Source organism: Gnatocerus cornutus, chromosome 7, assembly GCF_029298725.1.
Source record: "Gnatocerus cornutus isolate USDA-ARS CGAHR chromosome 7, icGnaCorn1.1, whole genome shotgun sequence".
Taxonomy (NCBI): Eukaryota; Metazoa; Arthropoda; class Insecta; order Coleoptera; family Tenebrionidae; genus Gnatocerus; species Gnatocerus cornutus.
The window spans coordinates 14,662,169-14,797,791 of NC_142239.1; the positions used below are offsets into that span (position 1 = coordinate 14,662,169).

General features: G+C 35.4%; 25 protein-coding genes across 28 annotated transcripts; 11 read left to right on the forward strand and 14 right to left on the reverse strand.

The window, feature by feature from the left end:
• Positions 1-11,700: 11,700 nt before the first annotated feature.
• Positions 11,701-19,629, forward strand: LOC148171407 (sodium-dependent nutrient amino acid transporter 1-like). The gene is made up of 9 exons (XM_088041099.1): positions 11,701-12,143; positions 12,191-12,696; positions 12,740-12,843; positions 12,887-13,076; positions 13,123-13,299; positions 17,320-17,419; positions 17,467-17,643; positions 17,694-17,794; positions 19,413-19,629. Exons 1-9 carry the CDS (start codon positions 11,864-11,866, stop codon positions 19,563-19,565), a joined length of 1,788 nt encoding a protein of 595 aa, XP_087897225.1. The 5' UTR covers positions 11,701-11,863; the 3' UTR covers positions 19,566-19,629.
• A 214-nt stretch (positions 19,630-19,843) lies between these two features.
• Positions 19,844-24,840, forward strand: LOC148171408 (sodium-dependent nutrient amino acid transporter 1-like). The gene is made up of 12 exons (XM_088040706.1): positions 19,844-19,998; positions 20,103-20,183; positions 22,425-22,692; positions 22,738-22,969; positions 23,019-23,289; positions 23,341-23,444; positions 23,492-23,681; positions 23,729-23,905; positions 23,959-24,058; positions 24,103-24,279; positions 24,326-24,420; positions 24,472-24,840. The coding sequence occupies exons 1-12, from the start codon at positions 19,984-19,986 to the stop codon at positions 24,628-24,630; spliced, it is 1,869 nt and encodes a 622-aa protein (XP_087896832.1). The 5' UTR covers positions 19,844-19,983; the 3' UTR covers positions 24,631-24,840.
• A 2,327-nt stretch (positions 24,841-27,167) lies between these two features.
• dx (deltex E3 ubiquitin ligase) lies at positions 27,168-30,438 on the reverse strand. The gene is made up of 7 exons (XM_088041150.1): positions 30,199-30,438; positions 29,008-29,255; positions 28,805-28,956; positions 28,583-28,757; positions 28,326-28,526; positions 27,695-28,277; positions 27,168-27,649 (listed from the first exon to the last, which is right to left on the reverse strand). Exons 2-7 carry the CDS (start codon positions 29,204-29,206, stop codon positions 27,322-27,324), a joined length of 1,638 nt encoding a protein of 545 aa, XP_087897276.1. The 5' UTR covers positions 29,207-29,255; positions 30,199-30,438; the 3' UTR covers positions 27,168-27,321.
• Positions 30,439-30,567: 129 nt separating this feature from the next.
• Positions 30,568-33,197, forward strand: LOC148171410 (mitochondrial intermediate peptidase). The gene is made up of 4 exons (XM_088041151.1): positions 30,568-30,743; positions 30,798-31,050; positions 31,100-31,629; positions 31,688-33,197. Exons 2-4 carry the CDS (start codon positions 30,913-30,915, stop codon positions 33,135-33,137), a joined length of 2,118 nt encoding a protein of 705 aa, XP_087897277.1. The 5' UTR covers positions 30,568-30,743; positions 30,798-30,912; the 3' UTR covers positions 33,138-33,197.
• A 4,410-nt stretch (positions 33,198-37,607) lies between these two features.
• On the forward strand, positions 37,608-42,471 carry LOC148171411 (uncharacterized). The gene is made up of 2 exons (XM_088041614.1): positions 37,608-37,693; positions 41,814-42,471. The coding sequence occupies exon 2, from the start codon at positions 41,814-41,816 to the stop codon at positions 42,375-42,377; it is 564 nt and encodes a 187-aa protein (XP_087897740.1). The 5' UTR covers positions 37,608-37,693; the 3' UTR covers positions 42,378-42,471.
• A 2,791-nt stretch (positions 42,472-45,262) lies between these two features.
• On the reverse strand, positions 45,263-46,856 carry LOC148171412 (odorant receptor 83a-like). Its single transcript, XM_088042314.1, has 7 exons — positions 46,719-46,856; positions 46,356-46,597; positions 46,038-46,307; positions 45,794-45,992; positions 45,627-45,725; positions 45,392-45,547; positions 45,263-45,340 (listed from the first exon to the last, which is right to left on the reverse strand). Exons 1-7 carry the CDS (start codon positions 46,854-46,856, stop codon positions 45,263-45,265), a joined length of 1,182 nt encoding a protein of 393 aa, XP_087898440.1.
• Positions 46,857-49,429: 2,573 nt separating this feature from the next.
• LOC148171413 (putative odorant receptor 85e) lies at positions 49,430-51,006 on the reverse strand. Its single transcript, XM_088042315.1, has 7 exons — positions 50,787-51,006; positions 50,507-50,741; positions 50,187-50,456; positions 49,921-50,140; positions 49,783-49,869; positions 49,585-49,740; positions 49,430-49,533 (listed from the first exon to the last, which is right to left on the reverse strand). The coding sequence occupies exons 1-7, from the start codon at positions 51,004-51,006 to the stop codon at positions 49,471-49,473; spliced, it is 1,251 nt and encodes a 416-aa protein (XP_087898441.1). The 3' UTR covers positions 49,430-49,470.
• Positions 51,007-53,222: 2,216 nt separating this feature from the next.
• Positions 53,223-54,230, reverse strand: LOC148171414 (odorant receptor 22c-like). The gene is made up of 5 exons (XM_088041794.1): positions 53,956-54,230; positions 53,685-53,904; positions 53,539-53,637; positions 53,334-53,489; positions 53,223-53,285 (listed from the first exon to the last, which is right to left on the reverse strand). Exons 1-5 carry the CDS (start codon positions 54,087-54,089, stop codon positions 53,223-53,225), a joined length of 672 nt encoding a protein of 223 aa, XP_087897920.1. The 5' UTR covers positions 54,090-54,230.
• LOC148171415 (uncharacterized) lies at positions 54,230-54,785 on the reverse strand. The gene is made up of 2 exons (XM_088041795.1): positions 54,555-54,785; positions 54,230-54,502 (listed from the first exon to the last, which is right to left on the reverse strand). Exons 1-2 carry the CDS (start codon positions 54,772-54,774, stop codon positions 54,258-54,260), a joined length of 465 nt encoding a protein of 154 aa, XP_087897921.1. The 5' UTR covers positions 54,775-54,785; the 3' UTR covers positions 54,230-54,257.
• Positions 54,786-55,645: 860 nt separating this feature from the next.
• On the reverse strand, positions 55,646-56,858 carry LOC148171416 (odorant receptor 83a-like). The gene is made up of 5 exons (XM_088042316.1): positions 56,638-56,858; positions 56,325-56,594; positions 56,054-56,273; positions 55,906-56,004; positions 55,646-55,861 (listed from the first exon to the last, which is right to left on the reverse strand). The coding sequence occupies exons 1-5, from the start codon at positions 56,850-56,852 to the stop codon at positions 55,646-55,648; spliced, it is 1,020 nt and encodes a 339-aa protein (XP_087898442.1). The 5' UTR covers positions 56,853-56,858.
• A 2,134-nt stretch (positions 56,859-58,992) lies between these two features.
• On the reverse strand, positions 58,993-60,754 carry Hs3st-B (Heparan sulfate 3-O sulfotransferase-B). The gene is made up of 4 exons (XM_088042496.1): positions 60,574-60,754; positions 60,198-60,362; positions 59,978-60,149; positions 58,993-59,931 (listed from the first exon to the last, which is right to left on the reverse strand). The coding sequence occupies exons 2-4, from the start codon at positions 60,318-60,320 to the stop codon at positions 59,186-59,188; spliced, it is 1,041 nt and encodes a 346-aa protein (XP_087898622.1). The 5' UTR covers positions 60,321-60,362; positions 60,574-60,754; the 3' UTR covers positions 58,993-59,185.
• Positions 60,755-60,768: 14 nt separating this feature from the next.
• On the forward strand, positions 60,769-62,302 carry Tsen54 (tRNA splicing endonuclease subunit 54). Its single transcript, XM_088042497.1, has 5 exons — positions 60,769-61,168; positions 61,216-61,374; positions 61,461-61,605; positions 61,651-62,003; positions 62,057-62,302. Exons 1-5 carry the CDS (start codon positions 61,152-61,154, stop codon positions 62,172-62,174), a joined length of 792 nt encoding a protein of 263 aa, XP_087898623.1. The 5' UTR covers positions 60,769-61,151; the 3' UTR covers positions 62,175-62,302.
• On the reverse strand, positions 62,212-65,819 carry LOC148171419 (uncharacterized). Its single transcript, XM_088042493.1, has 2 exons — positions 65,727-65,819; positions 62,212-65,669 (listed from the first exon to the last, which is right to left on the reverse strand). Exon 2 carries the CDS (start codon positions 65,663-65,665, stop codon positions 62,261-62,263), a length of 3,405 nt encoding a protein of 1,134 aa, XP_087898619.1. The 5' UTR covers positions 65,666-65,669; positions 65,727-65,819; the 3' UTR covers positions 62,212-62,260.
• A 47-nt stretch (positions 65,820-65,866) lies between these two features.
• Positions 65,867-68,691, forward strand: IntS9 (integrator complex subunit 9). Its single transcript, XM_088042494.1, has 7 exons — positions 65,867-66,257; positions 66,304-66,495; positions 66,543-66,947; positions 66,997-67,557; positions 67,603-67,705; positions 67,755-68,302; positions 68,347-68,691. Exons 1-7 carry the CDS (start codon positions 66,249-66,251, stop codon positions 68,464-68,466), a joined length of 1,938 nt encoding a protein of 645 aa, XP_087898620.1. The 5' UTR covers positions 65,867-66,248; the 3' UTR covers positions 68,467-68,691.
• Positions 68,692-68,863: 172 nt separating this feature from the next.
• LOC148171421 (uncharacterized) lies at positions 68,864-70,842 on the reverse strand. The gene is made up of 5 exons (XM_088042498.1): positions 70,612-70,842; positions 70,379-70,558; positions 70,156-70,330; positions 69,873-70,059; positions 68,864-69,816 (listed from the first exon to the last, which is right to left on the reverse strand). The coding sequence occupies exons 2-5, from the start codon at positions 70,452-70,454 to the stop codon at positions 69,490-69,492; spliced, it is 765 nt and encodes a 254-aa protein (XP_087898624.1). The 5' UTR covers positions 70,455-70,558; positions 70,612-70,842; the 3' UTR covers positions 68,864-69,489.
• Positions 70,843-72,417: 1,575 nt separating this feature from the next.
• LOC148171422 (uncharacterized) lies at positions 72,418-76,008 on the reverse strand. The gene is made up of 2 exons (XM_088041326.1): positions 75,916-76,008; positions 72,418-75,870 (listed from the first exon to the last, which is right to left on the reverse strand). Exon 2 carries the CDS (start codon positions 75,820-75,822, stop codon positions 72,451-72,453), a length of 3,372 nt encoding a protein of 1,123 aa, XP_087897452.1. The 5' UTR covers positions 75,823-75,870; positions 75,916-76,008; the 3' UTR covers positions 72,418-72,450.
• A 160-nt stretch (positions 76,009-76,168) lies between these two features.
• On the forward strand, positions 76,169-77,405 carry RfC38 (replication factor C subunit RfC38). Its single transcript, XM_088041328.1, has one exon. It carries the CDS (start codon positions 76,281-76,283, stop codon positions 77,343-77,345), a length of 1,065 nt encoding a protein of 354 aa, XP_087897454.1. The 5' UTR covers positions 76,169-76,280; the 3' UTR covers positions 77,346-77,405.
• A 51-nt stretch (positions 77,406-77,456) lies between these two features.
• On the reverse strand, positions 77,457-80,811 carry Etl1 (SWI/SNF-related, matrix-associated actin-dependent regulator of chromatin, subfamily a, containing DEAD/H box 1). 3 transcript variants are annotated; one of them, XM_088041792.1, is made up of 12 exons: positions 80,582-80,811; positions 80,305-80,513; positions 80,061-80,259; positions 79,576-80,014; positions 79,328-79,521; positions 79,142-79,280; positions 78,957-79,092; positions 78,770-78,907; positions 78,518-78,724; positions 78,239-78,466; positions 77,694-78,192; positions 77,457-77,648 (listed from the first exon to the last, which is right to left on the reverse strand). In XM_088041792.1, exons 1-12 carry the CDS (start codon positions 80,682-80,684, stop codon positions 77,539-77,541), a joined length of 2,601 nt encoding a protein of 866 aa, XP_087897918.1. In that variant the 5' UTR covers positions 80,685-80,811; the 3' UTR covers positions 77,457-77,538. The 3 variants fall into 3 exon arrangements, with proteins under 3 accessions (XP_087897918.1, XP_087897917.1, XP_087897916.1); XM_088041791.1 differs by having other exon boundaries at positions 78,512-78,724; XM_088041790.1 differs by having other exon boundaries at positions 78,239-78,724.
• A 375-nt stretch (positions 80,812-81,186) lies between these two features.
• Tektin-A (Tektin A) lies at positions 81,187-83,041 on the reverse strand. Its single transcript, XM_088041058.1, has 4 exons — positions 82,588-83,041; positions 81,799-82,543; positions 81,602-81,756; positions 81,187-81,554 (listed from the first exon to the last, which is right to left on the reverse strand). The coding sequence occupies exons 1-4, from the start codon at positions 82,962-82,964 to the stop codon at positions 81,341-81,343; spliced, it is 1,491 nt and encodes a 496-aa protein (XP_087897184.1). The 5' UTR covers positions 82,965-83,041; the 3' UTR covers positions 81,187-81,340.
• A 4-nt stretch (positions 83,042-83,045) lies between these two features.
• On the reverse strand, positions 83,046-85,453 carry LOC148171426 (U3 small nucleolar RNA-associated protein 14 homolog A). Its single transcript, XM_088041061.1, has 2 exons — positions 84,497-85,453; positions 83,046-84,446 (listed from the first exon to the last, which is right to left on the reverse strand). The coding sequence occupies exons 1-2, from the start codon at positions 85,373-85,375 to the stop codon at positions 83,079-83,081; spliced, it is 2,247 nt and encodes a 748-aa protein (XP_087897187.1). The 5' UTR covers positions 85,376-85,453; the 3' UTR covers positions 83,046-83,078.
• LOC148171427 (uncharacterized) lies at positions 85,443-87,119 on the forward strand. Its single transcript, XM_088041060.1, has 3 exons — positions 85,443-86,087; positions 86,180-86,472; positions 86,520-87,119. Exons 1-3 carry the CDS (start codon positions 85,619-85,621, stop codon positions 87,051-87,053), a joined length of 1,296 nt encoding a protein of 431 aa, XP_087897186.1. The 5' UTR covers positions 85,443-85,618; the 3' UTR covers positions 87,054-87,119.
• Positions 87,120-87,488: 369 nt separating this feature from the next.
• LOC148171428 (uncharacterized) lies at positions 87,489-89,064 on the forward strand. 2 transcript variants are annotated; one of them, XM_088041145.1, is made up of 4 exons: positions 87,489-88,035; positions 88,140-88,432; positions 88,486-88,673; positions 88,727-88,818. In XM_088041145.1, the coding sequence occupies exons 1-4, from the start codon at positions 87,597-87,599 to the stop codon at positions 88,728-88,730; spliced, it is 924 nt and encodes a 307-aa protein (XP_087897271.1). In that variant the 5' UTR covers positions 87,489-87,596; the 3' UTR covers positions 88,731-88,818. The 2 variants fall into 2 exon arrangements, with proteins under 2 accessions (XP_087897271.1, XP_087897270.1); XM_088041144.1 differs by having other exon boundaries at positions 88,486-89,064.
• Positions 89,065-89,320: 256 nt separating this feature from the next.
• On the forward strand, positions 89,321-90,862 carry LOC148171429 (uncharacterized). The gene is made up of 3 exons (XM_088041179.1): positions 89,321-89,918; positions 89,970-90,265; positions 90,314-90,862. The coding sequence occupies exons 1-3, from the start codon at positions 89,321-89,323 to the stop codon at positions 90,815-90,817; spliced, it is 1,398 nt and encodes a 465-aa protein (XP_087897305.1). The 3' UTR covers positions 90,818-90,862.
• Positions 90,863-91,147: 285 nt separating this feature from the next.
• On the forward strand, positions 91,148-92,649 carry LOC148171430 (uncharacterized). Its single transcript, XM_088041963.1, has 3 exons — positions 91,148-91,716; positions 91,776-92,071; positions 92,119-92,649. The coding sequence occupies exons 1-3, from the start codon at positions 91,260-91,262 to the stop codon at positions 92,641-92,643; spliced, it is 1,278 nt and encodes a 425-aa protein (XP_087898089.1). The 5' UTR covers positions 91,148-91,259; the 3' UTR covers positions 92,644-92,649.
• Positions 92,633-93,844, reverse strand: LOC148171431 (mitochondrial import inner membrane translocase subunit TIM50-C-like). Its single transcript, XM_088041964.1, has one exon. It carries the CDS (start codon positions 93,830-93,832, stop codon positions 92,675-92,677), a length of 1,158 nt encoding a protein of 385 aa, XP_087898090.1. The 5' UTR covers positions 93,833-93,844; the 3' UTR covers positions 92,633-92,674.
• Between the last annotated feature and the right edge of the window lie 41,779 nt (positions 93,845-135,623).

Genomic DNA, 135,623 nt, shown 5'->3' on the forward strand with positions numbered 1-135,623 from the left:
AAAGAGACTATTCGTAGACTATGTTATGAGTCGACCATTGGAAATGCATAATTCAGTGCGAAGTGTTCAATTCTGAATGTGTAAACTCATGAATATTCCTCCTGAAATGTACATTATAGGAACTCTGTCTGCTTCTGCAAGAACTTGTTACAGTGTTTTACTCGCCGATTTTTCGTGTATTTCAACTACAAGGAGTTCAAGAGGATCAGTGCGCCACATCACTCCTTCTGAAGGCCGTCGCGACGCGTCGGGTTGTCACAAAGACTCCTTGATTAGTCGTTCGGTGCTGTTCTTTTATTGCAGTTAAACAATGAAATAGTTGAAAATTTGAAAAGCAATCAAGGTAGACTGTATTCATTTACCACACGTTCCGCGGTGGTGAATTTCAGCTTTGATTGATATAAATTCCAGTAGAATTAAATTTGTAATTCCGGTAAAGTGGACAAGTTATTACCATACCTAATTTCTTTCTAGAGGAATTTGATTAATAGTTTTGACAAGATGTTGGCGTCGCGGCGGTGAAAATTTAATGATTTTTTTATGGTAGTTCAGGTTTAATGGGGGAGAAAATCTTTAATTTTTTTTACTCGTGACAGGGCTGAAATTTGAAACTTCCAAGGGTTGAGGTGTTCTCTCTTTTTTCGTTTCTTTGTATGCAATTTAGATGGTTTAGTAAAATCGCGTTACTGGATTAAAATATCTTCTGGGATAAAAATGCTCCCGCCGCCACCGATGCCGCCTTCATTAAATATACCTAACTTTTTTATTAAGTTACATGTTCCTAATTATCATATTTTTAATCTGTTGGTACTTAGTTTTTAAAGCATATACCATACGGTAGATTCTGAATGAAAAGAGGAAGGTACAAGAATTATGCAAAAAACGCAAAATGCTGTGCAAGAAATAATTAATGCAGCGATGTTTATTAGTTCGTAAAACAGCAGTGCAGTGGTTTGAAATTTAATTTATTTTCCGATCGATGAAGAGTTTCATATTGCATACATTCGGTGCAAATACGAGTTCTGTTTTTTGTCATGTGCAATCTAAACGAATGAAAGGTTTGAATGTTCTAAAATTAAGAGCATTGCAAAAATTCAACAGACTGCGGAGCACAAATTTTTAAAAGAAACAAGAAAATTAAAATACTCAGAAAATCATTAAACGACGCAATGTGAGACGAAGTAGAAAGAATAGTTGAAAAAATTCGACAGTTTGTACTTTGAACCGGAGAATAAAATGCATATTTTTAGACATATTCTAGCGCTAGTACTTGGTCTTCTAGACGGATATTTTTATCAAATCGATAAGTACATTTCAAGCTTTAGATTGATAAAAATTTTAAAATAGGTCCTGGAAAAAAATATTTTATAAAAATTATCAAATTTTCGAGTGATCATCTTGAAGCCACTAATTTTAATATTGAATATTAATCTTTTATGGTATCTTTGGTTGTGTTAGGATTACAGCGATAGAATTTGGGGAACTTGCCGTTTGTAACGCATTTATTAATTGTACTAAATTAAAAAATTCCGGCGCAACAAATTTAGATTTTAGAAATTTTTATTTTTAGGTCGAACCCAAATGTTTCAAGATTCTATAAGAAATGTGTATTTTTGGTTGTGTTGGCACTACTGCGATAAAATTTGGTGAGATTGCAGCTTTTAACTCATTTACTAAGTGTGCCAAATTTCAAAATTCTAGAGTAACAGACTCAGACTTTAGAAATTTTTAATTTTAAAAGGAACCTAAAAGTTTCAAGATTCTATAAAAAAAAATTATCTTTGGTTGTGTTGGTATTATTGCGATGAAATTTAGGGAGATTGCCGCTTTTAACTCATTTACTAAGTGTACTAAATTTCAAAATTTTAGAGCAACAGACTCAGTTTTTAGAAATTTTTATTTTTAGGGCAAACCCAAAAGTTTCAAAATGCCATTAAAAAATTGTATCTTTGGTTGTATTGGCATAACTGCAATTAAATTTGGGGAGATTGAGGATCTTAAACATTTTATTAGGTGTACCAAATTTCAAAATTCTAGAGCAACAGACTCAGATTTTAGAAATTTTTAGTTTTAGGGCGAACCCAAAAGTTTTAAGATTCTCGCATTAAAATCGATGAAAATCTACAAAATGTAAGCTGAAAATATAAAAAATAAAGTTTTTAAAAAAGTGAAGTAGAGTGGAGTCATTCTACACTATTTTCCATCAAACCGAGAAAGTAAGAAAGTGGAAAATCTGCCCTCTGCAAAACTAGCAAAAGAACTGCTTAATAGCTGTCAGCATTATTATTTATTACAGTAGTCACGGACGAGTGTAAATTTAAGCAAAACAAGAACGTAGATTTTCTAAGATCCTCGAACCAAAACAAACAAATTCGTGTTTTCATTCAAACTTGAACTAATAAAAATAAGTCTGTTTAGCGAAAGTGTGATAAATCTTCACATTATTGAGGACTTCTGGGAGATTTCAACTCCCGAAACTTTTCCATAGTGTCGACATTCCCCGAGTGTTAATAATGAAATAATGTTCCGTGTGCAACATTGCACAAACATATTTGCTCGCAGTTCCATTAAATTAAATCCGACATGAATAGAACCGTCTCATAATACAGAATCATCAGTCTTTTCAAAGCAAAAATTGATCTACCTTTGCGGGTATTATAACCTCACGCGATCCAGAACAAACTATACAATTGTGTTGTATTCATTCCAGTTATCGGGAAAGCAAGTTTTCCCGGCACAATCATATTTTCGTGCAGTTTGCTTGCAATGACACCCATTCGGTTTTTTCTCTCGTAATTTAGTGGAAAAAATGGACGTGATGACCATCCATTTACACAGAACACTACATGAAAACAGTACTTGTTACATGTGAACGGTTGTTTAAAAATCCATTAAGCGAAATGTTCGGTATCAATCTCTGTCACTTTTATGATTTATCGGAGAGTTGTTTTTAATCATGTCTATTGATGGGGTGAATTTTAAAGGAATGTAGTGGCTGCGGGCTATAAATATCTGCGCTACTAAAGTTAAATTTATTAACTGGTCGATAATCAATTCGTGTCGTAACCTTTTGTCTATTTTTAAATTTTTCTTTTATTCACGATGACAACTATTTTGCCTGTGCAAGTTTCCGAAAGATTATTGATTGTGTCAAATTCGTTACTTTTACGACCTCGCATTAAAATCCAGCGGTGTTGGGAGCCCAACATTATTTATTTTGAGGATTATGGATAGAGGGAACTCTCACAGCTGGAAAAACATAAATTGCTCCAATTTAAGCTTATTTGTTTATGTGTACAGGGTCTTTCAATATATGCTTTTTAAATTCAATGCTCGATTAGCTCGTGCTTCCTAATTTAGAGAAAAACCGCAAATTCACTAGTCAACAATTCATTTTTAATGTAAAATGGGACCTGATTACAAATTTCAAGTCTGTTTTTCTCGATCAGGTCCGGATTCGAAGATATTTTTGAAAACTATTATTTTAGGTTTTTCTGTGCAATAATTAATTTTCTTCAGTGTTTCTTAGCGCTATGTTGATAAAATTTTATTTAGAAAAATGTTTGTTTTCGCGGGGTTGCTAATCTTAACTTATTTATTAATTGTTCAGAAATGTTGAGCAACAAAGTAAAATTTTAGAAATTTTTGCTCTTATTAGAATAAACCCAAAAATTTCAAAATTCTATAAAAAAATAATTTTTTGTTCTCTAATTAGTGCTACAGCGATAAAATTTGGAGGGGTTGCTACTCTTAATTCATTTATTAACTGTACTAGATTTCAAAATTTTGGAGTAACAAACACAGATTTAAAAACATTTTAAGTTTAGGACAAGACAAACCCAAAAGTTTTAAAATTTTGTAAGACAAGATTGTATTTTTTTTAGTGCTACAGCGATGAAATTTGGGGAGGTTGTTAATCTAAACTTATTTATTAACTGTACCAACTTTCAAAATTCTGGAGCAACAGACTTAGATTTTAGAAATTATTATTTTTAGGACGAAAATAAAAGTTTTTAAATTTTATTAAAAAAAATGTATTTTTGTTTTCTTTAGTGCTACAGCGATAAAATTTCGCGAGGTTGCTAATCTTAACTTATTTCTTAACTGTATTAAGTTTTAAAAATGTGGAGCAACAAACTCAGATTTTAGAAATTTTTGCTCTTTTGAACAAACAAAAATTTCAAATTTCTATAAAAAAATATTTTTGTTTTTTTTTGTGCTACACCGATAACATTTGTAGGGATTGCTACTCTTAATTCATTTATTAACTGTACTAAATTTCAAAATTTTGGAGTAACAAACTCAGATTTTTGAAATTTTTAAGTTTAGGACAAACCCAAAAATTTCAAAATTTTGTAAAAAAAAATTTTTTTAGTGCTATCCCTTAAAATTTAAAGAGGATGCTAGACTTAACTTATTTATTAACTGTATCAACTTTAAAAATTCTAGAGCAACAAACTCAGATTTTTGATATTTTTATTTTTAGAACAAATGTTTTGAAATCTTATGAAAAAAATTGTATTTTTGTTTTATTTAGTGCTACAGCTATGAAATTTGGAGAGGTTACTAGTCTTAGCTCATTTATTAACTGTAGCGAGTTTCAAAAATCTGGAGAAACAACTCAGATTTTAGAAATTTTCATTTTTAGAACGAACCCAAAAGTTTTAAAAATTTAATAAAAAAATGTATTTTTGTTATCTTTAGTGCTACAGCGATGAAATTTAGGGAGGTTGCTAGTCTTACCTCATTTATTAATTGCACCAAATTTCACGATTTTTGAACAACAGACTCAGATTTTAGAAATTTTTATTTATAGAAAAAAATCCGTTTTGCTTCACCAGGTCCGGATTCAGGTGGCAGTTCTTTAGAAATGATTTTCCACTCCTCCAGAACAAATTTTGTCTAAATTAGTGTGACACGCACCTTGCAGTACATGCTGTAATTATTGTAGGCGAGGAATTCAATTTATGGTCTCAATGGATAGTCATCAATGCACAAATTAGATTACACTTCTGGAACCAATGAAGGATGAATTAGGCGACTCCTTCAATGTTGCATTGTTGCTTCAAAGCACGTAGAAATTTTAGTTAGTTTGCATACGGGAGAATTTTAGTTGTAAGCCGATTGTATTACAAGAAACTCATTTTACAAATATTTTACTAAAAAACAAGCAAATAAGATTAGAAAGAATGATAAATGTAGCAAATCTGTTAAGACGATTATTTTGACGTCTTAGTAAGGATTGTTAAACATAATAAAAAGAGATTTTTTGCGCAACTATAGTATGCACCTGAAATAGAACCTCAATTCTTCTTTCACGTGAACCACATAGATCAATATCTCAACTCAAACGGTTTTTCAAAAATAGGTTTGCTCCGCGACACACCCTGTCTAAATATTTAATATGAATTTTTGCTCCAGTTTTATTAAACAACACGCGGGACAAATGAACATAAAACATCCACAATATTTGTATGAAATATTAAGCAAAACAAACACGTTTTCACATTTGAGATGATCGTGCCTTTATGGAAATATCGCATTATTGCAAAATATGTTTGGTCACATGGTAAACTCCACAGTTTCCAGTTGCAACAATATTTACCTTGTTGATAATGTATTTACCTAAAAATTCAGTTGGTTCGCAAAAATTGAAACGCTCAAATGCTAAAAGAAGAATTAGTGTTTCGTACTTCGTTAAAGACTCGGAATTTCGGAGCTGATTATGTCAAACAAAACTTTTATGCCAAGAGTGTCTAAACGACAAGCACTTAAAATGAAAGAGCTGGAAGTTTACGGTGTGAATAAAATAAAACAACTTAATTAGGCAAATTAATGCAATAAAAGGAAGGCGCTTGGCACCCGATGATCATTTTCTCAAATAATGTAACCTGTGTTAGAAAAACTAAACAAATATCGCAGTCTAAAGAAATACAAAGTTACGCTTCCAAACCCGTTTTTTGCTTGTCGTGTTATTTCTACATTTACTGAAACTGAAAAAATGACTATTAAAATTGTAAAGCAACGCGCTTGAAATAAATTTTACATGAAGCTCAAAGCAGGAGAGCCCTAGAAAACGTCATGTTGCTACTATCTAAATACCACAGATTTAGAATATGTTAAATTTATAATTTTCACAAGAAATATTTTCGCCTTGTAAAGGGAAGCACAAAGTGAAACGTGGAAGCGGATCAGCGGATATAACTCATGAAATAAATGTTGCATGAAACATAAAACGCCCCAAAAAATACTATTGCCAGAAACTTCGGGAAGCGCTTTTACTATAACATTTAAAGAATCCGTCAACACACATCATACTAATGATATTATGTCTAACGACGCAATCTGTCATCATTATCGTGTCTTGTAACAGAAAAAGACGACGGAAAGTTGCATGTAGGCTGAGTTTCAGCCTGGAAAATATCATATGACATTGCAGTGAGACACGGAAAAAAGATATTAGGAGACAATGGAAATAAACTGAGGAGAGCGTAACAATGGTCGTTTGGAAAACACGATTAGGAGCATTATTTAGCAAATGGGAGAAACGTGAAGTGAAATTTGCGTGTTTAAATTAGGTAATAATTCTTGCTAATTTTAGATCTGAGAGTATCAAAAATCTTGAAAATCTGTGAAATTCTCAAATTTAAAGATTTCGTTTTTTTAGATGGAAAATTTGTAGAATCGAAAGGATCTGAAGTATGTTAAGGACGTAATTTAAAGAACCTCATTTAACCAAAGTGCTTCAAAAGTCTATAAAAAAAATTGTATTTTTGATTTACTTAGTGCTACAGCGATGAAATTTGAGGAGGTTGCTACTCATTACTTACCTACAAACAGTACCAAATTTCAAAATTCTTAAACAACAGACTCAGATTTTAGAAATTTTAATTTTTAGAACGAATTCAAAAGTTTCAAAATCTTTTAAAAAAAATATATTTTTGGTTTCTGTAGCGTTTCAGCGATGAGATTTGGGAAAGTCGCTCCTCTTAGCACATTTATTAACTGTACCAAATTTCAAAATTTTGGAGCAACAGAATCAGATTTTAGAAATTTTTATTTTTAGGACGAACCTAAAAATTTTAAAAGTCTATAAAAAATGGTATTTTTGGATTTTCTAGCGCTACAACGATGAAAATCGGGGAAGTTGCTACTCTTAACTCAACTATTAGTTATATCAAATTTAAAAATTTTTGAGCAACAGAAACAGATTTTGGAAATTTTTAAATTTAGGACGAACCAAAAGTTTCAATATTTTATAAAAAAATTGTATTTTTGGTTTTCTTAGTGCTATACTATTGAAATTTGGGAGAATTATTCCTTTAAACTCATTTATTAAGCGTATTAAATTTTAAAATTTTCGAGCGACAGAATCAGATTTTGAAAATTTTTATTTTTAGGACAAACCCAAATGTTTTAAAATTCAATAAAAAAATTTATTTTTGATATTCGTGGTGCTATAGCGATGAAATTGTAGGAAGTTGCTACTCTTAACTCAGTTATTAACTGTACAAAATTTCAATATTCTGGTGCAACGGATTTAGATTTTAGAAATTTTTATTTTTAACCAAAAAATTTAAAATTTAATAAAAAAAATTGTATTTTTGGTTTACTTAGTGCTACAGCGATGAAATTTTGGGAGGTTGATACTTGTAACTAATTTATTAACTGTGTCAAATTTCAGAGTTCTGTTAGAACAGACTTAAATTTTAGAAACTTTTATTTTTATGGCAACCCCAAAAGTTTCCAAATGCTATAAAAAAAATCTATTTTTGTTTTTTTTTGCACTGCAGCAATTAAATTTAGAGAAGTTGCTTTTCTTAACTCAATTATTAACTGTGCCAAATTTTAAAATTGTGGAGCAACAGATTCAGATTTTAAAAATTTTAATTTTTAAGACAAATCCAAAAGTTTCAAAATGCTATAAAAAATTGTATCTTTGGTTGTGTCGGCATTACTGGGATAAAATTTGAAAAGATTCTCGCTCTTAACTCATTTCTTAACTGTATTTCAAAATTTCAAAATGTTTGAGCAACACACTCAGATTTTAGAAATTTTTATTTTTAGGACAAACCCAAAAATTTCAAAATTCTATAGAAAAAAGTCTATTTTTGGTTTTCTTAGCGCTACAGCGATACAATTTGGGGAGGTTGCTACTCTTAACACATTTATTAATTGTATGGAATTTGAAAATTCTGAAGCAACAGACTCAGATTCAAGAAAGGATGAAAGAATTTAAAGGGGTAATTTGAATAAATTTGTCTAATTACCTATGTTCCGACTCTTTCCAGAATTCAAAAAATTTGTTGAAACTGATAGATTTTCACAATTATAGTTAAAAAAGTAAAGAATTTAAAGGCTTTGAAGGATTACGAGTAGGATCACCACAATCCGAAAATCCCATTTTCATAAAAAAATCTTCGAATTTTGAGCTGCGGTGAAGCAAATCGGACGTCGGATACAAAATTAGACAGATTTTCTTCTTCGTTTTCGTTTGATTTAACTTCGACCGAAGACAACCGGCGATAAAACCGTAATGAAAACGCAAACATTGTGAACACAATGTCACCGTCAGACAATTACTCTGCACGAGGTTTACCATTCTGTCGCCCTGTACCTGACAAGCGTCTCGTACATACAATAAACTCAGACATCAAAAAAATCAGAACAAAACGGAATAAACTAGACTAGAAGTGAAGCGCGCAAGAATGCCGGTATTGATAAACAGTTGTCCAAACATGAAATTGTACAATTAAATTCAGGAGGCCAAATTGGTCGAATTTTTATTTCAAACCTGTCGAATTTCAATGAATTTATTTCATGTCAGCGGATTGCTTCGTTTTATCTCTGGAGAGTCGAATTCAATTAATTTGATAATGTCACAAACTGCACAATTTCGTGATTAATTTCACTGTCCAGTTTTATCCGAAGCACTAAAAATTAAGCCGTGCGAAACCCTTAGCGAAGGGGATGAAACTACCAGTTGCGCCTCGGTCTACACAGAGAAAATGTCCTTCGTCGCTAACGCTAAACGAGGGGTCGATGAGGATTTTTAGATTGTAAATTGGACACTACTTTATCTTTATTAGATAAGGGAGAAAATTGAACTTTCCCGAAAGAGCATACTGAAATTTTAATTACCGTCCGAAGTTTATGTGAGAGGGACTAAATCCCCAAAAAAAACTCCCAATTTCCATTTCAACTCTTATTTAAATTAAAACATGAAACTTACATGTTTGAAAAACTAAAAAACTTAGTTTTTTTCGTGGACCTTAGAGTGTCATAAGTTCTCTCCGCAAGAAGTGTACAAGAACATGCGTAAGTTCCACGAAGCCAATAGCACGGACCCCGGAATCACTGAAGCACCGGAGAGCACTGGCCTACTCAGTGTTGGTCCGGGCGTTGTACTCGCGCATGATCTACCTACTTCCTCCCGGAGCAACCGGAGTCACCTCTCAACATCCACCAGGAGACTATATGAGTGCATTCTCGTGTAATTGCGCAGCTGGGTTGGTCACTGGGCATTTTCCTTCCGGATTTAACTACGGGCTTCCGGGCTAACAAACTGACTTAGAGTTGACCGAGGGTCCAGCAGATTGTGGAAAGCAAACAGAGGAAAGTTTTGAACGCCTTTGATAAATGAAGACATTTTTCGGGGTCCTGAATGTAAATATTGATATGGAGAAAGCTGAGGGATAATCATTACGGAGATGATGAAAAATTTAGTCGTGATAAGAGTGGTTTGTTCAAGTTTTATGAAAAGGGAAAACCTCATTTATGGCGATATTAATAAGACGGTTTTATGGGTTCTATAAACGCCTAGAATTATCTCTGGAAATTGCACGATATAAGGCGGAGATTAGTATTCTGTACTCGAGTGTTTTTACAGAGGAAAATTATACGATTTTAACTAGAACTTAGAGAGCCATCCCGGCGTTCTATCCAAAAAGAAAATTCTGATTTCCACCAGGTACAGGAGTCTTAGACTTTTCTTTCTGTTTTTATCAGACAATATTAGATTAGTCGTTGGAATTTATGGACGTACTTATCTCCTATAAGTTCAGTTTGCCTATTTTAACCGGAAATTCCAAATAAACTCATAAATCTTCCCTAAAGTCGTCCGATAGTAGATATCAAGTGCCTTTCTTCACTGTTTTTTTTAATATTTATATACTTGCATAACCGAACACGACCGAGCGCTACTAAAAACCAGAAGATTTAAAACACAAGAAACTAAACAATAAACTAAAATAAATATTGTAACTACATCACGAATCGTTGTCTCCGAGTTGCCTCCACCTTATCCAAACATTACAAGCCTCTCCTCATTCCATTATTTACCTTTCGTGCTAGGTCAATTTGTCTGACTCCCAGTCAGTTCTGTTTAATGACTTTATTAAAATCACTATCTCTTGTGTCCCACAATTTTAGGAAAATCGTTCGGTTTTCATTAAATTTGACTCGGGATGGTTTCGTGGTCGAAATTTCCGGTCTCTAACTGGAAGTTTTCATTAGATATACATCCCTCGATGGCTCAAACACCAGTTGAACTTGTGTAGGTGTAACATCCAATTTTAGAGAGTGTGGTCAGTACAACAAGTGCTTGCTTGTAGATGAGATACTACCATGTGCAAACAAAATTAGATTAGACGCTTTGTTGAAACGTTTTTTCGTTTGAAAGGGAGTTTAAGTTTTCAGTATTTATTCTGGTACTTCGGGGTTAACTTTAGTTTCTTTCAGTTTTGCGCAACAACTTTCAAAATCATCAAACTACAGCATTTAAAAGAATTCAGTTTTGTACCATTTTTCAAGATAGACTTCAGATTCAAGTCATTCCAGTAGTGTTTCTTTCCTAAAAAAAGTTTAACATTCAATCTATTACAGTACGAGTCCGGTAAAGTGGCATTATGTGGATTCAACGAGTCCGTTAAAGTAGATTTTAAAGTACCTACTAGTAACACCTATTTTTAATATAAATTGAATTGAGCGTTGGTATGGGGCAGGTAAAAATGATTGGCCAAGCTTGTGTAGAAGCGACAACAAAGTCCGTAGTTTGAAGGGCTTATCAGAGATTCTCTAGATTCTTTATCAAGCGAAGAGCCCTGTTGAAAAAGCATCTCCGACTTCAATTGTAACAAAACCAACAAATAAATCTATGAAACTAAATAAACTAGAATGCGTCAGAGGAGGAAATTTTACACGTAATTCATCTAAATGCTTTTATATCATTTTTTATCTGAAAATAAATAAAACAGGTACGAGAAAATAGGTCATTTGTTTTTAAAAAAAGTGTTATTATTGACACGGATAGTTGACTAGGAGGTAAAAAGTCATTTCGGTTTTCGTACTACAAGCTTAATTTTTATGAGTCCCTGGGAATTATGCTTAAATGTAATTTTATTACCTCTTTTTGTCAATTTTTTGTACACATATAATATACCTTTATGATGGGATATAAAGTGTGGCTTCAAGTTTGCTCGTGGATAAAACCTACAGTTGGTAGTGATTTTCCTTGCAGTTTGAAGCACTCACGTAAGTTCCCCAAAGGAAAAAAAACAAATAAGTTTTTCTTCAAATTGGAAACATTTCTCAATAAAACTATTATAGTACCAATCAGTCGGTACCATCCCGATTTGATACATTTATTTCATTTATAACATATTGTTAGAAATTATCTTTATTGAGCCATCAACAACACGTTCCATGCACCTTCAAAATCTAAATGTTTCTAAAAACACAATCTTTCATATTTGCAAACGCGGCTCCCTTGAAGTAGTCAAACAATTACCATCAAATATTTGTGTTTGTACAATTCAGCCACCGCGTTCTCTCTAATTTAGTTTCCAAGTTTCGAACTTTAGCCATGGCTGAAGAAAATCAAGAAGAAGTAGACAAAAACCGAAGCAAATGGGGCAACAGCATCGAATTTCTCATGTCTTGCATTGCGATGAACGTGGGTTTGGGTAACATTTGGAGATTTCCGTTCGTCGCCTATGAAAACGGTGGAGGTGCTTTTTTGATTCCTTACATCTCAGTTTTATTGTTATTGGGACGCCCTATGTACTATCTTGAAATGTGTTTGGGGCAATTCAGCAGTCGAGGAAATGTGAAGATGTTCGAGTCGATGGCACAAATCCTCAAAGGTACGTTTAAAGTCTTGAAATCGAAAATTTTGGACTTGTTGCTCCAGGTGTTGGATTTGGGCAACTCATCGGAACTTTTTCGGTCGCCACTTACTATTGTTCATTAATGGCTCTAACTCTCTACTATTTGATTCATTCGTTCACGTACGACCTTCCATGGTCGCAATGTAACCCAAAATGGGAAGACAATCCATGGATGGCCAACATCACCTGTATACCATCAAACAGTCCCAGTTCTGCCCATGGCAATAATACCGTCAGCTCATCTGAAGCTTGGTTCCGAATTGAAGTTTTGAGAGAAAAAACGAGTATCGATGATGGCATTGGTGTTCCAAATTGGGAGCTAACTCTTTGTTTACTTTGTGCGTGGACTATCACTTTCTGTATTTGTGCTAAAGGTGTACAGAGCTCCGGAAAAGCCTCGTATTTCTTGGCTATTTTTCCGTACGTAATTTTGTTTGCTTTGTTGATACGTGCTGCGACTTTAGACGGAGCTGGACAGGGAATCTTGTACTTCGTGAAACCGGATTGGGATAAACTGCTCAGTGCTAAGGTAAAATCGTTTTATAACACCGAAAAATTACACGAAGTTGTAGGTATGGTACGCTGCAGTAACACAATGTTTTTTCTCTCTGAATATTGGTTTTGGTTCTGTTACTATGTACGCCTCGTACAACGCCTTCAGCCACAATGTCTACAGGTAATTCCGACTACTTTGAAACAGTCTTAACATTTTCCCTCAGAGACGCCATGGTGGTGACCACTTTGGACACCTTTACCTCGTTTCTTGCAGGTTTGATAATATTTGGAATTTTGGGAAACTTGGCGTTCAAAATGGACCGCGAAGTACCAGAAGTCATCAAGTCTGGTGGTACCGGTTTAGCTTTCATCTCATATCCTGAAGCAATAGCAAGATTTGAGGCGGTGCCTTGGGTTAGTTCAAATCTCCCCCATTCAGTGATTCACATCTCAATTTTAGCTCTTCGCAATTTTGTTCTTCTTCATGTTGTTCATTCTGGGAGTTGGAAGTCTGATTGCTCTGAAAGGTTGTGCTTTCACTGTGATATTAGACGCGTTCCCGCATCTCAAGACTTGGCACGTGTCTTTTTGTACTGCCGTGGTTGGGTTTTTGGTTGGATTAGTTTACATTACGCCGGTAAGTTTGTAGTAAAAGAGACAGAAAAGAATGTTTAATGGAAATTGACTTCCTATTTCCAATAAAGTAAATTACGGATTACGCTTGAACATTGGAGTATTGGATTTTTCTCTCAAAGCGTCAATTAGTTTGGTATGATTAAATATTTAAAACTGCTTTGTAACTTGAAGTTTTAAAATGTCGGATCAAAGAACGTATGGCGGGTTTTATTTGCACAGTTCTAAAAAGCGCGCATTAAAATTTCGAGGAAATTGGTGTAAACACGGTTTACTACTTATTGCAGGAATTTTTAATTATTAAAGGTTTAAAATTCAAGGAATTTTATAACTTGCTGCAGTTTGTGTTAAAAATTTAACACTTAAAATTATACGTAAATAAATTATCTGTTAAAAAACAACATCATAATTATTAGTATTTAGGCGAATAATAAAAAAAGATATTATTATTTATCATATTTTGTATATTGAAATTGTATAGAAATATTTATTTAAAAAGTCTAAATACATTACTAAAATGTGTCCACAGAACAACAAAATTTAGATGCTAAAAACTTGGATTTTACGATTCAACATTTTACCACGTAAAATCGTTGCAATGTGAGATTTGTAAGCAGTTTTTTGGTAAATAAACCATTTAAAACTAAATTTAAATTGTTGATCTACCAAATCTGAAAATTCTATAGAATCACTTGCAATTTTCGAATCTTCTAATTCATGACGCTGCCAATCATAACAATTTTCATTTTTAAGGAGGAAAAAGCATCTTAAATAACGAAACAACTCGTGGAAATAATACGTTGGCATATAAACTTTGTTGTTTTTCTTTCAAATGCCCATGAGTGGCCAATATAATCTGACTTTTTTACCGCACTGTTGCAGTTTTTCCGCACTGACAGTCCAAAAATTGCCATGTATGTAACGGAAAGGTGAGCTATAAAATTCAAGAGGTTACAAATAAAATTTAAAACATCAGAAATGTTGAAAAATCGGCTTTAATGTGAAATGATCAATATGAAGAAATCAACAGAGTTTGAAGAGTTTAAATATAAAATTTGTCTAAATTTGAAATATCCAGAAAATTCGACGAACGCAACTAAAGTTTAAAACATTCTAAAATTTAGAGGTGAATATCTATGTATTAAAATAATCTAAAAAAAATTCAAAGTGTCTAAAATTTCTAAACTACTTTTATAATAGTTACTATTTCATAAATTTTCTTTCATATTTTCCGCTCTGTAAATCAATTATTGCAAGATTGAACAACACTTACTCGTATAATTACGATGACTGTTTGGCCATTAAACTTTCCATTGAATTGCGAAAATTTTATCTGAACAAGGTATAATCCATATTATTACAATTACAGCTTCTCGAGTAAAGATTTATGGTTATTTGTCTTATGAGACAATAAATGTTTGTTTTTCCTCTAAATTAATTGAATTATAAACATGTTATCTGACGGAATAAAATATTTCCATTTTTGGACAAATCGAACAAATGAAATTTATTTTTCTATTAAGTGTACTACATATTATGAGCATTTATTATTTAAACTAAAACTAAAAAATTCAAGATTTAAAAATTTGTAGTATAAATAAGATATCTTATACAGGGTGATTTTTTTAAAACGGCAGGCGTTGTAGAATTTTTATTTATGAACCGATTTCAAAAATTTAAAAAGCAAATTAAATGGTTTTTAATTTACTATAAACTGATGATTTTAAAAAATTTCTAAATGTCTTAGTATCTTTTGGGCGATACTCAACTTTCTTATTTTAAATTGGAACCCATATTTTTTTTCATAATTTAGAAGATATTAATTTTCTTGATTCAGAAATGTGCAATATGTTCTACTTCTACCAAAAATATTTTTAAAAAAATTATCAAAATTGAAAAAAAGCAATAAAAGTTAATAAAATCTATTGCATGGTGTCAAATAAAAGAATGCCGTTATTGTAATGTCAAAAAGCAGCAAATAACAGAAAGGATTGGCATTTTTTTGAAATTATTAATAACAAAAGACAATAATAATTACAAATCAGAAAAAACAACTACCGAATTTAATTAAAATACTGTTGAAACGTCATCTCGTTTTTTTCATTGCACAATTGACACCATGCACCTAGATTTTATTAACTTTCATTGCCTAAATTTTTTCATTTTTGATTTTTTTTTAAATATTTTTTGTAAAAGTAGAACATATTACACATTTCTGAATCAAGAAAATTAATATCTTCTAAATTATGAAAAAAAAAATATGGGTGTCAATTTAAAATAAGAAAGTTGAGTATCGCCCAAAAGATACTAAGACATTTAGAAAAATTTTTAAATCACCAGTTTATAGTAAATTAAAAACCATTTAATTAGTTTTTTAAATTTTTGAAATCGGTTCATAAATAAAAATTCTACAACGCCTGTCGTTTTAAAAAAATCACCTTGTATGTATTTTAAAGTTATCAAGTCTTCGATAATTTATTCTTAATTAATTTCTAAAATCTGAATCAACGGATTCTTTTTTCTCTTCAGAATAATTCGATAGTCTAACAAAAATTTAAGAAATATTAAGAATAATATTATAAAAAAAACCAAAAAATTTAGAGACCAAAAAATGTAACAGAATCAAAATCTCAATACAGCTAAAAGAGTTACCTGCGACTAAAAAAACTCAAATCAAAAAATCGAACATTCATTAAAACTGAAAGATGGCAAACACTAACGAGTTTCAAAAATCAAAGTATTTAACGAAATTAAAGCATAAAACAAAAATTAATTTAAATTTTTTATGAGATTTCGTGAATTTTGTTACATATTTTCCACTCTATGAATCATTGCAATTACAGGCTTGGACAACACTCTTATTGTTGATACAATTATTATTATGACTCCCATTTTATTATATTACAGTTAGGTAGTATAGTATGAAACTGTCCTTAATAAATTGTTAAAATTTTATCTAAACATTTAAGGTACCAATTAAACTAAAACCTCACAAAAAAAGATTTATGGTTACTTGTCTTACAAGACAATAAAATTTTCTACTCATTTAAAATTATTGGATGGGATTATCGAACGGATGTCGAATCAAAATTAAGCTAACTTTCATTAATTTATTTTTTACAAAATTAATAAATAGAGACATTAAATATTACCACAAGAAAGTCGAATTTTCTTTACATAATTCAATTTTGTTTTAATACAGAGAGACACATAAAAATTTCCTAGAATAATTTATAAATCCCTTTGTAAATAAATGAGGTACCATAAACCGAACTTCAATCAACTATTTAAAGCAAAGCCATAAAAAGTAAAAAATCGACACTTCTAGATCGCATTTACGGGAAATGATTTAAAGCATAAAATCAAAAAACTCTGTCCTTGCACATTCGGTAGCTAGTGATAAGTTATCGGCAAAGGCGATTTTTAACTGATAGTGTTAGACACCCGAGGGAATAAAATTTCAATCGACCACAACGAACGACAAACTTTTTTATTGTCTTACGACAGAAAACAAAGAACTCTTCCAGAAGTTCAATGCGAAGTGAAAAAAATCTACACAAACATGTCCTGAGTTCGGTTGCGAGAAAAAATAGAATAAGAAATTAATTTATTTATTAAAAAAATGATCGTGACGCTGCAGGTTTTCTATTTGATAAAGTAATCTCGGATAGTTTATTATTACATCAGAAATTTCGACGTATCGTCGGCTTAGATCTTAAAGTTGCTAAGTCCATTTTGAATTTTTTTCAACCAAGGTCGAGAAATCTTAATTTTTTACATATTTGTCGTCAAAATCTAGGATTTGAAAGTTTGGGGAATAAAAATAAAATGTTTCTTAATTCTAAAATAATAACACATAAAGGTATCCAACAGTGTACCATTCTGTTATCCTTTTTAAAAAATTGAAAACGCATTTTGTTCAAAAATAGACTTAGCAACTTAACAACTTAAGTCGACGATATTTGGGTATCATGATTGCAATCTTAATAAACTGTTTTTTAAATTCAATTAAAATTACTTTTAGGGAGGGCAATACATCTTCACCATGGTAGACTTCTTCGGCGGCACTTTCATTTTCTTCGTCCTTACAATCATCGAAGTCCTCGCAGTGATGTGGTGGTACGGTAAGTATTTCCCTTTTTTTTTCCCTTGCTCTGAATCCCCGAAACAGGTTTAAAAAACCTTTGCCTTGACATTGAATTCATGACAAAGAGAAAACCCGGCCCATATTGGAGAATCTGTTGGTCTGTTCTCATTCCCATCGTCCTCATCACAGTTTTTTTCTACTTCGTCATCACTTTAGAAGAACTTACATATGAAGGAAACAGCTATCCATCTCACGTGATTGGTAATAATAATTCAATTTTAAAAAAGCTTGGAAAAAACTTTTGATTTTAGTGTGGGGGTGGGTTCTATTCGGAATTGGTGTCCTTCAACCTCTAATCTGGTGGAGCATCGAAATTATTAAAAATTTCCAGAAAGAAGACTCTTTATCAAAGGTTTGTTCGTTTAAGTTTAAGTGGATTTATCCAGTTACACACGTTTTGGAATATTTGAATTTGTATAAAGGATCGCGCCAGACAATATCGTGTGTTAAGCTAGGTGTAAATATGTCAGAGGCAACTTGCTCGAAATTTATGCACCTTCCTCAAGAGACAATCAAAGATGCACTAAGTTTGCACGTACTGCATTATTGAATGTGGTAAATGATGCTGACAACAACTTAGAAAATTTAATTGAACGTCAATAGCACTACTGTAATTTACCTTGACTGTGGTTGGTAATTCCCGTTATTATACAATTGAGGATGCGACGAATTATAATCACTAATAAAAACTTAAAAAGATTTCCGTCATGTTTTGCTCATTTTTATTGAATTTAGCGGCTGTATTTGCTAAAAGTGAGCTAAAAGTGTCTGAACTTTCTAAAGAGGAGAAATTTTGATCTTTTCAGATCGTCCAAATAAAGATTCTTTAAATCCTTCTATTTTTTAGATTTTTAAATTCACTTCGTATATAAATTTAGCTTATTCTGCTTATTTAGACATCTTTCAGTTTTAATGAACTCTTTAAATTTCTTTCTCTTTGTCAGTTCCTCAGATTTATCAGCTTTTTTGGGTTTTCCAGCTTCTAATTTCCAAAATTCTAACTACTTAAATGTTTTCTGACTGTAATTGTCATATTGTCAGTATTTTTGGATTTTTGGCATAGCCACTAAATTTATTTCTTAACGTAAAATTATCTAGCTAAAGTTCAGAACTCCGGTATTTAAAACTTCGGTATTTCGGTATTCCGGTAATTAAAAAAGTCTTTTTTTTTTAGAAATTGCTGTTTATTTTGAAACAAATTAATGTGGCAACAGTAAGACAATCCGGATATCAATACCACAAATATTTTTAGTCGGTTTTGTGGTTTTTGCAACGCCTCATTAACCATTCTAAAATATCCATAAAACTGTTGCCAGGTTGCAATAAATAAGCGACATTACAATTGCATACATTACATGTAAACCACACTAAATTATTATCAATAAAAAACGGAAACTATTAAAGCAAACAAATAACAGGTAATTTACACCTCTAATTAATTTTTCCAGGAAAACTACCTCCCAAAACTAGTTTTTACAAGTTCAAATACTCTTAGATTTTTACCTTGATTTTTTCAGCAAACATTCCAGTTAACTGTTCAGTGTCTTTCTCTTATTTGAACAATTACAATTAGAAATTTTTGACTTTCACGCCATTGCATCAACAGATTTGCTTCGTTTATGTAATAAAAGCACGAAGAAGGTCGTCAAATCGCAGATCTAAAACCGAACCGGTTCATAATCCGTTGTTGCAAACCTCTCACATGATCAACTTCATTTAGGACGGCCGAAATAAATTTCATTTTGTTACTATCGAGTAAATCTCAAGGCGGATTCTTGTATTAATGTCACAGTTTCAAGGTGACTTTACCGGTAATTACGATTACAATGTTGACACGATCCTGAATCCCAAAGAATTTCATTCAGAACGGCGTAGCGTAAAAGATTTATGGTCGAAAAGTACAAAATCATCACGAGATTAGTCGGGCCAGACGAAATCACTCTGTTTCTAAGCCTTTCCTAATCTTTCAGGCGATTCTGAGCACTCTCAAGCACGATGACTGGGGACCGAAAGAAGAAAGCACCAACGCCGAATGGGTCGAGTTCAAATCCAGTCGAAAGGAAAAATTCACCAACCAAAGAAACTGGTTCAAGAAAAAATTGTGTTTATTAATAGGAAAATAGATACTTATTGCGAAATTTGACTTTCATTCTCTTTTAGCGTGACAGTTTTTTCTTATCACGTGTCTATTCTCACTTAAAACGGAAAGAAAAGGTTCGTTTTTAGGTGAATTTCACAGTCCGGAAATATTATAATAATGAACCTTGAGGTGTAAGAAACAGTTCAAGGTGTTAACAAAAGATACCGTTTATCGCCTATTCACATAATTAAGTTGTGGGAGGAGAAAATAGGTGTTATAAACCCGAAATAAAGTAATCTTTATTTACTAGTGTCGTGTAATTGTCGTGAACGTAAATGACGAAGCAAAGTTTATTGAGGAATTGGAAATACTCCCCACTTTCGCTAATTCTTAATAATTTTACCATAGTGCAAATTTACCGCAGTTATTATTGATGCGTGTCAGATAAAACATCCTCCAGCATGAGTGACGACAAGGTAAGATCCAACTCAAAGATTCTCTCCCTTGACCAATCGATTCGATTCGAAATCGAAACTATTTTCATAAATTATCCGCGCTAACTTTTACTCGCTTTTTACAGGAGAAAGGTCTAGATAATCCAGCTTTTGAACTAGGACTTGACAGCTTTACAAAAACAAACGGACAAGTTCCAGACGAACCCGTGAGTACTAGAAACCTCATTTTATTAAATAAATATAAAATAACGCAGTAATTTTATGGTGGGATTATTTTAACAAGGGTTAATATATTGTTAACGCGACGATAAGATTAGTCTGTCTCGGTTATAAAATATACGCGTTTGTTCAAAAATGCGTAAATGAAAAAAATGCTGTTTCACAACGGAAAGGATCTAAAATCGATTAATACAAATACTAACGGAGACGGTGGATTAAAGTATTGGTAAAAATAAATCGCCCAAGATTTCGTGAAGAGGATTAAAAATAATTGTTTCAGCGACATGCTTCTTTACGTAAAACCGAAAATTATAAAAAAGTTTTTTGAATTACACTAGTAGACAATATTTGTAATAGAGCAGTAGAAAGTCTTTACAAAGTAGAATTGCTTCTTGATTCTGAATCCGTTTTGTTCCATCCGATCAGGACTTGGATATATTTGTAAAATAAGTTCATTTGAGTACACCGAGTTTACTTTTGTTTTTTTCAGTTTTGCGTAACAACAATTCCTAAAACTGTATAATACATCGTTTAAAAAAGAATTAAATTAACTTCCTAACAAACTAAAAAAGTCGCGGAAAGAGTTAGTTTTTGCCAAGATGTTTAAGAAAAACTGATATAAATTTTGAAAACCAGACTGCTTTAATTTTTTTTATATTTAGGGTATGGAATTCCTAAATTGGTCCTTTGATTTTTTAATGTAATACGTCATAATAAAGGGTGAGATCTCTGCTTTCTAACGCGGTATTAAAAACATTATTATTTCTTCTCATTTAGAAGTTACACAACAAAGAATATATAGTGGTTATTAAAAAAAAATAAGTTTTTTAACTTTTGAAAATTTTGTGAAAATGTGCCTACAAAATTGTAGTTTTTCGATAAATCTCGCGTTTCTAAATATTGCACTGGTCAGAATGGAAGATCGTAAATCAAAATTACTGTTAAAAAGTGAATATGCATCTCAAAATCCGGACCTGATGGGCAAAACAAAATCAGAAGACTATTCCATTTCTCCAGTACATTTTTTTTCAAAATTTGTTGATTGATGTTATTAAACGTGTTTACATATTTAAACAATTTAATTTTTATACAGCCTTCAACTTTATACAGATTATACCTAAGTCTCATTAAAAATTAAATTCACAACAATATGAGCGTAAAATTTCCACTTATTTGTCACATCTTGTTATTCATCTAACTTTCAGACCGTAACTAGACAATGTGTTTATCAACACTACTAACTTATAATTTAAAAGTATTATCTAATTTTCGTCCTGTTTCTATGTATCGCAGCCTTGATATAATCCACCGTGAAAATTTCATCAACAAAGTGAAAACTGAGATTGCTCATATAAAATTAGACCTTAGACCAAAAAAACTTATGACAAGATTTATTGTCGCTATAAAAGAACTAGTTAATCGAAAGAATGCAAGTAATAATTTACAGCATTGTCTTATACCTGCAATTCAATTAAAGTAAGCACGTGCTCCCATTTGATATCTCATTGTCTTGTAAAAACATTTCATGATGAAACCGCCCACGAGTTAATTCGTTTGGAAATTTGTTATTTAAAACAAAATAACCTCAAACCACATAACATTTTAAAACAAATTATTAATTCAATTGTTTGAATTTTCTGTATATTTTATTTCTATTTCGTGTAGAATTAAAATTGATTTGGTCTTTACAAACTTTAATAGCGCGGAGGTTTTCCACGAAATGATTATTTCGTATTTCTGTCACAAACAACGTTATCTAAACAACAAAAAGTAAATTTATTTCTAGTCGTAAACAGATTTTTCTACTTATCCCACCAAAAACACAGCAAACTGTACTTGGGACGCACTTATCACGTTGGAACCACTGATTTTAAAATGTGCAAAATTTGTTTTTTTTTTAGTTTTATGATTAAAATTTAAAAGAGCGAGATTCTAAAAAAAGAATTTTAATGGTAAAAAAATTAAAATGGTATAATAAAATTATAGCAACAATCATACGGAAATACGAACTAACCAAACAAAATTTACTGCCGTGTTTAGAACAATTAAAACCGCCACACTAAAACATCATTGTAACTACATTTCTTGATAAATATAATTGATGGTACAGATAAAAACGTCATAAAATAATTCCCATTTTGTTCCATTATTCTACAAATTCGAGCTAATCACACTTAACGACCCCATTAAGACCCATTAAAAATTTCCTTTATTTCTCATGAAAACAGAGCAATGCACCACCCGAGAAACAAAGAGCGCAATGGGGCAACAGCATCGAATTCCTCATGTCTTGTATCGCGATGTCCGTCGGTCTAGGCAACATCTGGAGGTTTCCTTTCACAGCGTACGAAAATGGTGGAGGAGCTTTTCTTATTCCTTACATCATCATTTTAACAGTTATCGGACGACCATTGTACTACTTAGAAATGGCGTTGGGACAGTTTTCTAATCGAGGAAATGTGAAATTTTACAAGTCGCTTTCGCCGTACCTTAAAGGTTGGTTTCTTCCTCCAAGTTGAGTATATTAAATTTTTCTTATAGGGGTGGGATATGGGCAAGTTGTGGGCTCTATTTGTGTGGCGACGTATTACTGTTCACTGATGGCAATAACTTTATTTTATTTCGTAAATTCCTTCACTTCTGACTTGCCCTGGGGCCAATGCATGGACGAGTGGCAAAAAGACTTAACACCTTTAGGTTTAGAATGCGTCGACGCCTCAGCCAAACAAAACGCTACAAACAACACTGTCAGTTCCTCCGAATTGTTCTTCACGTAAGTCGCAACTGTTATTTAACTCCCCTTTCTTATTTATTCCTTACAGCAAAGAGGTTTTGAAAGAGATCACTGATATTAGCGGCGGAATTGGTAATCCAGAATGGAGACTAACTCTAGGGCTTCTAGTGTCTTGGATTGTCACGTTTTTCGTTTCGGTCAAAGGAGTACAGAGCTCGGGCAAAGCGTCGTACTTCTTGGCCATTTTCCCTTACGTCATCATGTTTGCTCTCTTAATCCGAGCCGCCACTTTGGAAGGAGCGGCTGAAGGCATGTACTACTTCATCAAAACCGACTGGAATAAACTCGCAGACGCTGATGTAAGACTAAGAACTCCCCTCAAGAAAAACAGTTTTTAGTAACAATTCCAGGTATGGTACGCTGCGGTAACTCAATGTTTCTTCTCCTTGAATGTGGGATTCGGCTCTATTATCATGTTTTCTTCGTACAACGACTTCGAGCACAATATCAATAGGTTCGTTAAAGAAATCTTCGCACTGAGATGAAATTTTGTGTCCACAGAGATGCTCTCATCGTTACGACTTTGGATACTTTCACTTCGCTTCTAGCAGGAGTGACAATCTTCGGAATTCTCGGAAACTTAGCGCATAATCTTGGAGTCACCCCAGACCAAGTGATCAAAGGTGGAGGCGCTGGACTCGCTTTCATGTCGTATCCAGACGCTATCGCCAAAATGGACGCCGTGCCATGGGTGCTTATCACTGATACCTAAGAGAATTGGCTAATTCGCAATTTTAGCTTCTCGCCATTCTGTTCTTCTTCATGCTCTTCGTGCTTGGTATCGGTAGTCTTGTGGCGCTCCACGGTACCGCTAACACGGTCTTCCAAGACATTTTCCCTAAACTGAAGAAGTGGCAAGTTTCCGGGATTACAGCCTCTGCTATGTTTTTAATAGGCCTCATGTATGTCACTCCGGTGAGTCAGAAGTCAATCTCAATCTTTGTTTCCTGTTTGACCGGAAGTTGTAGGGTGGTCAATTCATGTTAACTCTGGTGGATTACTTTGGTGGTACCTTCATTATCTACGTCTTCGTGTTATTCGAAGCGAGCGGAGTTGCATGGGTTTACGGTAAGTCGTCTTAAGACAAACACAAATTCTAGGGAGATTTCCAGGTCTTGAAAACTTCTGCTTAGACATGGAGTTTATGTTGAAGAGGAAAGTCAGCGCCTACTGGCGCATCACCTGGGGGATTATAACACCTCTTTTCCTTATAGTAATCTTCATTTATTTCGTTGTGAAATTTGAAAGGCTGACGTACGGTGGACATGAATACCCAGATGGAATTATGGGTGCGTAACATGGAGACCTTGCAGATTCTATTTCTTCTTTTTGTAGCTTTCGGTTGGGTAATTCTAGGCGTGGCTGTTGGCCAATTTGTAATTTGGATAGTAATAGATTTGTACAAACATCGCCACTTGGGATTTTCCGGGGTAATCTTTACTTGTGTTAATTAACGAGGTTTAAATGTGGCTGCTTTTTAGATGTTGGGAAAAACTTTCGGACATGATGATTGGGGTCCGGCAGGTCAAGCTCGGTACGAAGCTTGGAAAAAATTCAAAGAAGACGCTTTACAAGAAAGGAGAAATAAACAAAGAGGATTCGTACAACGATATCTCGACATTTTATTAAATCGGAACTAAATTCGGATATACGTATCGGGTACAAATTCCTGTAATTATGACAGAGCATAGATATAAATTCAGATGAGTTGATGTCTGTGATATATTGTTTTTAAGTTTTTATTTGGCTTGGCTACATAATTTACCGACTAGTCATAAAATGTAATACCTTCTTTTATACTGTTATTATCTGATAAGGATTAAATCTAATAAAACAGAATAAAAGTCTAAACTTTGCTATGAAATAATAGTTCAACTACATCTAATCAATAAATCAAATTATTAAAACGTCGCCTAAATGCATTCTAATGAAGAATGAAAGTAAATCAATCATAGTTTTTGATGGGCATTCCCCAATGTTCACGTTATTGAAGAATGTCCACTGGCGAGGAAAATACCAGAACGACAAAAAATATAATTGCTTTTACATAACAAATACGGTGTTACATAACGCGTCAGAAACGGAATGCGCCTAATTTATTACTTAAAAGTAAGTCTTTTCCACTTATATTGAAGGCTAAATTTTTGACAAATTATACGGTTTAAATAAGTGTATTAAATGCTAATTTAGGATTTATGAAAATTACAGTGCATATAATATAATTAATTCCTAATTAATTTCCCACAAGATTAAATATGAAACTATTTGCAGGTATGTGTAATTGCAGATGGAATTACTATTTACGTCAACTTATATTGCGAGGTATCAAAGTATTACGCCATGTTTTCACTATAAAATAATTACGAGATTTGTGATGACGTCTTTGATCATATTTAAAATTTCCCCGAGTAAAACTTTCAGAAAAAACTGGCTCAAACTAATTCAAAAGAAGATTGACCGAAATTATGTTTCATTACTATAATTACAATTACTTACTTATGGTAACTAATCAATTCTATGTCTGCGTAGTTTGTTTGCCCGATCTCTAATTAATCAAAAAGAAAAAAGATTTTCTGTCTGAGAAGAGTTCGTTTAGTTTAGACTCCGCTTAGTTGGAACACGTCCGGAAAAAGTATTACGTCCCAATAATCCAGAGATTAAAAAAAATCAAAGAAAAATATGCACTTTTTCTAATTCATATTTTGACTATTTATTAATTTCAAATATGTGCATTAAAAAGTAGAATATTCTTAAATAAAACAATAATATGTAATTTCTATATAGGTAAAAAAACCAAAATGTCCATTTATTATGCAACAAAATTTTTAAGTAATTTTTTTTTGGAAATAAGAATCAAGAGTACTTTATATTTTTTACTAATTGAGAATTAACAAAATTAGTACAAACCACAAGGGCGTCTAAAAGACTTTTCTCATTCCCTTCATGCAGAGACGCAACACCGATTAGATTTATCTCGATGCGTTAAAAATGCTTAAATCTGAGTCTATTTCTTAGTGGGGAGTTGTAAATTTTGTTGTTTATATTTTTCTCTCGAAAAGTGCGGTTTATATTTTTTTCTCGGAATATTCTGTCTCAATTATTCGATGTTTTGTCCAATGGAGAGAAGTTTTACTGATATTTGATTCACTTTTTTATAAAATGCCCCAATAAAACGTTTGTCCCAATTTATCTGGCGGCGGAGTCGACTGTATGTATAAGAAAATTTAGAATGTATCACAATCAGTTGGTTTATCAAAAATTTTGATCAATTGAACAACACTTTTTCTGCCACAATATAAATAATATACAGTGTGAACTCGAATAAAATATAAAGCGGAGGAGATAAAGTTCACAGTGAATAAAGTAGTGGCCAAATTTTGCGGTCCAAAACCTTCGAAAAAAACTGTTTAAATCTTTGTGCAGAAATCTCAAAGCGGCTAATGAATGTGTGGGAAAGGTCAATATTTCAATGCCAATGTCAATAAAAATCGCCGAAAAGTTGGGAATAAAAACGCTAATACACAAAAAATAAGTAGTCAAAAATGTTTTTATCGGAATTCCAGTCAGTTTAACAATAATTGTGGTGAAGTAATGTGGGTTTTACACCACCGAATTGTTCAAATTTGTATTTTTTTTCCAGTGGTTTCTTCAAGTGTTGTGGTGAACTTGTAGTTAAATGTGTGTTCTTCAAGTGTAAAAGTGAATTTTTGTGTAGTGATACTTTGAACGATCAAATGGAGAGTAACAGTTATCATTTTCTGTGATTTTTTTATCCGATAGTTTTGCCTCATTTCTATTTTTTACAGATTCTACAGTACTAGCTCTTTTGATGATCGGACATATTGTAAACATATTAGAAAAAATTGTTTGGATTCTTTGGAGTTACGTTTCGTATTCATTATAATGCTTAAATTCATCTTATTTTTTTACTTGGTTTTTATAGGCTCAAGATGTTTGGGTTACTGAACAAAAAATGTTAATAATGCGTGCGGGCTACGAATAGCACAGAACAATAATTCCTGGACGAGACGGCAGAATTATTTAGAAGTTATGTAAATTCTCAAAGCAAAAAAAAGTAGTTCGAATTTCTTTATGTCCATCAGTATGAATGATTATTGTAAAAGTGATTTAGTAGCGATAAAGAAAAACTCACGTATTTCTTAATCTGTATTTATTAAATTTATTTATTTCTTTATAAAATATATCTTTCAATTTAGAATACATCGTATAAAATACTGTACACTCTTCTAAAAATTAAAGTCCTCTGTCAAAAATTGCATATTAAGCGTATACTAACAGTACTTTTTCTCTTATTGCTATCAGTTCCTTAATCATCTACCGTCTTCTTCCACCACTCCCAGCGCCTCCAATTCCCTCAAAACTCGCGTCAGATACCCAGCATCAGGATAACTGTGCGCACTATTGCTCGGCCCTATCTCAGTTTTATGTGGAATATTCCATGCAACAACATCCTCGCAGCCAGTAGTGTTCGACCTACTTATCGTAAATATCAATTTTCTATGCCAAGCAATATTCAATAATCGCAGAATCTTTCGGCCTTTCGAACTATCAGGTAAATACGCCACTCGGGGGAATCCCACGGCGTAGTACTCCTTTCCTGGATTAGGATGATCCGGGCCTTGGATTCCCGATTGGATGCTAAAACCAAAATTGTATTAACTTCCCAATTCTAAATCGACTTACTTGTAGACAATTTGGATCGTTCGGTAGTTTTGCTGTCCAGGTAGACTCTTATCGATAATACCCCACTCCATGATCCCCGGAGGCTGATTTCCATGTTTTTCCCCGTAGACGCAACCGCAAATTGCGCAGTCTATATGTAAATGAGCCCCATTTTCTTGTTGTTCTGTTAAGGAGTAGTTCAGACAGTCTAAATGTAAGGCGTGGTTGCAAGGTAAGGCCACCACAACCAACGTGGGCCTTAGAGGTTGCCTGCAAGTCGGACATGGTTGTCTCGGAGCCCATTCACAAGGCTGCGAAATGCGCACAAATTTCGAGATTATTGCACTTGCAGGATCCACTCCAACTATCGAAAGCAAATCGTGGTCGACATTATCATCCTCACTACTTGTACTACAATGAAGCAGATCTGTCGTCGAGACAGTATTCTGACTTTCCCGACTCTCTTGACTTAAGTAAGTGGAAACGGTGTCTAAGCTAGGCCGGCGCCCCGACTTTGTACTGCTGCTATCGGCGTCCAGAAGCGACTCCTTATGAGCGCGGTTTTCCGAGTTTGAAGTAAAGTTACTACTACTAGATTTGTTACCTGCGGAAATACAAATGGTACCAACTGAAATTTTACCTGAAGACTTACTGAAGATATTGAGATTGTTGAGTATTGCTCTGGCTAGGTTGGTAGTACTGGAATCGTTTCCGTTCTTTGGTTTGTTGTGGGATCTCTTTTTATTGGCACGTTTGTTTTCGACGACGTTGAGAGCGGCACTGCTGCCTATGGTCTTCCCATGGGGCTGTGGCGGCGGAATTTTGGCACTTTTGGTTTGTTCCGAGCGGCGCCCTGCGCAAAATAAATTAGTTTCAAGTTACATGTCGCCGGAGAAAAACTCAGTTCACCTGTAACAGACGTCAGTTCTTCGAGTTTAACTTTCACAAGCGGATAAGGCGCTTGTTTGACCCTCCTAACACTCCGAACGTGGCCATTGGTGAGCCACCTCTGCGTTAAATTACTAAAATTAATCAAATACGGAAATCCCAGATGAGTTTTGCTCATATCGATGTTCTGGTCCCCCTGTAAATCTCGCATTATTTTCGAACTTCGAGAAGAATGATACCCACATTAGCCCACGCTTCCTCAATAAGACACTGAATATCCATATCAAACGGATGCCAATCCGTGCCGTTTTCCGGATCGACGCACTCCCATTTGGCGCCTTTTCCAGCTGGAGACGACGGCGGGTAACATTTCCGACGGACTCGCACGATTTGCTCTTAAATTGGTTTTGTTAGATTAAAATTTCAGCGGTTTCGGGATCGAATACCTGTTTCTTCTTGTACTTGAGTCAGAGTTCGTAAATTTACATAAAAGTTGAATAAGTTGGGATCAGCGTCGGAGAGGAGGACTCGAGTTAGTTGCTTCGCGTTCGCTCTTTCTAGGTGTTGAGTAACAGCAGGAGTGTACGGTTTCCAGTAGCCGCTTCGGATTTCATATTCCCATACGACTACAGCGTGTCCGGACATTCTAGGAGAGTTACAAGGTAGGGCCCCGCATTATCAGTGAAGTATGCAGCTACAACAACATAGGCCATATATTATGAAACTAAATCCTAATTAGAAGAACTTTGGGGACGGCGTAATCGGGGCTGAAAGTTTGCCGGCATAAATTACACGGAGTGACTTTAAAGAACTATTCTTTGGTGTTACATTTACTGTTGTAAATTATAAAATTCTGTACACGCCGCTCGTTTAGCGATCCTGAAAATTTTATAAACCCATTAAATTTAATGCTCTTTTAAATGAATTTCGTAATCCTTCATTTATAATTCATGATCCGAAAATACACCGTTTGGGATAATTACTGATTTTTATGCGTTCCGGACAGAGTTAAATTTTTTTCTTAATTTTACGCCATGTAATTATGGCTTCCCTGTCATTATCATATCAAAATCTGTCATGAACGCAGTGGCGTACCGCCACACAACGCGAACAGTTGTAATAAATTCATTTTACAAGGAATTGAGCTGCTGAAATTAGATCCGTTAATTTAGTGAAGATTCTCATATGTTTTTCTCCCATTTTGTTGATTAAATACTTTACAATTCGATAATAAAAAATGTTGGAAATTGAACGAAACGCCAATGGTGAGTCAGATTTACAAACAAAAAAAGATTCCGTTGTTTGGATGTAGGCAACCAACAATACAACCGCGTAAATCGGCAGCTTTTAAACACAACTATGTAATTATTTGAAATTAACACGTGATGGTCGTTTTATCCCTAAACTCTTGAATTACCGATTAAAATCCTTAAATTTCTCGTCTGGTTATGAAACAAACGACAAATTTTTTGAGTAATTATTAATATTATCAAGCAGACGCAACAAGTTTTTGTACGAAATTAGAAACAAACAATAAAAACAGACTATTTGAGCGTTTTTACATATAGAAATGCTCACTTAACGCATCAATAGACCTAGATTAGGCTCACCGACAGTCAATAAACTTTTAAACTTACCTATCAATTAACATAGTGACCCTAACTTCAACTGTTTTTATCCACAGCACACTATAACTGCAGAGAAACATAACAAACTATTAAATAATCAGTCGGATGTTATTAATAACCCACTTCACATTCATAATAATAGTTTAATGAGTTCAATTATGTTTTGTAAACAAAAAAATCTGTACTCTATGACAAGTTGTTAACAAACCACAACCACCTCCATTTCTTACGTCACCAATGACAAGAATGACAGGATTTGAGGTTTTAGGCACACAGTAGATTTCGTCTATTAAGTTTCAACTTAATAAAATTCCGCATAACTGTAATTATAAACAGAATGAAAAAATCTGACCTCTCGTTAATAAAACAAGTGCATTTAGTCTACTACTACTACAATTTATAGTCGGTATTTTTATGCAACTAAACGACGATTTGACCAGTTTCCGGAATATCACAACACTACCTGTCAAATATTTTAACCTACAATTTCAAGATTTTTTTGTTCAATTCTTTTGTCAGAGGAGTTAAACGAGTGTAATTTGTATTATCGTGCTGTTAGTCGTGTGGTTTTTAATACTACTTTCATGTTTTGATTTGTTTACTTTTAGGTTAGGATTGCACGTCCACCTGAAAGTCCTTATCATGGGGTTTTGTTCATCCATAAATTATTGTGTTTACAACCATTAAATCAGTCAAAGTAATTTATTGCAATACTCTACAACCATGTTCACCCGATGTCTGTCAAGAAAAGTCCTCAATTTCTCTAAAATTTCTAGTTTGAGTGTCAGTCGTTGGTCTGCTTTGGAGAAGATTTTCAACGCCAAGCCAGGTTTGAATTTAGAGACAGTCACAAAGAATGTGGTAAGTTCTCCGGTTTGCCAGACTTTCATTACATAATTCACTTTGACAGGGATTGTTTGGGGTGCCCCATCTCACCACCACTGAAGGCTTTTACTATGTCACAGATAAATGCGTACAGAAGACAGACAGTCTCATTCAAGAAGCATTGTCTCCATCCAGAAAACGGAAAATGGTTGAAATTTTTGATGAACTCTCTGATTCTCTCTGCCAAGTAGCTGATTTAGCGGAATTCATAAGATTCGCACATCCTTCCACTGATTACAGTTCAGCCGCAGAGCACACGTCATTAGCAATAAGTAAATTAGTCGAAAAATTAAACACAAACGTTGAAATGTACGAAGCTCTCAAAAACGCAGTTCATGAGAAAGACATCATGTCAACGTCCCCCGTGGATGATCTCGTAGGAAAATTATTTTTATTTGATTTTGAGCAATGTGGCATTCATTTATGCGAAGAGAAGCGGAATTTGGTCGTCGAGCTTAACAATCAGATTTTGTGTGCAGGGCAGCAGTTTCTTAATGGGATTTCCACGCCGAAGATTATCAGACAAAGCGCTCTGCCAGACAGCGTGAAGGATGTGTAAGTTTAAGTTACGAAATTGCACACATAATTTCACGTCATGAGTTCTTTTTTTCAGGTTTTCTGCGGACGGAGACAAGGTGGTCATCTCGGGGTTGTACGCGGAGTCTTCGAACCCTCTTGTCCGCGAAATGGCGTACAAAATCTTCTTATACCCCGATAAGAATCAAGAGTACCTCCTTAATCAACTTCTTAGCTGTCGTGACCAACTGGCCAAAGCCTGCGGTTTTGAGAGTTACAGCGAGCGTGCTCTTCGTGGGAGCATTCTGAGCACACCTCCTCGGGTGATGGAGCTTTTGGAAACTGTCTCCGACAACATAAGGTCGAAAGCTCTCTCCGATTTCACCGACATGGCGAATATTAAGAGGCACGAAAACACTAGTAGTGGTCCTCTAGCGGTCTGGGATGTTCCTTATTTTACTCAGAAAGCAAAACGAGACAGATTTCAGGTGTCCAATAAGGAGTACTCTCCGTATTTTTCACTAGGAGCGTGCATGGAAGGTCTTAACTTGATTTTCACAGCTCTGTATGGAATTTCTTTAGTCAACGCGGATATTGCCTCTGGTGAAACGTGGTCAAAAGATGTGTACAAACTCGGTGTGGTCCACGAGACTGAAGGCCTCCTGGGGTACATTTACTGTGATCTCTACGAACGTAACTTTAAGCCGAATCAAGATTCTCATTTCACAATCCGTGGAGGTAAAGTTCTCCAAGATGGTACCTACCAGTTACCCATCGTTGTACTCATGTTAAATTTTTCTTTACCACGATGGTCAACACCTACGCTGCTTTCACCGAGCATGGTCGACAATCTCTTCCACGAAATGGGTCATGCCATGCATTCTATGTTGGCGCGGACTCAATATCAACACGTTTCTGGAACTAGATGTAGTACCGATTTCGCAGAAGTACCATCGATTTTAATGGAATACTTCGCTTCTGATCCTCGCGTCATCAAGCTTTTTGCCAAACACTTCCAGACCCAGGAAGCCATTCCTGAGAAAATGCTCCACAAACTTTGCGCTTCCAAGAATTTGTATACGGCTAGTGAAACCCAGCTTCAGATTTTCTACGCGGCTTTAGACCAGATTTACCATGGGCGGCATCCTCTGAAAGGTTCCACCACGGATATCTTGGAAGGAGCTCAGAATAAGTTCTACGGCTTGCCGTACGTGCCTAAAACGACCTGGCAGTTACGATTTAGTCATTTGGTGGGATATGGGGCGAAGTACTACTCGTACTTGGTTTCTAGAGCTTTGGCGTATTTGATTTGGGAGACGTATTTTAAGAAAGATCCGCTCAGTAGAGTTCAAGGTGATAAATATAGGAAGGAATGTTTGGCCCATGGTGGAGGCAAAAACCCCTCTGATTTAATTGGGGATTATTTGAACGTTTCACCCGATCCGAAGTGGTTGGCTAAAGCTCTAAGTAATGAGATTGAGAGCAGTCAGCGGCAGGTGGAGGAAATGACAAAGACTTCTGTGTTTTTTAGTACAAATAAAAAGTGAAAATATTTTAATATTAAGTTATGATGACTGAATGGTTGTAATTAATAATTACATTTTAAAGACTGTGTTTTCATTTCTCCTAGTAAATCCCGAAAATTTCACTTCCTTAACCCGAAAACTATTTAATTTAGAGGACTAGTGGGAAATCTTCATAATCTGTAATAAAAATTTTTAAAATTTCTTCTTGGGAAGTTACAATTATACAGGGTCCGGCAACACTTGTGTCCACCCCCAAAATCGTCTTTAATTTTAAAGATAAAATTTTGAAAATTTGCATACGCTCATAGTTGACAAAGCTCTAGAAGCTGACGTAAAAATTTGTTTTTTTATCACGGTTTGGTTGGCGTCGCGACGCCTAAGAAGTATAATTTTTAGCGATTTTTGAGTTTTTGCGGAAATATACGCGAATTCAATTTTATTTCAACATAACTGTGGTACAAATATCTGAGTTTTTATTTTAAATCTAATGCAAATTGTGTTTAAAATTTGCGAAAAAAACGTTGCTTTATCAAGTTAGTTTTCAAAATTATGACAGTGCAACGGCAATCTACGTTTACACCAAAATTTCACAAGTCACTTCACTCACTTTTATAAGGTTTATTTTGATTACCACGGGCATGTTGCACTTTATGGACACCAGAAATCGTTAATTAACATCGACAAAGTGACAATTTCACCAAGTAAGACTTTTGTTACAATCTAAAGCGAGCCAAAGAATAGATGTCATTTGTGACACAAGATGTTGACAGATGGGTGTAAACGTAGTTCCCAATTTTGACATAATAAAATTGGAAACTAACTTGATAAAACAGCATTTTTTCCTCAAATTTTGAAGACAATTTGCATTGAATCGAAAATAATAACTCAGATATTTTTAACATATTTATATTGAAAAAAAATTAAATTAGGGGTTGATATCACAAACCCTCACAATTACCTAACAATTACATTTTTAAGGCGTCGCGACGCCAAAACTATCAGTGATAAAAAAACAAATTTTTACGTCAGCTTCTAGAGCTTTGTCAACAGTGAGCGTATGCAAATTTTCAAAATTTTATCTTTAAAATTAAAGACGATTTTGGGGGTGGACACAAGTGTTGCCGGACCCTGTACAGTAGGGCCTCGTTAATCCGGAGAGGCAAAAACAAGACCCTTTCCGGATAATAGTATGCCATATTTGACGGTACTAAAACACATGTTTAACTTTAGTTTCTTTAATCAATTTTTAAATGAAAGCATAAAGACAAAAATGTACATGTTCATGTAGAAAAACAGTAAGTTAAATTACATAAAACATTAGACTTTACATAAACAAAAGACTGACTGACGCATTGGCTCATGGCAGCCCGCACCTACACCCGCCCCCGCCCGTCCCCCCGCAAAGCTCATTGCCCGGCCGGATTACAGCGATCACCGAACTAGCAGGAGTCCGGATTACCGAGGCTCTACTGTAGTTACAATTACAAGTATGTAATACCGAGATGAGAACTAGTAGGATTGAAACTACTAAATCCCGAAAGTTTCGTTTCTTTAACCCGAAAATTGTCTAATTTACAGGACTAAACAGAAAGTGTTGTGGGAAAACTGCCACTATTCTACTAATTCTACAATAAAACATTTCAAATTTTCTCCCTCTGAATATACAATTTTACAATTTGGTGGGAGTAATATCGAGATCAAAATTAGTAAATCTTGAAAATTTCGTTTGTTCAACTTGAAAACTTTACAAGACTAAATAAAAAGTTGAGTGAACAAATGCTCCTTTATGCATAACCACGGAATAAGATTTTTTTTAATTTTCTGTCTGTGCAGTTACAATTTTATAATTTGGCATGTCTAATATAGAGATCGAAACTAATAAATCCTAAAAAAATCATTTCTTTCACTCAAAAACTGTTCAATTCATAGAACTAAAAACGAAAGTGTTGTGGAAAAACTGCCACTTTTTGCCTAATTTTGTTATAAAAATTTTCAAATTTTTCCCTGTGAAGTTACAAATTTACAAATCTAATATCGAGATTAAAACTAGTTAATCCAGAAAATTTCGTTCCTTTAACTCGAAAACTGTTCAATTTACAGTACTAAAAATATAAAGTTTGATGGAAAAAATGCTGGATCTCCATAATTCGGGACTGAATTTTTTTAAATTTTGTGCCTGTACAGTTACAATTTTGTAATTTGGTGTGTCTAATATAAAGATCCAAATAAGTAAATCCTGAAAATTTCATCCCCTTAACCCTAATTTACAGGACTAAACAGAAAGTTTTGTGGAAATCTGCGACTTTCATTCTGATTCTGTAATTAAAAAAATCAAAAATATTCCCTGAGAAGTTACAATTTTACAATTTGGTGGATCTAATTCTGAGATTAAAACTAGTAAATCCTGAAAAATTTGTTCCTTTATCTCAAAAATTGCCCAATTTATAGAACTAAATATAAAGTTTGGTGAAAAAAACGCTCCTTTCTCCCTAAGCCCGGAAAGCATTTTTTAATTTTGTGCCTGTGCAGTTATAGTTTTGTAATTTTATGTGTCTAATATAAAGATTGAAACTACCAAATTCTGAAAATTTCGTCTCTTTAACCCTAAAACTATCTAATAATTTATAGGACTAAACAGAAAGTATTGTGGAAAAACTGCCACTTTATCCCTAATTCTGTAATAAAAATTTTCAAATTTTCTCTCTGGTACTGGTAAGTTACAATTTTACAACTTAGCAGTGGATCTAATCCTGAGATAAAAACTAGTAAATCCTGAAAATTTCGCCTCTGTAACTCAAAAAATGTTTAATACAAAGTTTTATTGAAAGAACTGCCACTTATTCCCTCTTCCTGGATTTTTTTTTCCTTAATCCTGAAACAAAATTATCGCAATTTTTGAGGGTTTGTTGTTGGGAACTAGGCCAGTTAACGTCATCCAGTCCAATCTCGTTATACAAAATTTCGATTTTAGCCTGACCATTTCTCTTGTTCAAAAGTTTTTGTGCCACTTCGAACGCGACTACGTTTCGATGGTTAAAAAATGCAAAATATGGGTGTTGTACTATATACAATAGCTACTTAACCAGTTTTAAATTTGGCTATGATGATTTTTTTGCGAAAGCGCCAAAGAGAATGAAACACTCTCACGCTCACACACCCAAAATTGCCCAAATTAAGATGATAGAAACCATCTAAAACTTCAATTTTTAACACATCTCGTCGTCAAGAATCAAATTTATATCCTTTTACAAGAAAATTATGTGTGTCAAACAGAACTACAAGACATCATAATTGAGCAGCCGGTTCTCGAAACGTAAACTATGCGAAGTGTAGTTTTCAAGAAAGGAGGTTTTATCGTCGCTAATTTTTAATTCTGACGTGAAGTATGGTTTTACAATAATTCTTTCTTTGTATTTAATTAGATGATGAAATTCTTGACCGAGAATGTTTTTATTGTGGGAAAAATAAACGATATTTGTTAAAATTCTTAAGATTGTTATAAAGGGAAAAAATGCATCGTTACGTGTTACAGTTAATCAAAGAGTAAAGAGGAACGTGAAGGTTTAACATGTTTAGAGCCAAATAAGGAAACAACGAAAGGCCTAAAGCAAATAACTTGGTATTATAAAATACAAAACAATTATAATGATTGGATTAGTATCGATTAAGGCCGATGCAGTTTCAATGTCGATGAAAAAAATCTGAATTAAAACGCATCTAGAGTAGTATAACAGTGTGGCGTCTGTTTGTATGTTACAATGAGTAAAAACGTGTAATTTTAACACTTGAGTAACATTAAATTATTACTTACATCCTCTGTAGTTACTTAGAAAAACGCTTTTAATAATCGTAGAACGCACCGTTGGACAGGACGGATAAATATTATGCGTTTTAAATTACCCATTATTTATGGAAATAATAAATTACGATCTCCATTTGCAGCGAAATGCAACCATTACGAAAATTACAGTTTTCTGACGCTCGCTGATTATCGCTCGTGCAGTGATTCCGATGAAATCAAACAACACCGACCTAATTCAAAAATATTAAAATCAACCATCTACTTTAAAATGCATGATGCACAAATAATGTATCCGATCCATCAAAATCCGCTAAAATATTCCATTTCATACCCTAATAAACCCAACGCGCCAAAGTCAACATTTTCCCTCCGAAACCAATAATTTCACGTAGTTTTGATGCCAATCTGACTTGTAAATAACTTCCACATTTAAATATTTAACTGACTGAAACTTCTGTAACGCACGATAAATAAGGCAAATCACGAGCCGTAAAATTAAATAAGATGATCATTTTCAATATCGGACGTGCCTTCATTTTTTAACCAACTAACGAAATGTATTTCCTGTTTCCAACGATAAAAATTCCCCCGCCACGTATTTGTTTTAAAGAAGCACATATTTACTTCTTTGAGAGCGCTAAATTCGCGATTTAGTCCACTTCTTGCACCCATCAAGTTGCGGTGGTAGAACGGTGCTCTTCATTTTCGTTCGTTGTCTTCAAGGTCGGGCAAGGCCGAACGCGCAAGAATTCACTCCGGAGCTAACGAAAAAAAGGTAAGAATTTCAATTTATCAGCGCAATTATTATTATATTTATAGTCATTGGAGGATGATGCGGACGTTGTAAATTAGTTACATTTTTTATTTTACCACTTATCGCGACTATTAAAAGCGGTTTTAATGGTCTGAAAGCTTATCTTAATTTAAGTGGTTCTTTGTTTTCTAAGAATTTTTTTATATTAATAATTTTGGAATACAATAATGGGAATAATGGGCTCTTAAAAAGAAAAAAAAAGTTGTTTTGCTCTATTACCTTTCGGGTGAAACTGCGGCTTTATTATCGATAATAATTGTAATATCGTATTGTCGTCTTTTCCATGTTTGTAACTTTCACATTTTTTTACTTTCTTAAGCTAAGTGAAACTCGGAAAACCTTAGAAGGACGCTACAATAAATAACAAAACCCACAATCAATAAATATCCCCAAGAGATAAATTCAAACGCTCCACTATTTTTATTTCCGCTTCTCTGACTTCTGGAACACCTGTTCCTCCGTGAAATTAGCTAAATTTCAGTCATTTTTAATTCAGATATCCATTTCTGATTTATACTGACAGATTTAAAGTTCCGGACGATCTTGTTTCATTCATAATTCATGCTTGACTTTGGCAACGAAATTTCGCGTGTGAAAAACACAAAAGTAGGTGAAGAGGAATAAAGTGGAATGACTTAAGTTATCTAAAAATAGCGGTGGTAAATTCTGGGTTAAAGATGTGGTTTACCCAAGTTCATGAGACAATATGTGGTCAGTGGTTTAATAAAGTGTCATTGTTGTTTGTTTCGGTTTTTATCGATAATATTACCGTATCTAAATGCAGCGAAGAGCTCAAAATGTTCAATGGTTGAATTCTGTAAGTTTTCAGAATCTAAAATTCGAATATTTTTTTATGAAAAAAATGAGAATTTGACGTAAATTTTGTACCTGTTCACTTACAGTTTTGTAATTTGGTGTGTCCAATACAGAGATCCAAACTAATAAATCCTGAAAATTTCGTTTCTTTAATCCAAAAACTGTCTAATTTACAACAAATTTTTTGAGAAAACTACCACTTTCTCCCTGCTTCTAAAATAAAAAAATTCAATTTTTTTTCCTGTGAAGTTACAGTTTTGCAATTTAGTGTATCTAATCTCGAGATCAAAACTAGTAAATCCTGTAAATGTCGTCTCTTTAGCTTGAAGATTGTCCAATTTACAGGACTAAATGAAAGGTTTGATGAAAAAAATGCTCCTTTCAACATAATCCCAGAATATTATTTTTTTAATTTTTATCCTGTCCAATTTTGTAATTTGGTGTGTCTAATGTAGAGACTATAACTAGTAAATCCTAAAATTTTCGTATTTTTATCCCAAATATTATTTAATTTACAGGACTAAACATCACTTTCTCTCTCATTCTGGAATACTTTTAGATCCAGGAGAAGCTCAAATTGTTTTATGGTTGAATTCTGCAAATTTTCATAATGTAAAATTTCAAGATTTTTAGTTGATTTCTAAATTGGGTAAAAACGAGAAATTGGCGCTAATTTTAGACTTTTTTTTAACAAGTGTAATAATTGCCCATTTCAATGCCTGCACATTGAACCATTTATTGGAACTAATATTCTTAACACGCTTATTAATGTTGCAGAAAAACAAACTCGTTTTATGAAATGTAAATCATTTTTATCCATTATTCAAGCTGTCAAGATTCAGATCTACCTTACAATTAATTAGTGTTATCAATTTATCTTAATTAATAAATTTTAGTGGATTTTACAATTCTTCATTTTGTTTTCAAATTGTTCGGAATGTGGGCGTGATTTATTTTAGTGAACAATTTTTTATAAAATTATGACACAATACCTAAAAATACAAAGCGATTGCAATCTTCACTTTTCCGAAACGTTTAATTTTTAGATTTTATGGTACATCTTCAGTAATTAATTAAATTAGAAGTGAGTGCTTGCTAATTCTTGCAAAAATGTCGTACCTCCAGTTCAAAGACCAAAATATTTTTTTGTCAAGCGCATATATTTTTTGTATTGTCTTACCTCCACGTTTTTTTAGGATTACTTTTAATTTAATTCGAGTTTTGATGTTTGTAAATCCTTCCTCAAAATATTTTTGATCTTCAGAATATTCGAATCCTTTAAATTTACGTTTTTTAGTCTCCAAATATTCGTTTTTGGTTCCCTAATTTCTTTAGACTGACAGAATTATCCAGATTTTCTAGATCCTTTTTTGACTTCTCAAATTTTGAGATCTTTAGTATTCTTAGATATTTTAATGTTCTGTAAATTCTTTAAATTCCTTTTGGATATCTATCTCGTATATTTTTGGATTTCGTAAATTCTCTGAATTTTAAATTCACATTATGAAATCTCTGGATTGGTAAATTTTTAGATTTCCTAATTTTTCTAGATCTTGCTTATTCTTTTAATCAAGGATTATATTATCTCCTCTTTTATTCTTTTTATTTTTTTGATCCTAAAGATTTTAGATTTTTTTATTGTATTTTAAAAATAGTCTAGATTTGTTAGGATCCTGCAGCATTCTCTAGGAGTCTTTAAGATTCTTTAGGACTGCTTTTAGGATTCTTTTCTAGGACTTTTTAACATTCTTGTGAATGGAGGACTCCATAATGCAATAAACGATTTTCTGGGATTCTTTAAGTCTTCCTGGATTCCTTAAAATTTTTGGGATTTTTGTAACCGTCCAGAAAAATTAAAATTCCTCGCAATGCCAATGTTATTTATAAAATTCTAAGATTACCCACAATTCTGTTTAAGATTCCCAAAAAGAAATTACTGAAGCAACATAATTTTTTAACAATCGAATTTTCTTCGCCGATACAAAACTGTCCACTTTGTAGCTCCAGTCAAGCCCCTCCGCTTCGACATTTGACTCACAAATGACCAATCGAATCAGTTTCAACTTAACTTCTAATTACGAAATTACAGAAAATTGCTGCACCACTTATTAACGCATTGATTGCTGCAAGAAAATGTAAGACACTGAAAAACTGTTTTAATTACTGGTTTCAGTAGCAACGTCCGACTAGTTCCTGTTCATCACCTTTCGTTTGTAAATACTGAGCATATTTGTTGCGTAATTAGTGTAAATTAAATACTCTTAAGTGTACTGTGAGTCAAAAGCTCGAAAACTCAGTGGTTGAATTATTCCAATGCTTGTACACGTACAGTTATAACAGTAGTGTAGATTAAAAAATCAGTTGTGTAATAAATGGGATCAGCTCGTGTGATTTAATGGAAAAATGGTGAGTTTGATTGCAATAAAATATTCACACTTTAATTTATTGTTCCGTGAGCAAATATTGGATGGGTTCAAGTGGACAACAACCTTGTCAAAATTATTCAGATGGACTTTCCATGTAGAGTTTGCATTGAATATTAAAATAAGTGTTCTCTCATACGTGGGACCCATAAAACCATAAAGTTAAGGACCAGCGAGGCAAACAATTCGTGACTAAAAAGCTAGATCCAATTTTTTTTGATTGCAGAAAATCTAGAAAAACGCCTATTAATAAAAGTGCCAGTTTATTAGACATTAATTTATTTCTCATGGCAACAAATTAGATCTTAACATACCTTCATAAAGGTAATTACTGCCACATGCTGTTAATCTTCGCGAAAGAAACCGAGTTTCCCAGAAAAAATCGTTTTTTGGGTTACACTGTACTACTTTCTTAATATCCGCCACAACTGGAATGTCATATTTACAGTCCCACAGGTAATTGTAGCGTAAATACCTCGATCTTAATGGCAGAAAAAGAAAAATCGTTCAAAACTCGGCTAATTGTCGAGAACAATTAAATAGTATCGCACCGGTTTTTTGGGTTCACGTGAGCGTCTGGCCGGCGTGCATTACCATTTGGTTTGAACGGTACTTCAAAATTCGCACGAGAAAATATTCCTAATTGCGGTTATGACTTCGAATTTGTTGCAATTTCTACAAACAGACTGAAGCGAATTACGCGTTTTCCTGCCACGATTTATAGGGAGTTGTTCCAGTTTGTACGCTCGTGCTATTCTTCATCAAGATAGCCCATAATTAATTGGCATAATGCGAAATTACAATAAATTATGGAAATGTGGATAAGCTAGTTCTTGTTTCAGATGTATCTGCTTGGAATTTTTACACTCTCCATCGTCACGTTATCAGCGGCGATGACTCTTCGGGACGCTAAAAATCTCCCTTATTTCGACTATTTGTCTCCGGAGGAATACGACTATGAAGTGGCGGTGCAGATGGAGGATAATGACATCAGTAGGGCTCTCCCGAAGAGAAAACCGTTGAATCCGTACGATTCGCCGATTTATTACATTCGGTTGCCTCCTCAGCCGTACATGTTTGTGCCGGGGTTGGGGTATATTTCGCAGCCGCCGCCCCCGCCGCCACCAGTATCACCTTTTGTTTCCGTCCCGTTGAATTTTGTCGCGAATGGTAAGCCGTCGAATGTGTATCAATGGGCTTCAGGGGTTGAAGGCTTTGGAAACCCCAAACCCCAAAGACCGGTGAAGAAGCCAGCGAGTAAGCCTCCAAAACCCCAGAAACCAGAGTCGTCAGTTCATAATTTGGACGGACAGTACGTCTTCAATGGGAAACCAGATAACGTGTTTGTGTTGAGAGACTCTTATAACGCGTTATATGGGGATGCTCTACAAAATTTCTACCCTTGAAGTGGAAATATTTCTACTTATTATATTTATTGTTATTATTTATTTAACTAGAAATTTATACGAGTGTGACATTTAAATATACCCGTTAAACAAATGTGCATTTTTAGGTCAGCGTGTCTAAAATTTAGCCTCCGAAAAACCCGCAAAATTCCACCTGCCTCGTTAGCATCGATAACATCACACTTTTCCTAGTTATCCTCAAGTAATACGGTGTTTATGCCTCGTTAATTCTGTTCCGCTGGGATTTACAAATTATTTAAATAAATTCGCACCTCCACTGTTAATTACTACAATAACAAGTACCCAAGCAAAAACGAATTTGAGCGATTTTTGGACTGACCTCAATGACCTGACCCACTACCTCGGTACGTTTATAATTTTTTTATTGTTCTAACAGATGTTTTCCACGGTATGTATGTCTTGTACATTACTTTACCACGAAATTAAATTATCTTCGTATCACCGAAACACTTTAATCGGTGCACAACATGCAATCATGGTAATTAAAAATTTCCGCTCGCTTAAATCATAAATTATTATACGTACATGAAAACAATGACATTTTTACCCAGGCTTAACATCAATGGGTGTAATTAAGAATGAAATTTTAGGTGGTGGATGAGAAGGAAGAATTTTAAGTTCTGATCTGAAAATGTTTCTCGGAGTGGTATTAATTAATATAATTAATTTATCAAAGGAATTAATTCAGAGTGATAACGTCGGATCCACCGTTATGAAGATAAAAAGCGCTTAAAAAATTCCGCTACTCTGTAATCTGGTCCAAATCTTTACAATAGCTGAACAAAAGTTAGTTTTATATTTTTCTGAAAAAAATTCTGTTGATTAAGAGAAATTTGTTCCACTCTGGTACTTGAAGAATACTTTTGTAAGATGCCGAAAGATATAGGTAAATAGAGAGATTCTAAAAAAGTTTCACAAAATTTTCAGCGTGTTTATTACAAATAAAAAGGGGATTACAATCAAGTTTTGACTTAAATTTCGCTCTTCAGTGCTTTAAATTTATTAATTTCTTATACAAAAATCGCAAGAAAATTTAGAGACGAATTTAGAGGAAATCCAAGAAAATTCAGAGAATACGCAAAACCTAGGAAATTTTATTAACACCGGGATTTTGCTCATAATATCGCACCAATATAATTCCTAACAGACTTGTAAAAATGTCTAGAATTTATTTATTTAATCCAATCAAAAAATGAGAAATTTATTTAAATTTTATATATTACACAAAAAAGCATTCTGGACAAAATTGTTTACCGGAAATTTATAAAGCATTACCTTCTCAAAGGCAATTTTAGAGTGGCTTCACTTGTAATCACTCAATAGATAAAAGAAAATAAAACCAGGATATTATGTGAAACCTCAGGAAAAAAAAACTAAAATACCTAAATGTGGAAAATGCCAAGAAAATGTGAAGCTTTATTATCTCGAATGGTATAAATATAGTATTCATTTCACATTTTTAAGAATCGCAAAAAATTATACAATTTAAAGTTTTTTTTATCTAATTTTTTGATCAAATGATAGGTGTACTTTACTTACTCATATTTCCAAGAATAAAAGTTTGTTATTGCAATGCCAGATTTATTGTATTTTGTTGGACATCCATCGATTTATTAATGAGACAAAAATACACAGACAAAAGATGCCATAACTAGTCCATAATGTGCAATAGTGAGTTCTAATGTTGCATAGCCACTTATACCATTATTATTTTTGTTGTTGCTATTATCGTCATCTCCTTTGCTTTCGCCGTTGCAATAGTCTCCTTCGCACATTTGGCATTTTAGCATTTCGAATTTATCGCTTTGATATAATAATTCATAACTTCTTCCTAACTCTGCACAGTCTTTGTTGTCCTGCGAGCATCCCTTGTAAATTCTTCTCTCTGTTCCTATATTGTCGCCTGAAAATTTCAAGGGTGTAAGTAACATGTTTTTGCAGTTTCATAAAAGAAGAGCATAACATTGGACAGATAACTTTTAAGTTTTCAACGGCAGGGCAATATTGTGTTCAAAAAATTGATGCTGTTCATAGCTGTATTGAAAGAATACTTTCAAAAACAGAATACTTTTCATCACTTGTTACGGTTGTTACATGCTTTGATCTAAAATCCAATTATTTTTTTTTTGTTTTAAGTCATGCACAAACCATTTCAATTTTGGGTTTATTTTTTGAACCAAGAAATTTTTGTTTCGACATTTTGGTTCAGAATTGCCGTCTTCATAAGCTATATTTTTCTATGGGACACCTGTATATTTTGTTTAACTTTTATCAAGAATTCAACAATTAACAAAAATATCTACTGTAGAATTGAATATAACAGAAATTTTTTCCGTCGAAACTTTCGTATCGTTTTTCTCAAAACAGAAATCAAAAGCATACATACACAACTCTACGCCTAAAAATCAGAACTACGCCCTGAAATATAAAACCCTGTTTTAAGACTGCCAATTTGGGACAAAACTTTTATCAAATACAAAATAGGAATTTCTTACTTATTATAGCCTCCATGGTGTAGCACATCTCAGTAAGATTTGTAAGGTTTTGGGCATTTTACAAGTTTGTATCGCATCTTTCCAGTAAGACCGAGGTAAGCACCGTCAAAATGTGAACAATTAATGGCATAAACTGGAACTTTAAATTTTAGAGAAATAAAGATGTGAAAGAATTTCTACCATGAACCAAGAAGAGCTTCATTTTATGTGAAACGAATCACTGACTTTTACATTGCATTTCTAACTAATATGTCAGATTTGAAAAAACAAAACAAATCATTATTTCTATGAAAAAACATTTATTAACAGGTAATTTAATTAACACATACATTCTAGATTGATATGTATGTTCAGGTTAAAGATCTTCGATTAATTCGTATTATACTCATTTTTCACGTTTGCGACTTGAAGTAACAAATTCAGATACGTGTAAACCCCTCGCAAAACCTAAAAACCAAAAATCTCATAAATCTCCACGATCAATGATAATGTACTTACGGAGAGAAACATTGGAGCTACCATTGGATAACAATTTGCTAGTTTTATATAAATTGGTTGGCTGACGTCCATTTGCACCACCAAAAATATTTTTTGGTAATATGAATCGCATAAATACCACGGTGCTTCGTACAAAGACCACAAAAAATCAGCACTCTAAAAAACATTAAAATTATTTAATAAACTTCATTTTTCCTGCACAGAATTTTTGCAGGCGTCAAAAGTAGGAACTTACTTCAGTAAGAATTTGACCACCGTAAGTCCAAAAGAAGATCCGGAGAAGCCCAATAAGAACATAAGTGCTGAGAAATGCAACCGCAAAATAGTCATCAAGCTACAAAATCATATCAGAAATTTGTTAAGAAATTAACACAAAATTACAGTTATTGCAAGGAAAATTACTAATGAGAGTAAAAATAACAGAACGAGTAACTTGATCATTATCAATACTCCCATGACTTTACTTAAATCGTCACAATAGGCATGTAAAAGTCGGTGATGGTGAATATTCCTCTTGAAATAATTCACATTAATTTCGTGAAACCGAGACGAATCTGTTATCTCAAATATGTTTTTATATCGTTCTGCAAGACTCAACAAGCTAAAAAAAAAGCGAATCACGAGTTTGTTATCTCTCAAATCTTACTCTTCGGTTTCTAAGTTTGTCTTAAATTCCTTCACTGTTTCCTTATAAGCACCGCATTTCCACAACGCGTAGTAAAAACTGTTCTTCAAATTACTGGCAACGATTTTGAACTGACGCCCAATAACCACTTTCATCATGATGAAAATAATGTCGGTGCATCCATAAATTAGTCCTATATTAATCTGAGAGAGAATCTGCCAGACGAAGCTAATTTCAAAAAGTGGAGACTTGGTGTGGTCGTAAGGGAACCACGCAGGAACCGGTAACACCCTAAAAATCACAGAATTAAGTGGTGGTAACTAAATCATTTTTTTCAACTTATCGGCGGCAAATAAGGGTGATAGTGCTGCATAGAAAGTCGCCCCCATTAAAGACAATGTATAGAAAACTGGGATTTTATCAGTGGGGTTTCGTACGGAAGCCATACTAATATTTTCAACCCCATTATCTGTTTTTTCAAGAAAATTATTGTTGATGTTGGTGACCAGAGTTGTCATAAGCTTGGAGTGGTAAAAGAACATGATAAAAGCCGTCCACGAGTTCATATAAATGACTAGAATCTAAATTCAAAACTTGATAAATGATGGTGTTATCTTTACCCGTGTTCAGGATTATCAAACCCCCTTCATTAAGATCCAGTGGCTCTATTAGAAATTTAATAAGACATTGAATTGTCGTTACGGTCAAAGTCGTGTAAAAATAAACCTTCCACAAGAAGTAGAGAATTTTTTGAAGATCGGAACTTTCCTGGTCAATGGGGTATAAAGTAGCCCATTTCATCACAAGAATTGGTCCGTTTAGGTACTTTAATTTTGCCATGTCGTAAAGTTAGATGTTGCTGAACCACAATTAACTGCTAAAATGTAAAGTTAGCGTCTTCTCGGTTAGTAAAGAAGTAAATAAATGGACACAATTTACTTAATTGTAGGTTTAGGTAAATATCGAAGCGGCCATTAAAGATTTATATAATACGTTTCTCCTAAATCCACTTAATTTTTTATTTTCGTTTTCGGTTTTATTTGTTCGTGAGACAATAAATCAAATTAACAGAGGACATTAAAAATGTATGTTTATTCTAGGAGTACCTACCAATTTTTGTGGGAGTAATTATTTCCTTTTAGAGTAAAAACGAATGATTATAGGTTTAAGTATAAATTTAAAAAAGACTATTTGATATAAAAAAATTAATGTTTATTATCAATTCAGGTACTTAAGTGTAAAGTCCAAATGATTTGATTTAAGCTGTGGAAGTTTGGAATTTCTTAAAAAACCGTTTGAAAGTGATGTGTGTTTCTCTAATTAAACTAATATAAATTATTTCGAGAAGAATGTTACAGCATCGCAGGCTTCTACTTAGCTAGTGTGAAAATATAAACCTAATCATGGCGTTATTATTAATGACCAAAGTGCATTTTTCATTAGCCTTCAGTGCAATAACGGTAACTTTTATTAGTTGGAACTAATCGTCTTTATTTTGTTTATTTTGGAACGACGCCAGAGGACATGCACATGTTTTTAATTTTTAGATGCATGTGCTCAGATTTTTACTTACACTCATCAGCTTATCACTGATATATATCTAAACATGCATTTATACAGGGTGAACCCGAATAAAAGGGAGTAATAGTTCACAATGAGTGTGAAGTGGTGGCCAAATTTCCAAAACGTTACTATTTTCAACAAAATGTTTTTAAAGTTTTGAGCAGAAATCGAAGTGAGAATTATTAGGTACATACAGGGTTGTCGGGTAAGTGGCGCACCACCTTGAATGAGAGTAATTGGATGGTCTCCCAGGGTACCAAAAATGTTTAAAAAAATTCCACATTCTCTGTTTTCGCAGTAGGAACAAAATAAAATTAAGAAAATTCCTGAACTGGTCTGCATTTAAATTTCCAATATTCAAAGCCAAGCCCGGATTAAGAAAATTTGAAATATGTTTGAACGTCATACATATTTTAAATTTGAAAAATTAAAGACCAAAATATCGGTATTTTTTTAAAATTAGTGATTGTAAAATGTGTGCTTATTCGGGGCTAAATCGTAAAAGGGGGCTCATCGATAAAATTATGCAAAGAAAGCCTTACGTACTTGATTTGTATTTTTTCAATTTCTATAGCAAATTTTTACGTGGCAAGGGGCCCCTGGGAAAGTGGGGCCCGGTGCTACAGCACCCTTAGCCCCCCCCTTAGTCCGGACTTGGTTCGAAGCCACAGAAACGTTGCTGTTGTATTGTTGGCGTTAGTCAGGTCGGCTGATAAACGACTATTGTAATGCCACACTGATCCACATTGTTGATTAAAAAATCTTGTGAACAGTTTTCAGCCATTTTTCACAAGAGTGGTTACATTTTTTTCGTACCATGCCTTTACTTAAAATGACCTTTAGGACATACATTTGTTTGAACATGAAATTATTGCACAAATATCGTTAATTTTAGCATTTAACTGTTACTCTTTAATCCGTGATATCCCGAAAATTTGTTATCTTTGGCTGTTAATCTAAGAGCGGGGAAGGCAATTTTCATTGATTTTTAATTCGAAAACGAAAGCTGTTCGGAATTATTTTTATTAAGAAAAATTGTTGCATATGATGAGTTCCATTGCCAGTTTAACTTTGTGTACTCATTTTAATAACACCCTGTATGTATGTTTGTATACTTTTGATTTTTATTGTATATAAGAGACAAGAGGAATTTACAAGGAATGCTTTTATGAAGACTGCAGCCATGGAAAAAGATTTTCGAACGCTTTATAGAAACTTCTCAATGATGAAATGCGAAATGTGCGAAGGAGACATGTGCAACAACAAAACCACATTTGATTTTTATAATAATGACAATAAAGACAATAATCACAATAATGGCAAACGTGGCTTAGAAATCACATTTTTATAACTGTCTTGTACTTAATGCTACGTACTTTAAAATAGCGGCCAAATAATCAATTTCATGTTTTTTAACAGACACTTTTTATTTTTTGTAATTTAAGGCCAAAATTAAGGTAAACGGCTTTTCTTTCTTCTCTATCAAGCAGATTCTGGGCAAACGTTTCGTTTAGTAGTTACAATTTTTTTATACTGCAGATCTTTGTAGCAATGTATTATTATCTTCTCTTTATTTGACCTAAATTCGATTTAATGGATTAATACCGGATTGAAATTAAAATAAGCACACATTTTACAATCACTAATTTTAAAAAAATACCGATATTTTGGTCTTTAATTTTTCAAATTTAAAATATGTATGACGTTCAAACATATTTGCTTTAATTTTTCCATACATTTGCTAACTACAACAGAAATTCAAATTACCTACTTTGTACATACTTATAATCTAAAAATAAAACTTCAAATTAATGTGAGTACAATAATAATTATGACTTTCCAAAACGATCATTTTTAATCAAATTCATGGATCTCTCCAATTACATTAAAATCAAGCATCTCCAGTCCCCAACTGTCGCAACAAAGTAACATACGAGAAAATTCCCCTCAGCAACTAAAACCAGACAAATAAACAAATACATCGACTTAATTCTCCCCAAATCACAGTAATAAACATTGGAGCCACCATCGGAAAACAATTCGCAGCTTTCGTATAAATCATTTTCCTCACATTCATCTGGACCACCAAAAACAGCTTTTGATATCGCAAATCTCCAAAATACCATGGAGCTTCGTACAACGACCATAAAAAGTCGGCGCTCTAAAAAAAATGTCATTTTTATTTCCCTTGAATTCTACTTACTTCAGTCAAGATCTGACCACCGAACGTGTAAGCAAAAATCTGAGCAAACCCAAAGAAAACGTACGTGCCAACTCCTCCAGCGCCGGTCTAAAATCAATTTCTTCAAGATAGTTGGCGCTAATTATTATCAAGAAGTACCGTTATTGCACTGAAGGCTATCATTGTTAGATTGAAAAATGCAGCAACCACTTTGGTCATTAAAAACAACGCCATGACTTGATTCAGATCGTCACAGTAACTTAGTAAAAGTCTGTGGTGCTGCACGTTCTTCGTGAAATAATTTATATTGACTTGGTGAAATTCCGGTAAATTCATAATTTTGAAAATAGTTTTATAGCGTTCTGAAAGAATAAACAAGCTGAAAGAATACAACAATTAAAGATCTTGATCATCCGAATGTTTACTTTTCAGTTTCCACTTTGGTCTTAAATTCTTTGACGGTCTCTTCAGGAACTCCGGACTCCCGGAGCGCGTAGTAAAAACTATTTTTAAGATTACTAGCGACTATTTTAAACTGATGCCCAACAACCATCGTCATTGTGGGGTAAATAATATCAGTGCATCCATACATAATTCCCAAATTAATCTGACAGAGAAGTTGCCACGCACAGCTAATTTCATACAATGGAGATTTTGTGTAGTCGTAAGGGAACCACCCAGCGACAGGTACAGATCTAAAAATTCGTACCATCAACGAGGGTACAATCCCTTTAAATCTGCATACCTATTTCCTAAAAATAGAGGTGACACGCCTGTGTAAAAAGCCGAACCCATCATTGAAATTGTGAAGTACACAGCAAGTTTATTTGTGAAGTTTCCGTAGAATTCCATACTGATATCTTCGACTCCGTTGTCACTTTCTCTAAGAAAATGTTCGTTGATGTTGGTGACCAAACTCACCATGTTCTTCGAGTAGTAAAAGAAGATAATAAAATTCATCAACAGAGTCAAATAAATTGCTATAAACAAAAATTGAGAGAAAATACTGCCAGTTTTTAACCAACCTGAATTCATAATAAGCATCGTTTCAGCAACCAGATCAAATGGATCTAATATCAGTTTGATGAGGCACTGGGCTCCAGTTATTAGCAACGTGGAAATAAAATACGTAGCCCACAAGAAGTACAGAATTTTTTTAATGGGCGAGTTTGTGGTGTCGATGGGGTATAAAACAGCCCATTTCAGAACAAAAGTAGCTCCCTGCAAATACTTAATTTTCGACATGTTTTTCGATGTCACAGTAGTTAATTACAGATGTTGGAAACCTTTTTAAACGGGTAATTATACTCAGAAAAATTGCTAGGTACTCCCAAAATAAGCATGAATTTTTAATGTCCTAATTTTATTCGGTCCCGGTCATTAATTAAAAGAGAAAAAAAATGGATCAACCCCCATTAAGAGCAGGAATAGCCCTATAATCAAAATTAAATTGAGAAACATTGTCTTAAGAGTCCGTAAATATTTAATACTTCTTTTAATATTTGATTGAACGTGCGATTAAGTTCACTTCTTCATTTTGGTCTCGATCTTACAAAAGAGTGCTGGCTATGGATTGTAATTCTAAATGTTTTATATGCAGAAAAACTGGAAGAGAACGTTTGGCTTCAAATTTGTCTTTATTTGACACATTTTTAGAAAAGATTATATTCCAAAGGAATCACTACAATTAAAAAAACACTTTGCCTAAAGAATTAATGGAAATGAGTTAAAATTAAGGCGCCAATAAAAGAAAAAACTGAAAGAAGAATTGTGAAGATATAGGAAGCAAGAATTATAATTAAAGAAAAATAAGCATCTTCAAACATGTGTTTAAAAGAAACGATATAGAAAGTCACATCAGAAAAATCCGCGCGCGTCTAAACTGGTATATTAGACAGATAGAAGAAATTTAAACGATTTAATAATATGAAAAATCAACAAAATGACAAAAAACCAAACGTCCAAAAATTTAGTGAATTGAATTAAACAAAAGATTCAAAACGAAACGCCAGAATTTAATCTGAACAAAAGTATAAAAATCCGATCAAAACTGCCATTATTTTTCAATATTATGGCATTTTTCGTCTTTTAGAAACTTCTTGTTGAAAAAAAAATTCAAGCAGTAAATTTGGTGCTGAAATTAAATTTTCAAATATATTGTGTTATGGAATAGCAGCAAAAAAATAACTCATAACAGAACTCGTCACTACAAGCAACACATCTTTTTTTCAAAATTGCATTATTTAAAACCCATTTTTTGTCCCTAAGGAGTATTAATTCGATTAGTATTTAGATACCTTTCGCAGTGTCAACACGTTAAAATCAAAATATGAAAAATTGTAAAGTGTGTGTTTCGTTAGTGTCAAAAAACCATCGCGAGAATTTTGAAATTTTGTTCTATGCATGAAGAAACACTTTTAAACGGTGAGTGCCTATTTGAAGTTATTTAACAACGACAAAAACAAATTTTTTTTTCTAATTTTGCCATTTCTGTAACACCCTGTAAACACTATAAGTGTGTGAAAAGCTACAATAAACTTACCCAACAACACTGAAAACATTTAATCAAATATACATAAAACTCTTCAGAAAATCTTTTTATAGCTTTACAATATAATAATATGTACGTAGACAACAACCAATGGAATCTGTCTTTATTTCTAACATGCGCAAATGAGTTCTTAGTTCTTCTTTTTGCAAAGTAAAAACTTGCAATATTAAGTGGATACAACCCTCCTACTATCAATCGATTGCTTGTTATCTTAACAAAGAAAGTCTTATTTTTGTAATTTGTCGCGTTTAAAATTTCAATTATTCATTGAACGGTGGCAATTTTATTTAGAATAATTTTAAAAATTACACTGTTTCTCAGACATAATGAGAAGATCTGAATATTTTATTAGTTTAAATATACAGTTGTGTGGAAGTTTGCAAGAAATGTACAGGAAGTGGAAGATATTTTAAATTTCTCTTTATATTGTACATTGTAAGTCCATAATTTATTAAGTGTTCGCTCGATAGTAACTCGTTTTGGTTAGCGCAATATTCTGATTTTTATAATTTTTGAAGAAATAAGGACTTTACACTTAACTACAATAATTTACAATATCTTCTTTGCTTTTAATAAATTTCCTCTTCTTAAATTTTCAAATTGGTGGATTCCTTCACGTTTAAAATTCTCTGGATTCGAACACTGAGGTTTTTAGATTTCCAGTTCACGGATGGCTTTCTTCAAGTTTTTCCTTTTTTTTTAGATTTTATACTGATCTTATCCGTCTTATCACATTTCAGAAAAATTTGAACTTTATAAAAAAGTTAAATTAGAGCCTTGGTTTAGCTTTTAAAGTAAATAATACTCGTATCTACTGTAGAGACTTTTAATTGAGCTTATCTTACATTTACTAAATATGCAATTACATAGATACAACTGAAAAAAAGTGTAATTTGTCTTAAAGCATCTTTCATTGTTTCGGTCCGCTCACTTCATTTAGGACAGCCGCATAAGAAAAAATACTTCTCAAAACCTAAAATTCACAATTAAAAACGCCTAAAATTACAACCAAAGTTCGTACCGTTAAAAACATTTGAGCTGACAGGGTGAAATAATCCCCTGCTTTTGTATACGTCATTTTTTCAACCCTCATTTGAACCATGAGAAACATTTTTTGAAATTTCACATCGCACAAATACCACGGACTGTCGTAAAGACTCCACAAGAAGTCAGCGTTCTAGAAAAATAATCAGTTTTGCATTGTTATCCGATAAATACGTAGGTACTTCTGTCAAAATTTGACCTCCATAAGTGTACAGGAATATTTCAGCGAAACCAAATGTTAGATATGTCGCGAAAGAGACAGCCTCCTCGTAATTACCAGTCTGAAAATTAAAACAGTTTTTGGGATTTGTAAAATTCTGCTTATTACCGATATAACACTAAAAATAATAAGCAAGAGATCGAAGAAAATTGTGACGATTTTTGTCATCAGAAATAAGTTCATGATTTGGTTGAAGTCGTCACAGTAACTCAGAAGAAGAATGTGATGTTTTATGTTCTTCTTCAGATAATTTACATTTATGAGGGCAAACACGGGCCGTTCTCTTGTATCAAAAATCTGTTTATAACGGCTTGTAAGGTTTAATAAACTGGAGTAAAAACAAAATTTTAGAGATGAGAACTGTTTGATTTCAACTTACTCTTGGTTTTCAAGTTGGGTCTTAAACTCTTTAACGATTTTTTTAGGAACTCCACATTTCCACAACGAATAGTAGAAGCAATTCTTAAAATTAACAGCTAAAATTCTGAACTGATGTCCAATTAAAAGAGTCATTGTGGGGTAAATAATATCAGAACTGCCATAAATTATTGCTAGATTAATCTGACACAAAAGCTGCCACAGAAAACTTATTTCATACAAAGGCGATTTGGTGGCATTGTAAGGAAACCAACCAGGCACGGGCAGAGTCCTAAAACCCAATATACCGAGTGTACAAAAAAGTTATGCAAACCTAGTTCCGGTGAAAATCGGTCCAAAACCTGTGTAAAGAGCCGAACAGATCAGAGAGCACGTCCAATAAACAGGTAATTTATCAGTAAATTTCTTGTAACCTTCCATGCTAATCTCTTCAATTCCATTATCACTTTCATCCAGAAAATTCTCACTGATGTTTGTCACCAAAGTTACCAAATTCTGAGCGTAGTAGAAAAAAATCACAAAATTCATGAACAAGCAAACATAAATCGCTGAAAAATTAACTTGTTAATAAAAAAAAGTTAAATGTTCAAATTTCCATACTTGTGGTGGTTACAAGTAATTTTTCTTCAATCAGATTAAAAGGTTGTATCGCCAATTCGATTACGCACTGCGCGACCGTGATCACAAAAGTAGAAATAAAATACACGCACCATAATAAATAAAGGATTTTTTTAAGAAGCGAAGTTTTCGCGTCAATGGGGTATAAAACAGCCCATTTGAGAACGAAAGTCGCTCCCTGCAGGTACTTTAATGTGGACATTAATTTTCAAGTCCGACTGCTGCAGCGGACGCTATAATGTGTGTTAATTACTGATATAACTAGTTAAAACGTTTGAACGAAGTTTTAAACCTGAACGTATAATTAATCGGTTTTTACTCGAGGAGGGTAATTACTCTTCACGGCAAAAATTAGAGGGTAGAGAACATGTATGTTTCATATGAGGCTTTGTTTCGTGACGTAAATTGTCTGCTGTAATGAAAGTAATTATTAAAATTGTAATATCTGGAAATAGAAATTGCATTTCAGACTGGCCGAGTTATTTTAATTAATAAAGACAATGAGAGAGATTTTACATATTCGTACCTGCTGCATTTTTAATAATTTTAAACTACACAGTTTGTAGGATTTACCAAAATTAGAGAAGCTTGAAGAATCAAATTTTGTGCAATCGTCAAACAACAAAAATTTTGAAACTCTGGAAATATTGGTGCTTCATGAAAAAAAAAATTTTTTGTTTTTTTTCCACCGCCACTCGTAAACTATTTGACGTACTAATTTGAGATTTAGCCAGTTGATAGATCTCTCTTTGAAAAAAAAAATCCTAACTCGTTAATCTAATTCGGTCAATTTCTAGTTTATCTTTAGAGCAAATTTAACTTATTGTATCTCATTTTATACAGAATTTTACGCAGATTCCAAAGCAGTACTAATTTTTCCCGTACGTCAACAAATAACTGAATTAGAAGCGATTGAAATGTTGAGTAGGCACCTAACAGCAAAAGTGTCCATTTCCGGAACTACAGCTTGCTTGCTATAAACTTTAATCATGAAAATTGTTAAAAAATACATTTTATGTAGTACGACTAGAAATCTAAATGTGGCAACCATTGCTTCAACCAAAATGTTTTTTTTATTTCGTACCGCTAACTTCATTTAACACAGCCGCATATGAAAAAATACTTCGCAAAACTTGAAGAAACATTGTGGCGGATAGTGTGAAATAGCTTCCTGCTTTGGTATAAATCATTTTTTCCACTCGCATTTGAACCATGAGAAAGATTTTTTGAAATTTTAAGTCGCATAAATACCACGGACTGTCGTAGAGGCACCACAAGAAGTCTGCGTTCTGGAAGTACAATAAGTTAAAAATTTAACAGTAGAAATATTTACTTCGGTTAAAATTTGACCACTATAAGTGTACAGAAATATTTCAGCGAAACCAAAGATTACATATGATGCGAATCCAACGACTTCCCCATAATTCCCTGTCTAAAATTAAAAGAATAGTTTTATTTATAATATACAGTATGGATTTTACTGAGATGATACTGAAGATGACGAGAATGACGTTGAAAAACGCCGAAACTATTTTTGTCATCAGAAATAAGCCCATGATTTGATTTAAGTCGTCACAATAACTCAGAAGAAGAATGTGATGTTTTATGTTCTTCTTCAAGTAATTGACATTGATGAGGGTAAACTGGGGCTGCTCTCTTATATCAAAAATCTGTTGATAACGACTCATAAGATTCAACAAACTGGAGCAAAAACTGAACTTCAAAGATGAGAACTGTTTAATTTCTACTTACTCTTGGTTGTCAAGTTGGCTCTTAAACTCTTTAACGATTTCTTTCGGAACTCCACATCTCCACAACGAATAGTAGAAGCAATTCTTAAAATTAACAGCTAAAATTCTGAACTGATGTCCAATTAAAAGAGTCATTGTGGGGTAAATAATATCAGAACTGCCATAAATTATTGCTAGATTAATCTGACACAAAAGCTGCCACAGAAAACTTATTTCATACAAAGGCGATTTGGTGGCATTGTAAGGAAACCAACCAGGCACGGGCAGAGTCCTAAAACCCAATATACCGAGTGTACAAAAAAAGTTATGCAAACCTAGTTCTAGTCAAAATCGGCCCAAAACCTGTGTAAAGAGCCGAACAGATCAGAGAACACGTCCAATAAACAGGTAATTTATCAGTGAGTATCTTGTAACTTGCCATGCTAATTTCCTCAATTCCATTATCACTTTCTTCAAGGAAATTCTCACTGATGTTAGTCACTAAAGTTACCAAATTCTGCGCGTAGTAGAAAAAAATCACAAAATTCATGAACAAACACAAATAAATCGCTGAAAAATTGAGTTGTTAATAAAAAATCCGGATATCTTCAAATTACAATACTTGTGGTCGTTACAAGTAATTTCTCTTCGATCAGATCAAAAGGTTGAATCACCAATTCGATTACACACTGCCCCACCGTTATCATTAAAGTGGAAATAAAATACACACACCATAATAAATAAAGGATTTTTTTAAAAAGCGGAGTTTGCTCGTCAATGGGGTACAAAACAGCCCATTTTAAAACAAAAGTCGCTCCCTGCAAGTACTTTAATTTCGACATTTGGACTGTTAGCGGCAGACGCTACGAGGTAATTAATAGATAAAACTAGTTAAAAATGTTTTAAACGAAGTTCCAAACTTCAACGTGTAATTAATCTAAGAGTGTTATTCAATGGGATAATTAGTGGGTAGGAAACATACACTTTTGGAGGGGTGTGGGGGTTTTATTTAATTTTTCTCATTCGTTATGAAAATTGTTGTAACAATAAAAATCATTGGCTGGAGGATGATAAAAAATTTAAGAAATAATTGTCACAAAAAATAATGAAAACAGATCAGGTCAGCTTAATAATAATTAAATTTAAAAATCGGTTTAAGTTTAAGAAATTATAATATGAGACTTTAATATGTGTCGTAACAGCCTTATGAACGAGTTATTTATGTAGATTTTTCTTCTTTTGATTTTTATAGTAAATATAAATTTCAAATTTTTATTATTACTTATATCAATTTAGTTTTTATAAAACTTTATTAGTTATGACATGACACATTAAATCTACATATTTCGAATCTCAATTAAGTGGATAAACTAACATTTTTTGCTTGATGGAAATGTAAAAATTTTGTTTTTTTTCTCTCAGTGTCATTTCCATTTCCACCCTAAAAAACATGTTATTGATTTGCACCTATAATTATTATAAAATCAAATCTCGATGCATATCCGCCGTTCCATTTCAGCGGCAGTAAAATAGTTTGTATTTAAACAATGAAACAACTTGCGATAATTTTATTACCACTACTAACATAAAAACTTAAATCTAAAGATACTCTTTTGAACAAAATTGAGGCCAGTTTTTTCATTCCTCCATTTCTTTGTTCCCACTAACTTGCTGCGTAAAACCTAAAAACACTTTTCATTTATAAACCATGAGACTTCTTTCAGTTACTGTTAGAAACAGCCGCAGACAAAGTAAAGTAATTTGCAGCTTTCGCGTAAAAGAGTTTTTCCACGCGAAGTCGGACCATCACGAGGTTTTTTTGATAGAGTAAATCGCATCTACACCACGGCGTTTCGTACAAAGTCCAGACAAAATCAGAATGTTCTCTAGTTCTTGAATTAAAAGTACATAAGCCTCCGTGTGTGTGGAGAAAAATTCGGGCAAAACCAAACAAGAGGTACGACGATAAACCAACAATTTCCGAGTCATTTCCAGTCTGCAAAGCAAGAAAACGTTGAAAAATGTTATGTCCTCAAGAAACGCCTCACTCACAAAATATGAAGTAACAAAATGCACGCACCACATGAAGAAGAGAAATTTTTTGAGAAGAAATTTTGTGTGGATTAGGTGCAAAATCGACCATTTCAGTACGAGAGTCGCACCGGTCAAATACTTTAGTTTAAACATAAATTCCAGAGTTGTACTGGCTGCAACGGACGGAATAATGCGAACTAATTACTGATGGAAGTAGTTAAAACAAAGTTTCCAACTTGAACATGTAATTAATCCTTTTTAACCCCTGTGGCATAATTTAATGGTAATTACAGCGGTTGACAAAAATTAGTGGGTGGACAGATATGTACTTTGCAGGGGGAAGTTTATTTAAATGTTTATTATTCAAATTAAAAGTATTTTTTTTTTATCTCTTGGTATTTTTTTATTGATGGCGCGGAAGGAAAATGCGATTTGTTGATATATAATTTTTCAATACTTGATGAGTAAACGGAGGTTAAATTTCGATTTTAGACAGGCCATGTGTGCAATGTGTGTCGGCTTCTAGATTGAAAACTGTTAAATCCCTAAAATGTTTAGTTTTCAGGTGTGAAAACTGCTGCGATGGTGTTAGTTACGACATGTTTTTTTTTCTTAAAGCCAAATGGGAGTGGAAATTGATGATAAAAAAACGCAAGTCAATCCTCAAACTTTTAATAAAAAGCTACATTAGTGTAAGTACAAAGTACAACCTTCAACAAAAATCGAATAATATCAATAAGAAAAACAATCAAAAACTTGTACAATATTGTATAATCAAAACAAAAAGTCTGATATTAGAGGTATACGTTACGTAAATTGACATTGGTCTAGCTTAACTTTGTAATATGATCAAGCCCATCCGAAATTGATGCCCGTCATTTCATAAAACCGAATATTAAAAGGTCTATAAAAATCGCGCAATCTTTGTATAATAATGGGATCAATATACGGATGGTTTCTCCCTTTGGTTTTCCCTAAGCAGTGCGGTGTGCTGTGGCCTTCACTCTTAAACAAGCACGGAAATCCTTTCGTCGAATTAAAATAAAAATGCCTTTCCGAAACAACCCTTTTCAACCCCAAAAAATCCTGAACTCTCTTCAACTCAATGGCCGGATCCACGACCAACCTTTCCCCGCTAATAAACAAAAACTGTGACAACGGAAAATATTTCAACCATCTAGCTAAATATCGCGAATAAATGCCGAGTTTGATAGGTCCCCAAGAGGTATCGACGATTGTTCCAATTGAGCTATTGATGAAAACGAGTTGATCAAAGGGTTTCATGTCGGGTTTTTTCGAAACAGCTTGAGTATAATCAGAAATTGCTCTAGTGACTGGGTCTCTAACTACTACTAAGAGTTTAGTGGAGGGATTCATGTGCTGAACGCGTCTTGGTGCTTCTTTCGTTATAAAATACGAAGGTGTTTTTTCAATGGTAAGTTGGCCCTCGAGGGTTGGAGGCATTCGTTGACGGTACCACTGAAAACCACGAGGGTAGTTCTTGTCAAAGAAGTGGACCTCGCTACCGGCCGCTCGAACGTCGGGGTGAATGCGAATGAACTCCAAGAGAGCGCGGGTGCCGCCCTTTTTAACACCTGCGATATTTAAGACGTTTAAATCATCTTATTAAATTTGTTTTACCTATAATTAAAGCACTTGGAAGTTGTCGCATGGGACGCAAACCCTGTTCGCGAAAAAACTTGTATTTCGGCGATATGTCTGATTCATTACCGTCCAAGAGCGGTACCACACGAACAGAAGTCCTGTAGTGAATTATGGTATTTTCATTTGGTACTACTGGATGATGGTGCCACTGTAAAAATAAGTTACAAGGAGGCTCAGGTTAGTCTTCCAAACTCACTTTTGGCAATGCTTTGGCTATGCTACTGACTAGACATGTGTTAAATGTATAACTGATATAAAAAGATATGGCAGCCAGGGTAAGTAGGGCTAAAATAACTTTTCTTGAAATTAGTATTTCCATTAGAAATTTCAATCATTGGAGTCTCGCGGGATCATTATCAACCTGCAAAAATATAAACAAATATTAAGTTTCAAGTGCAAAAAAAAAGTTAAGATTAGATAAATGTATTGCAATACCTCTCATTACCCTCAATTCAACAAATAAAACAATTCAAGTACATGTAAATAATATTTAAATAAATATAAACAACATTCTTCTCATACTTATGAATAAGATTTACATTCTTTAAATTGGTTGCATAACGTAAACTTACATTTCGTGAGACATTGCCTTCGCAATATGTATCTTTTTCTGCTGTTCATTTTCAAACTGAAATCTATTTATATCACTGATTTAATAAGTTACAAATTTATATTCTCTGCCCATTTTTGTTGACCCTTGAAGTCTGTTAACCTCAAAGAAATCTGGAAAATGTCAACAACGACTGGGATTTTGCTGCGTAGTTCGGATGATCCACTTTGTAGCGCTAGTGTGAGGACACTCAAAAATTTTATTTTTATCCATAAATTAATTAACTCCAGTCAAATTATTTATAAATCTGAAGTCCCGCCGTGGTATTATTATTAAATAAAAACGATAGAAATCCCGGTATTTTTAAATTTTATTTGAACTAATAAAGTAGTTAAAGTAACTGCTCTACGGTAAGATGTGGCTGAAATGCCGGCAACTTAAATTACAAAATTTGTGAGGAAAAATCGTAACTTTGGGGATTAGCTAATTAGTGTGGTTTTATACAGTTACGTTAATTGTTAGGAGTGATTCTTTCAGTTATTATTTTGCCAACTTGACAACATAACCTAAAATTGTGTTTACTAAACAAAATTTGAAATTATGACCAGCACTGACTTGTAAGTACTAATACTAAAAAGTGCGATTTTTGAGCATAAAATTGCAGAGCTGAGAAGCTTATCAGTGACCACAACAATCCTATAATTAAAAAAGCCAAACAGTTGGAGTCAAAATTATTCCTGGAGGAACTAAAAGACAAAGAACCCCTAGAAAAATGTTTAGAAGACTTGGAAAGGATTTTGAGACATCAACGTGTGGATCGAAGGTAAAAATTAGAGTCAGGGTGTGATGTGGAGTCAAGAAGTCATGTCTGTTCTTAATTTGTTCAAATGAACTATTTTTATTTCATAGAATTGCCAGAGCTACTGCTGAGTGGTTACCAGAGAAAAACATCGCCAAAGTCACAAAAAAGACTGGAGCAGTAGCGAATTATGGCGAACAAAACAAAAATGGGAAGTTTCTCAACGCTCAAGAGACTCTCTACCTTTTAGAAACGGTAATTCCGAACTTTTCCCTCAGCGTTATTCTGTTGTTGTTTTAGAACAAATTGGAGTTGACTTGGAAGGAGATGCCTGTGAGCATTGAAGAGGCCTTCAGAAATATTCAAAGTGTGGACAAGTATCTTGCATATAAACAACTAGTTTTACATGGCTACAGGCTAAAATCCAAGAAGTTTCAACATAAAAATGATGAGCCAGGGTGTTCTCAAAGTCAACCTGAAAGTCCTCCAGCCAAAATTGCAAAAATGAGTCCAGAGACTGAGATTTTTGAAAAGTTGAGACAGATTGGACCAAAATGTTTTGAGCCAAATGGGCGTTATGATATTCAACCAGATTTTAATGTTCAAGTGCCGAGCACCACTGGTAAAGGGGAGAGTTTCAATCTGGTAGTTAGGTAAGGCAGTTGAATCATTCAAGGACTTAAATTATGTAGGAATTTTTTTCTAGTACAAGTCAGGAGTTCGCTACTTCTGTAGATGCGAAGAATTTGACTACTCATGCGGTGGTGGCAGATGCTAATGTTGCATTCTACAAGTTTTACAGTACCGAAATCCCAATCTTGTAGGGTTTCAAGTCGACTTGCGCCAACGCAACTCAATATATTCATTGAACAAAGATATATTTCTCTTAAAAACTTTTAACATGATAATGTTAAGTTGTAAGTGATAACTTACATTTGCGACACAAGTGTAATTGTACAGTTTCATTTCCCCCACGTAAAACCTCCAACGTCTTGTAATAATTTTCCGCAGTTTCCTTCAGTTGGGGTTTTTCCATCGGAACCAACTTTATAACCAAGAGAGCATCCTCTGTACTTTGACCGAAGTTGAGTAGATTACAGTAAAACTGAAACCTACAACTCTCCTCGGGGAGAAACTTGGGAAATATTTTTATCACAGAAGCAGCAAAAATGTTGAATATAAGTTTTCCGTAAGTACCGATCAAGCGGTTATGTAAATTTATAATGGATCTACTAAGATCCGCGTTACTTTCATTTTTGAACTGAATCAACGACAGTATTATGTGCTCTTCAAAGGCTTCGACTGATTTGAAAATCTTGGAAAACTCTTCGGCGAAACTAGCGACTAGTGGTGGATCGTGTTTTTTGGACTCCATGTATAGTGTGGAAAAAGTCATCACGAATTTATTGAGCTTCTCTTTTGCTTCGTGTGACTGTAACGACCAACTTCGCTGTTTAAAACGACGAAGTCCTTCAACGACGATCTCCAGCTTGGACTCTTCAGACGAAAATAGCAGAAGACACGAAACTAGAAAGTCTGATCTATTCATGCGTAGAAAATCATCTTGTATTGTGGTAAAAAACCGTGTGCTGAGTTCTCCAATGACTTCTTCCTGGAGCTTGTCCACTAGGACATTCAAAAATCTGTTTTCCTTCGTCTTGAAGACTTCATAAGCGGCTTCAAAGTACCGCCCTTTGTAGTTTTTTGGTGCGGGGGTGTTCACAAGAAGCAAACAAGTAAAGTGGTCATTATTGTCCAATTTTTGTAACTTTGTTGTAACGAGCCCCCATGAAGACTTTGATGGGTTTTTAATGAAGTGCTGATACGCCATGGCTATGGACTGACTCAAAGAGCACCTCTCAACCGCCTCCAAAATCGAGGTCTCCTTCTGAGTGATGCAAATTAAGTAAAATCCGTGCTTCTTCACCGAGACTGCTCCAATTGCACAAATTTTGTCGAGAATGGTAGATACTGCGTTTTCTGGGTACTGGTACAGAGAGCTGTGAAGAGGACTAAGACACGATGCCACGTAGTCTCCGCTCATAAAGTCGAGGATCACAGGCAGGATTTCCTGGGGGGCTGTTAAGTGTACGAATGCCTTCAACATTTTTCTTTGGAGTTGGAATCTGTCGTTGAGCACGGTGTCGGTCAAATCTACCGTCGGGGAAGTCGGTTTGAAGCTTTCAACTAACTTAATGAAGTCGATGGGAGGCATCAAAAGAGCTAGAGGATCAGCTAACAAAGTTTTATTGTCGAAGTCGTCGTCGTTCAACTTGGTTAAGCAAAAATCGACGACCATTTGGTCCATCTTCAGGTGGCTGTACGACTTGATGGCTTTCCATAGGAGCGGCTCTTCTTTGTAGTCGAAATTGAAGGACATTTCTTTCAAAACAACGGTAAGGAATGTGGTCATGTTTGACGCCACCTTAGTGGGATTGTGTTTCAAAAACCAAAAGATTAGTTTCTTCGTTACCAGGAGGTGGAAGTTGGCCCAAAATATCTCAATCAATTCGTTATCATGTGGATGTTTGGTGATCACCCATTCAAACGCCTTTTTACGCACATCCTCTTCTATTTCCTCCACCTTTACAGAATCTTTCAGTGACTGGACCAAACGAGGGTGGTCAAAAATTTGGATTTTCTCCCTAGAGTGGTGTTTCGAGAAGTCTCTACACGCCACAACAAGGTGAAGATCGGCTTTTACTACACTGTCTTCGCAGATTTCTGGAGCCAGCTTAATCAACAGTAGTAGAAGCTCTCGTTCTATGGTCTTATCCAAGACTAAATGATTCAAAGAAGCGACCCATTTCACCTCTTTTAGTAACTGGACAAGTACGTCTTCTCTAACAGTGGCGTGTCTGTGCATGAAAGCAAAATACTGGAAAATGGCGGGGGCAGCTAATGAGGACTCAGCCTTGCCAATAATTATTTGGAGGTACTTCCAATGAGCTTCTGTTAAATTCTCGAAGACACGCTGCGATGATAAGAGTTCCAAGAGCTTACTGTGGACTGATTTGTCGTCGGTTCTGTTAGTGTCACATAATAGCTGGCAGAGATCTAGAAGAGCATTCCAGTCCTTGTTTACGAGACAACACTCAGTCACCGTTCTAACATACTCAATTTGTTTTCCAATTGCGCTAAATTTAAATTTGGGTTTAATGACCTCAAGACAGCTTGGGGTGGTGAAGTATTTTAACCACTGACTCTCCTTTTCGTTTAGTTTCAACCGAGCCCACTTCTCTCGCTCTTCTCCGTTTGTAATAATCCCCATCATAAAGGTTGAGTAGTTACTGTTCATGGAGGAGCCCCACGCCAGTTCCAAAGGATCACAAAAAATTCGACTGAACGTCTGTTGGAACAGCTCAAACTGACGACTTTTAACGTAATGTGGTAGCAGCCTGGAATTCGCAATGTCTTGCCATGGCGTGAAAACAGACTCAATTTTCTTTGGAAACATCTTTGAGTAAACAACATGAAAATCTTTGCCCATGTTTCTAACAAGCTGCGCTGAATGTAATTTGCATACAAACAGTTCTGGGCGAGCCATAATACTGTTTTTTTTCAACCGGACGATCCGTTTAGTTGATCGCTTTCCGATGCTTCCATACACATTGAATTTATATTTCTCCTGTAAGTTGCAGTACATTTCAGGGTCTCGCGCCGCAATGAACCGCAAAATGGTACAATTATTGAGACAGGAGTAATTACCATCATGTTTAACCCGCTCTTCTGCGTACAAATACATGAGGTCTGGTTTTCTGTTGTACAAAATTTTAAGCTGACTAATCCATAGTTTTACAGGATGATTTACCATGACTTCTTCAATTTTCGGGATGCTACAGGAAGTAAGTACATTTAGCGCGATGAAGACTCCATAACGCTCCAAAAGAGCATCAAACAGCTCATCACTCTGTTGTTCATTCAGAACTAAAACTAGTTTCTTCAAGATTTTGATCCTAAGACTGAAACTAAGGGTTGGTAAAAACTGATTTATAAACTCATTACTATTTCCTTGGTATATCTTTTCGAAAAACCATCGCTGCTTGGAGAGTTTGCTCACAACGACGTCATTCCCTTTCAAGAACTCGTTAAACAGTTCTTTTTGTCTGCGGAAGTAAATTAAAAAATCTATGAAACAAACTCTTTCAAAGTGTGTCTGTGGTGTTAATTGTGGTGTAATAATTTCCAGTAATTTCTCGTTTTGATGGAGTTGGGAGTGGGTGTGTAGTAATTGGAAAAAATGTTTTCGTTTTTCACCGATGGTAGTGCCTTCCAAGTTGTGAAACTTTGAAACGAAGGTTTTTGCGATGTCCATGTTGCTGCAGCGAGAACTTTATTGTATCTTATTGACAAGTGTAACTAATTGAATAAATTACCTTCCTGTGAGTTCGGGGACACGTCCAAACTGGACTGGACGGGAAATAACACTCAATAATCAAAAAATGAAGGGATAAATAGATTGCACAATGTGGTTCTTCAAATTTGACGTTTACTGGATCAGGGGTTCCCAACACAGTGGCGGAATCGACCATTAATTTTACTATAATTGAAATAGCTGCTCTTAGCTGAACGTTTTGGTTTTACTATGTTCAACCTAAATTCAATCAACTGAGTTTCAATGTTACTGTAAGATGAAGAAATTGCCGAAAACGCGCGATGTAGCTTCATGGAACATTTTGACTGTTACTGGCTAAGGTTACTGGTGACTTGACCACGGATGAACTAAAAATACTTGAATCTGATTGGTTGAGTAAATAATGTGTTTTTGTGCCTACTTTTTAGCCGTAGACCCAATTTGCTGAATTTGCCTTAACCTCTTTTTGTAAACATTATTGTTTAGCCGGCGAAGAAAGTTATTCCAACCGTTTATTAGTGGACTTTTAACGCAAATTCTCAAAATGAAGCTGGTTTGGATCTTCTAATCAATTTTCTTAGTTGCAATCTTTTTTTCAGTACTGCCTGACTAACGACCCTAATAAGCCCTGTTACATCTTAACTTTCAAAGAAATAACGTTGATGTTAGATTGTGGACTGTCCATGCAATCAGTGCTCAATTTCTTGCCCTTGTCGTTTGTCCCTTCAGGCCGCCTTTTGAATCTACCAAACTGGATGCCCAATGATGTGACTGATTCTGATTTAGAAGGGGTGAGATCTACCAGTTCTGTTAAACTTTACCCATTGGAGCTTTGTAGGAATTAAAAGAGAATGGAGACCGCGTGTTTATCGACTCCCCGCCTGAGTTTAGCCCCCCGTTGCATAAACTCATTGATTTTGCTCAAGTTGATGTTATTTTAATTTCAAATTATTTGTGCATGATGGCTCTACCGTTCATCACAGAGCAGACTGGGTTTCAAGGAAGAGTTTATGCAACTGAACCTACTCTTCATATTGGACGTTTGTTATTAGAGGAACTGGTAAACTACATTGAGCAGTGTCCTAAGGCAAACTTGGCGACACAGTGGAAGAACTTCATTCATAAGTTACCATACCCTCTAAGCGACTCCTTTAAACCAAAGTCTTGGAAACAACTATACAATATGAATGACGTCAATACTAGCCTGTCTAGGATTCAAATGGTTGGCTACAACGAAAAAATTGTAAAAACTTGTCAGTACTTGAGTGCAAGCTTCTTAAAATTATTTCTAGGATATCTATGGGGCTCTAAAAGTCATGCCTTCAAGTTCGGGCTTCTGTTTGGGCTCCTCCAACTGGATTATCACCTCAGATCACGAAAAAATAGTCTACTTGAGCGGTTCAAGCACCCTCACCACGCACCCCCGCCCAATGGACCACCAATCACTAAAAAACGCGGATGTCTTAATAATGACTGATCTCACACAAACCCCTATTAGCAACCCCGACTCCATGTTGGGAGTTCTCTGCGTTGTTGTCGGATTAACCCTCCGTGGGGGCGGAAACGTGTTAATCCCCTGTTATCCCACAGGAGTTGTCTACGATTTGTTTGAATGCCTTTCTGTAAAAATGCAAGATTTGGGGGTTTCTAATTGCCCCATGTTTTTTATATCTCCAGTGGCCGACACTAGTTTAGCATATTCCAACATTCTGGCAGAGTGGTTGTCTTCAGTTAAACAAAACAAAGTGTATGTTACTGAAGAACCGTTCCCTCATGGACTTCTGGTGAAGAACAACAAGTTGAAACACTTTAAACATATTTATTCGGATGGTTTCAGCACTGACTTTCAAGAGGTTTGTTTCATAGGGATGGTTCTAGTAATAATTGTGTTTTTGCAGCCGTGTGTTGTATTCTGCGGGCACCCCTGTCTGCGGTTTGGGGATGTAGTCCAGTTTATTGAATTATGGGGGAACAATCCGAGGAACTGTATTGTTTTCACAGGTAAAATGGTCATTTTTTCCATGTTTTTATACCCCATTTTTGATTCCAGAACCCGATTTCGACTACATTGAAGCCTTAGCCCCCTATCAACCCCTACAAATGAAAGTCGCGCATTGTGCCATCGACACCTCGCTCAACTTCACCCAAGCTAATAAACTAATTCGCGACTTAAAACCAAACACGCTCGTGGTTCCTGAATGCTACACCCAACCCCCAGTTTCAGCCCCTAATTTAACAGATTATGTCATTGAAGCAAGTCCTGATCGGACCTTAATACCCTACAAATGGGGAGAGGTAATTAATTTACCCTTAAAGCGAAAACACGGGCAAGTTTACATCGAAACGGATGTGGCGCAGAAAATTATGCCGGTGGAAGTAAAACCTGGGATTTCCTTAGCCACGATTACTGGAACTTTGAGCATTAAAGACAACGTACATAATATCCGGGATTTGGCTACTTCCGTCAATAAAACGAATAAGTACATCAAGTACGAGTGGGGGAGCTTTAATGTTAACGACTTTTTGCAAAAATTGATGCAGGAGGGAATAAATGAACCCAAAGTGGAATCGCACGGCAGCGTTATAGTCATTCATTTGGTGAGTTTCTTTACAGTACGATTGGTTTTAACGCTTTCTTGCAGCAAGATGAAGATGCTTTGATCCAGTTGGAGGACAACAGCACGCATGTGGTTTGTAACGGTGATGAGAAACTAAGGACTAAATTGAGGAACATTGTTATGCAGTGTTTGAAAAAATTTTAGTTAAATTAATGCGACGAAAGTAATGAGTCGCATTTGATTTAACGTCAAATTGTCGTTATGGTGGTGAAAGTTTAGGGATTTTACGTTTATTACCTAAGAAACTAAGTTAAAGTGGATTTTAAAATTGCGAGACATTTTTGTTGGGTATTTTTATATGAATGTGAGAAAGCAAAAAAGGAAAACAATAAAAACTACCATAGGATGGACAGGTAAACGCGCAACCTATTTAAGTTTGTTTTGTCTACTAAATGGTAATTTTCCGGGTATAACAAAGAACAGTGGATCGACGTATGGCGTAGTGTGCATCATACGTAGTAATCTGTCAATATCTTCGTTCTTAAAATCCCCAAAGCCTCTCATTGGGTCCCCTTAAGTTTTTTTTAAATAAAACACGAAAAACACTGTAGTTTGTATTTACACGTACATAGAAGAATACAAAGTTGGCAATAACAGCATTCAATGTTCAGTACACAATTTTTTCCATTGCGTTGGTCAACACTGAACGCCATTGAAGTGTATGGAAATTGTATATTTTTCCTTAAACAATTTAAAATGGTCATGAGAAAGTTGAGGAAAATAGTACAGTAGGTTCACAATACAGTGGAAGAGAAACTTTCTTGACATGATTGTCGTAAGAAATGAACAAACTACATTGAGATGGTTAAACTTCATACTTCTTCAACTGTGTACGCAATGAAATAATACAGGCACGTCATTTTGATCAAACGAAAGTGAATGTTCGACACACAATTTTAATAAATCATGGATAATTCACAGCTTCCATCAAATAAGTATCATACAAAATTGACGACAAAACAGTCAAATCACATTTCATGAACTTTGTCATGTTCAAGCTACCTATTTGTGTACAATTTATAAATTGATATTACGAAAATCCTCAAAAAATACTCACATTGGGGTGAAGATATATCAATGAGATTCCAATAAAACCTCAACATCGATAATAAAATTTATAAAAACAGTAGACATATGTTTGGAAATCAGTTACATGCCTCCTATAATTTAAGTGACAGCTTTTTCATACGAGGGAGGGGGCGAATCGCGTATCACTTGCACAGATTCAGTGTCGTTTTGCGAAGGCAGCATGATGGCAATGTGGTACGGAGGTGGTGGTAATTCAGCAGATCCGGGCGGTATCAAAGAACTTGGCACTTGATTATTTTGAGTTTCTTCTGCTTGCTGCTCAATTATAGGGGCGACTGTAATGTTCTCTCCTTGCTGCACGTTTGCTGTTGCAGTGATGGCTTCATACAGTGAAATTAATCCTCCTATGATAAGAAGGATCACTAAGAGGGAACAAAACGCGAATGCTTCCATGCCGATGTTCACCTAAACGGGAAGATTTCGTAGTTTTAGGAGGGTTGAGGGTTGACATTCAAACTCACCCCGTGGAAGTAATATTTGGCACCGGCTAAAAAAAATGTTACTATGGCGAAAAAGAGCCAAACTCCACATTTTAGTTTTGTTGTTGGAGTGCTGTTGCGCTGACTGGACCTGTGTATTTGACCCGTGCTTAGCATTTCCAGAGATCGGCCCATGTGAGGGTTTCCTCTAACACTGCTAGTGGTGCCACTATTGGAAATTCGGATTAGAAACTAAAATTGCTCGTTACTTGCAATAATTCCAAATAATTTAGAATTACTGCAGGCTCAAGAGTATGACTCATACTTGTAATGCACAGAGGGTTGACAGTGGTGTGGGTTTCTGGCGTGGTAACCAGAAGACCTAGCATATCTGACCCCACTATTGGCCACACTCTCAATGGACTGAAATCTATGTACCGGAGTTACCATCGGTTTAGGATGAAAACCGCCACATAAGAATCTCTGATTACGACCGTATCCTGCCAACAATTGTAATAGAGAAAAATCAATACCCCAAACAACAATACCAGAGAGTGACGGGGGCACCAGATGTCTCCCACTAAACCCACATCCTTGGCTGCGTTTATCAATCCAAAAATGCATGTGGGATTCACTTTAAATGTCTTCTTTTCCAACTCGCTCCATTTTTAAGACAGATTATTCAGTGCGTGACGTTTTGAGGAAAACATGATCAATACACGGAAAACCTGAAAATAGAGTTGTTACAATGATTTTCTTCGGTTTTTCGCGCGGTTATTACACTCGGAAAATTGCAAAACATCGCGCTGGGTGCCCATGACAAACAATAACAGCTCTGTTTTGGGTCTCGCCTTTTTGCGACAAAAGAACTACAATCTTGCGCCCTAGAACCGCTGATTTAAGGGCGCATGTTGCAGATTGCAACTTGCGACCTTTCGGACTGTCAAAGCGGCACTATCATTGATTACGACAAAAGGTCAAAATTTTCACTTTGAGGAGGCTGAAACGCCGTTTTTAGAACCATCTATTGACGTAGTTGAGAGATGCGTTTTTGGAAGTCCCCGATGGACCTTTCGATACATTATTAAGGAAACAAAAAATAAATCAAAACAAATTTATTATCTCAAAATAAATAATTCAAGTACAATTGCGTAGTTAGAAAATCCAGACTTTGGAGGTTCTCTAGCACTCGCTGGTGGTACCAGAAGCTCACAGCATCTTCAGGATCTCCTCCGCTTGGTAAAAAATGGATGACCAGAGTACAGCCCCCGCTACAGATTTCTCGTTGCTTAACAATAAAAAGAAGGGATAAACAAGAAGGAAGACTTGGAGAGTGAAGTAGCAACCACCAGTCGCGAAGTTATTCCTCAGGTGGTGCTGTTGTATTTGGTGAAGAACTCGGAGGGGTTTTAGTGGGTATACCTGTTCTAGAGAACGGGGAGTCCCACACTGCCCGCCGCGTTTGATATTTTGCGGCGGGCGTCCATAAAGGATTTCCCCTCCACAGAAAAAAAAAAAAAAAAAAACAGGAGGTAAGTGAAAGTTTATTATGGTTAAATTAAAAAATATAATAATTTTTAACTACATAAAAAAAATTAAAATCTTGGAACTATTTTTAACTAATTTTTCAAAATTTTTACGATTTTTCATGAAATATTTAGGAAAAATAGTTAGAAATAGTTAAAGATTTTTAAATCATTTTTTATAAAAATAGTTATAAATTTTTATAAAAAATTATTTAAAAATCTTTAACTATTTTTAACTAATTTTTCAAAATTTTTACGATTTTTCACGAAATATTTAGGAAAAACAGTTAAAAATAGTTAAAGATTTTTAAATCATTTTTTATAAAAATAGTTATAAATTTTTATAAAAAATTATTTAAAAATCTTAACTATTTTTAACTAATTTTTCAAAATTTTTACAATTTTTCACGAAATATTTAGGAAAAATAGTTAAAAATAGTTAAAAATAGTTAAAGATTTTTAAATCATTTTTTATAAAAATAGTTATAAATTTTTATAAAAAATTATTTAAAAATCTTTAACTATTTTTAACTAATTTTTCAAAATTTTTACAATTTTTCACGAAATATTTAGGAAAAATAGTTAAAAATAGTTAAAGATTTTTAAATCATTTTTTATAAAAATAGTTATAAATTTTTTTAAAAAATTATTTAAAAATCTTTAACCATTTTTAACTAATTTTTCAAAATTTTTACGATTTTTCACGAAATATTTAGGAAAAACAGTTAAAAATAGTTAAAGATTTTTAAATCATTTTTTATAAAAATAGTTATAAATTTTTATAAAAAATTATTTAAAAATCTTAACTATTTTTAACTAATTTTTCAAAATTTTTACAATTTTTCACGAAATATTTAGGAAAAATAGTTAAAAATAGTTAAAGATTTTTAAATTATTTTTTATAAAAATAGTTACAAATTTTTATAAAAAATTATTTAAAAATCTTTAACTATTTTTAACTAATTTTTCAAAATTTTTACGATTTTCCACCAATGGTTTAAGATAATTAGTTGAAAGTAATTTTTTTTTAATTAGTTAAAAATTGTGAAGAAAACAAAAAATAAATCAAAACAAATTTATTATACCAACAAACATTAATAAAACACTCTTTTAATATCAACATCCCTCCCTTTGCCTGGGCGCAGCCACGACGACAAACTAACACAAAATTTACCCACTCTGTCATAGTAAATCACCTCTTTAACAATGTTACGATTTTGAAAATACAAGTTAAAGTACAACTGCGTAGTAAGAAAATCCAGACTTTGGAGGTCCTCCAGCACCCGCTGGTAGTACCGGAAACTCACAGCATCTTCAGGATCTCCTTCACTTGGTAAAAGATGTATGACCAATACCGCCCCCGCTACAGATTTCTCATTGCTCAACAATAAAAAGAAAAATTCATATAACAGTTCGTTGGTACGGCAAAAGAACGGGAGTAGTTTCTTGAGAACTTCGGCGAAGATTTCCACGATGGTTTCGCCAAATCTTGTTAAGATGTTGTTGTAGAAGGCCACAACGGCCAAAGTGAAGTCGTGGACGCTTTTACCTTTGAACGCCATGAAGTTTATTATGATGAACTCTTCGAAGATTTCCGCGGTGGTGAACACCCTTTGGAACTCTGTCAAAAGGGTTTGAATTAGGTTTTCATTACTTCGTTCGCTCTGCATGTAAGTGGTAAATAGAGTCATCACAAATTTGTTGATCCGTTTCATTGAAAACTCAGGCGATGCTTTATACCTTTGCAACGCATCAAAGAGGATTTTTCCATTGTCCGACGAACCAATGAAGTAAATGCTTGCAACCATGTTCGCTCCAACTCGCTGGAAGAGTTCTTTGGCGATGACCACGTCCAGAAATTCTGGTTTTAGTTCCAATATTGTACCTTTTAGTACGTTTTTGAGAAGAACAATCACATATTTATTCTGGGTTCGTTGGAAACCGGTCCAGATAGTTTCAAAATGTCGCGCTCGGTACTTCGTTGGGACTCTTCTCGTTGCAAGGAGTCTTGAGGTACTTTTGTTAATTTCGGTAGCCGCTTGAAACTTACTCGTGAAGAGTTGCCACGTACTCTCTGAGGGGTTTCTCAAAAAATACTTGAAGGTAATCTCGATGCACTCATCCAAAGGACATTCTTCCAAAATTTGCAAGACTTCCGGTACTGTACCCAACACAGACATGGAGGAATAGGCGAATTTCGTCAACCAGGGAATGTCGAGTTTCTTCATTTCAACAAAACTTCTTCCAAGGTGAGTTTTTGGTGTTTTTAAGAGGGCTTCAAACAGTGGTTCTCGACAGAACGGCGCGTACTCATTGGAGCAGAACTGTAAGATTAAGGGCAAACTCGACCCTTGCTCGTCCACGTTCTTCAATCCCTTCAATAGTGAAATCTGTAGGTCCAACTGTGCAGTTTTGTGTGACTCCAGTAGTCTGAAGAAGTCTTCTTTTGATAAGAAGTACGACAAAACCCGATACTTCGCCGGTGTGAGACTGGAAGAAAAGAATTGAACTAACTTTGCATCAGTGTAGTACTTCAAAGACTGCCAAAACTTCTTGTCTTTAGCCAGTTCAAATATCGAGTATTTAAGGAATTTCGTCAAGTTTAATTCAATCAGGTCCGGTCGGTACTTCACAAACCATCTTACAATAAACGGAGTTGCGAACTGCGGCCAATTCCAAAAGTCCTCTCTTAATTTTTCCACATCTTCAGTGTTTTGACTTAATACAACTTGTAGCGCTGATGAAACCGTCACATTCTCAATTTTCATCTTCTGTTCCAAAACTCTTCGTAGAGACTGTGCGAGTCGTGGAAACTTCACCACATCGCTTTGTTTCGGACACGCCGCCAGAAGCTTACAGTCTAAAACTTCGATGGAGTTTGACGACGTGGCAATTTCAGGGATTAACTTCACGAACTCGCTGAAGAAGCTCTCCATGTATTTCTTATGTAAGAACGACATGTGGTGGGGCTCAAAACTGTGCTTCCTGAAGAATCGCAGCATCGCGTCTTTAACGTTTTTCTTGTGATCGAGCAGATATTCAAGACGTTTGTAAAAAACCAATACTATGTTGGCGTAACAGTTTGGGGGCCATGTTTCGACGCGAGCTATGATCTTCTCGATCTCCTTCCAGTGCTCCTCGGTGAATTTACTGAAGTCCGCTTGTGATAGCGTTTGTAAGAACCTGTCGAGGACTTGTATGTTATCATTCTTGAAGCGTTCATTTACGTACTTTGCCACTCTTAAGAGGGCTTCATAATCGTTGTTTATAACGCAACATTCTACTAAGGTAATCATGAGAAGACCTCTAGCGAATGGTTCTCTAGCGAAATTAATCTTTTCTTTTATAACTTGGAGGCAAGTATCTGGACGACAGAAGTTCAAAAGTAGCTCTGATCCATCCTTACACTTCATTCTCGCCATCCTCTCCCGTTCAGTGGAGTCAGGAATCATTTTTAGAATGTACTCGTCGATCAATCCAGGACTGTCTTCAAGCTTCTTCGCAAAAATTTGGTTGTACGTGGAGACGAGCAGATCATACTTTTGGGATTTTGGGCAGTGTTGCAACAGTCTGGAAGCTTCGGCGCGTGGACCATCTTCAGCTTTCTTTGGGAAGAGTTCCAGGAAAATCCCCGGGAAGTCTGGACCGAGGAGTTTGATCAAACTTCGTGCGTGCAGATTTTTAACGTGGAGTTTGGGGTGCGTCAGGATTTCTCCTCGTTTGTTCCTGACTATTTTTCTGGTGACTCTCTTTCCCAGTTTGAGTTTAAAATCGTATTTCTGGCACAGATCCAGATAAATCTCGATGTTCTTACGAGCGATGTACCGGAAAATTGGGTTGGAGTCCATGAAGTTTCTATTTCCTTCGTATTTTTCCCTTTCTTGCAAGTAAATGTAGACTAATTCGAAATTCTTATCAAAGAGTTTTTCCAGATGCTTCAATTTTAAGTGCACGCAATTGTACGATAAGATCTGTTTGATTTTATTGGTGCTACAAGACGATATTAAGTGTATAGCCACAGAAATTCCATAGTTTTCGTTCAAGAAATTAAAAATTTCGTCGGCTGCTTCTTCTTGTAATAGAGGAAGAATGATCTTTAACACTTTGAGGGTTAAATTGTAACTTATAGTGGGTACAACTTTCTTTAGGAATTCGCAGGCATTTCCTGAGAGGCACTTCTCAAAAAACCATCTCTGATTCTTAACTTTCTTGAGAACAAATTCATTCTCTTTTACAAATATTTCATGAGTTAATTCGTCATGTCGCTGGTGGTAAATCAGAAACTCAATAAAGAAGAGGCGCTCTAAGTGTGTCAGTGGTTGTAATTTAGCTGTCACTGAATCCAGTAGAGCAGGATTTGTGTTTAGGTGTGAAGTGTGGAAGAGATGAAATAAACTTTTTTTCTTTTGAGCCAAACTTATTCCGCTTAGATTGTGAAATTCGGTGATGAATCTCACATCTGCCATGACTGTGGTAGTGTTGTGGCGTCTTAAAGGGGACAAGCAGGGAGCTCTCTGGAATTTTGTTTGTACTTGAAGAAGTTGTAATTATTGACCTACCTTTCTGACTCAGTGGAGTTTTATCACGATTTATCACAATATAGTGCAATTAATTATAATTATTATAAATAATAGTTGTCAAAATGACATTTGTAGGTCATTTCTCACAATTAGTAGACCCAATGTCCTATTATTGCGGTAGGCTAAAAGAACTTATTTTTTTCTCCAAAGCCTGATTTCCAATTTAATCGCTCCAAACTAAATATTATCACGATTACGCATTTTTAAACTCTTACAATTAAAACTGAGGGTAACATTTTCACACTTGCAACCTTGCAACTCGTTGACATTTCGGTAGTTTACGCGCGAATTGTCAAAACCGACATAACCCCACTTTCTCAGAAAACTTGAACAGAACGTTTAAAATGTTGTGGGCTGATAAGCACCGACCAAAAGAGCTCTTGTCTCTCGACTACCACAAGCAGCAAGCGCTGGATCTGAAGAACCTCTCAAAAGATGGTGACTTTCCTCATTTACTCGTCTACGGCCCCCTTGGCGCCGGTAAGAAAACCCGAATAATGTGTCTCCTGAGGGAATTGTACGGTCCAGGCGTGGATCGAGTCAAAGTAGACACTGTGACCTGCACGACTCCTTCGAATAAAAAGATCGAAATTAATACAGTGAGCAGTAATTATCACATTGAGCTGAGTCCTTCTGATGTGGGGAACAACGACAGGGTGGTGGTTATGGACGTTATTAAAAACGTGGCGCAAACTCAACAGCTCAATGCCAGTGCTCAGAGAGAGTTTAAAGTCATAGTTTTGACCGACGTGGATAATTTGACGAAGGACGCCCAACAGGCGCTTCGCCGGACCATGGAAAAGTACGTAGCAAACTGTAGGATCATCCTGTGCACCACGTCGATTTCAAGAGTCATTCCTGCAATTCGCTCGCGTTGTTTGTGCGTCCGAGTCCCGGCACCAAAGTGCGAAGAAATCGCCTCCATCCTCATTAACATCGCATCAAAAGAATCTCTGACTCTACCCCCTGAACTGGCTGAAAAAATCGCGCGGAAATCAGATCGTAATCTCAGAAGAGCACTTCTAATGTGTGAAGTTTGCAAAGTGGAGCAACAGACTTTCGTAGCAGATCAAATAATTACTGAGCCTGATTGGCTCACATTTATTAAAAATATTGCGCAGAAAGTCCTGAAGGAACAAAATATGGCCGCAGTGGCGAAATTGAGAGAGAATTTATATGAACTGGTCATTTTCGGGATTCCATCAGAGATAATTTTTTCCGTGATGCTGAAAGAAATGTTGAAGAACTGCGATTCAGGGATTGGGAAGCAGATCGTTGAACAGGCGGCTTTTTACCAGCACCGAATTTCCCAGGGAAATAAAGAAATTTTCCACCTTGAAGCGTTCGTGGTAAAGTGTATGTGTTTGTATCAAAATATTATGCAGGAACTTATGGCCTGCGATATGTAAGAAATAACATTGTCATTATTTTTTTAAATAAATATTTCAAAATAAAAATGGTGGATGCGCCGGGAGATTTTTGGTCTTTCCTCAAAAATCCTTTATGGAAAATACTTTTATTAAGAATTAGTTATTTATTAATGACAAACTAACAACATAAAATGCAAACCTGTTTACTGGTGATTATAAAATCATTACCCATTCATGTCTTCTTCTTTGGTGGTGAGACAAGCGCATTCGCCTTACCACTATCAACCCCAAGGGCTGAAGAAAGCAACCTCACAACGCTTTTAACATCGGGATTATCAGTTTCTACAACAAAACTATAAAACGACGAAGCTAAAAGTTTAATCCTACCATCAGTTGTTAATTGTCGCTCCAACTTCAATTTTTCTTTGTTCATTTCAAGCATACCTTCTTCTATAGTACCCTGAGAAATTAGTCTATAGACGGTTACAGGTCGTGTTTGACCCATCCGATGACATCTATCTTCAGCCTGTTTGTCGTTATACGGATTGAAGTCAATATCATGGATGATTACAGTATCAGCTGCTGTGAGATTAATTCCAAGACCTCCAGCACGTGTTGATAATAAAAAGATAAATATACTGGAATCTTCCATGTACTCATCGACGAGTTCTTGTCTTTCGTTAACAGGGGTACTGCCGTCCATCCTCAGATACTTGTGCCTGCGGATTTTGAGGTACTGTTCCATGACATTCAGCATGATAACGTACTGGCTGAAGATAAGAACTCGGTGCTTATTTTGTTTAAGATCTGCAAGGAGTTTGTCCAAATATAGAAATTTGCCTGATGTTAAAATTAGGTTGTCGGGAAGGATGTAGCGCTCCAAACTCTGAAATATTAAAACATTAAGAGAAAAGATAACTGAATGTAATCACCCTGTAGATCTTTATAAGAGAGTTTATTTCAAAGTCCGACATAAACAACAAGTCCTGGACAATATACTCTTCAACTGTATCCTTATAATTGGGGTCCTTTGCCAACACTTTCGCTATTTCTTTCAACTGGTATTCATCATAATGATATCTTAATAGTAAGGGATGATTGCTCATCTTTCTCAGATCTGTCATAATACTCATTCCATTGTACGCATTTTCGTTGTCCACCTGAAGATCAACATTAGAGATATTACACTTTCCCCAAGGAATTACCTCCACATTTTGGTACGATGCAACTAAAGCTTCATATTGTTCTTTCTGCGTCGGCGCCAACGGTACTTTCATCACATGGTCGACTTTCTTCGGCAAATCTTGCAAAACATCACATTTTAACCGCCTCAAAACGAACGGCTTCATAATTCGCTTCGCTTGTTCGATTTGCTCTCGCTCAAAAGCGGGCAGAGAATCGTCCGCTTGTTTTGATTTCTACAAACAAACATTGTATGAAAACTCACGGAAGATTTTACTTACGGTAGTCTTCTGGAAGAGGCTCTTAAGATCTTCGGTTTTTTCGGCAAACATTTTTGGCATCACAAAAATCAACAGGGACATTAATTCTAGTAGGTTGTTCTGTAGGGGCGTTCCGGTTAACAAAATTCTATGTTTACCCTAATAAAAAAGAAGTTAGTGGGGTAAAATAAGGGACGTAACACCTTACATTGATTCTAATCAAATTTTCGTATCTCTGAGTATTCATATTTTTCAGCATGTGCGCTTCATCGAAAATTATATAATGCATCGGAGTAACCCGGAACATTTTCCGTTCTTCTGGGCTATTTGCCACAAGCGCATATCTGGTAAAAAATGTTATATAATACCCCCAAAAAAAAAACAACCACTTACGTCGTTAAAATCACATCGAATTCCGACAAAATCCCTTTAGAAAAATCAATCCGAAACTGTCTCCTCTCATCACTGCTACCATAATACATAAAAACACGAAGTTGTGGACACCACCGCGCAAATTCAGATCTCCAATTGTCTAAAAACGAACGTTTTTTACTGTCTCGTGGTTTTTCTTCAAATTACCTAAAGTTGATGAAGGCACGACCACGAGATGAGTGCTTTGAGCTTGGCAAGTTTCTTTTAAATATGCTAGAAACGCGATGACCTGGACAGTCTTACCGAGACCCATTTCGTCAGCCAGAATGCCGTTGACGCGTTGAGCGTGCAGAACTGCCAGCCAGTTCAGGCCGATCATCTGGTAATTAGTCAGGCGTAAACTAAAAGAAGAAACAAAATTGAAAAACTGAAAGAACTAGCAGTTTTATACTTACGAAACTGATATAATAGAAGGCTGGGCTTTGACTCCCGCCCCGGCAGCAACAGCTTTTTCCATTTGTTGTGCCAAATTCGTGCACTTCTTCATTAAATGCCTGATATTGTTTCTAGTCATAAGTACTTGTTGCGCTGCATTTAATAAATCAGTGCTTAAATTCTTATTATTATTCAATTTCTGTACTAAGTCAACCCATCCTGAGAAAGGTCTGGCATCAATGATAGTTTCAGCCTTTTTCTTGGAACAGTAACTCATGAGTTGTAACTCAGCTTCTGTGGCTGTTTGCATGAACTCAAATACTTTCTTCTTATCACCGGTTAATTCATCGCTGACTTCAACATCTGAGTCTTCATCACTGTCAAAGACACGTCTGTCTTTGAAGTCATGATTGCTCCCTGCACTGTCATCAGTATCATCATCAGAGTTTCGTCTTTTAACTAAAAAAAATAGTTAGATAATTGAAAGAGGTTGGTACACAACTACATTTCTTCTTCTTGCTGTAGGTGATTTCCTCTGTGGGTATTTTCCTCTTCAGATTTTGTACTTTGTCTACATTCAAACCATTTTCTTCCTTCCATTTGGAGTAGGTCTGTGAATTTAGCTCCACAGCATGACATCTAGACAATTCAGAAGCCGCATTATCTACCATAAAGTTATGTCTAGATAAAACATCATGAATGACCTAAAATCCCAAATGTAACAAAAGTATGTCACAAAATGACCTTACCATTGCATCAACTTTCGGGAATGATGACATCAAGTACTTCATCTGATTTTCCTTCTCCAAAACGAGCGGATTTTTCATGTTCTTGGAGTTTGGAAGAATAATTGTGTTTTTCCGATTACCACTATTTTGAGAGTTTATCGCTGAATTATCACAGTCCGATTCCGAATCCGATAAAGTAATAATTCGACGCCTTACAGTTCCATTAGTTGCTGCAAGAAGTTTCAAAATCTTTTCATAACGACAAAACAAACAATTCCAATAAAACTTAATTACTTACAGGACACATCTGAATCGTTGTTGCTTTGATGATTTAACGCCGGTTTTTTTTTAATACGATAATCGCGTAAATTTAACAGGGTCGGACTGCCTTCTCCAGACATTTTTACTTAAATATATTACAACTAATTAAAATAATTTAGAAGAAAACAAAACTTGTAATAATTTATACAACCAGTCACTAAATACTGACAAATGGGGGAATGTGGCCGCACAGATGGCAGCATTGAAACAAAATGGTTCCATTGACGGCTGTCAACTCTAAAGGCGTGCGTACACGGAAAAACTAAAGGCGCGCTTCTACGAATTTTTATTTTAGTTTTAATTTATTTATTTATTTTTAATTTATTATCTAATTAAAGCCTAAAAACGCTTGCTCCAGACATATTTGAAAAAAACTCGTGTAAATGAAACTTTACTTTAACGTGGTTTTCCACATTTTAATTTCGTATTTTTATCAGTAATACCTTAAATTTCTACTGTTTTCATCTGTTTTACCCATTATATGAATTGTCTTGTTTAATTCTAACTATGACAATATGCAAGATGTGTAAGATTCATAACTATAAGATAGCAAATTAAAAATAATTCATAAATTTACCCGGCGCATCCACCATTTTGATTATTATTAATTTTTTTTTTAAATACAGTAGGACTTCAAAAAGTGGATTTCCTAAGCGACTCAAATAATATTTTAAACAAGTTGCACCTCCAACAATCTAATCTAAAAAGAACGAAAATCATGCTACGTCTGTTTATTTCAATATCCAGACAGCGCAGTTGCTGATGGATAGTGCGACCGTATAAGTTGCGTCCTCCCCTGATCAATTTCCAGAGTCTTTCGTTTCAACATAATTTCCCGCTCCAGATCATTCCGTGTTGCAATCAACTGACTCTGAGAATTTTCAGCTTGTTTTAACTGTCCCTGAAGAGCTGCGATGTTTTCTTTAATAAACTTGACTTCTTCTATCAATCTGCAAAAACCTCCTTACTAACAGATTTGGAAGATGGTTAAACCAACCCAATATGGGGTGTATCGCGACAATTTTCAACCCGAGGGCGCCCAAGCCTGTTATCCAGCCTAGTCTGAGCTTTTTTCATTGGAAAGTCCATTCTTCGAATGGTGTTGCGAATGTCGATTATTAAAATTTCGACGTCGGCGAGATCTTTCAAGACCTGCAAACGCGCTGGATTATTGTTATTTTTTTACCCACTCACCTTCTTCAGCTCGTATTCCAATTTCTGCGTCACTTCTTTGACGCAAGAAACTCTTCTTGAGAGCGCCAATTCGACTCTATCAGCTTGGGATCTCAAATCTCGCGACGCGTTTGTTAGAATCGCGTCCAGAGTCGCTCTCAGACCTTCAGACTTTTGTCTGGTTGCCTTAGCTTCCGTTAAAGTTTCTTCCGTGAAATGAGACCAATATTCAGGAGTTGATTGGTCATCCGGAAATATTACAGATCCCGGTTTAAATAACATCGTGTTCGAGTTATTGGTCAGTTGAATGTTTAAAGCTTCAATTTCATGGGCTACAGTCTTATCGCTCCAATCATATTCCAATCTTTGTTTCGCAGTTTTGTCTTCGAGAAGTTGAGCTTCGATGTCTTTCTGGGTTCTGGTAAAAGTTTCCCGGATTTCTGCAGTCAGCGCAAGTTCTTTTATTAGTTCGACTTCAACTTCGTCGCGGACGAGTTCAGAATCTAGGCGACCCGTTCGTCTTTCTACACACTCTCCCGCGATGGATTCAGGCAGTTGTAAGACTTTGGAGGCTTGTTTTAGTCTGCGGCGTTGCTCTTCAGTTAGAGTGATCTCTTCGGACATTGCTTCGATTTCTGATTCGATTTCGCACTTCCAGCGATGTACGTCTTGTTCTCTTTGACGAAGTCTTTTGGTGTTGTCTTCTTGGTTTTTATCAATGTCACTGGTGGTTTGGTGTAAGCACTGTCGCCCGTTCCAATCAACACTAAACAAAGAAGTTAAGTTAAGTTGTTAGACCAGTGGTCTTACAGGTTCATATTGTGTTGAACTCCAGCCGCCATTTCCAGGACGTCTTTGTTGTGTTTTCTCCATTCTCCCTCGCTGTATCTGGCGATGGAGTATTTGTCTACCACTGGTCTGGTGCCCGTCAGACCGGCTAGGGGGCTCCAGTCGATCCGGCCGGTGGCCCACGGTCCGATTGGGCCCATTTGGCCTTCTCTGTATGGGATGGCATCTTCAGGTTGGGGCAGATAACACGGTCCTGAGGATGGGGGCACCGGTCTCAAGTCATTAGGAACGGGAGGATGAGAATTGGGATCTGGTTCTGGAGATGGGGTTGTCGGAGTTTGAGCAAACTCGCCTTTTGGACAATTGTGGCAGCAAGGGCTGTTGACGTTGGCAGACATTTTCGAATAAACAATGTGTTTCTAAGGAAAGTAACCAGAGTTGGTGCAATCAATAACAGAAGATAAGAACTTGGAGAAGACTTATTAAAAACGACTGAAATCGATTTATTAAAATTAATCATCTTTATTTACAAGAAAATCTTTGCTCATGGGTTCGATAATTGTACCCATCTTCGTCCTTACAGGAGGTCGTATCAACCTCTTATACGCCGTTTCCGGTACAAAAGTATTCCCAATCGGGGCGCGGACACTTGCCTCGTAATCTTTAACAGTTTTAAAAGGAAACGGAACTTCCGAGACTTTATGCTCTTTTATTTTATCTTGCGCCTTTTCGTTAACAACTAGAAATCCTTTATTATCATCTCTTCTAGGAATTTTCTTCGGCACTTTAAAAGTAAAACGGCGTTTCTTCCGTTTGTTAGGTTTAACCCCCGTGCCGCCCCACGACCCCCATCCTGGTAAACTTAAATCGACATTTTTGGGATTATTCTTATCAATTTCATTTTGCTTATCTTTAGTAAATTCGGCCACAACGTCGTCATCTTCAAAAGCTTCAGAGATCATCGCACGTTGTCCGTGTTCGTTTTCTTCAGTTACCAAGTCTGGAACTGCTATTGATAGATTAGTTGGTTTGACTTGCATGTACTTTTCCGGATCGATGTTAGAATCTTGTTTGGGGGGCAAATCTATTTTTAATTGCTGCTTTAAAGTTTTTACTTCGCGGGAAAATTTCTTTCGCTGTTGTTTGTCTTCCTTAGTTTCCTTTTTATTGTTGTTTTCAGCGGTATGTTTCTTTCGCTGATGGTTTTCCTGTGCTGTTTCCTTCTTATTTTTTTCAGTTGTGTTGCCCGCGTCGCGGGTGATTTTCTGACGCTGCTTTTTTTCTTGAATTGTTTCCTTTTTATTGTTGTTTTCAGTTGTGTTACTAGCGCTATGGGAAATTTTCTTTCGCTGTTGTTTTTCTTCTATGATTTCCTTTTTATTGTTTTCGGTTGTGCGGGTCTCATCGTCCACGACACTTACTTCCCATTCTTGGGTGGCTTTTGATTGCCGTTTCTTTTTTTTACCGTTTACAACTTTTTGATTTTGAAGATCTTTAGCGCTAGTTGTTTCTTCAACTTCATTTCCAATACTCGACTTTCTTTTTTTCTTCTTAGGTGCTTTATTGATTTCCTTCACTTTTTCTTCATGAACTACATCCTTCACCACTTCCTCTTGATCTGTCTCTTCTCTATTGACACCTTCACTTGTAGAGTCGGCTTGGATTTCTTCATCTTTGTTCTGATTCATCCAGTATTTTCTATATCCCGTTATAAACTCTGCAACTTCTTGTCCCGGTTTTATCCCGTTAATCCACGGATTACTTTCGTCGACTACCACAGGAGTTTCCTGTTCTTCTTCATCAGAAGAGCTCTCATTTGCGTTGGACTTCTGTGTCAAGTCGCGGCTCAGTGTCAGTTGCTGCGCTAAGTTCTGACGACTCTGTTAAAATAATAATGATTATAAGAATAAGTAATAAAACTTTTGTTCACCTCTTTATCATATTTAGCTCTAATTTGTTGATTTCTTGCCCACTTCCCTGTGCTTTTGTGCCTCAAACTAAACCTCTCCTCAACTCTGGTCTTTTCAATTTCTTCTAATTTTTTCAGGGCTTCTTCAGGATCTGTCTTTTGCAACTGTTCAAATTCCTTCAATTTCTTCTTGATGCGTTCTCTTTTCTGCACTCTGTGAAACTTCTTACTTTTGATTTTATTCTGTCTTCTAGCCTTCGCCTCTTGGTACCCCTGGAAAGCCCTCAACTTTGCTGCCTCTTTTCTTCTGGTCAACATTTCTTTCATAGTCAAAGGAAACTTTTCTTTCTCTAGATTGATATGAAACTCCTCCACTTTTGGTTGGTGCTTTTCCAGTTCTTTCTGCAAGTCCGACTTCACCCTCCACATACTTGCAAAATTCTCAGTATCTTCCTTATCCATCTTCAAATCATCATTCAAAGGAAAAGACAAATTATTTGAAACTCGATTAGCAGTGACCACAGAATCCCATCGATCCAATTGTAGCCTCGTCTTCTCATACGCAACCCCTCTTCGAATTCTGTTAGCTTGGGGCTTCTCCAAGGGCTTCGGTAACGTCTTGGCATGTCTCTGCGCCTTTTTGACATTCTCCCCGATTTTAACACGACTTTTTCTGTCTTTCAACGGTTTCGTGAGGTCGTCTATTTCAATTGATCCCTTATCACCAGTTATAGACTTCACTAGATTAAATTCGGAGATTTGAAGAGTGGGTTCGGTACGCGAAGGTTTTTTGAGGTTCTGGGTTTTATGTAAGCTGAGAATTTTTTCCACCAACTTGTCATGTTTGCGGGCGTCTTTCTCTTCATATAATGCTTCAAAGTTCTCATTATCACTGTCCATTTTGAGGAAAAAAACGGCACGTGAGTGGAAGAGGTTATGTTGCCGAGTTTGAAAGTTGACGTGCTGACAACAGTGCTACCAAATTTTAAAAACAATAGTTACTAGAAATTAGTAGGGGAGTTGGCGGTGATGTTGGTACGACATGCTGTCTGTGGTTTGACAATTGACAAGTTGAGTAAATATTCGGTTTGTTTTTATTGGAAAAATCCCTCTAATTTCCAATATTCGCATTAATAACGAAACATGAGCAAAAGCAAGCGTACTGTAAGTGCCGCACTAGAGTCCATAGACCAGACATCGCTCTGTTGGAAGATATTCTTGGCGTTCGTTAATGAGTCACAACTTCAAGCCAGTGAGAGTGAACTCCGCGAATTATGCATAAACGAATTTAACATTTCCAAAGAAAGTATGCCCCCAGGTTTATACGAGCACTTGCCTACGATTGTGGTGACTTTTATGAACATGTGGTCTGGGTGGCATTTTAAGGAAGAGTTTCGAGCAGGGAAGTTCCAAAAGGAACATTACTTCCAAAGATTTAAGAAATTCATGCAACATAAAATGAAGACGGTGAGAAGTCAGTTTCCGAACGCTGTAAAAGGCGTAACTGAAAAGCAAGCTGATGGTGAAAATGAAGATTCTTTTTATCCTTATGCCATCTCCATTGCCTGTCCAGCGGCTATGGTGAATACAATTGCGTTCTCTAATGTTGGAGGTGAGTTCTGTCAATTTAATATTATCTTTTCTAATTAGAAAAGTGTGTTTTGTGTTGGTTGTTTTTACTAATTTGCGGCAAAACTTTTATAGAGGACGTGATAATGAAACAGCACTTAGGAACGCGTTGGCGTGACTTGACCAACCCTCAGCTGGTAAACTGGCCACACATTGAAGTGACTTTTCAAAGTGAAGATCTCTATTTTGTCCGGCGACAAGCCACAGACTTTATGCGCTATTTGAATCTCCTACCACACGACGCCCATAAGCACATACCCAAAATAGTTGAAGACATTCAATCTTTTGGGAATCAAGACTGTTTCAGCATTGACTATTTGGAGAAGTACATCAAAACTTACATGGAGGCTTTAAAAAATATCCCAGAGGTAACAATGACTTTTCTACTTTATTTTTGTTAAATATTTTTTTATAGATTGGACCAGAGAAATTTATGGAGATCCAGACCATCCTTGCCCACTTTCTTGAAGATATAAAACATATCAACATTAATAAAAGTATGGCGACGAACACACTTGTTTTGTTTAGGCTGTCTCGTGCGCTTTTCATTAGAAATAAGAAGTTGGTTAAAACTACTGATAAAAAAGAAGATGAGGAGCGAGTGGGGTACTGTGAGATTATAACGCCAAAAATCCAGTTATTGTTGGTGTATTTCAAAGCTAAGCAAAATGAAACTGCAGAGCTTAGCTTTGAATATACAGACAAAATTAAAAATCCTGTTCAGCGCAATAGCATAAATGTGGTACCAAAATTATCGTATAAATGTACATTTTGTAAGGTCAAGTGTGAAGGTAATGACGCAAAACAACAACTTTTGCAACATATGAAGTACAACCATAAAATGGAACAACACGTGCGTTGTACAATTTGTAAAAAACAGTTTGAAGTTTTAAGTCTTGCGGCTTGTCGCTGGAAACATCAATGTTTAGCAAATGTAAATAATTATTAAATAATTATTAAGTTTCATAAGTGTAAAAATATTAAAAACAATTAAAAGAAAAAATTAAGGAACCCAGGCTCGAGATTTTCATTACAGACCTTCCATTTATAATCTAAATATAAATTTTAAATTATCTCGGCGCATCCACCATTTTTGTTAATAAAATAAATAATTTTCCATAATTATTAATAATATATTTTCTTCATAAATCCGTTGTTAAAAAAACGATGCGTGTTTGTCTGTTATCTGTTAAATCGAGGTTGGACTGTAAGTTTTTTTTTTCTTTAACTGCTCCATAACTGCTCCAGTGCTGCCAGATCTAAAACAAAAATTGTAATTAGATTTAAAGCTTGAGAATACTTGCAATGAAGTTTTTCACAGACGTTTAAATTTCTGAACAAAAATCTGCCAAAAAATTTAAGTAAAAATTGTCTAGGGGAATTAGTGACGATGTTGGCAACCCGGGCTGTCAGTTCTCCGCAAGTCGAAAAGTAAACAATCTGCATTTTGGTAAATTTAATTAAAATTCGAATCTTCAATAATTTAAACGATATGAGCGAAGAATGTACTGAAAGTGCTGGAGCAGGGTCCATAGACAAGGAATCGATCTGTTGGAAAATATTCTCAGCGAAGTTGAATAAATCTCGAATTTCCATAACTGACGAGGAGGCCCGCCAGTGTTGTGCTAGCGAATTGAAAATTCCTGAAGTAACAACACCCCCAGGTTTCTATGAGTATGTGCCAGCAATGTTGCGTTATTTAATGACATCGTGGCGTGGGTTTGATTGTAAGGCAGAAGTTCTAACTGGAAAATGGAAAGAGGAAAATTGCTTTCAGACATATAAAAAAAACATTGAAAAGAAAATGATGACATTTCAGAAAATATTCGCTCAAGGCTTCACTGATGGAGTTCCAGAGGGATGCCCATTTAAAATCTCTATTACTTGTCCAGTAGAAATGCTAAATACCTTTGGATTTGTGAAAGTTAAAGGTAAGTTTTTATCAATGACTTGCTTTGATCATTTTGTGCGTTGTTCTTAAAGATCAAAAGTCGCTATATGAAAAAGTGTAAAAAATGTATTAAATCATTTACAGAGGACGTGATAATGAAACAGCACTCTGGGTCTCCTTGCCGTGTCTTGACTGACGCTCAGTTGGTCAACTGGCCACAAATTGAAGTAACCTTTCAAACACATGATCTCTTCTTTGTCCGAAAACAAGCCACAAAATATGTACGCTTCTTGGATTTTTCACCACATACTGGCCATGAAGATAGACATGATGTAATTGAAGAAATTCAATCTTATGGGCAGCAGAACTGTTACAGCACTGACTATTTTGAGCAGTACATCAAGACATATGTTAAGAGTTTGAAGACTGTCCCAGAGGTAATGCAAATCATTGATCATTTTTCACTCACTTTAGAGGGCATTTTTTGTAGATTAAACCAGAGAAATTGATGGAGATTGAGACCATTCTTGATCAGTTTATTGAAGATATCAAACATATTAATATTAATGAAAGTATGGTGACGAACACTGCGGTTGTTTTTAGGACATCCCATGCACCTTTCAGTAGAAATAAAAAGTTAGTGAAACCTTCTGACAAAGGAGAGGAAAATCCAGTGTGGTACTGTGAGATTATCACACCAAGAACCCAATTAATGATTGTGTATTTTAAAGCTGAACAAGTGGACTCTAAAGAAATTAGGTTTGTGTATACAGACAACATTAAGGGTCGTTCTAACCCTCTTATTTTGCCAAATATATTGTACAAGTGTTCATTTTGCAAAGCTAAGAGTGAAGGTGAATATGCAAAGCAGAAAATCATACAACATATAGTAGATCATCATAAATTAGAAGAACCTGTGCGCTGTACAATTTGTAAAAAACAGTTTGAATTTCTTAATCTTGCTGCTTCTCGCTGGAAACATCCGTGTACGCCGTGTACTGTTGATAAATAAATCATTACTTAAATAATAAATTGTATTTTTTCTGAGTAAAGCTTTTTGTCAACTAGAGACTTTCGTTTGGGTTTTTTTAAGGTGTTAACTGAACATTTTCCACGCCGTTCCCCACAAATCGTCACTGCAAGAATTATTATAGAATTTTTGACAGAAATAATCATAAGAATTATCAATAAAAAGCAAATTCTTATTCCGTTGTGTCCTTTTAACGTACAACTACATTTAAGGTTGTGGTAAATACTCACAATAATAATCATTTATTTTTAACAAATTGTAACAGAAAATTTTAAAATCACTAGGGGAATTAGTGATGATGTTGGTATGTTGGTACCCCGTTTGTCTGTCAAGAACAGTCGGAAACTTGAAAACTGTTTACGTCCCAATCTGTGATTTTTGTAATTTGAATTATAATTCAAATATCTCCAATAATTTCAACAAAATGAGCAAACAGAGACATTTTCCCCGTAGTTTAGGTGTTCGACCAGAGTCCATAGACAAGGAATCAGTTTGTTGGCAAATATTCACAGCATTTAGGAGTAGTTCTGTAATTCACATAACTAAAAACCAAATTTATCAATTTTGTGATAAAGAATTGCAAATTCCCCGAGCAAAAACGGCCCCGAGTTTCTATGATAACGTGCCGGCAATGTTAACTTACTTTATAAACGTGTGGCCTGGAAGGAAATTTAAGGAAGAGATACAACCTGGGAGTTTGAAAGAGAGGCATATTTTCCAGAGTTTTAAGAAATTCATTCAAGATAAATTTGGGATAGCTCAAAGAATATTCCCACATGTCATGAAGGGTGCATATGAGTCTAGATTTGGAGAAGATTGTGGAGCTCCTTTAAGGATCTCCATTACTTGTCCAGCAAATATGTTAAATTCTATTGCTTTTGCCAAAGTTGGAGGTACGTTTTTATCAACTGATTAAATCACAACTGGTATCTTTATTATTACAGACGATATTTTAATAAAAGAGTGTCCTGGGACTAGTTTCTATGACTTGACTGACTCCCAACTGGTGAATTGGCCATACATTGAAGTAAGCTTTCAAACTGATGACCTCTTGTTTGTACGAAGACAAGCCACAGAATTCGTACGCTTCTTGGATAGTTCACCACATGACGGTCATAAATCCACACCTGATATAATTGAAAACATTGAATCCTTCAGCGGCCAGCAGTGCTACAGCATTGACTATATAGAGAAGTACATTGAAACTTATGTTGAGAGTTTGAAGACTCTCCTCCCAACGGTAATCCTAATATGTTTTCACTCATTTTTTGAGGTCATTTTTTTATAGATTGGACTAGAAAAAATGTTTGAGATTCAGACCATTCTTGCCCACTTTCTTAAAGATATAAAACATATTGACGTTAATCAAAGTATGGCGACAAACACAATAGTTCTTTTTAAGATGTCAGATGCATCATTTGTTGTAAATAAGAAGTTAGTCAGTGAAGAAGGAGATAAAGAGCAACTGTGGTACTGTAAGGTTATAACACCAAAAGTCATGTTAATGTTGTTGTATTTCACACCCAAACAAGAGAATACTGAAGTACTTTCATTTGAGTACACAGACAAAATTAAGAATTCTCAACGTGATAAAATACAACTTGTACCAAGAATAGCATATAAATGTACTTTTTGCAAAGAGGAGTGTAAAGGTTTTAACTCCAAGCGGGAAATCAAGCAACATATTATGAAGAATCATAAAATGGAAGAAAATGTGAGTTGTACGCTCTGTCACGAAGAGTTTGTATTTCCAAGTCTTGTCGCTTGTCGTTGGAAGCACGACTGCCATTAAATCAGTATTTAATTACCAGCATTCCTTTTTTCCATTACCATTTTACAAACCAATTTTTCGCAAGTTTGTCATTGATATTCACTTCACAAGCAAAGCAAAACGGTTTAAAATAGTTTGGTTAGATTAGATATGTCAACAAGGGGTTAGTTTGACAAGTTTGACGTGGTGACTAAAGCAGTACCAACCGTTTGATAGTTATTAATACGAAGCGAATTGTTTGTCTATTATCCACCTATTTAACGTGTAATTACGAAATACATTTTGTTGAACTAAACACAACAATAATGGTGTATTTTAGAGCAATTTTAAGGGAAAACTCTCAAACTAATAGGGGAAATGGTGATGATGTTGGCAACACGCGCTGTCAGTTTTCTTGAAAAACTTTACAAACATCAATAAATTTCCTCAAACTTTGAATGTTTTCAATAACAATTTAAACGAAATGAGTAATAAATTTGACCATATTTTAATAGCTCGAGCGACGCCCATACCCATAAACAAGGAATCGATTTGTTGGAAAATATTCTTATCACGTGTGCACGGTTCTACATTTTGCATCAATGATGAGCAACTCCGTCAGTGTTGTATCGTAGATTTAGATATTCAGCCACAAGCAACGTGCCAAGGTTTCTACATTCACGTGCCACAACTATTGCGTCATTTCATTAAAGTATGGCCTGGGTGGAGCTTAAAGAAAGACTATCTAACTATGAAAGTCCAACAGGGACAATACTTTCAAAGTTTTAAGTGGTTCCTGCATGAGAAAATGCAGGCCGCCGTAGATTTATTCCCACGGCTCATAAGTGATATTGTAGATAATCTCAATGTTGACTCTTTTACTATCTCCATTAATTGTCCAGCAAATATGCTAAATACTATGGCGTTTACTCATGATGGAAGTAAGTGACAATTCTGCCTTTCTGAAGTTTTAAACTATTTCTATTTAATAATGTTACAGATGACATTGTACTAGAGCAGTACCATGGACTTCCCTGGTGTGACTTGACCGACTCTCAGTTATTAAACTGGCCACACATTACAGTGATCTTTAAAAATGACGATATTTGCTTGATACGGAAACTAGTCATAGAATATGAGCGCTATTTAAATTTTTCAAATGTTGACGCCTTTGATCAGAAGGACCCTAAAACAATTGAAAGTGTTGACTATAATGGAGCTACACAGTGTTACAGCACTAACTATCTAGAGAAATATTTTGCAACTTATATTGAAGCTTTGCAAACTGTTCCTGAGGTAATAAGATAACCACTTTTCATTCACTACAAAAAAAGTTTTTGTAGATTGTACCTGAGAAATTGGCAGAGATTGAGACCATTCTTACCCACTTCCTTGAAGATATCAGAGTTATCGACATTAATAGCAGTATACCGCGGAATTCAAACGTTTTGTTTAGATTGTCTGATCAATATTTTACTAGAAACAAGAAGTTGGTCAGAAGGTCACCCAAATTAGAGATTGACCAAGTGGAGTACTGTGAGATTATAATACCAAAAGTCCAATTACAGTTATTGGACTTCAAAGCTAAGCAAGTGGAAACTGACGAACTTAGATTTGAGTATACAGACAAAATTAAGGATTCTCAGAAACATATGACCAGCGTGATGCCAAATATAACATATATCTGTCAATTTTGCAACATCACATGTCAAGGGGAAAACACCAAGCAACAGATTTTGCAACATATAAAAAACAATCATACAATGGAAGAACCGGTTCGTTGTTCAACATGTAAACAACAATTCGAATTTTCTAGTCTTGCCGCTGCTCGCTGGCACCACACGTGTAATAATAAAATTAGTATTTAAATTTTATTTTTTTTTAATAATTACAACTGAACTAGTACTGTTTTCGCGAAAAAATCGAAGGAACCCACGGCTTGGGTTTCGTTTCTTGTTCTTTCTTTGCAGCGCCTTGAGCTTCCAACAACTCCATTAATTTTTTGTGCTTCTCCCGAAAAGCATCAATTGGATCATCATATTTGCTGTAATAACGCAAAACTTCTCTAACATCATCAATGTTATTATCAACTATAGTTTTCAGGAAGAGGGACAAGTCGACTAAAGACAGGTCTTCATCAGTACCTTCCCATCGTTTAATTTTCAGTAGATTCTCAGGGTGGAATTGTACATTGCTAGCATTCCAATCAACGACAATGACTTTGCTCAGGTCCCTGTTGAGCTTATCAAGACTTTTAACGTGATGGCCTCCGGTGAAATGCGTTGCGTCTCGTACTAGTTTATAGGCGATGATGTTTTTGGGGTCCATGGCTTCAATCAGGGGGAAAACTGTCATTCCTTGCTCTGCTGTGTAAATTACAATTTCATAGTGACCATGTAAAGAATCAAGGAAATATTCAAGACCAGGCCTCTTCTTAAAGCGCCACCCCGTATTGTACGTCCAGTCTGGATGCACTAAGACATCTGTCAATTCTAAAACTAACGTGTACTTTGGCTGTAAATATGGATACTGCAGGGGATCAGGCAACAACTTTTCTCTTGATGGTTCCTTAATCAACCTCCTATAATTATCCAATTCTCTGTACGTCCTTATCAAGTACTGCCTCCACGTCGCCAGCTGTGACAAATCATCTTCAATAAGATTACCGTTCTTATCCCGCTCCGGTGCCCCAAGCACGAAGATGAGATACGTCCCAAGGCATGAGAAAGACACTCCGAAGAATATAAGGGTCAATTTCATAGTTCGCCATGATGCTTCGCGCTGTTTCTTCGCTTGTTCTTCTTCGGAGTTCGGATTTTCCGGTGTTTCTTTGGAGATGAGGTTATGGAGAGGAGATTGCACCGACTTCTTTTTCGCGTCTTCGGCCAAAAATCTGCTTTGTATTGCGACTAACGGTAACTTAAACAGGACTCGGGGGCCATTCCGGCTGATAATAAACGAAGACTTCTGGCGGAATAACTGACCAACAACTTGCACAGTCCGAAATGTGGAGCGGTACATTTCGAGGTTAAGTACGGCACGTTTGACAAGTGACATTTGAGCGCGCCCTCTCACGCGAATTTAACTAAACACTTTTTAATATTTCAAATTTTAAATTGTAAATGTAAGTAAAATCAGTCTTCTCCTTCCCACAGATTGCTGTATTGAGAGTTAATATTCAATATTTAAGTGTAATTATTATTTTAATCAAGCTACAAACGGACTGGATATAATAGGGAATTTTACTCGGTGCGTTGGTGCCCTTGAATGACGTCCAATTTAAAAAGTCGCGGGGCGCGTGTTCATTTAAAAAACAATAATTCCTTTCAGACGTGCGGAAGTTATAAATACAAACTTTTTGTAAGAGAAATTTCTGTCTGACTTGTTGTTATTACGGCGATCACTCACCTGTTTTAATCTAAAGAAGGTATAATTCACAGCGAAGGGGTGCGAATATTTCCCGGCTGCATTCTTTCTGGATATATGAAGCTAATATTTTTTTAAAAACTCATAAAGCGACCGACGATCCGTTCAAATTTATCATAAACTTATTCTGGTGAACATTCCAATAGCGAGGTGAGATGCAATATGTAAAATAATCCACCGGAAGACAGAGACGGACTGTAAAGAGGGTGCCGCAAGTGTGGAGCGAACAGAATAATTTACTGCCGGATGAGAGAACGGAGAATTGATAACAGATTCTCAAGAAATATAACAAAAAACCTGCCCGGAATTTATTATCGGTCTTACAATTCTTACATTTTAACGTGACGAACCGCAGCCACGTGCCGTAATTTCCCAATTAAATCGATGTTTTGTGTGAATTTTCAGAATATTAATTTATCTCGAGAGTTATAAAATGTCGTTTGGAACGGGGACCATTATGTTGACAAATTATTGCCGGCGAAACAATCAGGAACAGAAATCATTCATTGCGTCAACACTCAACTGAGAAACAAGAGCTCGAATCACAAAAGAACCTGATTTGAAAGTCTTTACAATTTATTTTAATCACTTCGGAAGTTTGTTTTAAGTTAAGAATTAATCACTTAGCTGATGATTAATCAAATTTTTGATTTGTTCCAAGTCGAGGGTCTTTAACAAGCATCGATGAGTTGGAGATAAAATAAGGGGCTGTCTGATTATGACAGAACAGCTATTAATTTTGGTACTAGTAGTGAGTTTGCAAGTATCTAAAATTGTCTCTGGAGTTTCGTTAGAAATACGAGACAACTAGGCTTAAGTTTTAATTAATTTAGTTCGGAATTTATCTTATGTTTCGAAATCCCTCGCAACTGTAAGTTCTTAGACAGCGAAATATTAATATTTGTCGCCTTTTCCGAGCCCAGGTGAACGCGGTGGTAATTATATTTGCGACGAAGAAAAATTCACATTTTCACTACTGACTACAACGTTCTTTGCATCAAACCGAAAAGTGAATATGGATATTGATTCCCATAAAATTCGAGCAGGGATTGTAACAATGCGGATGGTGAATACATATTACAAGAAAATGAACGAGCGGGGAAATAAGGAGAAAAATGAAATTGACTCTTGTCATCGATGAAAGATCGTTTAACTTTTTGGTATCCAAAACTAAGTATCTACTTTGGTTGCGCCCATAATTTGTGTGCACCAGTAAAACGTTTTATGACCCATAAATAGTCTCAGGTGACTCTTTTAAACGTCCGGTTGAAGCACAGTCCTCTTTATTTCACGTCTGGATGTGCAATGATGTTGTTGCATTTAATCCAGCGCTTAACGGCTAAACGGTCGGCTTTGTTCTAAGCTGATTATCAAGCGACCGTTTTTGCCAGAATAATTCTCTGAAATTAGCATTTCTGGATCGTGAATTTACTACTTGAACATAAAGTGACCCTTAAAATCCAGTAGGACACTTACTTCCTTACTACACCGCTCGGTTTAATCTCACAATAATTCTCTCGTTTTGTGTAAGAATTTACGGTTCTTAATGAAAAACAATCAGATGCAAGTGCTCGCAATTCTTGCAGATTTTCGCTCGCGCAATTTCCATAATGAAGGGAAAAATTCCCGTGAAAAATTGCTTTCTTTTGTGTGCGACGAATCCATTACGATATTCACCGATGGAAAACCCAAAAACACAAACGTGCAAAATTAATAATCGGGCATTTTTAGCTGTCCCGGCGCATCCACCATTTGTGAAACGAGAATTGTGATCGCAAGGTTTAGTAGTGAATTTAACAAATGACCTGCTGGTCTCACTGGGAGCTAAAATTAGTTAACAGAATGATTTACAGCGAAAATTATTACAATCACATCATTAATCCATCATGTCATAAATTACGTCAAGGCGGTTTTTGGGGGACAAATGTAGATTGCAGGCACGCAAAGCGTACTCTTGTGACAACATAATAATGATCCCTTGTACAAAAATCGGTCTTTTGATTGAGGAGCTAAGCTAAGAATCTTAGTTCGGCACAACCCTGTGATAATGGCAAAACAAGATCCAGGAAGCGCACAACGAGCTTTCACTGTCCTGGGACGCTTCCCATTTGCATATTTAATATACGAACGGTTCAATAACACCCAACCGACCGTTACTGATAAAGATCGCAACATAAAGCAATGCACAACGTAACGACGCCATATTCCGTCTGGTCGCAGCGTAGACGTTAATGCAAGTTTTATGAGCCACGTTGAAATTCATCGGCAAATTTAACGGCGCCGTAACTACCGTTGCAATAAAGTTATAAAATTTAGTATTAAAATATGACGCCGGTACTTCGGACCCTTATCTAATATCATAAAACTGTCATCTCTACCCTTGAAGTACTTGAAAAAATACTCGTAATAATTTACGTACTTGGAGGAGTCAATATGTTTGCTCTGAAAACCCAAGACAAATGGAACAAAAAGCAAAAGACCGACACAAAGTGCTCATTCGAAAGCTAGCCTCACTATTCAACTCTTTCCAACCAAGCGAGTAATACCGGGTAAATCTCTCGTTTCCAAATCGATTTCTTCTTTTTTCTAATTAATTTTTTGCCCCTCCGCGCTTTAGTCAAATGCAGAACCCGAGCAAGCAAACAAAAGTAAAAAGGAAATAATCTCTTATTGTCGAACAAAGCTTCTCTTCATACACATGCACGAACAAAGTAACAAATCTATTTTGTTCTCGCTAAGGTGTTGTCGAAGTTAAGGTCGCGGGATTAGCCTTAACAAGCCGTACGTGATCCCAACCTGGATTCAACGACCTGGAAAGCAGCTTCCAACCTTTCGATAAATTTACATGCAGGGGCGGCTCGTCATATTATCAATTAAATCGCCTCTGGTGCGAAAGCGATAAATTCTTGATGTGGAAACGGTTAATTGTAAAACGAGATAATGGAATAGAAGTGTAACCTCACGTCAGCAGACTGAATTATTTCGAGCGAGGTGCGACCGAGGCTTTTATTATTCACGCACGAATGTTATTTTCGGTTTGTTTTAGCTACGACAAAGTAAGGCTTCGTTACTACTAAACCAATTGAGGGGTGGCAAATACTTAATAATCTGTATCGATACAATACGTTCGACAACTTGCAAACATAAAAACTGCGAACAGTTCGTAGGGTTTGTCCATAATCTTAATTCATTTAGAAAAAAATAGGAAATCGAAATATAAATGATTCAAAGGGTTTAATTTGTATAATTAAAAAGTAGAGAAAAATATAGATAATGGAAGAATCTAAAAAATCAAATGGATATTGAAGGATATGAACAATATCTAAAAAAAAATTAACTAAAACATAATAAAGGACGAAAAATTCAAAAATTTGAGGAAATCGATGAAAGGTACGAAAATGAAACCAGTATTAAAAAAAATTAAAGGAACTAACATGTTTAGTCGGTGTGTGCAAATTAATAAACAAAATTTTTTATAGTCGACTCACCAGACATGTGAACCACCCTATTGGTGCCTTTAGTCAGGACCGGACTCGCCCCAATTGGGCGCACAATGATTAAAGTTGAGTATTCTGAAACAAAAATGAAGAAGCTACAAAAGAGAAAAGAAATAATTTTGAAAAAGCTTTAAATGAAACTTGGATTTTCGGACAAAAATTAGTGAATTTAATAAAAAGATTTAGTGACTTTAATGAAAATTTAGAGGCTCTAAAACAAACTAAGAAAATAAAATAATATACAGGGTGATGAAAAAAGGCGTCCATGAGTGAAAGTACTATGTTCTTAGTTAAATCATCTCAGAAATCAAAGCAAAATTAATTTAAACCCATTCATTTTCACAATATGGATTTTTTTCAAAGAAAAAACTTGAGAATGCTGCTGAAACCTTTCTAATAAAATTTTACATTCGGCAATTAATACTAAGCGGTTTACAATATTGCAACATTGAAAATGTTTCTACAAAGCCAAGAAATGGTACTTTTAAATGTTTAAGACAGTTGGTTTAAAGCACTTTTTGCCTATTTTTTGGTACAGAATATTATTAACTGTAAAAAATGTGATGTCTAAGAATGAAATTGTTATAAAAAGTTTATCTAAAAAGAGTTTTGATAGTTTATAAAAGAAAGCTTCTATCTTAGTTAAAAAAGCACCAATTTTGTTTTGGTTTTAAGTTTTGGGCTCAGGAAAAAATTTCTAGGAGTCTTTTTTTCATCACCCTGTGAAAGAAAATCTCACAACAAACTAAAGGTTTAAAAAATATAGAAAAAAATTTAAAAGAACTCAAGAAATTCTTAAAAGATTTAAAAACAAAATATGTATGCACAATCTAGAGAAAAAACAATAGAGCATTTTAAGAAAAATTTGAGTGAATCTAAAAACATGCTAGAGGATCTACAGAAATTAGAAAAAGTGAATACAAAAAAAACCAGAGACCATAAAAACTGTAGAGGCTCTAAACAGAATCAATGGAAATTAAAAAAAAACAGAGACCCAAAAAAATTCCAGATAAATTTAAAAAGAATTTAAATAATATGGAAGAAAATCTAAAAAGACTCAACAAAATGTAAAAAGGTAAAGAAAAGAAGCTGTAGTGAACCTAAAAACAACCAAAAGAATCTATAACATCTCAAACATCTAAGAGAATTTTTTACGTGGCACATTTTCTCATGCGCTCATCAGGACCTTGGTCCTCCTCTGCCAACACTCAAAACTATTAAAAAGACTACTAAACGTGTGCTATTTTAAAACTTTCACCAATTGTAATTAATTCTAGACACTATAAAATACCTGAAAATTTTCTAAAATCGCACAAAAAGACAAAGAAATTAATGCAGTATACTTCCGAATAACCCAGTTTAAATAAACCTGAAAAACAAGCTCTATTTTTCAAATTCACAAAATAAAAAAATGGTTCGAAGTTTTTGAGATAAAAATACTGTTTGGCACTTTGTTTCGGTAACAAAGGAGCAATTTTTAAAAAAGGTAATCAAAATTAATTTGAATTTGTCTCACAGTGTTATTGTTTTTATTTGTTGTACAATTTACAAAAATTTCAAAACTTCTAGAATTCTGTTTTTGTCTACATTATTCAATTTCTGGAAAAACTCGGATAAAATTCCGGATTGGATCGGATAACGCGGAGGAATTCAAAACCACTCAAATAACGCGAAATGGTTGCTCAAATAACGCGAAAACTCGAATAACCGGGACTCGGGTAATCAAGAATCTACTGTATTTAGTTTTACTAGTTTAGTTTTACTCGATTCTATGGGTTCTCCATCTATGAATTATCCTGAAAACTCTTCATAAATAATGCCACCAGACGCAAGACTATTAACCACATTTAGATGCCATAAATCAAAATGACAGATATTTTTAGTTTTAACGATTGTTGATCCGCCAAAGTTTTATAGCAGATGCTACTAATGATAATAGAAGTCATGATTAAATCTTGTTGGAAAAGGGCGGTTAATTGTTATTGTTCCATAATATCTGCAGACTAATGAAACCTTATACTTCGTATTCAATTACTCTTTATGGATAAGCCAAACTTTTGCAATATAAGTTTGTGAACAATATGATAAAATCAATAGCATATTATGCATCATTCTCCCATTTCTTGTTTAAAACCAGCCGCAGATAAAAGTCGGGTCTGTAATTAACTACGTTGCGAATTAACTCATGATCCTGAAAGTCAAACAGGTATTCCAGTAAATTAAAGTTTGGAACCGGCCTAAAGTGTTTAGGCGTTGGGATTTTGGTGACCTCGTTGGTTACAAACTTTGAATCGAGAGAAACATTTTCTCGGTCGAGGAATTTTCGCCGCTCTAGCGAATTATCGAACACAAAGCCATTATTTGATTTAATTGTGTAACGAAACTTCAAAGGAAATATAGAAAATACTCTTGTTCAACTTAAATGACATTTTTTAATGTTAAACAAAGCGAATTGTTTGGCGTTTTAGTAAAAGTTAGAAATGATAGATGCTAGAGGCTATAGAAAACATGCGGCGTTTCAGAAATAATATAAAAAATTTATAGTTGATCCTTTCGTTTTTTATAGTTTCATAAAAAGCAATAGGTGTCGTAAAATGCGATGTATATCTATTTAATTCGGGATGCATTTGAAAGTTTAATTTTGTGCCCGGGAGAGGCACTCTGATAATCAATTAAAATCAAAGAAAAATCTCACGTTTCCATCTAATCAGACAATTCCAATGTGGCGGGAAATTTGAATTTTAGCCCGATATACTCTCATCCTTTTGTAAAAGAGTAAAACTTTCGTCCAACTCGACTCCAATGAATATTTTTCAATTTCCCACGGTGCCGCAACGAATGGAAATGCGCGAATTTACAAACATTCAAGAAACATAGATATGTAAAATTCTCCTTGGGTCGTGAAAAGCGTGACTTTCTAAAAAAAAAGGCCACAACACCATCAAAAGCTTCCACTGCCAAATTTAAAATTAATAATTAAATCGTTACTGAAATGGAACGAATTATTTTTAAATGCTTTTGCTACGCCAGCACTTTTTTTTTAATCTAAATGTAAATGAAATTACAACCAATTATAACGTAGTATAAAAAATTAATTGAAGTGCTGAATTTCATAATTGCGTTACTTTCTCAAGTCCGCAAAATCAAGTTCAGTTGATCATGTCCGAGAGGGTAGAAGTTGAAAAGGCCACCCCCGTTCGATACCAAGAAATGCTGCGTCTGTACCCTTGTTTTTTACGGGGTTATATGACTTATTCTTGGTTTCTTTATTTCCCTATATCTATATTATGCTCGGCGCACATGTCTGATGAAATCTCTTTGCTGAGTGGACAAAATTTTGTACAATGGTTTGAGGGATGTTTGCCCGACTGCCACCTCGAACCGGCGCCTTGCACTCAAATTAGCTGCCGTCACGACGCTGCGTTCCAGAAGAGTCGATAAAGCGCCGACATGCTTAACACGTTAATTAACTAACGACCTGTAAAATATGAACTGTCATTCGGCTATAATTAATTAGTTGCGTTCGCAAAAGGGGAAAGTTGAATGGGATGTCGAATAATCTTGCGGTTCAAGGATTCCACAGGCGGGGGAGTATCAACCAGCTAAAGACCGAATGAAATGAATTTTCTCTCCCGCCAAAAACAAACACAAATGTCACTGCCCCAGTCTCAAAAATGTTTTTTTTACGGTTTCGTGCCCGCGATGACACCATAAATAATGCACGTTCCGCCCCTGGTTTCCGACCCTCGACCGTATGTTTTTTCATAATTGGAACACGTCGGCCGTCATGTTTTCCATTATGTAACCGAATTAAATGGACAATGCGCTCTCGCATTCTTCCCTTTCAATGTAGAAATCAGCGTTGAAATATGATCATTTTCCCGGACGCACTGCTGTTGTCGATAATCCACCCTAACGTTAGGGATGCTACACAATGGGAGACATGCTTGAAAATGTACTTATTTAAATTGAAAAAAAAATGTTCGAATTTTCGAACGAGTTGATAGCAATTAATGGGATTTGGTAACTGCGCATTTTTAGGACCATTGTACATCCTGCTTTTATTTTATTTGTTCTGTTGTTAAATGGTATTAGTTCTTGCACGAAAGATCGAAATTCGATACGTTTATTGCTACAATTCCAAAAGTTTGTTGTTTTTATGGGCGTGTTTAGATCGTTTAAAGTTAATTAAAAGTTTTACTGGTGATTGGAGTTTTTGTTCCTAAAAAGTGGGATTATAATCTTGCCATGTCTCCAAACATATAGAATGGTTTTTATAGTTTCTACCTTAATTAGTGGTTGTGTAATTTCAAGGATTTCGTAACACAATGTCTTCATCATTTAGTCCTGTAAACTGTTAAGTTCTTTGACTGATTGCGTTTTTAGAGTATCATTTTTCAAGTCAAAATGTCTTAAATTTTTTAGGTTTTTGTACGTTTTAAATTTTTTTAAAGATGATTGGATCAGAAAAAGCTGATGGATGTGGAAAGGCTCAACTATCTCAATAGTTTAAAAGATTTGAATGAATAGAGTAAAACCTAAAATAAACAAAAGATTCAAACTATTTAGAGAAATGAGAATCTGAGGACCAATTGGATTAGAAAAACTAAAAGATTCAAAAGATTTGACAGAATCCGGAGCAGAGTTGAAAAAAATTAAAGAATGTGTAAAAACCGCAAATCTTTAGAAATAAGTAAAATTTGTAAATTTGATTCCAAGGAGCAAAGAAATTAAAAATGTTCTATAAAATTCCCTAAAGAATGTTTGGAAGTACACTGCAAAAGTTTTGGAAAACAAAATGTGTAAAAGCTGAAAATCTGAAGAAATCAAAGAAGTTAGGAGAGAAAAAAAATTTTTTTTAGCATAAAAGCATATTTTTTCTCTATCCATCAATTTTTGTGGATTATGAATAATTTAAAGAAAAAACATGTGAAAGATCTGATATTTTGGAGAAATTAATAAACCTGAAAAGTTTCCAGTACCTACCCATCAAAATTGGATGAATATAAAGAAATCAAAAAATGATTTTTTAAAATTTGGCAAGAAATGCTTCAGCAGTACATACCACAATTTTTATTTATCTTAATTTAGGATTGAGACTGCCCTTTGTAGAGATATACATGATGAACCCGAATAAAGCGCAATTATTTGAACCACAATATCAGATACCGCTGTAGATAATGATTCTGGAAAAAAAATCAAAATTCAAATGGGGTGAAATATAAAAAAAGTTACCTGAAGTTATTCCGGAAAATGATCAAATGCCCTCCATTCGACAATCCACAACGTCATCACGCATAAATTTAGTTTCACCCGTAAACAAATCACTTTTATAACTTTAGGTTCATCGCAGCACTTTTGAAGAAACCACTGGCAAAGAATAAAAAAATTTAACTTAAAATAGTCTAAAATATGACAATTTAGCCACTGTGACACCAACATTTCTCTGCCACGACTATTGCCAAACTGACGGGAACTCCGAATAAAGACATTTTTTGCCACTTGTTAATTAACGTTTTTATTCCCAACTTTTCGATGGCTTAAACTGAACTTTAAAAATGCGGTGTCTGATATAGGGTTAAAATCTTCGCACTTCGCAATTCCTGAAGAATGACGACTCGCGGATTTTTTTTCAGTGCCCACTTTTGCGAGAAAAATTTTTCAATCAAATGAAGAGAGCTAGATAAACAGGAAAATGTGGAAAAGCTAAAAATTTTAAGAAATCAGAGAAGGAAAAGGAATTTTTTCTCTGTCCATCGATTTTGTATCCAAATTGCGTGGACTATAAAGAATCTAAAGAAGAAATATGTGAAAAATCTGAAATTTTGAAGAAATTAATAAACTTGGAAGATTTTCAGTATCAAAATTTAACGAACTCGACAATAAATGCATCAACAGTACATACGACAGTTTTAATTTCTCTAAATTTAGGGAATACAAAAAGGGCAAAAATTGCCGATTATGTAGTTTTAATAAATGAATTATGAGCGATGAACCTTTTTGATATTGGATTTATTGCATAGCCCAGTTGTTTAATTATTTTATCCATATGATTTTCCACACACGAATTGATATATTAATTCCAAGCGAAACTATTTCATACATTTTTAGCAAATTACTCAAAATATTTGACTGTTTATTTTTCATGGAATTATGAAAATAAATGTGTCAGACAGCACATCTATTATTCCTGACGCATAAATGATTTACCTCTAAATCCGGTAAATGCAGTCGAAAAACTTTTCAGTTAAAAACGCATTTATTGATAAATATTTAAAATATAGAGAAAACAGCTTTTGTAAGCGTCATTTTCGCTTGGAATAAATCGCAGTGTTATTTTAATGGCGTTTCTAGTTTCAGATAACACATGTGAATAAATTGGTTTCTTACAAAAAACTCTAAATCTATTTGCATTGTAGTAAAAGAACAAAAATGGAATTAATTCTCTCGAGCTCTTACTCCCATTTTAATATTTTATTATGTACTTGTATGTATATGCAAATTGTAAAGTCGTGCTACGCTTTTTGCATTTTGTACTCGGCCGCGGTTATTGATATTTGTAAAACGAATTTTTCTTTGAAACTAAAAGCCCGTCGACAATAATTAGTTCCAAACGTAATTCGGACCCACCGAAAGAAAATTAATCAATTATAAATCGACCAATAACCGAATTATACTCGGATTATAATTGAGGTAAATAAGTTTGTTCGAACATTGCGCAGCACAATAAATGAGTGTTAACCCCAAATAGGTTGTTTGTAATAACGTATAGCCCAGCCTCAGTCATTATTTGCTCTTAATTAATGTGGGAAATTAGAACAAATATTATTTTCCGCGTCATAATTTGTAGTAATTTAATCACAACACATGGCTGAAGTTAATTTGTCCGTCAACGCCGAAACTTTTTATTAAAAGTCTCTCATTATTTTTTATTCTTTTGACACGACTTTCGAGTGCCTGAAAATCCCCAGTCATATCTAAGTTTTCATATAACATAACTCCAACATGGTCGGCTTGAAGAAAGATTAAAATTGTATGTGTGTTTATGTAGATTTTTGTCGGTCGCGCCACTGTTTCACTCCTATGTCCCAAGCAATTTATTTTAACGGGCCACCATGGCAGATTCGTGTCGTATTAACTGGGGATTAAAACCACTCCATCCCCTCTCTAGTTTAAACGAACCCTTACTAGAAAATCTACGCCAAAAATTGAAATTAAATCTAGAAAACAAGGGAGATTAGTTTTAAATTATACCAGGGCTAGTCTGGTCAGATGGGGTTTTTCCCCGAGTATTTGCTTTTAATTAAGAAGTTTACCGAGAGCCGCGACTGACTTGCAGAGTTGTTCTGTTCAATCTCAATTATAATTTTACGGTACAATTACTTCAGAAACTTGATTGTGTTCGAGTGGTCCGCACACTTCTAAAGAAAAACTTCGATAGTAATTGATTACCGCGTTTTTCTTCAAAGTTTTTAATTTATAACTAAAAATCACTACCTAAAGCTCCGCGGGCTTAAAACTCGATTAAGCAAACCCATACACGACTCAGTCTGTTCCTAATTAAATTAAAATTAATTGTCGGTAAAGTCTGGACGGGCGGTTCTCTCAGAGAATAATTTAATTAGAATTATTGCAAGGACAGAGGGGTGAGTACTGTGACTAGACAGTTTGGCGAAGTTGAAGTCGACTAAGCTTTTTATAATTTAAGATCGCGACTGGGAAGTTTGTTAGCTGCGGCTTGAATAACTCTCGCATTTTGGCGACAACTAGAATATTTTAATAATAAATTCGGCAAAGTTTCTCTGATATTTTTCAAGGAGCGGAATTACAAACACGGACAAAAAAATAAACAAGAGTGCGGTTCGGAAACGGACAAAAACATGTTTTTAAGGGACCTAGATATTTACCCTCAATACCGGAATAATTGGATAAGATTAAAAATAGTCGGATTTATTTGCTTACCCGGATTTCGTCAATATCGAGCTCTTTTCTACCGAGAAAAATCTAGCAAAAAAGAGCACCGGGTGTTGCACAGCACACGAATCGCATTGTAATACAAAGAACGAGCGTATTCCTCAAACAATATATTATGGTCACATCATGGTCTTCAAAACGTGGCACCGACTAATGGAACTACTAAAACATTTTATTGTCGCGTGCCCAAGACAAATGAGATTCAGTCGAGTTTTTCTCAAAGTTTTTGTCTCCGCGGAGTGGTAAAAAGTAAAGCACTCTTTCCTGCTCCCGGCCGCTTTATTAGATAACGTAGAGGAGTGTTACGTCCTGGGGATACTTTTTAGTTTTGGCTTTTTGAAACGAGTGCAGACTGCCCAAAACGAAATATTGCGCTTATGCTACCACTGTATTGCAAAGGGTTATTACGTGGAAAATAATATTATTGTACCGTAAATATTCTGTCTGCCTCCAAGAAGGTTCAAAAGCAATATTTATTTTTTTATTTCAGTGCTTCAAGAGCTTCATTACAGCATTGTTTTTCAATTGTTTTCGATCTTTTAAGAGACTCCTTGAAGCACAGTTATGTGAATTGAAAAGTGTTTCCAAAACAGCCCCCAAAGCAAAAGGTCTTCATGGAAATGAAACGACTCGACATCAACGAACGTGTCGCTTTATCGAGTTTATAACAAGATCGTTTATATACGGTAGAGAAGCTAATTCTTTCCGGGATTCCACCTAATTAGTTCGGACGGCCATCTTGAAACGACCTCTCATCCGAATTAAAAAATTTAATTAGCCTTTAAGGAGGAAGTTCGCATGGGGACGTTTACACCCCATTTAAACAAAAACGCTTCTATTTAACAATGCGATTTGAGCGATTTCGTCAGCAAAGTTAGCTATGCTGGAACAAAGTTCTTTCATGTGGAAGAAACAACAAGTCCAACTACAAGTTTATTGAACGTTGAGGTTGGCAGAAATGCAGTGTTCGTTTATTGTGGGATGCAACACATTCCGTTAGCCAATCAGCGTTAAAATAGTGTCGTAAATTAAATGAGCGATCATTACTTAAGTTTTTCGCTTTTGTAAAGTTCTTTATTGCGTTTCATCAAGTTTATTGCCGTCTTAGTTCGATAAAAGGAAATTAACTGGACTAAACTTTGGCGATTGTTGCACTTAAAATAAATAATATTTTGCGCTTTGGGGCTTGAGATTACATCGTCATGGCTTAAGATGTGCTTAATTCAATCTGCACTCTCGCAGCGAGTATATCGGCTTAATTAAACGACTCAAATTGGGCTCGAAATGAATTAACAGCCGCGACGCCGATTACCTTTTTACAGAGGAACAAACGCTGCTTCGCTAATTTCCTCTCCCTTTGTCAATGGGTTAATAAATAGCTGCGGATAATATTGCAGTAGCGAATCGAGTGGATTAGCTTTACAGTATGGAAATGTCGTGCCAGCTTTTCGTTATCGTGAACCAGTAGATGCAACAAAGCAAATATGTAGCGCAAAGAAATAATTAAGCAACTCTTTGAGTGAAGAATGTAATATTAAACGAACATAAAAAGTATGAAAGATTGCCAGTAAATCCAGCATGAGCCGCGATACAATAAAAAACGACATCGATCAACCTTTCACATTATAGCAGTGATTGACAAAGGCTTTAAATCTTTGCTAGGATCTGATAACATATTGATGGTTTTGAGCACATAAAAACGAATCAAAAATTATTTATTTCCTGGCTGTGACATCAATGCTCCACATTAGTAACAATTCTGGCTATAAGTGGGAATATCGTGCGCACCTCCCTTTAAATAATTGATCGACAATTAGCCGTTATGAATATTTAACGCCCCCTCTCGCGTTAAAAAGCGTTCCAAAACTTTCGGTTTTACGATTTTAAAAGTTCCGCTCGCTGAAGTCCATTATGGTGACGAGAAGGGGGTTCGTCGCTGATGGCATCGAGAGCACTTTGCGCCCCCTCATTAACTAAATGTACTACACGACGGTTAAAATGGTAACGCGATAACATCGTCTTTTCCAGAAGCATGTTTTTTTCAAAGAGGCGATCTAAATTTCCAAACTCGCCCTTCATCCCTGCTCGGTTCCTTGTAATTAATTTAGTTAGGGACGTGTCACGTAAGCAGTAACCGTGTGAACGGGGCACGCACCACGCCAATTGCTCTGTTCACAATCAATATTTAACGTAAATTGGCTCTAACCGGGAACGGTAAATCAGACCTTAAGACAGTAACAAAGGAACGACTGGAAATTGATGGGCTGCTCTCTGACGTGTTAATCTTGACAGGGCAACAAATGCAGCGCTCATGTTATGTTTATTTTTCGACATTTTTGCTACATACAGGGTATTCGGGCTTTGCCTACCACATTTTATAGTTTAACTTGCGGTTCAGAAAGAATTGTCATAAATCTTACTGGGATTAAAATTATTTTTAAGAATTATTAAAAATTTTGGTACCACATCTTTTAATTCACATTTCTATATGAACTTCATGCTTTTGTCGATATAAGGAACATAATAGGTTAAGTTTGCCATCGATTTCTCAATTTTGATTTTTGAAAAACGTAGTTTAAGTCACATATTTTTAGCGCTACGTTTCCTCTAAATACAAAAAAAATTTATAGCTTCATAAATAATAGCGATTTTGGTCCGGGGCACTAGTTTTGGCGGACCCTGTATTTAGTGTAAAGAGATAAACACAAAAAGAAAATGACGCAAAAATGTAGATAAAATAAGTGGATTATAACAGATTATACACCGGTCGACACGATTTTTGGGTCTGGCTTCTGAATGTCAAATTTTGGTTTCTTCTACGTTACCAACAAAGGGAAAAATATTTTTTTTTGATCAAAATTTGCTTTTGTAAAAACCAGAGCAATTTTTCGAATTTTTAAGAAAAATGATTGAATTTTTATAAATTTATTATTAAGTACAAATAGATTTTTTTTTGCTGAACATCGGAGTCTTTTTAATTCAAGAATAATAGCATACAAATTTAAAATAACAAAAAATCAAGTCCAAAAATAAATATTTAGTCATTTTCTTTTGCTTGTATGAGAATTAAGATGAATTGGGATTTATTCTGATAATTTTTCCGTATAGTAATAACAGTTATTGAATATTCAAGTTACAAAAATATTAATCTGTTCTAAAGTATTTTTGAAGTAAACACAGGCAAAATGAGGTATCCAATGTTTATCTTGATTCCGGATTAAGAAATTAAAATAAGCGTCACAATGCTTTAAATTTGTTGTCAAAAAACATTTTTTGTTTTATACTTTCATAAATTCATCTCAAATAAAACAAAATGTAGCAATATCTTATTTACACTATCTTGACGACATTTTTTAATTCAGTTATACCCAAAAACGGTTTTTACAACAATAATAGACAAGTAAACACTTACTGCTGTGTAAAATGTAATTTGCTACCGTTTTGATCAATGTACTACCACTTTCTGCTCGTAAAATCAATAAAAAATTCAATATTTATTTGTCGATGTATCACTCACAAAAGCAAACTTTAGAAGCTAAGAAGACTAAAATATTAGTGTCTTTCGATGTCTAGCGTCAGAATCTATGCATTAGAACAGAAACCCAGAAAAAAATTGTCGACCTATGTTATAAATGCGATAAACAGGAGACAAAAATAGATAAACAACCGCTAAAAAGTGTTAAAAATGAAATGGACAAGAAGAAGAACCACGAAAACGAAAATAAACTAAAGAGAAATTACAAATTAATTTTTTGTAATAAGAAAATTGCGCTCTCACCATTTTTTCCAATTCTAAAAAAATATATTTTCTTTAATTCTGTAACATTTCGAAAATTTATCAATTGTGTCTTCAGTTAGACTAAAAGCCGGTTTACACAATAATTTAATTGTAATTAAGTTAATTTTACAACTAATTTGACAATTGCTGACATGTGATTGGCAGAAATACGATCAATGTCACTTTAAAATGATGTTAAATACAAGGTGTTTATAAATGTTTCTAGCATCAAGGGTGGCTATGGAATGTCAAAGAAATTTGCCGCTTATTACAAATGTAGGTTTCGATTTTTCAACTGACATTTGCAGATAACCTCAAACATGGTGCAAAGTAATTTTTGAGAAATAAACTGTTCTAGTTGTGGTTTAAAACCTGAAAATCAAAAACCCGGAGACAAAACTGTAACTGAAACGTCATTGACGTAAATAACAATATAAATAATTTTCAAGATAGTTATATTCCAGAGCACACCCTTGATGCTAGAAACATTTATAAACACCTTGTATTTAGTCTAAATTAAAGATTTAACTTAGCTTCTGTAAAACAACCCTAAATCTAAAGACAAATTGTCACACTTTATTAAATTGAAGTCTTAATAAGCAATTACAAATTAATTTTGTTTAATAAGAAACGCGCCTCCACCAATTTCAAAAATTGTGCCTATATTTCAAAAATTTCTCGTTTCCTTATTTATTAAGTTATTATTAAATTTATTACTGTTGTATTTTTAAATTACCGAAAATTTGAGAAGTAGAAAAAAAAACACTTTAGTAAGAAACGGCACTGTTCTTGGTGCTGAAATAAATTTTGCAGACAATTTTGTGCTCCAAAAATTTCAAAAATCTCTTGGTTTTAGGGCTCCAGAAAATGTTTGTTGGCAAAACCTATTTTCCCCATTTCCCAATAATATCAAAGCGTATTAAATATTCTTCTACTCTATTTTATACTATATCCAGGATCCGGATAAAATTCGAGTTTAAAAAGTTGTTGCAGAGATGGCAAAGCCTCCCAACTTCTTAAACTTGAAGCCGTTATTTAGTAATTAAATTCATAGAATTTTTAAAAATATTTCGGGATCTTTAATTAACGCACTTTCCCGAGGGAGTAAAAATCGTCTTATTATAAAAACAGGATAAACATGCGTTCGTTTGACTAACTCTAAAATCTGCTTTAGTTCGCTCCAGCGCATTAACGCCGTATAATGTCAAAGAATGGCAATCCGAGCCCCGGAGCAGGGACCGGAACCGGAATAATGCACAAAGTGCGCCTCCAGGCAACATCTCGCGCCTGTTTTTCACTCTCGTGACGCAGTGCGAATCCATCATCGGCTCTGGATTTCCGGTAAAGGGATCGAGGATGGAAACAATGGGCCACTTACCCTTTCGCTAAGTCTCGTCGACAATGTCCCGCGTGAGAGGGTATCGGTGTATTAGTTAGGGGATGATCCGGGCATAATCCGGCCGATGGCATGCTTAATGCGAGTGTGGGGTGCGTTTGTTTAGGACTTGTTTGAATTCCACCTTAAATTCGAAATTGTATCGGTATTTGAATAGGGCGGAGTGATACTATTCCGAGGTGGCGTGCTTCTAATCTGTTGAATGAGTTTTTCAAGGGGGATGGAAAGAATTCCAATTATATGTCTATCGTTCATCATGGAAGCGAACTGAGATTCTCTTAATGATGATTGATTCGATACTGCATATTCACTGGTCATTTAACTCTATTTGCATCCAAGCTGTTTTTAGCGCGAATTTCGTTGTAATCAATCACGTTTAACTGCTTTAAAAAATCACTGACTCGGTTTGGGAGTTCACTCATCGATTTCAAACCATTCAAACGAGTAAAACTGCAATTTTTGGAAATACAGAAAGAAGAGGAGTTTACCTCAAGTTTACTTGTACAGTGAGGGTTTGTTCCTGATCTCATAACTCTCTGACAGAGTCTATTACCGCAGTTTATGTCCCTAAAGTTGTCCGGAAAGTACCGCTCCCAGCCGGAAGCGGTACTCCAACCCTCACTTATCATCTCATACTCGCCCCATTCAAAGCTCCGGTAAATAAAATTCATTCACTTAAAAACTTATCCGTCCGAAATGAAAAACTTGGCGAGCTTTAGCCGGAACAAGTGGACCTTCAGCTGCATTATGAAGTTCGACTGGAGTTTAGTAACAATCCCCCGCGGAGTTATTTCGGGGATTACTGTCGCGAAAAACTAACTCCCAACTTCCTACACGCGCCCGCCTCCCTCGCTCCGGCAAACCGGAATTTTCCGGACGCGAAACGACAATATAATCATAATTCCGGGACGAAAACATACCTGGGCTGGGATTAGCATGATGGTGTAATGGTTTAAACGGCCCCGGAGACCGAAGAAAGGTAACGCAGGCTTAAATTCCGCGGGGCTTTATTTCCGAAGTTTTTATCGGATTTCCCGTGGAAAGCTAAAAGCGGCTAAGTGTGATTAAAAAGTGCACAGTTGGGAATTCAGCTCACCCTTCTCTAGACTTGCAATAATAATTGTTTTATAGGGGGCGGCATGCCCAAACATTACGGAGACACTCGCTTGGAAAAACTTTGCGGTGTATACGAATAATTTCATTTTGTTCATTAGGTTTCCGGGAAAGGAGTAAATTAAGTTATGGAGTGTAAAGTAAGCATTAACTTCTTAAAAGCTGAGTTAACAAGGATGACGTAAGAATGAAGAGAGAATAACAAGCGGCTAAACTGTTCTGTGCAAATTATTCCAAGATTTGCACTCTTGAGAAAAGTTTTGCATTTTTTAGGACAACAACACGCGTTGTCCTTGTTTAAGGCACAAAATTGTCATAAATTCTCGGGAACTGAAACACAATGTTAAATTGTGCGTAACGAATTATTTTTTTTGGTAAAATATTGCTATCCTAAAGTTTTTATTTGAGATATTACTTTTTTTATTTAACTTTTTAAATCGCGCTAACATAAAACCAAATTCCGTGAGAATATAAAGAGTTACTTATCATAAATAAAGTCCTATAAACGATTTTAAATAAAGAGAAATGAAAACATGAGGCAGATTCTTATAACGAGACATTTGATAGAAATATCTTACATAAATTTATAAATAATTCAATTGAAACCAGACGGTGTTTTCATAAACTGGCTATAAATAGTAGATAAGGTAAGCATTCGTCTCGGTTCTTCAATTATTATATTATTTATTAATATTGCCGTCATGTTAAATAATTGATCAAAGCTTGGAAGACAAAGCTTTCCGTCGCCGATGCCATACACATCGCGTACACAAATCGAGGAGACCAGGAATGGTTAGGGCAAAGGGTTCACACGGCTGTAATTAATTGGTTTGGCAAGTAATTAAATTACCGTGTTTCTACTGCTTTGCAGACTTATTTACTTCTCTTCACCCGTCTCTTCCTGAACGAGGTGACGATACCAAGATCTCTTGATCCGTTCGTTAATTGCACACATCCGTAATGAGGATGTTGTAATTAAATTATACCGAAGTTGTCTCATGTACAAACTGTTTAAAAATGTATTAGCGTTGTCAGAATCGATTTATACGTACATTCACCACTTTCATAGTTTGTCAAGCTGTTAACACGGAATTCTTGAAAGACTTTTACAATCTTCTGTTAATTGCTCCAACCCTTTAACAATCGCGTCGTAATTAAATTTTATTACGTTGGCAGCGGCGAATCGATAAATTCTTCAGAAAATATGTGCAAAACGCCATGTAGCATTTAAAACGAGCAGTTTGTAAAGTGAAAAACGCGTTCGAAATTCACGTCAGGTTTTCGAACAAAGACTGCGGAGCTTAAAATAAGAGGCTGGCAAGTTTGTTAAGTTATGTCGATAGTTCTTCTGCTTTCATAGAGAGAAAAGACGCCTTCTCGAGAGCAGAGCTGACAACGTGCCAGACTGTGCGGAATCTATTCGATAATAATAATCTAATTTCAATGTCGTTTTCTTAGGGCTTTCAGTCGAAAGACGAGCAAGTACAAACTAAACTAATTATGGATTTCATAGCATAAACACCCGTTCATGATCTGATAAGCGGAATTTCTACTAAACTCAGAACTAAATAAATATTAGGCATTGGAAAGTGATTTTGCTACCGTTCTGTCAACACAAAGATGATTGTATTTCGCGGGAGTTAAACTAACATTCTGTGGCTTTCATATTAATTAAACTGGAAAAATTGCGACTATCCCAACTTTGTTACTATTTTTTTATTGAAATCTGCCCTTTAGTAATAAGAGAAAATCGTTTCTTGGTGTCTGTACATATGAACATTAATCACCCCGACCGCGATCGCGCTGAATTAGTTCAAATATTGGAACTGGTCTACATTTAGATCCTAGTTAGAGTTATGCTCCAGCTGCTCCCCGTAATTATTATCAATCTAAAAGAAAATCCCCACCGTCACTCAAAAATAATGAAGTTTCCCATTTTCTCGAAGCTTTACACATGCAAATGGGCTCGTCCTCCGCCCGTTGCCGTAATTTAACACACCCCATGGAAGATATTTATTTAATATAAGAGAGCGTTTATTAAAATGGGTCTTGGCATGGCGTTAATGGCCCTCCTCTTTGCACCGCCTTATTTATCACAACTTTTTTTCTTATTAAACAAAATTTAGGGCCGCGGTTGTGTCGTGTGCTCATTACAGACCAAGATTACGCATGACCGCGCGACTCTCTTGGAGAAAGAAAATGGATGTGTTTTTAACCGTAGTTCGGTCGAACAGACAGGGAACAGGAGTCCCTAGGGTAGCATCAACCTCTAGGACTTCATCACCGCTCGTTATACGTCCACGGCCCGTTGAGGATCCCCGCTTTGCGACAAAAAGTGACGTTCATTTGCAAACTTTACTGCTGGTGGATCTTGCGACGGTTGAGGCTCTTCAGCTAAAGGGTCGAGCGTCTCGTAAAAAATACAATATAGAGAAACAGAGACATGTTTTATGCTTCGATTTTTTATACCTGCCGAAATTTCGACGTGTCTCATTTCTATGTAAATGAACTGGAAAGTACTTTCCAATAACTAAAAACGAACGCGTCAGAAAGCAAAACGTCAATAATTAGTTTTAGTGAAGAAAAGCACAACCCTTCAAAATTTGCCTAACAATCTGTTCTCGCAAATGACCGACGGGAAGAGCAAAATCAATCGCCTTCATTAGCGGAGCCGGAGAGGATTTGCCGTTTACTTATTCATCTCTCGCAATCGAATCCTCCTGCTTTCAATTACGGAACACAAAAGTATTCGCCGGTTTTATTTCCCCGTCAATTGAGCAAATGAAAAATCGCGAGTTTTCTTTATATTTAGATCGCGTGCCTTCTACGATTGTCAAGTTTGTCAGTGGCGTTTCCACCTCTGAGAATTTTCCTGATGTACCCGCCACTGCAACTCTTCTTCGTTACGCGAATCCATACAAATATCATTACGTGGAAAATGTCAGGAACGAAGTTTCGGTATATTAACTCAAAGAAAATGAACAAACAACGCGTTTTCTTCTCCGATGGAATTTTTAATAACCACAAATCGCTCAGATTGAAATAGTAACAGCACGATGAATCTGTCAAGGTAGAAAAGTTTGCATTTCAAACAGCAAATTTCAAGTTGCAAAAAAAGTGTGCTAAAACTTTTCTATTTCCGCCGTGCGCATCGATATTTAGCCTAGAGCGTGGAAAACTCCGATTCCGCTTTTTCTTATTTCTACAAAAATAGCATGTTGCTGAATGATACCCAAGATGATTATTAAGATAAGTCTTCGAATTTTGACTACTCACATTCGCAGCGATGAAGAAATTGATAATTTAAAGGTTCCAGTAAACATCAGCGTATAGATAAGATAAATTATTTCTCTTTTTATTGATTCCCGTGGAGCTTCCAAATCAGAACTTTCAAACTCCCCAGCATCATTGTATTGTATTGAATTGTGGAGAAAAATTAATAAAGGAGGAGACAGTATTGAATATGCATACCTTCCATTATCAGGAAATGAAGTTGGTAAAGGAAACATCTGCATTATTCATTATCACTTTTCAAAGTTATAATGTACGCCTAGTAAACATTTAAATCAGCACTCCCTCATTAATCTTTAAGAAATCCGCGAACTAAATAAACGTGTCAAATACGACAGTTAATTTACATAATACTGCAGAAACTGAAGTTATGGTTAGTACAAACATTTTACAACTAATATTTACCTACCGCCAAACCACTAATTACTTCTATTCAGTATAAAACTCCATTTAAACTTGATAAATATGCACTAGAAGTTAAGATAATCCGAAGCAAACATAATTATTAGAATAATGTGCTTGTAGTAATTAGGTCCTGCAGTTCATGTGTACTTTTATTGAGAAACAAAGTTCTTGCTGGTTGTGGTAAATTGCAACTAATTAGGTGCGCTATTGATGTCCAAGCTAGTTTACAACAATAAGTTGATAGCAACTTATAGAAGTACAAGGCTATTAAAGAACTATCGTTGGTATTTATTTTAAATTAGTTTACCTTTCTAGTTCTAACATCATACCCATGATAGTTTTTATTTTTATTGATATCTGACTGAAGTTAATTATTGTCTTTATGGCTGGTGCATGTTTATTTTTAAGTATTTTAATTTAATTCAAAGAATCTATAATAACCAAATAATTCAAATCATCTAATCAATACAAGAAAAACGATGGCGCAAACCGTTTCTTAATATCTGTTGTAGTTTTGGAGATAGTGAGCTTTAAAAATTTATAAATCGAAACTTGAAATAAAAATTCGAAACTTTAATCGGTCATAACTTAGTCATATATTTTGAGCACGGATTTGAAACCTAAGGAATATGGTTAATCGGAAAGGTGTGAAGGTCTGAAGCATCTAAAGAAAAAAGAAGCGAGGAACTGGTAATAGGAGTGCCAGAGTATAAGAATTTAGAGATCCGAAAATAATTTGAAATTTCACAGAAGTGTAAAAACTATCAAAAATCTGGAACTAGAAAAGGTTATGAACAATAATTCTAGAAAGAAATTTAAGATGTCTTTACAAATTTTTGTACCTACATTCGAGGTATTTTGTTGAATTTTCTTCTTAACAGATTATAAGGATGAGTGCTCTACTTTCGCATAAAGCTCCTCTTTTATAGCTAACAGCAAAAATTTGCCTTTAAAATTAAAGGACTAACTAAAAATATAAACTGAGGTCAGTTGTTTGCCCTGTAGTTTTACGAGCGCTGCAACAATTGAGGAAGTACCTCTCAGAGACCGGATGCAGTGGATGCAACATCTTGAATAGAATTACAGGGCATGTTTGTAGAGCGAAAAGGTAGAGCAATGTCTGATGTGTAAAAACACCGTCTCGTTATCTTCGTGCTTTTATACCGAGCGATTTAGTCTCGTTCGTTTTTTATCAAGTTGGGTGATAAAATTAAAACCAGCGTGACACTTATGTTCCTTTGTAGTTGACGTCAAAGGAGGATGGCGTGTCCTGTTTTACGTTCTATTTAAATTTAAATCGAGACGATTTCCTTGCGTGTCTTAAATAGAAATTTACATGTTTATTAGGCTTGTCAGTGATGGAAAAATTACAAGAGAATAATGCGGAACGACGAAGCGTCGAAAATTCACCGGAGAAATTGTTTTCTGGGGCGGATTTTTATAGGGTTACCTGTCGCGGCATTTTAGATTTTCCGAGGAAAAAGGGAATTTTCACAAATTTATAATAAGTGATCGGGGGATTAACTAGATGCTTTTTCATCAAGCTCGTGTTTTCATTTTTATCTTCTCAGCTCCGACACTCTGTTCTGTCTCTCGAGTATTTCAAACCGCTTCGTTTTATGACAGACGGATTCAGTTACATTACAATGTAACATCATATTTATGTACGTCAAATATTAAATGAGTTGAACAGTTCTCTTTGTGTGCTTTAAAACATAATAACATTTGTTTTCTACATTAAACTTAATACCTGGAAAAGGACTATTTTAATACGCACAAAAAGAGCACATTTTGTGTCTTCGTTAGCCATCATCCTCTGTTTGTTGTAAAACTTTGAACAGGTAATTCTATTCGACGTTCTATATTCATTGTTGTGTTGGTGGTTCGTGGGAGATTTTAATAGAATTTCCAAAATAAAAGCCGCCTGTTTATGTTGATACAGCTTTCCAGAGTTTTATTTACATGGAATAATGTAGCTTTTAGTTGAAAAAATAATCAGATTAAAACGCAAGATTTTAATAAAAGGCAGCCAGTAAGCAGCAACCAACTGATATTTATGACAGGAATAATAACAGATAAGAATAAAAGCGAAAGACGGAACGCATCATCCAATTACAATCCCGTTGACATATGAAAAATTTTCTCCGAAACAACATTAAAATTTCCATAAAGCTGTTAGAGCGGGATTACGATCCTCTCCTCTAAACAACATTTCAAAATACCACCCCAGCTACCTGTCGTTCGATCTTCCGCCGCCTCAGGTGGCAGAGCGACCGCCGATTTTTCTTCGTTTTGTTTGAAAATCACACGGTGGTGGTGAAATCGAATTTGCATTCGTGCCCGTGCCTCTCCTAATCAAATAAAAGGGGCCCAATATTTAATCCCTTGCGATTCTACGTTAAAAAACGGGGTTTGGAGAGGCGAAGTGGAGAATTCGTTCACTTTTACTGCCGTTTTAACTGTCTGTTTTCTCCTCTTCGACATCAAAGCTTGACGTGGAATTCCTACAAATTGAACTGCAAGAAGGAATTCGAAAACAACAACCGTCGGCTCGGATCGAAATCGGTAAAGTGCTTAATGAAAAATAAATGTTTTCCTTCGATTTCTACGACAGGGAATGCATGGAAGAGGGAAAAATTATTTATGACGTACTTAGATATCGGAAAATAATTAAGTCTTCTGCCCCGTTTCCAGGACTGGTAGAATAAACACGCCGCGAAAGTATTTCATAATTATCAATTTCCGGGTAAACCCGTGTAAGTTAATAATAAGAATCCGTCACTTTTCCCTAATCCCCGTTCTTATAAAATCCGGATTTAAAAACCGCAAGCTTACAATTTCTCTCGTTATTAAATGAAATCCTGGCGGAGAAATTTTTCAATCGCTTGGAATTATCATAATTATCATGTTGACCGTTTCTCCGCCCCAACCTCCGGGGATTAATTCGAGGAAGCGTTGTAGAAAAAGTCTTTCCGCAGGTTTCCATTAAAAACCACAAATTGAAATGCCGATCACGAGACGGTTGGAATATTCCGCCGCCCCAGCCCTTGGGAGGAAATTAATTTAAAAAATTGCCATGTAAAATAATCGTAGAATTGGAGCCTATCCCGGCGCATCCACCATTTCTAGTCCGTCGCTTAAGTAAAAGTGCCTGGGAGCTTCTTCTTGTCGAATGTGGCACATTTCTGATAAATATCCGCTTCAGCTGCGGCTCTTTAATTTGTTTTGCTGGAGATTTATCTACCACGTCTGGTTAGTTCGTTATTTTTCTTACATAATCAAAGAAGTTTTCGACTCTGTACAGGAGCTTATAAAAGCTTTCAAACTGTCCCAGTGTATGCAGCCACGTGACACTAAGCTTTTGCCGCCACGTGCCCTATCTCTTTTATGCCTTTTCGCTCTTGCTATCGGCGCTATCTTGGAATTGTGGTCGTGCGACGACTGGTTATTGTCCTTTTAACTCTTGACTCAAGGACTTGAGGCTGCCGGGATTTGCGACGGCTTCTGGACGAACGATGCAAATATTTCATTTGAAGTAACAACACAAGAGGAAAATCACGGCGCGTTTTTCGCTTTCCGCTTTCCATGAATTATTAATGTTGGAGTCAATTAAGTGGAGGCTGTTGAGACAATAAGTAAGTTTTTATGGTTATTTCTCGCCGTAATGATATTTTATTCAGGGGATAAGTGTATGTATTTCAGCAGAAACGGATATTTTCCAGTCGCTGGATAATTAAATTTGCAGGAATTAAAGTATTTGGAGAACGGTGAAATAAAACTGAGCACGGGTGGAAGTACTGGACAACGTTGGACTGGATGGTCTAATTGCCTCAGGAAATTTAACAGGAGCATATTGTCTCGCATTACAATTGTTAATTCTACTATAAATTCATAGCCACCGAGTATTGCCGGAATAGATAAGAGATTACATTAATCTCGGTGGGATTTAGTTACTTCCAGATGAGGGTTTGTACAAAATTACAGATTTTTGCACGTGTTAATCGCTGGCTATTTCAAAGAACTTCGTAGAAAAATTTTAATTTAAATCATGTTCAATAAAAGAAAAGTTTAAAAGCACATTGTATATTATGTAACGATTTAAGTCATTTATAGGATATATCAATCTAAATATTGTTGCATAATTTACCCTCTTTACTAATTCCTGCTAATCAGAATCCGAATAATCCATTAAAACCTCTCCTGAATTTGAATTTTAATTGAATTAAAATAATATGACTTTAAAGTGAACAATTTCTATCAGTTGATAGAAATAACAAGTGGACTTTATGATAACTACACATAGGTAGATGTCGATTTTTACGTGTTCATATGAAATTTAATACAGAAAATTGGAAATATTAAGTCAATTCTGAAATAAAAAAAATTGGAAAAAATCTGTTTCTGGTTTTAAAGTTTTGAAATTTAGTGGAAATAATTGGCAGAATAAAAGTAGTACTATGTCCAAATATCATTCTTGTATGTATTTCTAAAATTGGCAAAAATACAAAATAAAAAATTGAAAATTTTTAGTCGTTTCTAAACTGAAAAAATTTCAAAAAGGTTGTGTGGTTCTAAAATGTTGGCATTTGGCAGAGTTAATAAGCATGCCGAAAGAAGCAATTTCTCCAAATTTCATTTTTGTTTTCCAAAAATTACCGAAACTACAAAATTTAATATAGAAAATTGAAAATTAAGTCTTAAAATAAAAAAATTCCAAAAATGTTTGTATGTGGTTTGGCATTTGGCAGAAATAATAAGCATGTCAAGAAAAGCAATTTCTCCAAATTTCATTTTGTATTCGAAAAACTAGCGAAAATACGAAATTTAATAATAGAAAATTTTTAGTCTCCCCTAAAATAAAAAATTTCTAAAAAATTTGTTACTGGTTCTAAAATTTTGTAGTTTGGCGCAACAAAAGCAGTAACTTGTTTAAATTTCACTGTGTTTCTAAAATTAGTGAAATTACGGTAACTAATTTGAAAAACTTGATTCATTCAAAAATAAAAAATTTGATTTTTGAAGATATTTGTTTTTTACCAAACAAAAATTTAAGACTAACGTGCCGAGTGTTTATCAAACCCATCAGACAAACAAAAAATATTTTGGATTTGGAAAAAAAATTAATCTGTTTTTCCAAAATTTACGAGTAGGTAGGTATAAAATAATGCATAAAATTGTATAATTGAACGAATAAGATACATCTTGAGGAATCAAAATTAAAGCTCAAGAGGCTACGAAGAAAAATCAGACTCCAATTCTTTGCATATTTTGCAGTAACTATATTGCCATCTGTTCGTAAATTTCGTAGTATATTTCCCTCTCTGCATTGATAAAATCCGAGCATTTTCTCCAGTGCCGAGCATAAATTCTTGGCTAATTTCCATATAAATAATGTGTGGTGCTGTAACATTCGTCCTCATCCTTGGCGTATCCTGGTGATGTCATTATTTCGACTGGATGCGCGACCAGTGCCGAGGCTCGAACTAATGATATCCTCTCCTCTTTGTATGGAATTTCGGTCGTGTTCACTCGCTGCAAATAATGATGTCGTTCGTGGTCGAGAAGACATTCAGATTTGAGCGGCCTTTGATTGAGCCGTGATCAGTGATTCGCGAACGGCAACGACCCAAGATGGATTTATCCAGCTGAATGAACGGGAAAAATTAATAATATCGGTCAAAGGGCCCACAAAACACCCTCAGCTAATCGATAAATGCATAATAACGTGATTCCACTCGACGACATAAAGCACCCGTAATGGCAGCGATCTGTATGCAGGTCACCGGCAATAATGCGATGTCATCTGCCGGAATTAAAATGTATGTTGTTGTACGGCATCTCGTCGCAAATATTTAATAAAGAGACCAGTGGCGGAACGGCGATAAAATCGTATTGACCGCCTTTATGAAAGCAGTTCCGATTCAAGTTCTAAATAGTTTGACAGGTGTCAGTACCGACAGTCGTGCATGTTGTGATAAATACTTTACATATGCCCATATTGTGGTCGGAAGTTTTAGTTGGACTCAAATCGATAAAGCACAAAACAGATTTTCAACTGTTGATACCAAACTAGGATCGTGTTATTTATTATCTGATTGTTCTAAACTTTCCCTATATTGTGAAGCGCCACAAATAATTAACACTATGAAGGCTTCCTGGAGTTTGTCTAATGGCAAAATCAAGTTACGTCTTTTGGACACCTGTGTTGTAAATAATTAAACATTTTGCTTGTGTTGTATTTGCCATCCGCATATTGCGTGACAGATGCTCTGCAGAGTTTCTAATGAGATTTAGTAATAACATCAAATAAATACTCGGAAACACATTTGCAATGAAAAGTTGAAGCTTTCACAACAAAGAAACTTTTTTTATACTGATTTTATTGAAAATGACAATTAGCGTTTGACAACAACAAGCCAACTTTAATATTAATTGTTAGTATTTACATATCAAGTGCGGAAAGTTACAAATTTCGCACGAGTGGCACAAGGCGCCGAGCAGTATAAGAAATCATGTACTCTTACAAAAAGCTCATAGCGAAAGCTCGCTCACATGCCGGTGGGGTTTTTTCGGCGCTTGTACTGTAAATAACTATTACATATTTACAATCACAGGCGGATTTTGCCTGCTGTTAACATAATATGTACATCAAATGATTTTGGTGCACCCTGGTTACATAGATTAATAAAAATGTTGCTGAAAACAGAAATCATCAATCATTCATCTCCCGTTTTCAATATTTAACGAATAATATTGTAACTATACAAATTTGTTGAATATGTCAGCATTACACGCACAACTAACGTGAATGTTAAATTGTAGTTTATGAAACTCATTTTGTTCTGATTAAAAACAAGGGTCTCGTCGCTTCACTAGCATGAAACACTGCCATTAGTATATTATTCATATTCACACTACATTATAGTATTCTGTATCTATCTATTTTAATGCACATTCTAATTCTGGACTCTGATTAGTTACATTCGACGTTGGCTTCCAATTGCATGTGTTTAATTACGGTTCCCTCTGACATAATTGATCGTAAAGTCCCAAATATATTCATACAGTAAAACAGCTAACTATTCGGTCTGTCGGGTTTATAATAACGACCGCGTAATTAATTGAAACGCTTCAGTGTTGGATGATATTGTCACGTTGGCCGAAAAATCAAAAGTCTCGCTTGTAACAATAACAATTTTATTGTGCACTATGAACACTCTCGTACTTCACAATTATTCACTTTACAGGACTTCCAAATACTAGACTATCTCCAATCCTATCACTACTCCCCTATATACAGATATTCCCCTACCACTAGCCTAATGCTGGAGCGCTGCGAGAATATTCGGGAGTTCCGCGTATGAATAAGAATTATTCCACGAACCGCTCGCTCTAGAGCAGAGCGGAACGTTCCAGCGCTGGCGCTCGAAGCTTCCAGAATCTTCTCGTAACACTGCCCCCCTCTTAGTTCTGATCGTCCCGATCAGACCAAACACCTGATTCTCCGTGATATTTACAAAGTCTATTTAGATGAACCACTTTCATCTTTGAACGGGCGCTGCGTTGGATCCGATACACCACGTCGTTGATCCTCTTGATCACCTTATACGGTCCCTCCCATGTAGGTGTCAACTTCGGAGATAGGCCCTTCTTTCGTCGAGGGTTGAATAACCACACCAAGTCTCCTTCGTTGAATCCTTCATGATTAGCTGTCACATTATATCTGGACCGCATCCTATCACTAGCCATTTTGATCCTCTGCCTCACAAGGTGGTGTGTGTCCAGTAGGGTCTCTCTCAGGTTGTCGACGAATTCCGGTACTTCCTTTCGTTCCGCCCCAGGCGAACCAAGCAGAAGATCACAAGGGAGACGCAGCTCTTTTCCAAAAATAATCTTCGCTGGTGTTTCTCCCGTGGTTTCATGAATGGCAGCTCTGTAGGCCATCATAAACAAGGGCAGTCGACGATCCCAATCCCTCTGGTGCTCTTCCACTACCTTGGACAGATGTTCCTCCATCGTCTGGTTGAATCTCTCGACCATGCCGTCGGATTGCGGGTGCAAGGGTGTGGTTCGAGTCTTCCTAATTCCCAGCAGCTTACACATCTCTTGAAAAACGCCAGACTCAAAATTCCTTCCTTGATCGGAATGCATTTCGAGTGGAACTCCAAACCTGCTGAAGAAATTATCCACCAGGACTCGAGCTACTGTTGTGGCTTCTTGGTTAGGAAGGGCATACGCTTCCGGCCATTTACTGAAATAATCCTGCACAACCAAGATGTACTTGTTGCCGTCGTCAGTCTTCGGAAATGGCCCGGCCACATCTAGAGCGATTCTCTCGAACGGGGCTCCCACGTTGTATTGTTTCATGCCTCCTTTAGTTCGCGTTCGAGGTCCCTTGCTCGCCCCACAAACTGAACATCTCCTACACCATCGTTCGACATCCTCCCGGCAGCCAACCCAGTAATACCGCTGCCTAATCTTACTTAAGGTTTTGTTCACTCCGAAGTGAGCGCCTGATGTTCCGTCATGGACCTCTTTGAGTACTTGGGGGACCCTATTCTTGGGCACTAGTAACTGGGAGGTTACTTTCTTCCCGTCTGCGCTTTCCCAAGCCCTTTTCAGTACCCCATTTTCTACTCGCAGTGAGTCCCACTGCGCCCACATCGCCTTCAACCCTGGACTCTTTTCCGAAACTTCTTCCCAACGCGGCCTTCCATTATCCGCTTCCTTCCACTCCAGCAGTGGCCCAATTTCCTGGTCTGCTTGTTGATCCTTCCGAAGATTCTCCGTAGTCCAGTCATCATCACAACCGATAACCATCCTGTTTATCGGCAATGGCCCTTCAATCTTCGCGCACTGCTTGCAATCCTTGCAAGGTCTTCTAGAGAGAGCGTCAGCGTTATTGTGTTGCTTTCCTGGTCGATGTTTGATGTTGAAGTGGTATTGCTGCAGCCGCTCAATCCACCTAGCCACTTGTCCTTCGGCGTCTTTCATCTGTAGTAACCACGTGAGGGCAGCATGATCAGTCCTTATCAAGAACTCGTGGCCAAACAAGTATTTGTGGAAATGCTCTACAGATTTTACAACGGCCAGCAATTCCTTTCTTGTAGCGCAGTAATTTCTCTCTTGCTTGCTCAACACTTTGCTGTAGTACTCGATCACTCTCTCTTCTCCATCCTGCACCTGCGATAACACCGCTCCAATGCCGATGTTACTGGCATCTGTGTCCAAGACGAACTTTCCATGAGTCCTGGGGTAGCTCAAAATCGGGCTAGTGCACAAAGCTAACTTCAGTCGCTTGAAACTGCTTTCGCAGTCTGATGTCCAGTTGAATGATGCCTTTGCTTCCGTTAGTTTGTGCAGAGGTGCAGCAATGTTGGCGAAACCTTCTACAAACCGCCGATAATACGTGCAAAGTCCAATAAAACTTCTCACATCGTGCTTGTCCTTGGGTCTGGGCCATTCCTTAATCGCCTGAATCTTATCTTCACAGGTCTTGATTCCTTCAAATGACACCGTATGCCCCAGAAACTCCACTTTCTTCCGAAATAGATGGCACTTTTTCGGATTAAGTTTCAAATTGGCACCCCTAAACCGGTCTACCACTTCTTGAAGGTTCTTCAGGTGTTCATCGAAGTTTTTACCCATGACCATAACGTCGTCCAAATAAACCAGACAAGTTTTCCACGTCAATCCACGCAACACACATTCCATTAGTCTTTCGAATGTAGCGGGTGCGTTGCAAAGCCCGAAAGGCATAACCGTAAAGTGGTACAGGCCACTTCCCGTGGAAAACGCTGTCTTCTCCTTGTCTTCGGGATGAAGTCCCACTTGCCAATATCCACTCTTCAGGTCTAAGGTTGAGAACCACGTCGACCCTGACAGAGTTGTGAGAGTGTCGTCAATCCGGGGTAATGGAAAACTGTCTTTCTTGGTAACATCGTTGAGTTTTCGGTAATCCACACAGAATCTTGTACTACCGTCTTTCTTGGTTACGAGCACAACCGGCGAAGACCAAGGACTGTTGGATTCTTCAATAATCCCTTCTTCTTGCATGGATTTTACCAACTGTTCGGCCTGCTCTTGCTTCGCCCACGGTAACCTTCTCGGTGCCTGTCTGATGGGTTGATGGTCGCCCGTATTGATTCTGTGTTGAACGATGTTCGTTCTTCCTAGTGGCTCATTCTCAACGGCGAACACGTCCTTATTCTTCTTGATGAAAGCCTGTGCCTTAAGAGCCTCTACTTCAGAAAGGTCGCTCGTGTCCACCTCCAGATTTAACTTTTTCACGGTCTTCACGTTTTTCTTTGATGGCTGTGCGTCACTTATTCTGGAGATCGGAACACACACAGCAACTAGATCGCCCTTCCTGATCGTGACTGGAGTAGGGTTGATATTCGCCACCCGCACAGGTATTTCTTTCGTCACTTTTACTAGTGTCTTTCCAACGAGAATTGGTTTCGTCATGTCTCTAGTCGGTTCAATCATTCCAACGCAGCTCCCAAAGTTACTTCCTAAACGCACACTTATCACTTTCTCACTGTTCCCATCCACACAAGAATTTGCACAGGCGAACGCTTTCACTCCATCTTCTTTTACTTCTGGGGTCGATAACACGAAGCTTTCGGTTCCAATCTTGAGGATCTTCTCGTTGTGATTAAAGGAAATCCCATGTCGTCCAATAACATCCATTCCCAGGATCATCTCATCCTCGATTCCTGCCACCAGCACCCGATGCCGAAACTTCATACCTCCCAACTGGACCGTGACCTCTGCCTCGGCACTTACTGTGACGACATCTCCTGTGACTGTTTTTAAAATAGCACTCGTTGTTTCCAGAGATGTCCTATTGTCCAACATGTCCTTTCTCACAAGGGAAACCATGGCTCCGGTGTCGACCGTCATCTTCGCTTTTCTCCCATTCACACTTCCTTCAATTATCAAACTCTCAAAATTCCTCTTCAAACGCATAACGGAAATAACTTTGGGGCTTGTGCTCTCCCCAGCCAGTGTGTGCCCCTTGACACTGCTGGGCTTTAGTTTTCCGACTGCTGAGGACGTGACTGGGGACCGTTCTGGTCGTTCCTAAGAACAACCCTACAGTCACGTTTAAAATGGCCTGGTTTTCCGCAACGATAACAGGTCTGGCTAGTTCGCTGCTTCAGTGCCATCCGTAGCTCCCTGTTTTCCTTGAGGATGTCGTTTAGCTCGGCTTTCGTGACGAAAGCGGTAGGTGTTGCCTCTTCTTCGTCAATACCCACACCTCGAATTCGTCGGTAGTCGGGGACGTTCACAGAGCTCTTGAAAACGGCTTCCACCTCTAGAGCGCGCACCAGAGCTTCTTTTGCGGAGTGATAGCTGCCCAGTCGGACGGTTCTTTGTATTTCTGGATCTCGAATCCCTTGCAGGAACGTATCCACAGCTAGTTGTTCCACAAAATTCGCCGGAGCCGAAGGGTAGGCGAGCAAAACAAGGCGCTTGACACTTGCCTCAAATTCTTGCAGAGACTCTCCAATTCTCTGCCGCCGCGTCTTGAGCTCTGAGACGTATACTTGCTGGAGGTGTTGGTTTCCAAATCTGGCCTCTAATGCTGCCATCAGCTGGTCGTACCGCTCTTTGTCTCGACCTGGAACTGTCTCTAACAGGTCCAGAGCCGCCCCTCTCAAGGAAACTATCAGAAATGAGGATTTTTCTTCTTCCGACCATCCATTTTGTTTGGCCGCCACTTCAAATTGCAGCTTGTAATTGTCCAGTGAGGTCGACCCATCGTAAGTCGGAGGTTTCATTTCTTTCGTTGTGGTCAGACCGATCCTATTTGGAACTTGACGCCTTAAGCGAAGTAACTCATTTTCCATGTGCTGTTTAAATCGCTCCAGATCTTTAACTTCTTCTTTGACGCCTTGTAGTTCTCCCTCAACGCCTTCTAGACGCTCTGCTACTTCTTCTTTGACGCCTCGTAGTTCCTCCTTGACGCCTCCTATGCACTCTTCTACTTCTTCTCTGACGCCTAGTAGTTCCTCCTTAACGCCTCCTATGCACTCTTCTACCTCTTTTTGAATTTCATCGACCTTAACCATAATGGCTACGTTCATGTTTTGTTCCATGTCTTTAAGCTGGTTCAGGATTGCTGCATTCTCTGTTTGTCTTCTTTCTTCTTCTTCCAGTTTTTCTCTTTGTCTTCTTTCTTCTTCTTCTAGTTTTTCTTTTTGTCTTCTTTCTTCTTCTTCTAGTTTTTCTTTTTGTCTTCTTTCTTCTTCTTCTAGTTTCTCTCTTTGTCTTCTTTCTTCTAAATTTGTCTCCAATTTTGCCATCATAGTGGTCATCAATTCTTGTAGCCCCTCCATTTCTGCGGCTTGCTGTCTGGTTTGAACAGGCATAAAAATTGTCCACAATCAGGTAACAATGTCACAGTCCGGTAATGTCACGAATTTTCCGATCGAAAATTCCAGAATTTTCTCGATCACAATGCTGGACGGGATCCCACTTTCTGACACCAGTTGTCACGTTGGCCGAAAAATCAAAAGTCTCGCTTGTAACAATAACAATTTTATTGTGCACTATGAACACTCTCGTACTTCACAATTATTCACTTTACAGGACTTCCAAATACTAGACTATCTCCAATCCTATCACTACTCCCCTATATACAGATATTCCCCTACCACTAGCCTAATGCTGGAGCGCTGCGAGAATATTCGGGAGTTCCGCGTATGAATAAGAATTATTCCACGAACCGCTCGCTCTAGAGCAGAGCGGAACGTTCCAGCGCTGGCGCTCGAAGCTTCCAGAATCTTCTCGTAACAATATTTTGTATGAACGTTGACAAAATTGCAGAATATACCTAGCTAAAACCATTTGCTGGTGGAATTGCATAGATTACCTATCACACGCTGTGCGTGGTGGTTTTCGATTCATGTTCCGAGTTTCATTTTGGTTGGATTATCGTTAATATTACGCCTCGTTTTTCACGTGTGATTTGGGATGTATGTAAATGTTCAAAATTAGTTGTATATTCCATTCAGGGTGGTTCTAACCTAAATTATGGTATGCTGATGTAATTACTTATTCTCCTCCATTTCTGTGTTCTCCTTCACTAAATCCATTATTTAGGTGATATACTGTGGAAGATCCCAGAGGAACGCGGTATTACTCGTCATTGTAGTCGACTGAAAAACGACCTAAAAGTCGACTATTTTTAGCAATAATCCGGTAAAATTGTAATGTGAAGGCCGAATTTCAAATTAAGTATTTTTGCTACAAGTACTTAAAATACAGTTTTGTTGCTCTTTAGTTTGTAAAAACTTTTTAAGTACAAGTTACAAACAGTAGTGATACAAAGCCGGTTCTGCAGCGGAAGTCGTAATCTCGAGCGCCCGTCCGGTGATGTATTGCTGGTCATCTACCAATCAGGCGCACAGATGGTGTCGGCGGCTCTTCCGGCGTATTGCTGGTCATCTGCCAATCAGGTGGCGGGTGATTTAAAAATTTGACAGATGGCGGTGGGAATTTGACAGCTGGTGGCGGGAAATTGAAATGTGTAGCCGGTTGGAGGCGCCGCGAGCCGATAAACAGTTCAATTTGCGCGTGCGCGGCTAAACGGCGGGAAATTTAAAAATTTGACAGATGGCGGTGGAAATTTGACAGCTGGCGGCGAGAATTTTGACAGATGTCATTATGGAATGGCGGAAATTTTGAATTTGACAGTTGTGTCAGATCAAGATGGCGGTGACGGTTTGGGTGACAATCATAGAGGGCGCTAGAGAAATTTTGGAATTTCTCGGATAAAAATATTATAATTTCTCGGAAAAAACATGTAAAATAGTTCGTTATTTGGGTGTGGTCATTTGGTCTGATTTCCGCGTTTCTCGGAATAACCGCAAACATTGATAAGACCGGACGTTTTTCGCTGTCTATATAAAGAAAAAATCAATCAATTTCATTCAAATCAAGTGTTGTGCAGTCCAAGAATCGATAAGTATGGGTTAATTTTCATTTAATTATTTTATACTAAGTAATACATCTTTTAGAATGGATTTGAAACAAATCAACATTATCACTAACAGTTCCAATTCCATAAAGGAATTTAAGGGTCTTACAACTCTACCCATTGGTGTAAAGTACCTTATTAAAAATGTGTCTTTGTACAAAGGGCTTTACGGTGAGTGTCCTATAGTGGAATTGGAAGATTTTAAAGTATTTCTACCCAAAAGAAGTGTTGAGGTTATACGCAGCAACTTGGAAAACTTTACTTCAGACACTTATTGTTTAGTGTACAGAGGAATAAGAAAATTGAAGAATTCTGAGTACGGTACTACAGCATTGTTTGAAATTGTCTTAAAAAATGAAGACCATTACCACAAAAGGGTTTGAAAAATGATTATTGCATAAAATTATACAATTATAAATTAGTAGTGCTAAGTCATGAAATTACACTTGTAAGACAGAAATAAAGCAATCTAATCAATATGAGTTTTACAACCTTTCCTGTTGCGGTAGACGCACACATCTGTTGATAAAATAAAACACTTGTTAAAATCGTTCTTTATATTTATTAAAATCACACAACACTCGTTCGCTTAAGAAATGTATACATTCCATCATACAGTAATTTTTAATAGAGGCATTAGAGTCACAAATAATTCTAATAATATCTAGTATTGACAAGTTAACAGAAGCATTTGCTATTTTGGGTACGTTATTTAACAATTTATAATAATAATTAAAAAAATTTAATTTATGTAATATTTCAAGTCTTTTCGACAAAATAGTGTCTAATTGGAGAATTTGTTGAATATCATTATCCATCAAAACAAAACTAGTTGAATTTTTAGATAGCTGAATGAGTTTTGGTTTGCGATTGATGACAAAATTTTCCCAAAATTTGATAGTGTTGACCTTTAAACTGCCATCGATGAATCGTGTGAGCACCTTAACAAATTCAGACCATTCGATTGTATTGAAGGACAGATTGTTGAATTCATTGTTAAATCGAACTGCAGGTTGAAAATTTCTCGCAGGACTTAGACCACATTCAATAAAGAACGGTGATAAATATTCAAAGTCATATCCGATATTGAGAATTAAATGTTTTTCTTTTTTGATTTCCTCTTCAAATCGGTTAGCTTCAATCATCAATTCGCAATCATACTGAATTTCTTCAACATCACACTGCTCATCGGCAGACATCTTGATGTAAACTAATCAAAACGATCATTGTTTACATGTCATAACACATTTTTCTTATCAATCCAACTGTTATGGTTATTATCAAACCCTAACCATTTAACCAATACTTTATTTCCACGTCGTTTCAAAACTTTTTCCACCAGATATATGTCCGAATTTTTTGTTTTCTGCAATTCTTTTTCGTAGAAAGCACCCATTATAGGTTTTTCTTCCATATCTTCTAAAAGGTACGTGGTAGGATTGGTAATATTTATTTTAACAACCTTGAACAATTCTGTGGTCCAATTAGGTGTATAACCTTTATCAAAAATATGTTTGGCTTTACTTATCCTAACAATGTCTCCAACTTTAAATTTTCTTGTGGCTGTTGCAACTTTAATCTCATTAAATGATGATTTTAAAACACGATCTTCATTTGTTTTGTTTACATTAACGGGCTTCACATGTATTGTACTATGGATGGTATTATTATATGTGGATACAAGTTCTGGTAGAACATTAATCCACTTGTAAGAACCGTTTAAACTGAAGTATTTAAAAAGACGGTCTTTTAATGTTCGTATGACTCGTTCGGCAATTGCTGCTTTTTTAGAACTGAACGTATGGTAATGATTTATTTTATATTTCTTCATTAGTGCATTGAATTTCGAATTAAAAAATTCTTTACCTTGATCTGTCTGTACATTTTTGGGGTGCCTCTTCTCTTTTAATATTGATTCAAATGCTTTTGTAACTTCATCGGCATGTTTAGACTTTAAGGGCTTAGCCCAAACATATTTCGAAAAACAATCGATAACAATCAATATAAAGTTAAAATTTTTATTAGACGAGGCATACATATTCATTTGTCCTAGATCAGCTTGCCATAAATCATCTAAACCCTTAATAATAGTTCGACGTCTTGTAAACTTTCTTTGGATTGGTTTGTGAAGCTCATTAACAAGCTCTAGTTTTTCTTTGGAATGCTGTTTCACCATTGTTTACCACTAATCTGATAAATAATTTGAAAACAACTAATTTTATATAAATCTTTTATTAATAATAAGTAGAATCTACAGACTGTTTTGTATTACTAGATATCTAGAATTTTTTCACTAATTATTACAGATTCACATTTGCTGATTTTCAAATTTTTTAATTATTTGAATTGTGCAATAATTTTTTATCATCAATACTAACCAATTTGTTTTTGCTTAAGAACTCTAGATTAGCAGTCGAGATGGAATCAATTTTCTCTTTAAGTAAGTTAATGGTCGTAAGATTGTTTTCCATATGCTGATTAATTTTCAAATTGTTGTCCGTAATTTGTTCTTCTATTTTATTTAATCTTTTATCAATTTGAGCTACAACATTTAACAATTCTGTTTTTAACTTGGCATATATTTCGTGCTGTAATGTTATACGATTTTGACAGAGCTCTACAGATTTAAGAACTCTAGAAGATATAGCTTTAATAGTTGTTAGAACATCGTGGGATAGTTGAGCAATTTTAGTGTCTATATATTTTTTATTCGCAGCATCATTATCCAAAGACGGTTCTTTAATATTGCAAATTTTCAAATTTTCTGCATCAATATCCCCATCAACAGTAAATTTCAATCCATTAGTAGTTTGAAATTTTGCCAACAATAAAGTGTTTTTATGATCGTCTAAAGCTTGACCAAACTTGTCGAGAGGCATTTTACAACTAAATGATTTGGACGGATTACAAGTTAATAAATAATACCCGCTTCTTTTAATTCATTGACTATAGCTACAATTTCATTGTTATGTGACGAATTACCAGCGTCTTTTGATGCCCAAAGTAATTTTAATCTATCAACAAGTTCGTTAACATCATCCCAATATACATATTCGATTGATTTTGAATTGTATTGCAACATATTATCTGTAAGTCCACTTCCAGAAAACGAATAACTACGTTGTGGTGAATCACTAATAAGTGGTTTTATAACACTTCGATATTTCGGATGACTACTGCCTCTTAAGTATCCTGTTGGATCAAATTGTCTTTTATGTACGCTTGTTGCTTTAAGTATTGAGTGATAGCTATCTTCATCATCTTTTGTATACTTCATAGGACGTTTTTTAAACAATAATTCATACAAGCCCCTTGTACCCACATAAGTTTTTCCTCCAATAGTAAAATCATCACTGTTTTTCCCAAAATGAATTAATTTATTGCCCAACATCCATTTATTTGTTTCTGCATCATGATTTACTCCATATGTTGTATCATACTCTTTTGCTGAATAATCTCTTAAAAATCCATCTATGTATTCACGAGCTAATTCCGAATAATCAGATAAGTAGTCTTCATAAGCTTCTTCAGTAATATTTTCAAACACATTATCATCACCATCACCAACAACATCATCATCAGGATTAACTGTAGCTGTAGCATAATCATCAGTTGGTTCAAAACTAGGGTTGTATTCACCAATAATTTCAGTAGGAAGCTCCTTAACTGAAATTTGATCCACTGATTCAATGACGGGCTTGGTATCTGTGAATTGATTTGTCTGTGTAGATGAGTCACGTTTTGGAGCGAAGTAACGTGTTTGCGTCGTACTATCAATGACCTTTGCGGTTTTTGTGGTTTTTGCAGATATGTTATCAACCTTCTTGGACAGAGGATCAATAATTGGTTGAAATATTTTCTTTATTGTTTCATCTTGCTCAAATCGACCCAATTTAAGAGCTAAATATTTTCTCCTAATACCCTTAGCGAGTCGATCAATGGCTTTTGTAACGTGCGGATCTGAAGATGTCATTTTAATGAGTGATGATAAATTATAGAAAATTAGATTTTTATATATTTATCGAACCCTTTACGATATCGACCATTATCCACCGGAAAATCTTTAACAATTACTAAACACCCATAACGTTTTCTCCAGCACTCTGAACAAATTTTTTTGAATTGATCATAGGACATATCGGGTGAAACGTGCTCGTCATACACATGTTTCAAATTGATTTCGTCTTGTCTAAATAACACAATAACATTACTATTATCACGTATTAATTGTTTAGGTATTTTAGAATAAGTTTGGCACAAGTAGGCTGCATCGATATTTTTATGTCTACACATTGAATAATACTGACGAATTTTATTTTGATTATCACAGGCCACATCGTCAAATATAAATAAGGAATGATCAAGAGCCTGAGAGGGATCAATTACGTCATCATTATTGTCGTACGGAAAGTATTTTATTCCATTCACACGTGCCAACACCGATTTTAGTACTTGATATTTAGTTTGAAATAAAGATTTTGAATAAAGATAAACATTTTTAAATTTAAGTCCTCTTTCATTATAAATTAAAGAAAGCAATGCGTTCGTTTTTCCACATCCACTGGGCCCACAAAAAATTGCTCGAAATGAAGTTGGTAGTAGTTTTCCATGAATATGAGTTTTCGGTTTTTCAAAAAAATCTAAATTAACTATGGGTAGGGTCTCTTCTTGTTGCGTGCACTGCATTCTGACATAAACTGATGGTGAAAATAAAAAGAATTGTTTATAAACTTTTATAACCATCATCATCACTGTTAGAAAACATCAAACATACTTTACAACGTAAACTGCATGATTCTAGTGATGATGATGATGATGATGATGATGATGATGATGATGATGTTGATGTTGATGATGAATCATTTTTGATTAATTTTTCGAGTATACATCTACAAGTATCAGGTCCACACGTGGCGTTTGGATTCGACCAAGGACATGTCACATAATGAAGTCCGTATTTATCATTGTATACTTTTTCTGGTTTGTTGGTATGTGCTTCATGCATTTTGAACCAATAACTAAAGAAAATCTACTACAACATCACCTTAAATAGATCTGATGGAGAGAGGGTGATTAATAAAAAATTAAAAACTTTAGCATTTATTTATTTTTTCCACCCACTGGTGCAAAATTACACAGTTTACATTGCTACACATGTAATTTTTTTGATTAAAGTGATTAAAGCATTTTGGACGTTGTTTTTCAAACTTGGGTACACCATCTTCATTTTCAACGTTTTTTATGATCAAGTCCGGTAATTCATTTGCACACACATATGTTAAATAAGTATGTTTTTGGCTCCCCTTCACATAAACCATTTTATAGTTTTTCAGTACTTTAATTAAAATATCAGCAATGTCATCATAATTCACATATCCATATGAATAGCGTAGACCATGGAAATTTCGTTCTTCATACCTCACTTGACTTTTATTGGTTTGCGACAATGTGTCAAATTTTTTAGGCGGCTTTAGAAGGTAATGATTGGTTTGATGTCCGTTGAATATGGTAACTTCTTTGGGGTAAAAGGACCATTTTTGATTTTCATTTCTCAAGTTAAACCCTTGAATATCAACACAAACAATCGTCATCATGATTGTCGTCACATTAACATTACATCTTTAGTCTGTTAAATTATATACCACCCCCTCTACTTTTTAAGATAGACTTCGTACTATCTCACTAATAGGAAGATGTTCAAAGATGGTATCATGAATGATAATGCAATATGCTTTTGTATCTGCAGGAAAACCACTTGCGGCTTCAATATCAACCTTAAGATCAACAGTATTTGATTTCAACGATTGGTGCCTTTGGGAACAGTCAATAACAAACAAAGCTCGATTCTTAAAAGCTACATAATCTAACAAAGGTTGTTTGGGGTGTGTGATATCATTTTTAAATCTACTCAAAAATTGTGAATAATTATAATGTGCATCAACAAATTTATTTTTTTCAAAGTTGAGCCTCATGCGTTCTGT

Excerpts from the sequence above, each read along its gene's own strand:
- LOC148171407 (XM_088041099.1), top strand. The coding sequence starts at position 11,864 with ATGGCTGAAGAAAATCAAGAAGAAGTAGACAAAAACCGAAGCAAATGG. Across the intron at positions 12,844-12,886 it reads TTCAGCCACAATGTCTACAG|AGACGCCATGGTGGTGACCA; the intron begins GTAATTCCGACT and ends ATTTTCCCTCAG. Across the intron at positions 17,795-19,412 it reads AAGAAGACTCTTTATCAAAG|GCGATTCTGAGCACTCTCAA; the intron begins GTTTGTTCGTTT and ends CTAATCTTTCAG.
- LOC148171408 (XM_088040706.1), top strand. Across the intron at positions 20,184-22,424 it reads GACAAGTTCCAGACGAACCC|AGCAATGCACCACCCGAGAA; the intron begins GTGAGTACTAGA and ends TCATGAAAACAG. Across the intron at positions 23,290-23,340 it reads ATAAACTCGCAGACGCTGAT|GTATGGTACGCTGCGGTAAC; the intron begins GTAAGACTAAGA and ends TAACAATTCCAG.
- dx (XM_088041150.1), bottom strand. The coding sequence starts at position 29,206 with ATGTCCGGACACGCTGTAGTCGTATGGGAATATGAAATCCGAAGCGGC. Across the intron at positions 28,278-28,325 it reads CAACAATCTCAATATCTTCA|GTAACAAATCTAGTAGTAGT; the intron begins GTAAGTCTTCAG and ends GTATTTCCGCAG. Across the intron at positions 27,650-27,694 it reads ACGATCCAAATTGTCTACAA|CATCCAATCGGGAATCCAAG; the intron begins GTAAGTCGATTT and ends TTTTGGTTTTAG.
- LOC148171410 (XM_088041151.1), top strand. The coding sequence starts at position 30,913 with ATGTTCACCCGATGTCTGTCAAGAAAAGTCCTCAATTTCTCTAAAATT. Across the intron at positions 31,051-31,099 it reads AGACAGTCACAAAGAATGTG|GGATTGTTTGGGGTGCCCCA; the intron begins GTAAGTTCTCCG and ends TCACTTTGACAG. Across the intron at positions 31,630-31,687 it reads CCAGACAGCGTGAAGGATGT|GTTTTCTGCGGACGGAGACA; the intron begins GTAAGTTTAAGT and ends TCTTTTTTTCAG.
- LOC148171411 (XM_088041614.1), top strand. The coding sequence starts at position 41,814 with ATGTATCTGCTTGGAATTTTTACACTCTCCATCGTCACGTTATCAGCG.
- LOC148171412 (XM_088042314.1), bottom strand. The coding sequence starts at position 46,856 with ATGGCAAAATTAAAGTACCTAAACGGACCAATTCTTGTGATGAAATGG. Across the intron at positions 46,598-46,718 it reads ATTTTTACACGACTTTGACC|ATTCTAGTCATTTATATGAA; the intron begins GTAACGACAATT and ends TTTTGAATTTAG. Across the intron at positions 45,993-46,037 it reads ACAAACTTAGAAACCGAAGA|CTTGTTGAGTCTTGCAGAAC; the intron begins GTAAGATTTGAG and ends CTTTTTTTTTAG.
- LOC148171413 (XM_088042315.1), bottom strand. The coding sequence starts at position 51,006 with ATGTCGAAAATTAAGTATTTGCAGGGAGCTACTTTTGTTCTGAAATGG. Across the intron at positions 50,141-50,186 it reads ACCAAAGTGGAAACTGAAAA|CTTGTTTATTCTTTCAGAAC; the intron begins GTAAACATTCGG and ends GTATTCTTTCAG. Across the intron at positions 49,870-49,920 it reads TAGCCTTCAGTGCAATAACG|ACCGGCGCTGGAGGAGTTGG; the intron begins GTACTTCTTGAT and ends AATTGATTTTAG.
- LOC148171414 (XM_088041794.1), bottom strand. The coding sequence starts at position 54,089 with ATGACTCTTTTAATTGGACATCAGTTCAGAATTTTAGCTGTTAATTTT. Across the intron at positions 53,905-53,955 it reads ACCCAACTTGAAAACCAAGA|TTTATTAAACCTTACAAGCC; the intron begins GTAAGTTGAAAT and ends TTTTTACTCCAG. Across the intron at positions 53,490-53,538 it reads GAGGTCAAATTTTGACAGAA|AACGCTGACTTCTTGTGGAG; the intron begins GTACCTACGTAT and ends TTATTTTTCTAG.
- LOC148171415 (XM_088041795.1), bottom strand. The coding sequence starts at position 54,774 with ATGTCCACATTAAAGTACCTGCAGGGAGCGACTTTCGTTCTCAAATGG. Across the intron at positions 54,503-54,554 it reads ATTACTTGTAACCACCACAA|CGATTTATGTTTGCTTGTTC; the intron begins GTATGGAAATTT and ends TTAATTTTTCAG.
- LOC148171416 (XM_088042316.1), bottom strand. The coding sequence starts at position 56,852 with ATGAATTTTGTGATTTTTTTCTACTACGCGCAGAATTTGGTAACTTTA. Across the intron at positions 56,274-56,324 it reads AGCCAACTTGACAACCAAGA|TTTGTTGAATCTTATGAGTC; the intron begins GTAAGTAGAAAT and ends TTTTTGCTCCAG. Across the intron at positions 55,862-55,905 it reads GTGGTCAAATTTTAACCGAA|AACGCAGACTTCTTGTGGTG; the intron begins GTAAATATTTCT and ends TTGTACTTCCAG.
- Hs3st-B (XM_088042496.1), bottom strand. The coding sequence starts at position 60,320 with ATGGAAATACTAATTTCAAGAAAAGTTATTTTAGCCCTACTTACCCTG. Across the intron at positions 60,150-60,197 it reads TAGCCAAAGCATTGCCAAAA|TGGCACCATCATCCAGTAGT; the intron begins GTGAGTTTGGAA and ends TTATTTTTACAG. Across the intron at positions 59,932-59,977 it reads TCCAAGTGCTTTAATTATAG|GTGTTAAAAAGGGCGGCACC; the intron begins GTAAAACAAATT and ends TAAATATCGCAG.
- Tsen54 (XM_088042497.1), top strand. Across the intron at positions 61,606-61,650 it reads CTCTCTACCTTTTAGAAACG|AACAAATTGGAGTTGACTTG; the intron begins GTAATTCCGAAC and ends TTGTTGTTTTAG. Across the intron at positions 62,004-62,056 it reads AGTTTCAATCTGGTAGTTAG|TACAAGTCAGGAGTTCGCTA; the intron begins GTAAGGCAGTTG and ends ATTTTTTTCTAG.
- LOC148171419 (XM_088042493.1), bottom strand. The coding sequence starts at position 65,665 with ATGGACATCGCAAAAACCTTCGTTTCAAAGTTTCACAACTTGGAAGGC.
- IntS9 (XM_088042494.1), top strand. Across the intron at positions 66,496-66,542 it reads CTGATTCTGATTTAGAAGGG|GAATTAAAAGAGAATGGAGA; the intron begins GTGAGATCTACC and ends GGAGCTTTGTAG. Across the intron at positions 68,303-68,346 it reads GCGTTATAGTCATTCATTTG|CAAGATGAAGATGCTTTGAT; the intron begins GTGAGTTTCTTT and ends GCTTTCTTGCAG.
- LOC148171421 (XM_088042498.1), bottom strand. The coding sequence starts at position 70,454 with ATGCATTTTTGGATTGATAAACGCAGCCAAGGATGTGGGTTTAGTGGG. Across the intron at positions 70,060-70,155 it reads CAACCCTCTGTGCATTACAA|TGGCACCACTAGCAGTGTTA; the intron begins GTATGAGTCATA and ends AATTTCCAATAG. Across the intron at positions 69,817-69,872 it reads CCAAATATTACTTCCACGGG|GTGAACATCGGCATGGAAGC; the intron begins GTGAGTTTGAAT and ends CTTCCCGTTTAG.
- LOC148171422 (XM_088041326.1), bottom strand. The coding sequence starts at position 75,822 with ATGGCAGATGTGAGATTCATCACCGAATTTCACAATCTAAGCGGAATA.
- RfC38 (XM_088041328.1), top strand. The coding sequence starts at position 76,281 with ATGTTGTGGGCTGATAAGCACCGACCAAAAGAGCTCTTGTCTCTCGAC.
- Etl1 (XM_088041790.1), bottom strand. The coding sequence starts at position 80,684 with ATGTCTGGAGAAGGCAGTCCGACCCTGTTAAATTTACGCGATTATCGT. Across the intron at positions 78,908-78,956 it reads AAAATTTGATTAGAATCAAT|GGTAAACATAGAATTTTGTT; the intron begins GTAAGGTGTTAC and ends CTTTTTTATTAG. Across the intron at positions 78,193-78,238 it reads CTCTTATAAAGATCTACAGG|AGTTTGGAGCGCTACATCCT; the intron begins GTGATTACATTC and ends TTAATATTTCAG.
- Tektin-A (XM_088041058.1), bottom strand. The coding sequence starts at position 82,964 with ATGTCTGCCAACGTCAACAGCCCTTGCTGCCACAATTGTCCAAAAGGC. Across the intron at positions 82,544-82,587 it reads GTTCAACACAATATGAACCT|TGTTGATTGGAACGGGCGAC; the intron begins GTAAGACCACTG and ends TTCTTTGTTTAG. Across the intron at positions 81,757-81,798 it reads TGGAATACGAGCTGAAGAAG|GTCTTGAAAGATCTCGCCGA; the intron begins GTGAGTGGGTAA and ends GCGCGTTTGCAG.
- LOC148171426 (XM_088041061.1), bottom strand. The coding sequence starts at position 85,375 with ATGGACAGTGATAATGAGAACTTTGAAGCATTATATGAAGAGAAAGAC. Across the intron at positions 84,447-84,496 it reads GAGCTAAATATGATAAAGAG|AGTCGTCAGAACTTAGCGCA; the intron begins GTGAACAAAAGT and ends TTATTTTAACAG.
- LOC148171427 (XM_088041060.1), top strand. The coding sequence starts at position 85,619 with ATGAGCAAAAGCAAGCGTACTGTAAGTGCCGCACTAGAGTCCATAGAC. Across the intron at positions 86,088-86,179 it reads TGCGTTCTCTAATGTTGGAG|AGGACGTGATAATGAAACAG; the intron begins GTGAGTTCTGTC and ends AAACTTTTATAG. Across the intron at positions 86,473-86,519 it reads CTTTAAAAAATATCCCAGAG|ATTGGACCAGAGAAATTTAT; the intron begins GTAACAATGACT and ends ATTTTTTTATAG.
- LOC148171428 (XM_088041144.1), top strand. The coding sequence starts at position 87,597 with ATGAGCGAAGAATGTACTGAAAGTGCTGGAGCAGGGTCCATAGACAAG. Across the intron at positions 88,036-88,139 it reads TGGATTTGTGAAAGTTAAAG|AGGACGTGATAATGAAACAG; the intron begins GTAAGTTTTTAT and ends AATCATTTACAG. Across the intron at positions 88,433-88,485 it reads GTTTGAAGACTGTCCCAGAG|ATTAAACCAGAGAAATTGAT; the intron begins GTAATGCAAATC and ends CATTTTTTGTAG.
- LOC148171429 (XM_088041179.1), top strand. The coding sequence starts at position 89,321 with ATGATGTTGGTATGTTGGTACCCCGTTTGTCTGTCAAGAACAGTCGGA. Across the intron at positions 89,919-89,969 it reads TGCTTTTGCCAAAGTTGGAG|ACGATATTTTAATAAAAGAG; the intron begins GTACGTTTTTAT and ends TTATTATTACAG. Across the intron at positions 90,266-90,313 it reads TGAAGACTCTCCTCCCAACG|ATTGGACTAGAAAAAATGTT; the intron begins GTAATCCTAATA and ends ATTTTTTTATAG.
- LOC148171430 (XM_088041963.1), top strand. The coding sequence starts at position 91,260 with ATGAGTAATAAATTTGACCATATTTTAATAGCTCGAGCGACGCCCATA. Across the intron at positions 91,717-91,775 it reads GGCGTTTACTCATGATGGAA|ATGACATTGTACTAGAGCAG; the intron begins GTAAGTGACAAT and ends ATAATGTTACAG. Across the intron at positions 92,072-92,118 it reads CTTTGCAAACTGTTCCTGAG|ATTGTACCTGAGAAATTGGC; the intron begins GTAATAAGATAA and ends AAGTTTTTGTAG.
- LOC148171431 (XM_088041964.1), bottom strand. The coding sequence starts at position 93,832 with ATGTCACTTGTCAAACGTGCCGTACTTAACCTCGAAATGTACCGCTCC.